The sequence below is a fragment of the Tiliqua scincoides genome, chromosome 3 (assembly GCF_035046505.1).
Source record: "Tiliqua scincoides isolate rTilSci1 chromosome 3, rTilSci1.hap2, whole genome shotgun sequence".
NCBI classification, from domain to species: domain Eukaryota; kingdom Metazoa; phylum Chordata; class Lepidosauria; order Squamata; family Scincidae; genus Tiliqua; species Tiliqua scincoides.
The window spans coordinates 194255116-194377011 of NC_089823.1; the positions used below are offsets into that span (position 1 = coordinate 194255116).

At 41.6% G+C, this 121896-nt stretch overlaps 3 protein-coding genes across 3 annotated transcripts in view; 1 reads left to right on the forward strand and 2 right to left on the reverse strand.

The window, feature by feature from the left end:
* The window catches only part of SNORC (secondary ossification center associated regulator of chondrocyte maturation), a 5723-nt gene extending 4226 nt beyond the window's left edge, over positions 1 to 1497 (reverse strand). Inside the window, exon 1 of the mRNA XM_066621487.1 lies at positions 1383 to 1497. Coding sequence (XP_066477584.1) covers positions 1383 to 1497 — 115 coding nt within the window. The remainder of the gene's footprint in view (positions 1 to 1382) is intronic.
* A 15034-nt stretch (positions 1498 to 16531) lies between these two features.
* On the reverse strand, positions 16532 to 120532 carry GIGYF2 (GRB10 interacting GYF protein 2). The gene is made up of 28 exons (XM_066619059.1): positions 120463 to 120532; positions 98460 to 98516; positions 89773 to 89902; positions 87917 to 88012; positions 87148 to 87262; positions 81780 to 81891; positions 80048 to 80088; positions 56541 to 56720; positions 53433 to 53650; positions 53192 to 53348; positions 52914 to 53111; positions 51994 to 52184; positions 44609 to 44768; positions 44020 to 44186; positions 41639 to 41730; positions 40818 to 40925; positions 39915 to 40015; positions 37832 to 37932; positions 37365 to 37523; positions 35544 to 35702; positions 34130 to 34369; positions 29901 to 30023; positions 25290 to 25502; positions 23138 to 23346; positions 19924 to 20078; positions 18898 to 19058; positions 18384 to 18531; positions 16532 to 17624 (listed from the first exon to the last, which is right to left on the reverse strand). Exons 2-28 carry the CDS (start codon positions 98498 to 98500, stop codon positions 17557 to 17559), a joined length of 3843 nt encoding a protein of 1280 aa, XP_066475156.1. The 5' UTR covers positions 98501 to 98516; positions 120463 to 120532; the 3' UTR covers positions 16532 to 17556.
* KCNJ13 (potassium inwardly rectifying channel subfamily J member 13) lies at positions 71948 to 74040 on the forward strand. Its single transcript, XM_066619058.1, has 2 exons — positions 71948 to 72425; positions 73421 to 74040. Exons 1-2 carry the CDS (start codon positions 71948 to 71950, stop codon positions 74038 to 74040), a joined length of 1098 nt encoding a protein of 365 aa, XP_066475155.1.
* Positions 120533 to 121896: the final 1364 nt, after the last annotated feature.

Here is a 121896-nt window from a genome sequence, read left to right on the forward strand (position 1 = left end):
CCAAATTCAGAACTCTGCATCAGCTCTTGAGGCCCAACACGGCGCCTCTCAACTCTGTGCTGGCAAAATAGCCAGCATAGGGCTTGGGCCTTCCCCCAAGGAGACTCCAGAGGCTGCCTGAAGCCCATAGGATGCAGCAGTAGCCATTTTGGCGCTGCTGCTCCTCTGGGTGCCGAGCAGCTCAGGATTGGCCAGTCAACAGACCTGTTTGATTCACACATGCTTAGAGTGTGGAACTCACACCAATGCATCTGCATCTTAGTGGTACTCAATTTCTCCCACCCATTAAGGTGAGCTAGAAATTGAGTTTCACAACGTATAAATGTTAGTATAAAAGCCAACAGTTCCCAGCTGGCCTGGAAACTAATGTTGCCATCACTGATTGAGCAAGCTTTAAACCTGAATTTGAGTACCGCTGTGCACAGATGGAGACTGTGTTCATCACACACAATAATGTCCACATTAAAACTTACGGAGAAGCTTTCACATGCCTTTTCTGCATGCTAATTAAGATGACGCTAGCAATGGGATAAGGTTGGGCACAACAGCCGGTGATAAGTCTAAAGCTAGTGGTAAGATGAAGCTGCTGAACTACCACACCTGTGTTTTCAGGATCCTGTCATAGCAATGACAACTTCTAGTTGTCAAGGTCAGAAATTCCTCTTCCAAGTTCTATTGTTCAAGTCACATCCTTGACATTTGTTGGCAAGTTAAGGACATCAGTACATAAATCTTTGCCCAAGCAAACACAGTTCTGACCAGAGCTGGCTAGGCAAGCCAAAGGGACCGATTTCTTGGTGAGATAACAACCACTAAGGGAAGCAGAGGTCATCCAACCCTTCAATAAAAGGAAGTTTGTAACATGACTTAACTGTGAAACACTCTGAGTTGTAACAGAAACACACAGCACCACAGGTGCTGGGCTGGCACATCCGGGTCTTATTCCCTGCTGATCCAGGATTGGTCTCCTCTGTCCCATTGGATCACAAGAAAATGTGATCCAATAATGCAAATCATCCAAACAGTTACTGAGAACCTTATAAAGACAAATTACCACCTTAGAGCTATTTTGATGTGTTCTCCTAAATTGGGTCATTTCAGCTATTTGGATGCAAAATTCTACCTGCTTCAATACAAAACATTTTTAGATTTTCTATGACGTGGCTTCTCCTGAAATCTTCATATCTCAGGGTCTTCATATCTCAGCTTTAAGTCTAATGCCAGATACAAAATATGATTTACAAATTCTTTGAACTTGAAACATTTTGAGAAGTTAAACAATACTGATAATGTTGGGGTGGCTGCAGAGACACTGCTCCAGGGCCCGGGAAACCACACCTTGAGGAGTGTCAAAAGGCCTCCTCACTGCTGCGCCACAATACCTACTCCTGCACCCACTTCAAGTGTCCCAGATTCAGAAGCAATTGGTGGTGATGTCATAGCAGTTACTTCCGGATCAGGCACTTCTGGGGCGTGGGGTTTGACATCAAAAGTCATGGCTCTGAGTGCCAAAGGGGCCAGCTATGCCACTGTACTGCCTGAGGGCCTATATCAATTAGGGGGTCCCAGGCCAGGCCAGGCCAATCTGGGTCCTATCAAGTACTAGTTGCAACGGCAGCCCCTAATGTGCCATCAGGGGGTGCTATGGGGATCTAGTACAGGGTTTGCCACAGGACTCCAACAAAATGGTCCTGGCGTTGGATAATGTGCCCAATTAAGACTGCATTACAGTATACATTAAGCACAAACTCTGACGCGGAGACATCATAGGGTACATTTTCACATACAGATTAGAGGTGTTTGAAAACAGTGTTCTTTATTTTACTCAGAAGTGAACCAATTGAGTTCAGTAAGATTTAGCTTATAATCCTATTTTACTCACCGAAAACAAACACCTCTGCTTACAGTACTTCTCCTCAGTACAGGAAGGCAGAAAAGCTGTAAGCTCCTCATTCAGGCCAAGTAATAATTCATTCCACTGCTCCAGTTATCCTGGGGTACAGAAGTAGGTCAACACTGTAAGCCTGCAAGTTCTCTTTTTCTTGGTATATATTTTGAAAGTGCCTGAACTCCATTTTAGAGCAAAAGGAACTGCTGGGATGCCTATAATGGAGATGCTGAGCCAATGGAGGCCAAAGACTTGCTCCTCTCCAACCGCTACCAAAGCATCTGAGAACAAGTAGAGTCAGACCACACCAAACGGGAAATATTCCAGGCCCTCTCCTTACTTTTCAGCTCTCATTTAAACAATATTATTTAGCCTTTGTGTTTGAGAAATGAGGACATGGTCATAATATTCTTCCCATTGGCATAGTAAGTAAATAACTTGCCTCCAGCTTTCAAGCGTTCTGGCCTATGTGCACTAACTAAAGTATTGCTGTAATGGTAGACAATGCAAGAAAAGCCACAATGTCTTGCTTCATTTCCAACCAGTACATCATCATAAAAAAGGAGCTGTGTTTCTGTGCTCTCCTTATTGTCAAGTACAGCAGTTGTCATTTTGCTCAGTTTCCCACCTGGCAAGGTAGATTTTGATTTTCCTGGCTGGAAAACCAACTGCACTTTCATTTAAACAATCAGCCTTTAAGAACAGTTTGTAGACATGATCACACAATCATGTCATCACTGTGCAGGTGTGTAAAGCTCCAGCTGCTGATTTCTACTCATTAAGGGTCAAACCAGGTCTGCCTATTTGTGCAGTGTGATCCTACACGTTTGTAAGTGGAAAAGGGGCATTGTGAAACATGGGAGAACTCTGGAAAGGGAAGTTTTGCCTCCTCTGCAGTTATGATCACAATTGCACTCCCCCACCCCAAACATACTTGTTTTAGTTGAAAAAACTTTCAGTTAAATATAGTGCACAGGGGGACATGTGATTGGGATCAAGATAGCAGCATAGAAAGTACTGAAGTCCTACTAGCAATGTTCCTGGTGTGTTTGTACCATATGTTGTACCCCCCCTTGCTATTTGCAAACAAAAATAATCCTCCGTATGGCCATGTTCTGCAACTAGAGATAACATCTAGTTTGACCCTAAGCTGCTTTTAAGGCAACAGGACAAGAGCAGGCCTGGTTTTTTTCTCATCATTTGACAACATTTTTTCCAGTTTGAATACTGTGAATATTGTTTTCGTCTAACAAAAGTGCTACTTTTAAGAGAGAGATCCAGTGGTTTGCCTTGCAATCCAGGCAGCATTTCAGCGCTCTCTCTGTGGCCCTACATGGGCACTTGCATCTTTCTGTTACTTCCTTTTCCTTCACCCTGGACGCGACCACTTATAATGGCTTGAACTGGCTTTTGAAACCCAGAATAAAATGCTTTAGTTAAAGTGTGAGAGAAATTATTGGAAAAATTGGTCAAGGACTTGGTAACAGAGGAAACTTCCAACCCAAATTGTGCACACACACAATTTCTGTTCTGAAAATTGTCTGTTCTGACAATTTCTGTTCTGAAAATTGTCAGTTTCTGTGCAATTTAAGTAAGAAAGAGCTAAGGGCACACATGCACTTAAGAGATGCCCTGGATATTAGTTTATTGGGAATGGTCTACAGCAAGGCTGCTCAAACCACAGCCTGGAGGCTGGATCCAGAGTTTGGATGAACCCGTCCACTCGGTGAGCAGACCTTTCTGTTCTGCCCCCGCATGGCTTGTTGTTTGAGTAGACCTGGCCACCAGGACGTTCTGGGCAGTCACGTCTGTCCGGAAGTCCTGTCGCTCAGCCTTCTGGAATGCCGGGCAACATACGCAACTGCCCAGAGTGTCCTGGTGGCCAGGTCTGCTCAAATGATGAGCCATTGCACAGAGGTTGCGAGTTTGGGCACTGCTAGTCTACAGAGTGTGGTGCTTTATCACAACTGCTGGTGTTTGTTCCCTGCAAACTGCATAGCTTTGACCATTAATCTCACTTAAAGTTTGTCCAATTCAAATGTGGTGACAATTTGATAAGAGTTGACTATGAGATCATGCTGGAAATGAAGTGTTAAAGGTTCAGATCATGAAGTATATACTACTGAGAAAATGGCATTGGAGCCCTCAGATATATTGATTGGAATATATCAATTCCAATATAACCAGGGTATAAACAGTGTCATGGAACAAAAATACAACTGAATAAATCAATTTATTTTAGATATTAATGGGATGGTGAACTCTTGCTGCAGGCTCCCTAATGAAACAATGACAGCCATTTATTATATAATGAGACAAAAATGACCATATCTGAGAAGAAGGGCAGTTTATGGCTTATATAGAGAATATTATGTACAATTACGGATTCGATTGGCACTGGTAATTTGTATATGTGTGATACATTATCAAATTTTAAACTTTCATAAAATGTAAATTTTAAGAAAGGGTACATCTGCAGTGGCTGCTTTTGAGAAGTTAAATGCTCTCCCAAAGTACATCTAAACTCCATGATTTGCACTAAAGCTGCCAGTGGTCCACCACTCATGTGCACTGCAGCCTGTGTGAAAGATGGTCCGGTTTGACTCTATTAAGTGGCACGTTGAGCCAGTGTAGAGTTCTTTCATTCCAAATCATTGCTGCTCTTACAGGTATATAGCATATCTTGGGACCACCCGGCATTGCCCCATGCTGCCTTATGTAACTTCTGCACAGATCAGCCCCACAATTCATTGATAAAATCCAGAAGCAAGAACAGTGCAAGATGGGTGGCTAAATTAGACCATGGCTTACAAACATGACTGATGCGGTGTAGGGCTGGGCTACATGAGAAATACCTCCATTTTATGCAGGCAGACTATGTCTATTGAACATAGGAAGCTGCCTTGCAACAGATCAAACCCAGGAGACAATCTAACTTAGTATTGCCTTCACTGACTGATAGGTTCTCCAAGGTTCCAGACAAGCATCTTTTCTCAGCCCTACCGGGAGATGTAAGGATTGCACCTGAGACCTTGTGCCTGCAAGGCAGGCATTTGACCTCTGAGTAACAGCTTCTATGATAAAGAGAAGATCTGGACCTAGGAACCGGTGACCAGATGTCCTCTTTTCCAGGACATGCCCTCTCTTTTAAATCTTGTGTCCTGGAAAAGAACTTAAATGTCCTCCTTTTCCCTGTGAGCAGGCAGCGCAGAGCCTTCTTGTAATTAATAAATTATATGTAATACAGATTTAAATTTAATAATAATATAGTGTTTAAATTAACCACATGAAATCAATATACGAGTGTTTTTCACTTTTATTGTTGTCATGTCCTACATTTGTCTTGAATATCCTACATTTTGGGATGCTTTGTCCTCTTTTGCAGTTATGACATCTGGTCACCCTGCCTGGGAAGGCTTGAAATTGAGCACAATGGGTTTCCCATGGTCACTCAGTTCCATAGCTGCAGAGCCAGGCATTCACTGCTACTGGGCCACAGCTCTCCATCCTTCCAACATCATGCAGGGGGCACACTTCAATGACAGCTGCCAGATCATTGCAGCTCAAATGATTTTGCTGTTATATTCCTTGTCATAACAGATGTCTGCAGCTCTGGAGTTTTGCAAACCTTCTAGAATGTTCCATTCATCCAAGCAGCATCTTAAAGGCAAAGCTGTATATAATATTCCTAAGAGAGGCTTTAAAGTCAACAGAGAGCCATTTGCTCAGCCCTACAAAGTGCAGCCAGACAGAGAAGAGGAACAAATGCAACCCACTCATTGTTCAGTCATTTGAGTCAGAAGCAAGCGTTGTAAGCCTGAAATAGCTGTGAAAGCAGGACCAATAGAAAAGGGAGTGTCGTCTCACTGCTTTGGCTGCAATCCTGTGTACACTTTCTTAGGAATAAGATCCATTAAAAATTCAATGGGTCTTACTTCTGAGTACACTTGCACAGTATTCCACTTCACATATATTGGGAAAGGAAACCCCTACTAACTGGGCACAGGGGAAATTTTTAACATGATGCTTGTGCTATAATTAGCAGGGAAGAGCAACTGTCTGTGTTCATCCCAACACAGTGTCTCTTCTAGCGGCTGTTTGCTGCATTGTTTTCGAGTGCAAGCCCTTTTGGGGCAGGGTTATTTACCCCTTGACCTCTTTTCTCTGAATGGGGAACTGGTGGTGATTACTGAGTCATGAGGGTACTGCGCTTTGCACATGTTCAAAGACACCTAGCCTGAACTACAGAGTGGAGCCATGACATTTCTAGCTACTAGCTAGAGGACCAAGTCTGTGTCACCTTGGCTCCAATTAGGCTCTGGAGGCCTTGCTTTCCTCTCTTGCCAAAAATGGGTTACTGGTTCATTCTTTGCCTGATCTTTGTGTGAAGACACATCTGCAAAAGTCTTTGATTCAGTTACTACAAACCAAAAAAAAAAAAAAAAGTAAGATGGAGGTTTGGGGTACCCAAATATTTTTCCATGGGAATACCTAGGCATGAAGGGCCAAGCCCACAGCCCTCAACATCAATAGTGCTTCCAGGCAGAGATCAGTATCTTCTTGCCCACTTTGGAGGCTTCTGCTGTGGAAAGCCAGAGGCGTTGACACAGAAATGCAAGGACCAAGCACACTTGGAGGCCAAGAGTGGGCAGCCTGGACTCAGGTAGCCACAACGGGCACATGGCCAGTGTGTGAATGAAAAGAGCCCTTTTGAAAAGAGCACAAAGGGAAGCCTGTCATGGGGCAAGCGCAAGTGTGGGTCTGTTCAGAGCACCACCGTTGTGCTGAATGTTAAACAAACTTGTTTACAAAAAGGCCAGGACTGTGTATATATCTAGACATACCAGGCGACTGGCTGTACCTTTGCTGGGACAAGGTAAAAACAGTTGCTTCTTGACTAGTAGGGCGGAAATGCAAAAGGCACTAAGACATTAATCTCCTTTCACAGGGCCTGATGCCAAAACACCTACATTTTCATCTGGGATTCTTGCTTCTACTGTTATCTGCCCTTTGTTATATTTAAGTAGCGAGACAGCACTTTCCTGCAAAGAAGCAGGAAAATCCGAACAGGCGGATGCAGGAAATACTAAACCACAGATCAGCCCTGGTCAAAACTTAACTGGTGCCTGAGGCAGTATTTTTGCTGCCTCCTTTTAGTGCATACATTAGTGCACTGTCTCTGCCCCCTCCTCCCTGCCATCTTGGTTGATGATCAGATCATCAACTGCTCTGCATGGACTTTCTCTTCTGCTTTCCCCAGATTGTCAAGCCCACCCCTGCCTTTTTCCCCAAAGGAAAACATTCAGGAAGCAGATCTCAGCAGAGGTGGTAGGCCAATCCAGTAGGGTGTAATGGTTGGACTTCGACCAGCAAGACCCAGGTTCAGATCTCTCCTCAGTCATATTTATTGGGTGACCTTGGGCCAGTCATCAACCTCTTTTACAAGCTGTGGTGAGAATAAAAGGAAGAGGAGGAGCCTGCACATAAAAGTGAGGGGAAAAGTCTTTGTCCTGCTAACGACTACACAGGCATTTGGCGGATGGCAAAAGACTGTGGAAGGTACTGGACTAGAGAAAGTGAGGAACTGCTACTACAGCCAAGATCCCCTTTTCCCACTACCTGCAGACATGAGCAGGAAGAGAATGTCTGTGGCAGCACCTCCCTGTTTGCTTCTCCAGCAGCAACTGTGCTGCAAGGCTGGTCATAGTGTGAGCAGAGGCTGGTAGAGGTGGCAGATGGGTGTGGCACACACATAAATTATGCCTAGCCATTTTCCCCCCAGGCCACCACCTGAAACAGCTGTTTGACATGGTCTCATGAGTGGACCAGACCTGACCAGGATTTAATACAGCATTTAATACAGGCCTCTTCCTCACGTGATAGCTGCAATGTGAATGCGCCGTCACAGATCAAGAACTACAGAAGATGTCTTATCCCTTCCAGCACAAAGCTTGTCAACAGTGTCAGCTCACACAGGGCCCAATCCTATACTTGTGGAGTGCTGGAGCTGAGCTCCAGTGCCAGGTGTCACAAATTTGCCATAAGGCACATCTGTGGCACCTGGGGAGGAGTGGCCGCTGACACTGGGCCTCAGCACTTGTCCACAGTGGGCCTCAGCACTGAGAGGAGATGCCACGGGAGCACCCAGAGGTTAAGTCACACTGCTGGGCAGCAGTGCAGGTTTGGGGGCAGCGGGAGGCGTTCCGGTGCAGGGGAGGGCAGAGTGGGAGAGTGACCTGCTTGGGCAGGGGGGGGGGTGGAACCAGCAAAGCCCTGCTCCACTGGATCCTATCCTCTGTGTCAGGCTGCAAAGGGGTGCTCCATTCTGTGCCAGCAAAACAGCTGGCGTAGACTCAAATAGCCCCATTGAAGGGTCTATGCCCTTTTCAGGGGAAGGTGATGAATGTCCCCGAGGAGATCTCTGGCAGCCTCTGCTGAGCTGCTGGATACAGCAGTTGCCATTTTGGCATTGTTGCACCTGCCGGGGATAGGATTGGGCTGACAGTCACCGAATGCACTGTTGCCTAAAGTTCACTTGATAGTAATGTGAGGGAGGGCCTTCTTTGAGGTGGCAATCTTCCTCCTTGACTTTAAGTTTGCCCCCTCTCTACTGGCGTTTTGGCAGTGGAAACGAACAAAAACCTTTCTTCTGTTTCCTTCCATGTTTTCTGGTTAACCTCCCTCCCTTTTTTGTTTTGAGTTTGTTTGCTTCTTTTGCCAATACTGTTTCCTCTATTTTATAATTTGTTCTGGCTGTATGTGATTAGTTTTTATTTCAGTATTGTAATGTTATTGTGTTAATTGTGAGCTATGGGACAGAAATACTGTAATCAATAAATGCAGCAATGAGAAATTATGGAAGGTATAAAGACAAGAGAACCATTGCATATAGATTTCTGGGGAGGGCGAGGGAAATTGCTGCACAGATGACAGGCATAAGGCAAAGTTATGAAATTGCCTATCTTGAGAGGCGCATGTCTGCATACAAACCTAAAGAAACAAATTCTAATTTACAATTATGACGACATTATGAAAAACAGGGGTACCTGTCTTACCAAAAATGATTTTAACAAAGGAAACAGGAATTCTGCTCATCCATTCAAGTTAGCATGGTTTCAGAGAAAAAGAAATGTAACATGGCATTATCAGAGGAGGCCATTTCAATCATATTGCCAACTCTGAATTTGGAAAACCAATACAGTTAACAAAACTAATCAAACCACACAGATTTATCATTGGCAGGATCATTTCTATCCACCACTTCTTATATGTTATGGTAAAAAAACATTGGAAATTCTTTCTGTTTCATGTCCCCCCCCACTGGAAACCAAGCTCCCGCACAAGGAGAAATATTAAGAGATTGCCTATCACTTATGCCTATCTATATGTCATTTTTTTTTTGCAAAAAAAACAACTCCTAAGACAATAAGCTTTTTATGCAAAATCCATCCCAAGACTGAAGATGGAGACTGCATCTGCCATGCCCTTTGTCAAGGAGCCCATAACTCATGCAATATACTTTTTGTTGCAATTGCACCTCAATGAGCTCATAGCTGCTCATGAGTTGTGGTGGCTTCAGCAGTAGAACGGTGCAGAAAAAAGGCTAAAAATTCCCTCAAATTCACTCGAATTCAGCTCCTATACAGCTATTTTAAAGTAAGAAAAATCCCAATGCACAACAATCTAGGCTTGTTTTAATGTCCCCAAAATTTGACCGAGGAGAAATATTATTGAAAGATACGCCCAGTTTGCAAGGACATTAAGTTGCTCCTTAATAACTCCAGGACTTGGAACGCAATCACAACAAGGACAAACTTTTTATTGTGGTTCTGGAATGTCCTCAGCACTCACTTCCCATTTATATCCAGAATGCTATGACAAAGTCAAGAAGTCTTCAGGTTGTTAGGTGGAGAGCGATCATTCAAAATGTGTAAGATACATATTAAGAACCTTGAAATTGTATTGGTAGCAATATTAGCTTGAAATTCCTTTCTTGCTAGTGGAAAAGGCAAGGCAACAGAGGTGGTGGCACACCTGCATTGTTCAAGTTCAATTCCCACCATTTTCAGTTAAAGGAGCGCAGATCAAACAAACAAACGGCCCCTTTGCCTCAGACTTTGGAGAGTTTCTAGTAGAAAAGACAAAACGAGGCAAGAAGTCTGCCCATTATTCTCTCACACATGGGCCTTTTATTTTGATCAGTGTTCCTATATACAGATTGCCCAACATGAGGGATATGAAGTCATAGTGTATTGCCAGTGCTGACAACCATAAAAAGAGGAAAACCCTTTTAGATTAAGCTCCTATTTTAAAATCATTTTTGTCTGAATATTTCCCTAACACTGAATCCAACTGATATTTTCTACTTAGCACCCATAGAACTGAACTAACATATATGAACTGGAAACTATCTGAACTGTCTACTGGAAGTCCAATATCCAGGACTGCATGTATTCTACAGGGGAAAAATAATCAGAATTATGCTCCAAATAGAGACTAAATTCAAATTCAAGATTAAGAAAATGAAAGATCTGCAGACTGCATCAGAATGCAAGTTAAGCACTTTGGCCTTTTTGCATAATTTCTTCTGCTAGACAAGGACTTAGAAACAACCCCTCTCTCTTCTTGACCACTGTCTTAGTCAGCTACCGATTTGGTTTCTGAGATCCAATCAGGCATGCCTGCACAAACATAAGGACTAGAAATGTGTTTAAGAGAAAAACTAAAAAGTCAAGGTTCTTAGGATGCTGAATTCTATATTTTAAAAAACCCCAAATTGCCTATTGTACAGTTTGGAATCACAGCATGCCACTGTCTGGGCAATGTTTTTGATCAGCTACAAGGCAATTCTTCATGCAGGCTTCTAAACACCATCATGAAGCCAACCAAAGCTTCCTGCAACCAGCTCTACAGTTTGTTTTCCTAGTGAAAAACTAGAATTGCCACCAGATACCTCTTGCTACACTTGCCTACAAGTGTTAACTAGAAGAGGTTAGAAACTTCTTTAGTTACCAACAGAGTACATTAAATGTTGTTGATAAAAAGAAGGAAAAAAGGACATTAAACAGTCTGGTGACAAGGACTGGCTGACCTCCCCAGGGAGGCTTACCTGATGTCCTTTTGGCACCAGTGAAAAAAATTTCATCTGCACAGATATTTAAGACTTTTTAAATCCTTCTCTTTTCATTAATGGATGCTTCTGCACTGTGTTTCAGATTGATTTGCACATTTTATGGTTTTCAACGTGTTTTTAGGTCACTCAGAGAGCCCTTGGGCCAAAGCAGAGAGAATGAGTCATGGAGATTTACACACTCGTACATCCAAAGCATACAGACCAGAAAGAAAAAAAATCAGCTTACCTGTTTTCACAAAAGGGATCAAGACTCCAGACACTGTCAGCAGGATGAGACGCAGGACCTTCATGTGGGGCATTGCCTCCTTCAGGAAGAAAGTTGTTTTTGGGAATGCTCAAAGTCCCTGAAGGCTTAGTGAAGAAGCAGATTTTGGAGGCTAAATGAAAACCTTATTCAGTCAGCCCTCGAATCCCTTCGCATGCATATGTGCACAGAGCTGCAAACACTCTGCAAAGTTTCATTCACACACACATGCATACACAGAGACACTGATTCAGGCAGACCTACCTCCTCAAGTCAACAGGCAGCTCCACCTCCTTACAATTTGGTCTTACTCCCCTCCACCCCTTCAGTTTGACAGTTGGCCCCTTGCAAATCGACCCTCTCCACCACAGCAAGGCACACACCCTCTGGCAGTTAGCTGCAAAACCTAAAAGGCGCCAAGGCCTTTGCTGTGTTTCTAACAACTGGAGTACACATCTAACATCACCCTGTGTTAAGGACAGTGGTGAATAACAGCATTCATTAAAAATGCTAAACCCAAAGCAGGCATATATTTGGATAGGCTGTACCATACATCCTGGGAATAAGTAGCAACCACCTTCAAGCCAACATATAATTGTGGACGAAATGACAACTTTTGGGTTTTATGTGTCAGAAATGCCTCAATGATAAATGGACCGAGGTAACATACTATCAAGGCAGTTGGTTAAGAAACAACAGATACATGTTCATTTTATCAAATCCCAATTTATTAACTCTCTTCTAACACTGATAAGCACATTTAAATTTTTTAAAAATTTATATGCACATTAAACTATTTGCCTTGGGACAACTGTACTGAACAAGTCCTCCAGCCACTGGCTTGGAAAGGTATATAAATGGAGAGAGGTGTGATCTGAATGTTTCTGAAATCACAACTGCCTTGAGACATGGATACCTCAATATATTCACTTAGTCGCATCACTGATTTTAATGGAGCCTCCGTCACCTTAAATGTGGTCACAGCCCTAAGCATTTCTTACTGATCAAATACATAGAGAGACGATAGATTTCTGCAGACAGATCACCTCAGTGCCCAATTTACATGAAATCTCAAATGCCCTGGGTAAACATTTCCAGATCCGTTGAAATTCTCACTAGCAACAATCTATAGTTTCTCAGAGTGTACATTCTGAATGCAACTCAAATGTCCCTACTGAGGCTGTTTTATAGAAAAAACAAATACAGATTATTCAAATGGCTTGCCTTGCTGGGGTGAGTGTGTTGCTTTCATTTAAGTGTACAGAGAAATAGTAACAGCTTTAACAACCAATCCAATGCAATATAAATTACACTCCCTGCAATATAAATCATTTTGAAAAGCGTGGGTTGGTTCTAAACTGTAGTTTAGAGGTTCTATTGTCATTGCTAAACAGTTGACAAAGAAATCATTTTTTAAAGTGCAAATAATCTAGCTTTCTGAAAAAGGTAGTATTTATGTCAAGATGTAGCTCCAATACGAACCCCCAACTAGTTTTATTTGATATTAGGAGTTCCATTTTGTTCTTGCATGTTTGCTGCCAGCCACATTTGAAGTGACAGTCTCTCATGTTAGCAGCTAATCATACCGATTAATTGATGTGTACTGTGCTGTAAAAACTTGCACACTGCAGTACAATGAAGGACTATTGTGACTGGGAGAGTTCAGGAAGTTCATGATTGTCTGTGGTTTTCTTCATCAAGCCGGCATGCCCTGAACCTATCAGACAAGAGACTTTGCACTCAGCCAGTGGTTCCCAACCAGGGTTACCCCAGGGGTATTTGCCAGGACCTTTAGAGATACTTCAGAAAGAATTGAATAATGGCAGAAAAAGGTAGGTCTGTATTAGAATGCCTTGTGGGGCTGGCAAGGCAGGAAAGAAGGCAGCTAGTTGGCTGCGAAAGCCCCAGCAACTGCTAGTTTCTGGTCATCAATTTGTGTATTAGCAGATATGGATCAGTACTTGTAAACATAAATTTGAAATAACAGCAACTATGTTAATTACATTTTGCTAATATGCCAAGAGATATGCAAATGAAAAAAACATTGGGAACCACTGCACTATGCCATGAGCTTCAGGGTGGTGGAGTTCTCCAAGTCATGCTCCACAATAACTGCAGAGGCGATGAGAATCTCTTCCCATAGAACAGTTTTCCAGGCCAATCCCCTGCATCAGTACTTGCCTAAAAGGTGGTGAAGGAAGAATTTAACACTGGATTTTCCAGGTCATTTCCATACACAGATCTTTGCAGTCTCTCTTCAAGGCACTCCTCAATTCAAAAGCACAGTGGGGTCAAAAGAGGGCCACCAACAGGTAAACACAGATGGCCACATGGTAACTTACTTTGGTGCACATGTAAACTGGTAATTGGGATTGTTCTGCCAAATGACAAGAAAACAATCTTACCACATTTCTGCACCTGATCCAAAATCCAAGGAAGCAGGGGAATAGCAAGGTTCTCCTTACCATGTGTTAGGATACTACAGACTAGGTGCTAATGAACACACAATATAGTAAATTACCACTCAGTAAACGGTCATCAGAATTCACCTTGATTGAGTGCAAAAATGTGGTAAATTGTCCTCATTGCTTGGCAGAACAATTCAGATGAGTGAACAGAGATTATCCTTTACCTAGAAATAGCTTACACAGATATGCATGCAACTACTGGGTAAACCGATCCCCTTACTGTTCTATCAGCTGTGAGGAGAACCTTGCCATTCTCTTTTTCTCTGTTATCTCCAACCAGATACATAAGTGTGATGTTGCTCACTACCACTACCACCACCACCACCATTTAGCAAGACAAAGCAGACTGCCTGTTTTCCAAGTTGTTACATGCACATTACGATTAAGTCCAGAGTAACAAGCGAATATGAGCACCATGGTAAACTACTATCTGCATAGACCCACATATACCATTAGTAGACAAGATCACCCATTTCTTCCTTAGATAACATAGGTGATTCTTCTGGTAGGAAGGCAATACTACTGAAAGACTAAGGAAAGTCACTTCATGTATTCTGGCAGCATCCCAGCACAGCATACACAGAGGTCCCTCAGCAAACAGAGAGAATCTGTTCCAGGACCTCCTGTGGATACCAAAATCCATAGGGTGGCAGGGTTGCGGCACCACAATTACTCTTGTTAGGGCCATGCCGGACCCTCGGGAGTGAGTGCCAGGCCCATGGTCCACTTCAAGGGCCCCATGTCTCCTCAGAAGGCCTCTAGGATGCAACCAGAAGGCACTTCCAGTTCACGTCCTTGACTTCTGGTCACATCCAGGATACCCCTCTGAGGTGTGGGCTTGGCATTATGGATGGTGGAATCCATGGATACCAATGGCACCCTGTATTAATGTACAAGCAGCAATAGTTAACAGCTATCCCAAGCTGCTTAGAGGTCACTGAAGTTTTCCACTGCCTTCCATATAAGCTACTTAAGCCCAACTCATATATGTCAAAGCCTATGAGAAAGCCACCTGCAATATAATTAAACGGGCTGAGCACCATGTTTTAGGCAACTTGTGCAAGCATAACCCATGGTTTATAAGTATTTTAACCGTGCCGCAGTGTAGATGCCCAAAAGAAATGAATTGAATTTGGCAGCCAGAGCACATGGGGATATGCTCATAGAAATAGTTTACCCACATGGAACTCTGCCCATGTGGATTTAGCTATAAAACCAGGCCTTAAATTCATTTTCTGAGCATCAAGCTAAAACATTATACTAAATTAAATATTATTTAGCATGGCTTCTCCTATGGTTCAGAATTATTCCCATCCATGTAAAAAGATGCTGCCAGAAGGAGGAATGGGCTACATTTCCTAGTTACAATACAAAATAAGTTACACCTCATTGAAAAGCACACTGAAGCTGAAGAGAATAAATGATAACGATTCCTTATAAAGATAAACTCAATCATATTTTAAGAACCACCACTGGGTGGGGTGGAGGAAACATACAGAAGTAGGTTTCTAAATCTTTTCTATTTGCTTATAGCAGCCAAGCACTTTCATTTGGTTTGGATCATCAGTTACCTCCCATATCATATCCTCTAGCTTTACTACATCACAAAACCGTTAGTGAGAACTGGTATTGGGGGGGGGGGAAGCAAAACAAGAACCCAATTATGTCTATATTTAAGAGGGGCATAAAATCTCCCTCTGTTTCCAAAGGGCAAAGTATTCTAGGCTTGGGTTAGAGACTTATCTCTTTGGTTTGCTAAAAAATTATGTCAGGACTCATATAGTGCTTGCTGTTTTGTTCACATTGGGCTTATTAATGACTTTAAAAAAAACATGTTTACAGTTTTTAAAAGAACGAGCCAGGCCTGGACCTCTTACATAAATAAGGCAAGGGACATGAATGGGTGTGTGTTCACAGAGGGAAGAAGGGAAGAGTGAAGATTTGTTAGATGTTTCCAATCTCAACTCAACTGATGCTTATTTCTACCTCTAAAATTATCAAGGAGAAAAACCACCAACATTCCTTGCAAGGTATGAAATAAAGCTGCTGCTGTCCTTCCATGTCCTGCATCCTTGATTGTTGCTTGATGAACCAGGGGTGGAGGTTAGAGCTTTCAGGTCTTTCTCAGCACCAGGAAAAATGGCCAAAGGGGGCTTTGACAAAAGCAAACAATGTGAACTCGGGTATAATACAACCAGGTTTTTATTTAAGTTCTCTCTTTTTCACCCCCCCATACTAGCAAGAGTTCAGAGGGAATTTAAAGTTCTGTAAACATTAACTACCCCTTCCCCCCTTTATAAGTTTACAAAGCAAAGGAGATCAGGAGACCAGATTTGTGACATTTCCTAACCTCTCTGTGCTACTGGATCAAAAAAACTATATACAACTTTGCAGCCATCTCTGTATAGTTACTGTACATGTTGGGAGGAGGGGGGAAGGGAGAGAGGAAAATAAAATGAAATAAAATCTAAATCAAACTGCTCTGGAGCAACTTCAGTTGTTTCCTTCAGGAGGTGATGGCAGTAAAAGATGCTTCTCACAGCAGTGTAATTTCCATGGGCACACTGCAACCTGTGTGAGAGGGAGCCTGGGTGGGGACTTGAAACTAAGTGCACTAGTCTCTTCAGACTGTTTAACATTCTGGTGAAAGGGACAAGAGAATTTGGGTTACATAAATACATAAGCACGACCGACTGGAAGTGATGGGGAGAGAATGTACCATGTAACAAGAAAGAGCACATCTCACGTCATTCTTCCATGTAGATTTTTTTAAAAACACAAACACACTCTGCCAATGCTCAGATTCCTTGTCTCCTTTATTTCACTTTGAAGATGACAGCTCTCTGTTCCTTGGCGTTAATGTTGCTGCAGAACTTACAAAATTCTGAACCACCGCCATATATAGCCAGATGATATCTGGCTAGGTTTCAGGTTCCAAAAGTAGTGTCAACTCCCACACAAAACCAATTGGTGAAGATACATATGGTGAAGATCCTATGCGTCTCTGAAACGAGACAAATTCACAACAGAAGGGTCCAAAATAACTGGCCCAATCACTCTGGAGAAATATAATTACAGGAGAAACTCAGCCTGAAGTAAGAGATGTGTGCCTCCTCCCACAACTTGAGTCCCCAACTGTCCAGGAAGGCTGGAGAGTGCTGAAGCATGGACTCCAGAAACTTTGACTTCACTACCTGATGAAGACAGACTTGAACTTCCCCTTCAAGTTTCCGTGTGCTGAAGAAGGGCTGGCAGGGATGTGCAACGCCAAACCAATCCAAGCTGAATGCTACCCACTTGCCACCATTTCCTGCTGTTGCCAGTTCTACAGCTAGCTTGTGAATGCACCTCCTGGCTTTGGAAGGCATCTTTTGCCCTGATGGAGCATGGAAGTCAGTATCTGCGTGGCATTTTGGTTTTGAGTGACATCCGTTAACCATGAGCTCTCCACCATGATTGCACCAGTTAGATGTGATAAGAGTGATGAGGGAAGGAAAGGAAGCTACCATATGTAGACCTCCAAATGGCTTTCTAAATAGCTTGGGAGAAGAGATCACCACATAGTGATTTGTACTCAGCCTCATGAATAAATCTTCTTTCCCCACCTATCCAGCAGAAAGAACCAGAGGCCAATATATGTGAAAGTGGTTGTGCAATCTTGGGCAGAAAGGGCTTGTTGAGGCTTGAAATAGCAGCCTGAGATGATAGATTCTGTGATCCATTTGCAAGGCAAAGATGATTGCAGGGGATAGAAAATACTCTGTCCAGCAGTGGAGAATGCATGGTTAATAGACACAGAAAAAGCCAGTTGAGTTGCATATACTCAGTAGTCATCCAAGGTCTCTATTTCTCCCATATTGAGCCGCTCTGATGAGGCATTGACAGAGAAACCTACAAAACAAGATATAGTAATTAGTGAGCAGTATTTAGTATTCATCTGCAGAATCTTTGTAAAATGATCAGTATAGACTGTAGGCAGTATTCAAAGCAGAATTTACTAGTGTACCAGTCTAGTTAATTTCTCTGGTACTTCCAGCTTCTAGTTTAAATCAGGCTTCTTGATTAACTCACATATAATACAAATATTCAAGTTTCCTGTCTTCACAAACTAGCTACTTCATAAACTAGCAACCTGTCAAACCAACAAGTTGTGGTCCAAACCAGGAGGGGAGAGAAGGAATGGGGTGGGGGGGGGGTGAGTACTAGGTCACTGGCTAATGCTCTAGAATTCTGAGCAGATGTAGATTCCATTAGTATGGCTGCACTGGGGCTATGAAAAATATGGAATAAAATATGGAATGAAGAAATCCATACAAGTGATAAATGGAGCAATGATGGCCAGGTAGCAGGAAAACATGGCTACTACTCCAAGAGGGAAAGGAAGCACCTGGTCCATGCTGACTCTAATATGAGCTTCTATTTTCTGCCTTACAGCTCTGGCCCCATTTATTTCATGTATCACAAAAGAGGCTGCTACCCCAGCAGAAAAATGTGCAAGATTTTTAGAATGAGAGTGCTAAGCCAACTTAGCACACATAGCTCATGCTCTGGGTAGCATTGTCTTTGCAATAGTTTTTTCTTTAGTGACTGGGATGTTAGAGACTACTCAATTTGCCAACTCAACTTCAGCTTGGAGGTTTGAGAGCTCACCTAACAGGCTGGGATCCGCACGAACCATTTTTTGTTTCTTCTTCTTCTTGCCACTCTGCACTGCCTCAAAGTTGGATTGCTGGTTGTTGCTCTGATTAGTCTGAAAGACTGAATGCAATGAACTGTGGTTCATCCCCCACACAGAATCCTAAACACACACACAAAAAAATGTATTACATGCTGGAATGGGGCCTTGCCTTCTCAAAAGGAGTAGTCTGTGAGCCACTTTACCATCACAGGTAGCTCATAAGTGGTCTCAATAGCACATTTACTGATAGCTTTGCTACCGACCAGAAGACCTCTCCATCCCACCCTGCTTTCATGGGAACTACAGAGGTTTTCAAGGCCAGCTGCACAGTTAACAAATTAATTTTCTTCTGGGCAATTCTACAAATGTGCCCTCTTTTCAAAAAGACAAGCAAAGCCCTACATCAAACCAAAGAGCAGATCTTCCATTCCTTCAGTAATGGCAGCAATTTCCTTATAAATGTTCCCCCAAAACAAAATTATCAACCTGCTGCTGCCTCTGTTGATTCGCTTTTTGTTTGGCACGGCGCTCAAGAAACTGCTTGGCAAACTCCTTGGCTTCAGGGGTGTCTCCAAGATAGGCTTTGATGTAATCGTGGACTTCATAAGGAGATTCTACTTCCTTCAGGAAGGAAACAAATGTGGGAACTGCAACAGGAAAGGAAGATCATCCATGAAATATCTGCAAGCACTACAGATGCATGGAAAACGAATCAAGGATATTTCAGTCTCAAGCGGTACAATGAAGTTATTCACAAAATCAGTGTAACACAAGGTTGCCCTTATGTGCAAGACGACAGAGAGCCTTTCACCCTGCTCACTCAAATATGGAATAAATCGTTTCCTCATGAATGAAGACAATGGTCTCTGATGGACTCCTAGCTTTCAGTAACTACTTCATCTAACTGTTCAGCAATCGTACAAATTCTGAGGTGAGATCTACAATTCAACAATACACACTCTAGCCGCAACCCCAATTTCCAGTAATACTGGGAATGGGTATTGGGACCTTCTACAGACAATTTTTCCATCTTAGTTGATACTTCCAAAGACTATTTCAGGCAGGGTATAGCAGAATACAACAGCTGTGATGCAATTCCCTATTTTGAATGTCTATACAAAAGGAGGTCTGGTCTAGAGGGTTGAGCCTCCGTTTGCCTGAAGATAACATCCAAAGGTCGCCAGTTCGAGGCCACCGGCACTGTGCGACCTTGAAGCAGCTGACAAGCTGAGCAGAGTTATTCCATCTGCTCTGAGCGTGGGAGGATGGAGGCCAGGATGGAGGCCAGATCAGAACGAAACATCTGAATTGTTGTAGCACTTGAAAGATAGAGTCTTCTTTCAATTGTAAAAATCCCTACGGGGATTTAAATTAGCCTGCCTATGTAAACCGCCTTGAATAAAGTCTGAGGAGAAATTTGAGGACCTAGAAAGGCGGTATATAAATACCTGTATTATTATTATTATTATTATACAAAACATGCAAACTTTGCCCTTCTTTTCTGCTGCTTACCATCCAAGTTGTTGGCTGTGTTGAGAGCATGAAGCATTTGTTCACACCACTGAGTGAATCCATCCTGGGCTTTATTAACTCCCTGGAACAACTTCAACAATTTTTCCTCTTCTTCCACTTTCTTATTCTGCCTGCTTGTAACACCTATAGATTTACTAAGACAGACACACACTATGTGATAGCAGAGTATGAGGCAGAGGCACGGATTTACAAAAGGCACGCATGCCAGGCAACACTGGAAGCTGGTGAATTGAAACAGTCTCACAGAAACTTCTGCCCAAACCACAAATAAGAAAAAGAGTTCAAAACTGAAAAAAAAAACCTTTCAGTTTAAGGAGAAGAGTTATGATGCTTATCACTTTCACTTGTGTTTCTCCCTCTCCCCCCCCAAACACAAGAAAATTGAAGATTAAGCTAATCACACAGGAAGCAAAGGCTTTGTACAGTTCCCTATATTATGGTGGCTTTACACACCCACACTTTGTTTGGTCTTCCTGCACAACACTGGGTTGGGGAAGGCAAGTATCCAGGCAGAAATTCAACAGGTGAAGCTTCCTCAATCACTTGCTAAAATTCTGCCTGGAAGCAGTCCTCACTGCTTACAAAGCACAAAAGTGCTAACGCTGAAGTAGTTGGCAACGACCTTATCTTAAAATTTCCACATTTTTTTGACACACAAGTGAAAACTGTAGACACCTTAAATCTCATCTTAAACTGAAGGTTCCTCTTAAACATATTTTGAATTCCTCTCTCTTTTAAGGAAAATCACTGATGCATGTGCAGCGTTGTGAAGGCTTTTCAAATTCTAGCTCAGTACTACCAACAATTTACACACCACTTAGGGTGTTTAAACAATTTTGCCTACATTATGTTATTAAACATGCACAGAAGTTTGTTGTACTACTTAACATAATCTTTGCAAGAGACTGTTGAAATTAAATAACTGAAACGGGCCAATCCCACCAATCCATTACAGATCCAGCTAATACTTTATGAAAAATGCATGACTAATTCATGAAAATTTCTTAACAGAAAATCACTGAGCAGAGGTCTTGCAACTATTTAAGTTATGAAGACTAAGTAGAACCTCCATGTGCAGAAGTAGCATCTCTCTCAGTATCAGTTTCAGGGGAGAAGTAAAGCAGAAAATGTCAAAATATTCCTTCACTGTAGATTCCTTTACTCTACTCTGACAACTTAGGGCTCAGACTTACTTTAAAGTTAAAAAAAAAAAAGACAAATTCATTGTTTAGCAAGAGCAGACCATGTTCACCAACATTTCTACAATAGTTATTGCAATACAGCTCACTCTTCACATTTTCACTCAGACATGAAAAATGAATTTAGGGAGCTTGTTTCATAGAGCTGTGATTTGAATGAATATTATTTATGCTTCAATTTTTTCAGCTTTTCACCTAAATGTTCAAACTACTACATCGCAGTAATTTCTAAACAGATCTGTACCAAATGTTGGGAGATGGTGGCACATCTCACCAAGTTAAACTGTGCAATCATTCAGGAAATTAAACACACAGTTCAGGTGTTATAACTATAGAAAACCTGATTATTCTGTTTGCCGTAAATCCACTTGCCTAATCTGTCTAGCTGGCAAACAGTAACTAGACATCATTTATCATTAAGGTATCGTAATTACTTCTCTCCAAATGTGGTCCAGATCCATTAAAAAATGATATATAGCAGTTTAAAAAGCTGGCCTCAAGAAGCTGAAAATATTTTAAATAAACAGTACTTCTGCAAAGACAATATATTATATTTGTACTTATATTGAGTGTAAATAATATAAATGCAAAAGACAATGTACGGCGGTGTTAATTTGCTTTAAAAATCATTTTTAAAGCCTTTTGATGTTTGGTTTTTGAGGTGCTGTATCCCAGTCATTTCCCAATAGAGTGCACCAGTTTTAGGGAGTTGGCCAGCAGCACTGCTTATGTATTCAATGAGGAAAGATGGTTTCAATTATGATCAATAGGATATTCAGCGTATTTTGACTGTCATAAAATCTAAACCATTCATCCAATTTCCCTGACACTGACAAGGTGTTAACCAGGTTATATTAACCACCTCATTCCCAAATTTAGTGCAGACCTGTTAAGCAATAACTGAGATATAGCAATATGAAAGCTTCAAACTGAAGCCTCCAGAATCTGGAAAAAATTCTTTGTTAAATACATGGTATTTGCACAATGATTATATAGTCTCATTGTGCAAATACTGTGCATTTTTGTAAAAAAGCATCTTGTCATTCATGGATAAAGGGGAGCAGGGGAAGAAATCACCCTGCTGTGAGCCCCCACCCCATTATCCTCCTTGTTCAGTTTTTCCCCCAGCAAGGGCTGATATAGGTTCATTACATGGGAACCATAATTGGGCAAAAAAGGGGCAATAACAGAGAATAGGGTAAGGAAGCCAACCCCTCCCATGGGTTCCTCATGGGGGGAGACTTGGCCCCCATTCAGTGGTTGCCCCAGCAATTAAAATGGCTCCCATGTAATGTAATGAGGCAAGAGGGCAAACTAGGCAGACAGCCACAATTTTTGCTGAGGGCAAAGATTGCTCCAAGGAATCTTCTGTGCTCAGGACAGCCATTTGTGACATTATCTGCCGGTATAATCCCTCACTGAAAAAAGTGGGATTTAAATGTTAATAACTCAAAAGTACCTGAGGTACTTGACAGATTTTCTTTGAAACAAAAGGATATACTGGTAAACAAACCCGAATTTTTGACATCAATTTTATGGGCATAAAACTAAAAGGATATTAAATTATTCATGACAAAAAGAGACACAAATATTGGTGGTTGAAGGAGATCTGCAAAATGCAGTTAAGATTTTGGAATTACCATATCTCTCTCATTTCTCAACAAATTTGCACCAAATCTGTAGGGGCAGTGAAAACTATGACCTAGACCTGAAGTTTTGCATGGAGGATTCAGATCTTACAACCAGTAAAGTTTTTCTGGTTTACATTGATAGATGTTTACCTTTCTTGTGCTTGTAAAAGATTGTGGCGTTGTGGTAGGAAATAATATGCAATTGGATGCATTTAACCTTAAGAAAGGTTGTATGGGTACAACATGTAGAAGGGTTACATGGAATGTTTTCACCCACTAGAAGAACTCAGGGACTTACAACAGGTCTGAGCCTCTAAAGCCGACGAAAGGGAAGCTCAAAGTTCACTGCCTCACAGTTCCTACCTGATACTAGCGTTGCTCTTATTTTTATTGGTTGCATTACGAGGTCCCACTTCTTTGACTGCATCATCCCAGAATCCCATGTTTGAGTTTTTTGTGTCAGCGTTGCTCCAAATACTGCTGACAATATCTGATGCCCACTGGCTGCTAGGATTTGTGTTTAGAGAGCCCCATACTGAATTGCCAATGCTGGAATGCAGATTAGAATGTTGCTGAAACACAATACAAAGAGAGACACTGCTTAATATCACAAAATTTTTTTTAAAAAAGAGCAATAGGTCTATCTATATAAAACCTAATCTAAATGATACACTCACCACAGGTAAACAAAGAATACAAGGGAGAATGGGTGGATTGTTGCCATGTTTTGGTATTATGCTAAAGTATTGTTAGGTGAGTGTTAGGTTTTGTTTCTTTACGTATTCAAGAATGAGGTTTTACCTCCAACATCTCAAAATTCCATATCCCACATGACATCTACACAATATTCTAGATGTCAAAACATTGTAAATATTGTGTGGGATATGGAATTTTGAGATGATGGAGGTAAAACCTCCCTCTTGAATACATAAAGAAGTGCTCTTTGTAATTCATGCATTCAGTGTCTGCCTCAACTGCCTTCACTGAAGCAGCCTAAGCTGCTGACGATGTGAATGAATTTAAACCAACAGCAAAGCATAAAAGAGGTGACAGCTGCTTTATCAATAGATTACAATGGGAGCTTGTTGGCCTCTTCCTAACACTTTAATTGCATTCTAGAATTAGAAGTGGCTACAGCATAAGATACTAGAAACATCTGTATTATAAGCCGGCAATAACAACACAGAGACGAAAAATATTTTAAAGTAACCTGACTATACTAGCTTTTCGGGATAAATGCCATGGTCTAGAGTTCAAAGCTAGAGAATTTTTAATGCTACAAAACTAAAAATTAAACTAAAACTCTAACAGAAGTGAAAAGCTAAAAAAATAAAACAGAGAATAGAGGCTAAAAACAAGAGTTACACTAAAAACTAACACTAGAAACTAAAACAGGAAACTATGACTAAAAAACTGAAACTAAAATTAAGTAGAACTAAAACTAAAAGCTAAAGCTGGAACTACACACTGTTTCACCCACAACTTTGGTAGGCTTCCTCAGAGGCTACAGTAACTTCCTCAGGCCCTAGAACTCAGGCTCATTTGTTCTTATATAGGTTGTAACGCCCTCTGGGTTAGGAACATGGTTAGCCCCAGCTGGTTCCATATTCTCTATGTGACATTCTTTAGGGCTGGTATCCACACATTACTTATTCTCTCAGGTTTCTTCTTTCTCATTCATGTTTTGGTGTTGTATATTTCAACTGCTTCTCTATACACTCATGCATAATAATGGACAGTGTTTGATAATACCTCAGTATGTTCAAAATCTATCTTATGTCCTGTAGCCACTGCATGTTCCACAATTGCTGATTTTTCAGTTTGTTTTAAATGACAATGTCTTTTGTGTTCCTTCATTTGGGTCTGTAGGCTCTTTTTTGTAGTGCCAATGTACACCTTCCACAACAACAAGGGATCCAGTATATTCCTGCCTGTGAATGTGGATCTCTTACATCTTTAGGTAGTCACAGGATCTGCTGCAACTTTACCCTTGTTTTATAGATTGTCTTGATATTTACTTTCTGCAGCACTTTTCCAATGCAATCTATAACATGTTTTATATAGGGGAGAAAGGACCTGCCCTTTGGTGCTGGCTCATTCCTCTGCCTTCATTATTTTTAAGTAACTTGTTCCATTTATTGACTAAAAGAACCCTCTTTGCCAGTACTATGAGGGAAAACACCATTGGAAAGAAACTTCAAGATAATCAAACCTGTGGAGACTTATCATGCAATAATAAAGGCTCTCTCATGCTCTTCAACCCGTACTGAATGATCTGAACAATGAAAATATGCAAAAGTGTGACCACTTTGACATACAACAAAAATTCTGAGGTGGATGATTAAGGCACAATGTTCTAGTCTTCATGCAAACCACAAATGAAATATCAAATTAATGACGTGAAATTAAAATAATCACATGAAAAGAAACAATACACAGGGTAAACGTATCATTTAGACTGGGTCTTAGTCAAAACATTTGGTTTTTTAAGCTGGAAATTAGAAAGTGAACTCACTGTAGTGGTTCGAGACCTGTTCTGCTGCTGCTGGTGTTGATGCTGCTGTTGCTGCTTCTGCATCTGCCTTGCCTCTTCTTGCTGTATCTCCAAGAGGGATTTTGTAGTGCCTGCAGGTTTGGTAACATTTCCCCAGCCAGACAGTTTTTGTTGCTGCTGTTGCTGCTGCTGCTGCTGGAGAGCTTTCATTAGTTCACGCTGCTGACGCCTTTGCTGCAAGATAGTCAATACAAATATTCTGGTTCTTAATATACAGGCATGCCCTGGTATTCACAGGGAATAGGTTCCTGCCCCTCACAGATACCTGAAACTGCAGAAAAGAGGGAAATCTATGTTAAATGAGTCCCTCTCATTACCTTACTCCAGGGCTTTTCCAGAGCTTTTCTCCAGGGCGTCGTGATGCCCCAGCCTATGGGCCCTGGCCTCTGCCCCCTTAAGGGGCGGGGGCAGCGAGGAGGCAGGGAGGAGACAGTGGCGTGATCCCTAGGATTGCGCTGCTCAGGGGGCTGCAGGGGCTTAGGTGCACTTACCCGAGCCTCCTGCAGCCTCTTGTGGGTGTGGAGAGCCCTTCACGACCTTCTGCAGGGCTTCCCACAGTTTCAGAAGTGAAAGTGGAGCGATCGCGCTCCACTTCCGCAAAACCAGAAGTGGAGCATGATAGCTCACTTTGCTTTGAAAGTGAAAGTGAAGAGAGTGAAAGCAAGGTGAGCTAGTGAAAAAAGAAAGGCTGTGCTAGAGACCCAGAGGACTTAGGGTAGAGGCAGCATGAGGAGGGAGGAGACAGAGGAAGAGGAAGGAAGGTGGAGGCAGCAAGTCTTTTAGCACTCTGTAAAAGCAAGATCACTAAAAGACATTGTTGCTTTCACAGATTGTTAAAATGCAACAGCTAGCAGTCCCTCATTGACTGTGCCTCTTACTGCCTGATTGTCGCGTTTGCATTTTAATGACCTGTGGAACATAAGAACATAAGAACAGCCCCACTGGATCAGGCCATAGGCCCATCTAGTCCAGCTTCCTGTATCTCACAGCGGCCCACCAAATGCCCCAGGGAGCACACCAGATAACAAGAGACCTCATCCTGGTGCCCTCCCTTGCATCTGGCCTTCTGACATAGCCCATTTCTAAAATCAGGAGGTTGCACATACACATCATGGCTTGTACCCCGTAATGGATTTTTCCTCCAGAAACTTGTCCAATCCCCTTTTAAAGGCGTCCAGGCTAAACGCCATCACCCAATCCTGTGGCAAGGAGTTCCACAGACCAACCACACACTGAAGCAGCAAAGTCTTTTAATGATCTTAACGGTTACATTTTTAATGATAACGGTAACATTATCAGTGGATATGGGGGTCTGCCTGTATACAGGATGATCTTCCATTGCTTTTTATGCAAATTATTTTAACCATGGCTAAATACATGTGAATGGAAATGTGTTCCATCCGGTTATGACAGTACCCAAATTTGCTCTCATCACACTGATCTAGTCAGTCACTTACCTTCTGACTAAGTAGTTTTGTAAACCACACAAGGGCACAAATATCGATAAAATGTTCTACTCTGCTTTCACATCAATCACATAACTGACAGAGCAAACAGCTTTTATACAAAAAGCACTGATTTTGACATCTTCAACTAAACTTCAAGCATGATAGATTTAAACCATAAGCTTTAAGTTCGAAGAGAAGCAAGACAATTATAGCAGGGTCAGTTCTTCAAGAACTTTGAGCATCAGGCCCAAACACTTTGTTTGGAGTCTCCTCTCAGTGAGAATGACTGACTACAGCAGCAATTTTCAACCTTTTCATCTCATGGCACACTGACAAAGCCCTACAACTGTCAAGGCACACCATCAGTTTTTTTGACAATTGACAAAGCATACCATACTGCTGGCCAGGGAGCCACATTCCCCAACAACCCTACCAATAAATGACCCCCCCCCAAACCCCGTGAAGTATGCCTGGGGATCATTCATGGCACATCAATGTGCTGTGGCACAGTGGTTGAAAATAGCTGTCCTACAATGTGCAGAATTGAAAAACCAAAACTTATTTTGGGCAGGAGGTCTGGTCTAGAGGGTAGAGCCTCAATTTGCCTAAATATAACATCAGAAGGTCACCAGTTCGAGAACACCGGCAGCTCCCTGAATGGCGAGACCTTGAAAGCAGCTGACAAGCCAAGTTATTCCATCTGCTCTTTGGTGTGAGCGAAGAAGAGTCTTGGCTGCCCTCCATGTGAGAGATGAAGGAGCTGCTTGTCATTCCTGCGTGGGAGGCATTGGAGGCCAGAAGTGAGATCAGACCAGCAAGATCCATCTAAAATGTTGTGTGGTTCTTGAAAGAGAGAACCGTTTATGATCCTTGAGGGATTTAGAAACGCCTGCCTATGTAAACCGCCTTGAATAAAGTCAGAGGAGTAATCTGATGACCAGAAAGGCGGTATATAAATACCTAGTTATTATTATTATTAAGGAATGCTGTTGGTGATATTACTTCCTTGTGTGGTAAGTCTAGGAACTCTGATGTATCTAAACCAGGGGTTCCTCTAACCCCAGCCCTGGGGCCCCTTGCAGCCCTTGAGGACTCCCAATCTGGTCCCTCAAGGATGCCCCTGTCTCCAATGAGCTTCTGGCCCTCAGAGACTTGCTGGAGCCTACGCTGGCCTGATGCAACTGCTCTGAGCATGATGGCCAACGGTTCAACCTCTCGAGTGAGCTGTGGGATGAGGGCTCCCTCCACTGCTTGCTGTTTCTCATCTGTGATGCTGCAGCAGCAGCAAAGGAAAGGTTGGCCTTGCTTTGTAAAAGGCCTTTTCTATGCCTTGAGCTATTGCAAGCCCTTCATTCATTCATATAAGTTCCATCTCTAATATACTCATTTATGTAAATTTATTCAAATTTGAAATGTAAATTAATTCTTTTTTTCCCAGCCTCCAACACAATGTCAGAGACATGATGTGGCCCTCCTGCCAAAAAAGTTTGGATACCCCTGTTTTAGATGATAGTCGCCCATAGAATTGAGAAAATTTAGAACCATAGGATGATTTTAGATTTTCCAAAGTAACTTCTGAGGCTGCCATGTATCCCATAGCAGCCAGTGAGAGGACTGATGGCCAGGATCCTATGGGGTCCTATAGGCTGCTAGCAACTGGCTGGATAGGGAGACAAAACATTCCAAAAACCTTGAGTTGGGTATAATATCATCTGAAGGCACCTCTGTGGTCATTCCTGATTAGGCAAACCTTAGGGCTATATGTAGTCCTTGTACAAGTTAATAATTCTCATATCCATGACCCTGTACAAAAGAGTTCTCATATTCAGGCAGAAAAGTGTTAAATGATTGTATAGACTAGGGGTGCCTAAACCCTGGCCCGGGGGCTCCCAATCTGGCCCACGGGGAGCCCCCAGTCTTCAATGAGCCTCTGGCCCTCCGTAAACTTGCTGGAGCCCGTGCTGGCCCGACACAATTCTCAGCATGAGGACGACTGTTCGACCTCTCACCTGAGCTGTGGGACAGGGGCTCCCTCCACTATTTGCTGTTTCATATCTGTGACGTAGCAGTGGTAGTGAAGGAAAGGTTGGCCTTGCTTTGTGCAAGGCTTTTTATAGGCCTTGAGCTACTGTAAGACCATTCATTCATTCATATAAGTTCCATCTCTAATAAATTCATTTATGTAAATTTATTCAAATTTTAAATGTAACATTAATTCTTTTTTTTCCCGGCCCCCGACAGTGTCAGAGAGATGATGTGGCCCTCCTGCCAAAATGTTTGGACACCCCTGATCTAAACCATACCATCCAAATGAGCACTGAAGATTCAAGGCAGAATTTATTTGAATACTTCCCATAACAGATGAAGTTTTAAAAATGAATTTATTCTAGGAATTTCTATCCTGCTTTTTGGCCTCCAAAAAGGCCAACAGAAATTCAACCTTGAAGTCTCAAAATTCATTTGGCTGGTATAGCTCAGTTACGTCACAAACCAATGCCACACAAGAAAGCAATATGGCCAACAGCATGCCTGAGCATGTTTGGCTTTTCCAACGCTGCACACTGAAGGCAGTCATTTTTGTGAAAGACTTCAAGCAAAACCTTTGGGCCTGATGCCAAATGCCCAAGTACTCTTCTACCAAATCTCTCCGGGTAGTAATCCAGCTAGTATAGCCTTCAAGCACTTTCAAGGGCAATTAGAACTACATTGCATGCATACATTTTAGCTTAGAAGCTGGTGGCTGCAAGATGAACTTCCGAAATATTAATCCAATTTTAAAAGTTAGTAGCTAAGTACTATTTGTGCTTTTTATAAACTGGAGTCATGAAAGAGATGCTATAAGGAGAAAACCCCTTTCCCTTCTATATTCTGTGCTGTTCCTAGGTTGCTTTTGCTTGCTGAATACAAGTGGGAAGAAACAGACCGCTACTGTAGATATCATAGTGAACCCACAAGTCACAACTGCAAGCAAATCAGCAGGCCAAGAACTTTAATAAGTTCATCCTCAACTTTACTAAAGGCAGTCTGGCATAAAAGGACACCAAATGAAATATTCTATAGGTATGGCAAACAAATTGAATTATTCTTGTCCAGCAGTTAACCTTTCCCAAGCTGTGAAAATTACCTCTTCTCGAAGTTGCCGCTCTCTTTCTTCTTCAAGCTTCTGGATTTCTGCTAATGACAATGTTGCCTGGGACTGACATGCTCTTGAATTGGATTGCTGGCCCCATGTTGAAGAAGAAGGGAGCTGGGGCAAAGATATACAGAAAATGTCAATTAAAAAGTTTTTTGGCAAAGAGGGTGAAAACACTGATTCATTCATTACACTTTTCAATCAGGAACACTTGCTGCTGCTACTCTCTGCCACAAAAAACACTAATTCATTTACACATGACCCCTACCTTTATAATATCTCCTTCAGCATTACAAAAGTAACTTGTCCGGTCCCACCTAAGCCTCCTGCCCCCAAAATACTTGTTTCAAAGTAACAATAAGTAATAATGATAAGATGCAAGCAGACAAGTCTACTGTAAAATAAATGGGCACTGATCCACTGACACTTCAATGCAAAGGAAAGAAAGCAAATTAAGCAGCTGAGGTAAAGAAGACATAATAAGGAGACACAGTGTTCCTGCATTAAAGAAAGAGTGATGGGAGACAGATCCTTGCTGTTCAGAAGAAATGACATGGAGAAGGAGGTTCAGTTACAATATGGAAGTATCATTACCAACATTAAATGTTTGTGACTTGCCACAGTTTTAGTGAAGCATTTGCTTTCATATGATCTAAGGTAGTGGTACTCAAAATGGCAGGTTGCGACCCATCAGCTCTTGTACCACTGCCTCTGGCCCCTTAAGGGGCACAGGAAGGGGAGAGACAGCAACGCAATCACCAGGATTGTGTCACTAAAGGAGCAAAGGTAGGTGCCTTTACTTACAAAGGGCTGCTGCAATGTCCAGGAATTGCAGGGAGCCCCGTGCAGCCCTCTGCAGGGCTCCCTGAGTCTTAGAATGTTGAAAAACCCTATTGCAAAACACTTCTGGTTTCACGACTGTAAACAGGAAGTGGTTTGCAATAGTTTTTTTCAGTATTCTAACTTGGGGAGCCCTGTGGGGGGTTGCACAGGGCTCCCCGCAACTCCGGGACATTACAGCAGCCCTCTGTGAGTAAAAGCACCCCCTTCACCCCCATTAGCGGCGTGATCCTGGGGATCGTGGCGCTGCCTTGGCCCCTTGCCCTGCAAATACTCACCTCGGAAGTTTTATTCCTGAGAAGTTTGAGAACCCCTGGTCTAAGGAAACGCAGCATTTGCAACATTTTATATATATATATATATATATATATATATATATATATATATATAATGTTGAAAATGCTGCGTTTCCTTAGAAATGCACACACACACAAATAAATTTTAGGTAGAACAAATTGCTTCCCCCTCTGTGAATACTCTGGGCTAGAATAAAAATAATTAGAATCTACATCAAAGAATGTTGAACCTTCTATAATTTAAAGAAATATTACAGACTTGCATATTTTGCACAATTTATCCCTCTTCCACTAGCCATGAAGTAGGAAAGTGGCACTGTGCAGGTACACTAAATACTGTAAAGTACTATAATGAAGCTTCCCTCCTCCATTTTTACTGCTCAAACACATCTGTTAATAGATTTTGCCTAGTTCCTGAAACTCTTAACTTAAAAAAAGCTGCATGCTCAAAAAAAGTGTTTATTCTCTAGGTGTAATTATTGACTAAGGGATTCAGCTGCAATGAAAATACTAATAGGTAGAGGTGTGTGAAAACAATTATTTTTTCATAAATATTGGTGATTAAAAAATGGGAAGAGGCAATAAGCGATGTTGTGTTTATAATCCAATTCATTTTATTTACTTTTAAAATGTTTATACGTGCACTAGAGTGGTGATATAGGGTCATCAGATACAGCTATTCTAGGCATCATTGCTCTTCCTGGCATCACAGATTTTTATTTACATTACTCTAATCTCATTTACATTTACTTTTTAACTGCTAGATGTGTGCTGTAGAATGAAGTGAACAAGGCTTTCTCTTAGGCCCTTTGGATAAAATGCAAGGAGCCATGGGTTGACGTATTCTCCCTGTTCGCCATCAGTACTTGGATCATTCTTCTGTCCCATGTTGGTGTTACTTCAGCAAAACCACATCAAATCCTGTGATTCTTGCTGCAGGGCCAACTTCAGTGCTGGAGCAGACAATGAGGTGTTGATGATGCCAACCATATCAACAGGGCCTGGGTCTGCACATTTCCCCTGAGGGCTGGGGATAAGAATAGGCCCTCAGTTTGGCTGTACTTGTCGTAAGAGGTGACTAAACAGCCACCGGGTAGATGGGACTCGTCAGCCTGGGAAGGCAGCTCATCTGAGAGAAGGAAAACTCTGACCCCAAACCTCCACTGCCTTGTGGCTACATCCAGTTATGGAAAAGGCTTCAGGAGTCAACCTCGAGGCAAAATCCGGAGCCGGAGTCCCTGAGGCAGTTCATGGCTGAACACAGTCACATTCTGGCAACTCCTGCAACGTCGCTGGAACCAACCGTATTGGCTTCTGCCTTTCCATTGGACCATTTCAGCGACGTGGAGAGGGAGGATTTGCTGCATGGGTAACAGTCTATCCTCCATATCTACCTTACCCAGGCTTCGCGCACTGGAAAGGACACTCTGTTCCAGAACACTGTTCAGAGTGCGATACCATAGTCTTCCGAGACTGAAGGATGCCAACAAGAAGAATCTCATTGAAGGCTATGACACAACACTAAGTAACAAGGAGACATTACTCTTCTCCTCTTGTATGTGTTAAATGTGTATGTGTTAAATATGTTAAATATGCCAATAAAGCAATGGTTGCGACCCACCAGTTTGTATAACACTTCCCCCATCCCTTTAAGGGGCAAGGGAAGGGGACAGGTAGTGATGCAATCCCCAGGATTGTGTTGCTAAGGTGGGCAAGGGGGTTGCTTCCCACTGACTTGTAACTAAGTTGGGCTGCTGGAGGTGCAGGGAGCCCTGTACAGCCCTCCACAGGGCTCCCGGAGGCTTGGAATGTTCAGTAAAAGTGGGCGCAAAGCACCTCCTGCAAAATGGAAGTGCTTTGTGCCTGCTTTTACTGAACATTTCAAGACTCAGGGAGTCCTGTGAAGGGCACCTGCGCACCTCCTACAATCTTACCTAGTTATAAGTAAGTGGAAAGCACCCCCTCTCACCCCCCCTTAGCTTTGCAATCCTGGGGATTGCATCACTGCCCTAGCCCCTCTCCTACAAATACTTACTGAGGGCATAAAGCTCCCTCAAAGTTTGAGAAACACTGCAGTAAAGGATTCTGATGCTGAAGTGACAAGGAGACATCTGTTACAAAACAACCAATGTAACAAAACCACTCAAATAACTTAGTTAGACTTGGGGGGAGGGGGGAGCAGATACAAACTCTGGACAGTTTCATACCAGTATGAACATTACTTGATTTTTCACCATTGGCTGACTGGTAGCATTGTGCCTAAGATATTAGGAAAGTTCTGACAAGAGAGCTCATGCATTCCCATATCATCTCTGGATGTGGCAATAATCATCAGGAGTAATTATTTAGGTGTGACCCAGAGTTAAATCCCCACTGCATGTGCTGTTGACCTCTTTAACTACATTTTGCCTTTGTATAGAAGCCTCTGCTTATTAGGTGCAATAAATCAGGGACTATTGCAGACCTGCCATGTTCATGGCAGGGACTGTGAATTATTCAAGTCTTCCAATAGCAGCTAAAAATGAGACTATCACTCCTTGTTATGGGCTTCCCTTCTTCATTCCACAGTCATCCCTGCTTGCCTGTTTTATGGTAGTGTGGCATCATGGAATTGATAAGAAGGCTTCCAGATCCATACTCTCAACCGGAAGCACTCCAAAGGAAGCTAACAGAGGCTGCAGCCCAGGCACAACATAGTTGGCCTTTGAAGCCCTGGAGAGGTCCCGCAACACATTCTGAATAATGGACTGTGAGATGATGAGGCAGTGCAAAAAAGGATAATGAGGAATTTTAAAAATTAATTTGTTTGTTAATTTGAATTTTGTGTTAAATTATTTCGTATTCCCTCTCCCCCCTAAAAAAAACCCACTTCTACGAATAGGGAAACTGGACTGACCACTGATGGAAGTTAGGCACAACTGCATGCATCCCCAAGGTGTCCAAGGTTGCAAGTCAGGCTTTGATGATGGCAGCTTATGCTGTAGCTTAACCAGACAGATTCTGTGTGAATCAGGCTGTGAGCCCAATTCACAAGACTGGGTTCAGGGCAATGAGAAAATGAAGCAAGTTGCACCACAACAATACCTTCATTTGTGCAAGTTGCTGCTGTTGTTGCTGCTGCTGCAACCGGCGCAGAGCTTCCTGCTGCTGCTGCCGTTGCCTCAGAATCTCTTTCTGACGTTGGAGTTCCAGCTCCTTACGCTTTCGTTCCTCCTCCTCCTCATGCCGCTGCCGGGCCGCTTCCTGTTCCAAGCGCAGTCGGTTTTCTTCTCGTTGACGCTTTGCCTCCTCTTCCTCACGTGCCCATTTGGCAGCCTCCTCTTCCTTCCCAGAACAAAAATATGCAGAATCCCTAAGTGAACTTGCCTAGCTTTAGTTCTCTTAAACATGCTTCCCTAAAGATGAATTGCCAGTTGTAGTAAGAGCTTAGAATGTCACTTTTTCTAGAACATAACCACAATCTTATGGAATATAGCAGTGGTTCTCACACATTTAGCACTGGGACTCACATTTTAGAATCAGAATCTGTCATGACCCACCGGAAGTGACGTCACGACCAGAAGTGACATCATCAAGCAGGAAAATTTTGAACAATTCTAGGCTCCAGTCCTACCCCACTTACCCTGGAGTAAGTCCCATTTACTATCATTATTAAAAGAATACACATTGTAGCTTGTTCAAAGTACAGGTCTGTAACATTTCCCCAAATGCAGTCATATACCATGGTAGCATCAAGTCTAATATATCAAAAATAAAATATTGAAATGAATGGGAACCCACATGAAATTGGCTTGTGACCCACATGAAATTGGTCCCGACCCACAGTTTGAAAAACACTGGAATGTAGCAAGCATTGACTTCAGAATATTCCCCAGCATTCCCTGATGCTCCCTTTAAAAAAAAAAAATTCACATTACAATCCAAAACGGAGACTGCAAGCCACATAGTTGACAATCCAGTTTTGTGCATACACCTTGTTTCAGGTACGCTATAGTCTGTGGAAAACCTGGAAGTAAATTAAGCAATTGGGAGGCCTGAACCTGTTCATTCTCAAACATCTGAACAGCCCCATAACTTCGCTCCTACCCATTGGTAGATTACAGTTTCATGTTTACAGGTGTGCCCCTTTATCCACAAAGGTTCCGAGCTCAGAAGATAAAAAAAGTGACCCAGTTTCACAGAGAAACCAGAAGTGATATTTTAAATGCCATATAAGGCACTGGGAGACCTGGAGAAGCTCTGGAGGGGCTTATTTTTATGACATTAAAAATGTCATTTTCAGTTTCTCCATGAAACCTGAAGTCACTTTTTTTTACCTTTGGAGCTCAGTTTGAGTTCGGCAGAGGCTGGGGAAGATGTCCTTGGCCTCTGCTGAGATCAGAAGCTTCTCCAGAGGCAAGGGGAGCAGAGCTCACATGGAATTTCTGTCGTGAATTGGTGAACACATCTGTGAACCAGTCCCAGCTGTTCGGAACAGAAAACTTTGGCCCCTTTTCACCTGTTTACGAAGCAACTCTTCTCGTTGCCGTCTTTCTTCTTCTTCTCTTCTCCTCTCCTCCAATCTCCTAAGTGCTTCCTCCTGTTGCTGCCGTTCCTCTTCCTCTCGCTGTTGTCTTAGTGCAATTTCTTGTTCCCTCTGTCTCCTCAGGGCTTCCTCCTGTTCACAAAAATAAAAAGAAACATGTTAAGCAATGTAAAGTACATGAGTGGAACCAGAGTCTGGAAAGAAAGGAACATTATTATTATTAATATTATTAACAACAGTATTTATATACTTTTTTTAACTATTCAACATTCTTTAACTTTTGGTGGCAATGGAACCAAAAGGTGTAAGTTAACAAAAGCAAGAATGAAAATTTCAGTTTTTATCAGCCTGCTGTTTTTTCCCCCCCAGGTTTTGAGCCTTCCTTCCTAAATGAAAATGATGTCCCTAGTCTGCCTAATCCTACCTTTGAGACTTGCATCATGGAAATTAGGCTTCTAATTCCTATATACCAGGGGTTCTCAAACTTTTTAGAGGCCCTGGAGGCTGCTGCCTGATTTATAAATGCCAAGGAGTGTGACTATAATGGTGACTGGGTAGCAGTGCTCTCCCCTCCGTGTAGCAGCTTATTTAACCCTTGATGCACATAGCCTAATCTGTCCTGTCAGTTTCATGATCGACCACAAACTGGGTCATGACCAACTTGTGGGTCCCAGACTCACAGTTTGACAACTAGTATAGTGTGTGTGTGTATGTGTGTGTGTGTGTGTGTGTGTATAGCCACAGGTTGAGCCTAATTATTCGCGTGGGTTCCATTCCAAGCACACACTGATCTTTTTTTTGCCTGGATGGCAAAAAACATACTATAGCAAATCAATTTAAAAAACAAAGTTTCTTTGCTGTGGTGTTTTAAAAACAGCTTTGCTTACCTTTGCAATGTTAAGATAGAGTCATTAAGACTCTAAGTCATTAAGTTATTAAGACAATTCAACAATCAGTCTCTCTCAAAGTGCTTAGAAAGCCTTCACTCTGACCCCTCCCCTTCACCAATGCGAAGTATCTTTCTTTCAGGTGCTCAGGGGGAAGGGAGGGGTCCAAAGGAGAGATAAGGATTGATGGATTGTCAGCCAGCTGCCCCCCCATTAAGGAGGCTATTGTTAAAGGACTGTTCAGTTTTTAAAACTATTTTAAAGGGATGCATTTTCCCCTTCGTCAGGGATCAGCACATTCCTTCTCATTTGCAGTGGCCATTTGTGTTGAGTCAAATCCACGTATAAAAAAATCCATGTATAAATAGGCTGGACCTGCATCTATATTTATATCTATATAGGATGATCCACGACTCCTCTGCTAGATTGATTTGGGCACCAGGACACTCAGGGAAGTCACGTCTGCCTGGAAATCCTGTTGCGCAGCCTTCTGGTACACCAGGCAACAGATGCAACTGCCCAGAGTGTCCCGGTGTCCAATCTACCAAGCAGAGGGGCCACATGGAGTTGAAACAAAAAGCTGTGGTCTGAATGGGGACCGTATTTTCATCAAACAGTGGTCATGACTTTGGGTGCCGCTGTACTATACTATGGTTTCCTCATGAGGAAGCTGCCTGAATCATTCACTAATGAGGATATGCTATATCTCCAAAACTAGACGTGGTAGGGCAAAACTGATGCCACTTTTGGAATCCATACCCCAAATTCATATAAAACTACCATAATTTTGGAAAAAGGTTTCTGACTCTCAAATTTGCAGGCCTTTGTAATAAGGACCACACAAAATTTTGAAGACGGTTTTCTTTACAATCCTGCTGTAATTCTTATAGCATATTTGTGAAGTCACCTGCTTCCTGCGAGCTAGCTCTTCCTCTTCTCTTCTTTTTCTTTCTTCCTCTTGCCTCCTAATTAGTTCTTCCTGTTGCCTTCGAAGCTCCTCCTGTCTCTTCCGCTCCTCCTCTTCTCGTTTGGCCCTTAGTTCTGCTTCTCTCCTCTCCTGCTCCAGCTGAAATTACAGAACTAGTGTTGAAAGTGAAGACCATAGTAAGTTAAATATTCCTAGAACATACTGTGTGATTCTCCTTGGTTACATTATTGATTAGTTTCTCTTCATCACCCTTCTCTATAGCTAACATGTGTTAGCTAAGGCCTTCCCTCTTTGTGACCTCTCATAAAAGAGCAATGCCTGCTCCACAATTAGGAAGTCATTAGTAACGTTGCACCCCCTCTGTGGCAAAACAGCAAAGCAATGTTACAGGAACTCTGAAAACAGAAGAGAAATGCAAACAGAACACAATATCGTCTATTTCTTACCTTTGCAGCTTTGGCCTTTTCAAGCTGCTGCAATTGTTCTAGAGCTGGTCCCTGAGCTGTAGTATCAATTGGGAGATCCCAGACACTGCTTCCTTCCCAGACTGCATAGGGAAAAATACATTGTAGGCTAATGAATGTTTAAGATTAGGACAATAAGAAGCCCAAGATTTATAATCCTGTGCAGTCTGGACAATTCACTAGGAATTTAAGAGTCCCACAGTACACAACTTAGACAGTGTAGATTTGGGGAAACATTTCAATTCCTTGAGCACGACTCCTGTGAAGCCTAAGAAGCAAGGGACCCTGCTGGATCTCAGACAGACAGCCTGTTTCACAACAGGTGAATTTGATTTAGCCTCACTGAAAGAGCTTAAACAAGCACAAAAAAAAATATCAAACACAATAGAGATGCAGAAATGAGTAAATGAAAGTAAATAAAACACACACTCTTATAAAAACTTTTGAAGGTAAATATAAACATTTTAAAAATACAAAGCAGCCTTTGTTATCTGTGGGGGTTCAGTTCCTGGAACCTCTGTGATACTGAAATCTGTGGATGTCCAAATTCATGGATTTGGGCCACCTAGTCCCTCCAAATGCAACCAGAACAAGTTTCCAGTTGTGTCCGTAGCCCTTCTGAGGCCCACAGAGGCCTCATGCTGTCTCAATGGGTCTCAGAATGCTGTCCGGAGGATTTAAAGTGAACTTCTGGTTTAAGCAAAAACTGGCCTCAGAAAGCCTCCCAGACATGACCAGAACAAAGTTCTGGTTGCATATGGGAGGTCTTCAGTGGAGTCCAACCACGAGTTCAGAACCCGAGGATGATGACATATGTGGGTTCTGAATCTGTGGATATGGAGGGACAACTATATATATTACAATGGAAGATGCCAACAAAGATCACATTCTGATATTACAATATAATCTCCATAATATTTCTCTCATCTACACAGCTTTAGGCAATCTTCTCACAAGTCAGACATTTTATGCAACATAGGGCGCAATCCTACCCTTCGCTGGGACAGGCAAGCCAAGAGGCTTGTGCTGTATCCAGCGCAGGATAGGGGCCCAAGACAGCTGAGCCAGAGGCAAGAGAAAACTTTTCCCCTTGCCTCCGGGTAAGGCGCCCTTGCCCCATGGGTCTCCTTGGACTTGCATCACCTCCTGAGTCCTTCAAGTCGCTCCGAACTTCCCAGGAATGGGGGTTGGGATCCTGCATAACTGCTGGATTCCAGCCCTGCCTCCCACCCCCTGCCCGTCTGCCCCCACCCCCCCAACCCAGGAATGTCTCCCTCCTACCTCCTCCCCCCACCCACCCACCCAAGAGCCTTGCAAGGCCAATGCAAGGCTCACCACAAAAGCCACCATGGAGGCTGGATTCAGCCTCCGTGTGCCAGCGCAGCTTACTCCTGAGGAGGCACAAATATGCTTTACAGCACGTTTGCAACCGGCCCAAGTCGTTGTCTGGATTGTGCCCATAGTACTTCACAGTGTGGGACACCCAAACTCAGTGTTTTTATGCTTTTTTGAGTTTCAGAAAATATGCAGATCTCTGCTTTATTTTGTATGTCTCAATATTCCTTTTGTGCTCTTTCTATCCTGTTTCTCACGAGGTTCTGAAATTGGACCTGTTCCACTTAAGCCATTTCTGCCCAACATTGCATATACACAGCAGGCACCAAATGTGTATACCTGTGGGCCGGGCAGAAATGGGTTAAAGAGTGCCCAAAAACCTAGGCATGAATGCTTACCTACACTTAAGGGTTAATCAAATAAGAATTTCCATTGTACAATAGTTCCTCCTTATATTTCAAGCATTTCTTCTCATTTGCTCCAAACCTCGTCCACTGAGCCACAGTCTAAATTGCAATCTTTATTTTAATCTTTGCAGAAGAGGAAAAACAGAAAAGATTTAAAACTGAGCATGTAATCTGGGAGACATTTAGTTGCCCTGATTCCTGCAACACACTGCCTTGTGAAAATAGAAAATAAAAAACCTTATCGGTATAGAATGACACAATGCATCTATCCTCATTGTTGTTTGTAGACACAAACATTAAAATACTCAGAACTGGTTTCCTACCTGTAGCTTGTGGGCCTGCTGACTGAAGTTCCCAAATTGTCCCAGTGTCTGGCATTGATACAGAGTTTGTTACAGGTGGCACCATGTTCTGCTCAGCTTTTCTGTAATATAAAGTAGAAGTTTAAACATGTTATCTTCAAAAAGTTCTGTTAAGATGTTAAAATGGATTTTCTTTTACTTTGATACTTTTAAAATCTCACCTTTCTCAAACTAGTATTATACAATTTCCTTCTCATTCCAATATTGCTGAACAAAATCCAACTCTCTGAAGTTTCACAAAAAATAGATTTCATCAAGACTAGCCAGAATTTCAATGCAAACTTTTGCACAACTGATCAATTACCAGGCTTCAGTAAAATAAAAAGAATAGAAGAGAGGACCAATAGAACACAATCAACCAACCATGGATATGACCCCCAACTTCCATTAGACTTTGTTTTTTTCATACTCTGCCAAGAAAGCTTCACAACCTTAAGGGTACTGGCATAAAGCAATTCTGACCTTGTACAGAATGGATCTTCAATAGTCACTAGTACAAATAGGCTATGCACTGAGGGGTCACCAAGCACTGTATTATTTTAAGGTGTACACTTATGTTTTGACTGTGCATTAATGTAAAGGGTGAATGTTGCAAATACATGTTTGCAAACGTGCAAAGAAGTGAATTTGTCAGGGAGCCAAGACCGATCACCAGCTTTCTACCGAGTACAATATAGGCAGCAGCTTGGTATGTTAAATGGCTTTGAGGTGCCATTTAAGTTGCATGGCCATGCAGCTCTAATAGAAGGACCCACACTGCTTCCCTCTCGCTGCTCTGAAGCTGCCCTTGCATGGCCATGGTAGGGCTTTGTGCACTGGAGGGGGGAACATTAGAGAATACAGCCCTGAGTCCCAAATTCTTACCTCATTTTAAGTGCCTGAAACTGCTGCAAGAGGAGAGCCAGCTGCTGCTGCTGCTGTGAAGAGAGGGCTGCTTTTTGCTGTTGTGCTAGCACCTGTGCATACTGTTGTCTTTAAAAGAGAATAGAGCAAGTTCATTGTTCTCAGAATGATAAAAAGTCAGGCATGTGTCAGTATTGGCTGCTACTATTCCTTCCCTCAAAGGGGGAGGGGACTAGACTGGGTGTTAAGGAAAAGGAGCAGTCATAATCTGATGCTGGTGAGAATCTATAATCCTACAAATTTTAAAACAGTCCACTGAAGTCATGAGCGTCCCAAAACTTAAAGACACTCATTGGACACACATTTTTATCTTAGTATCAATTCTCTTGGGATATTCAACTAAATTTTGGGATATTCATTTAACTTTTGAAATGAGTTGAATATCCCAAAATTTACTCTCCACAGAGCTTGGCCAAGGAGTTAACCCAAACCCATGAAATAAGCAAAGAGGTTTCAGAACTGATTCTTCACATCCCCCTCACCCTGATAAAATACTCCTTATTTTACAGTGCTCGAGAAGGCAAGCTCGAGAATAGTCACACTTAACTCTTCTGTTGTGAATAGGAATATTAGCTGTGTATTACATGAAAAGAGATACAAAAAGGTGTTCTAAGGGCAGGCAGTTCAACCTAAGTGTGACCAAAAGTACAGCATTTTGTGTAAAAACTCAATGCTGTGTGGAAGTCCTTCTACTATCGCCTGAGAGCCACTAACACACAGATGAGCATAAATAATTAAAACAGCATTAACACAGCTATTGGAAGATCTTTTTGTGGACTTACTGTATCAAAAACTGCTGGTACTGAAGGTGCTGCATTTGGTACATGGCTGTGAGTTCCTGTTGTCTAGTCAGTTGTTCCTGTTCCAAGTCACACTGTGGACGTGAACAAAATTGGTAACTGAACCTGGGTGGGGGGGGGAGGGGGAACGTATTGATGGTTTAATTAGGTTAGTGGGGTGAGCCTATTCCAAGACAACAATGTTATTTATCTGTTTCAGTTCACCATGTGTAAAATGAAAATTATACATAAGGCTTGTATACATAAGAACAGCCTTGCTGGATCAGGCCAAGGGCCCATCTAGTCCAGCTTCCTGTATGTCACAGTAGTCCACCAGATGCCTCAGGGAGCATGTAGATAACATGATACCTGGTGCTACTCCCTTGCATCTGGCATTCAGAAACAGGCTACCTCTAAAACCCAGAAGTCATCATGGCTTGCAACCTGTGATGGACTTTACCTCCATAAATCTGTCCTATTTCTTTTCAAGGCATCTAGGCCAGGTGCCATCACCATATCCTGTGGCAAGGAGTTCCACATATTAATTACTGTGTAAAGAATTTTTTTTTTGTCTGTTCTAACTCACTTTCTAGTCAATTTTAGTGGCTATGCCCTGATTCTGGTGTTTCAAAAGAGGGAAAATAAAACAGCTAGTGGTCAGAATGTATAAATGGTGTACTGAAATGTACAGACTTTGCACTTGAATCCTGCTGCAAAACTGTATGGAATCTCCACATTCACATGATCACTCTTCAGCCTGCAAGCTGAGTAGTTTGTTCAGCTCTCTTGTATCTATTTTTTTTAAAACTGCTGGCAAGATGTGCCTCACTTCAATTACTGCAGTGTACACTTAGGTAAAAGTGCTCTTTCACTGCAAAAACATCATGGAAAGACTGTTTGGTAGCAGAAGTGAGATTATGTGACAAATTCTATTGCCCTGCTGGAAGTTTTGTGCTCCCTCTTTTATCCTTTCATTTCTTCATTAATTGATGAATTACACTGCCTGGATCTTATCTTAGCAGACCAAGAATAGGTAATATGATTGTTGTTTTTCTGTCTAAAGAAAGCGTGTGAATGTATGTTCCCTTTTCTCTCCTCCCATTTATTAACTTTGAGTGCTATGAAGTGTGAATGACTTTAGGGTTGTGCTGTTTTAAGAATGAATTTTCTCAAGTATAATTAGTTAATTTTGTGTATTAAGAAAGGCAGAAGCTTAGTCTGTGCTGAGCCTTTCACTTTTAAACAGACACCCCCCCCTTCCTTGAATGGCCAGAAGTTTAGATACATCTCCCAATCCTTGAGCATGCTGCCTTCCATTTGAACAAGAGCCTTGTCTTTCAGTGGTTCAGTACTAAGATATAAGTAAGCACACTTAGTAGATAGCTTTACACAAGTAGACCATTTGCTGGTTCTGAAACCAGGCAAGTGTCTATTTAAAAACCATATTTAATGCCAAATGCTGACTTCAGGAGATAGCCCTTGGAGACAAACTTCTGTGGAGTACAGACTCAGTGTATTATATATTGTAAAATATACTAGCTTACACAATATGTTCATTCCCCAGTCCTCATAAGCTTATTTTTCTTCTTAGACTCTGAAAGTATTTTTTACACAGTGGAATGATCCCGTGATCCTATTCTACCTAGCAACCAGGTTTTGCTTGTATTTCACTGGTCCCCAACCCTCCTCCCTTCTATACTCATGACTGACTGCTTATTTACTGAATAAGTATCCTAGCTATACACAATGCTAGAAACTATTACAATTTAGGATTTCAGCTTTACTGAATTAAAAGTGCCTAACATTGTTTGTGCTGCCTCTGGATTTTTATTTTATTATTCTCCATGTTTTTATTCATAATTTGTTCTTCTAGTAAATTGTTCATTGAGTGACAGAACATCACCTCTTAAATGCTTGTTCCAACTTAGTTTGTCACAGCATAGCTAAAGAGCCTGTAAATATGCACCTTAGTACACGTCAAGGATGAACATGTCCCAACACATATGTACTAGGCATTCTGGTAACAGTATCTTAAGAGAGAACACAAGCAGAGCCTGGGACCTCAGCATAAAATCTTAGCTTTTGGAATCTGGGAACCTGCTGCTGTCATTTTCAGACCCAAAATGAAGCAGTACTCCATAGTCTATTTAAGAACAACTCTGAGTGAACTGATGGCAAGGTCTGTTCTGCTTCTCGGGTGAACATCTCTCTCTTACAGTGTTTCATCTTGGCTAAAAATATAGACTGCAACACAGACACAGTCTCTGTAAAGGCCACTGTAGCACTGTGCCTGGTAGCACAAAAGCACAGAAACTCTTCTATTTTGCCTCAGCTGCCTACATTAAAGGTCATGGTTTTATATATTCTGTTTGTTTAATACTTACTATATGTGGTGGTGGTGCTGGACCTGGCGTGAAAGGGACCCTGCCCCACATTTTCATAATGTCTCCAAGCGGCTGGAAGCTGTCATCACATGCTCTTTTCACCAACAATGACATTGTGAAATACCCAGCCTGGAACCACTCTGCCATCTCCTGGTTACTGAAAGGTCCTGCAAAAAATCACCCACCAACATACATGGAAACAAAGGTGAGGTCTCCACCAAATGCTGTCCCAAACAAAGCGCATACGTAGATGTTATTAGGGGAACCACTCCAAGAACGCTAACATTTCTCCACACAAGAATGGGCAATATATAGGACTAAAAACAAGTCATGATTACTTGTATACAGAGCAGTGTGAAGTGGCCATCAAGGTGCAAATATCTGTTCTATACATTTCCTGCTATAGCCGCACAATCCTGCATCTTATCTATATATATATATAAACAAGATATAAACAATATAAACAAGATAAACATTAAACCATTTAATATATTTTATAAATTTTTTGTTTATTTATATTGTTGTCCTGTTACAATTTTATTTACAGTGATTGTTCTTAACGCTCCTGTGAAACAAACAGAAGGTTTACCCTGAATTTCTCCTTGTGGGTCTTTGTAGTACCACTTTTGCATGGCCTCATGGAGTAGCGGTACTGAGGAACCCTTTGCTCTCTGCTCTTGAAGTTTGGCTGCTAGCCTTTCATCGTCCAGGGCACTGTCCTGCAAATAAGCCACCATCTTCTCTGCTTGCTGAAGTAAAGAGAAAGACAAAGTGCACCAGGAATTATTGCAGTTATTGCCAAGTTAAACACAGGCCCTATAATCCGGAAACACTCAGTAGAGGGTATTATGATAAATCCTTCACAGTTTAGGAGTACAAGAGTCCAAAGAGAAGAACCACCACTCTTAAAACAGTTTGCATTTCCTTAAACAAAGTTTCTCTTGAGACTAAACCATATTTAGTTGTTCCAATATCTTTAAAAGACTCGGCTCATATTGCTTATAACTGGAAAACCAGAATCAGAAAAATCACAACACAACAGTATAGCTGTCCACAACAGCTTACAGTATAGCTATACAGATTGACATGCACACTTTTTGAATAGAAAGCCACTTTTGAAAACATCTATCTCATTTTGCTTGGGCTGGAATAATCTACAGTTCAGCACAACACACGAATGATTAATACAGATCCAGCCTTGTTATACATGGATTTTTTTACACGGATTTCACTCAGCACAAATGGCCAATGCAAATGGGAAGGAATGTGCTAATCCCTGGAGAAGGGCAAAAATGCATCCCTTTAAAATCAGTTTTAAAAACTGCTTTATTTCCTGCTATAGACAGACAGTCATGCAAGCGATCATTCCATTCTTCAGCTCAGTCAGACAAAGGCAGGTCCTTTGCATTTCTAATTGCTGACTGTCTCTCTACAATAGTAAGAAAAGCTGTTCTTAAACCACAATTGTAAAGGGACACACTTTTATTTTTTTAAAGTGCTGTTATTTCACACATTTTATGGTATCAGAAGGGAGTCCCAGAATCCAACCACTGCGTATGTCATAGAATCATAGAGATGGAAGGGACCTAATAGGTTGTCTAGTCCAACCCGCTGCCTTAGAATAATAATGTCGAGGTACGACCTTATTCAATTAGGAGCAATGGAGGAGCAAGAAAACTGGAATTGGGTCTTTAAATCTATTTCTCCACTGTTTTTTATCCACAGATGTTTTTTATCCACTGGGGGTTCCAGACCACAACCCTGGTGGATAACAAGAGACGACCTGTAATAGTGTCTTAGAACCAGTAGGTCACAGAACCAACCAGAAGAGAGGCAACCCTGAGTAGCATCAGGAATTGATTCAAGATATGAGTTTCGCTAATCCATTTGAGAACAGTAACCACAATGCCATCAAATTTAACATATATTTAAATTGAAATTTGCCTGGAAAGTCCAATTTGCCTGCAAATTTGCTTGGAAAGAACTGTCACTTGCCATAATGGGATAAACAGAAGCCATCATTTGAAGGGAAAGAAAAGTACCTACCCCAATCAGGCAAAATCAGAGCAAGTAAAGAAGGCAGGCAGAGGATTTGGACAGCCACAAAACTCAAATGGTTTTGGAAACAGACACTTGAGAAAATTTATCCAACTTCCTTCTTTCAGCCTGGAGTTATGGGGGGGGGGAGTATTTACCTGTCTGCACCATCTGTTCTCCTTGCTAGATAGATTTCATATCCAGCAACCTCTGGATTTTTTTTTTTAACTCATCTATTGAGAGTTGATGAACTGAGAGAATCCATAGGAGCCTGTGTGCATTCTAGGTGTAACAAGAAGTGTGTTTTGTAAATAAATGCTTTATATAATACAGTAGGTCTTCCCTGGTTTATTATCAGTGTTCCCCTTTGCTCCTATGTTTCGTATAGTTTTAACTGTCTCTCTTGTTGGATTTTTTTTTGTGCTACTATTAATTTTTTCTTTTTTGCTTTGTGCTGGTGTGCTCCATGGTGTTTTTATCTATCGTTGTAAACTGCCTTGAAGTTTTAAGAAAGGCAGGATACAAATCTTTGAACTAAATCAATATGGGAAGCAGTCCCTCTTTCTGGAAATTTGAGTTACAGAAAATCTCCTTGGGAAGGGCCTTCTCCACACAAACTTGTCCACTGGCTCTAAGAATGCGACCACATGGGTAGTATTGCTTTGTTGAACAAGGTGGGGAGATTTGGAATAGCATCCATGGTTTGCCTGTATACCAGAAATCCAAACCATGGTTTGGTTAGCTAAAATAATGTTTGGATATGATGTCTGAACTGACCCATAAACTAAGTGTCTAAACATGGACATCTTCAAGAACAGAAGAGAGGCAAGTAGTGCTCATGAAAGCAGGTTCCATTCTGTCATTAATCCCTGGGTCACATTCCAGTGTTCAGCCACATCAGAATGCCTTTTACTGCTGACAAATACTTCATATATGCATATAGCTGTTTTAGGATTACTGAAATGCCAAGTATTAAAGCTGAACTGTATCTTGGAAAAAAGCACCTTTTATTATCCTGGGAAAAACTAAATAGTATCAATTTAAAACATGTTGCCCCCCTCCTTCCCCCATATCTTCCCTGTGCCCAAGAGCCAGAACCTGTCATCCCTGACAATATGAAGAAAAAGCCAGACAGAGATAGTCCTCAAAAGTTTCCCTCCCTGTTATGTGGAAGACTAAAAAAAAACACCAAGGCAAAGTCCTATCAATCAAAGATAGAAAGGTCCCCAGGTGTGGATCTTAGTAAAAGGTTTGAACAAGAAACCTTAAAGCAAAATGAAGTCCCTTAAGTGTTTAAACTCACATTTCCCTAACTGTACTTACTCCAACTATCAGCATCCATATTCCATTAGACTTCTCCTGTCTAGGTGAGGTGGATGAAACTTGGCAACATACACATTCATTCCAAGAAGGAACACACACTTGACCTTTAAGTAATCTAGGTTTCTCTTGCACAAGCTTTGAAAGGTAGGTACAACCTCCCAAATGAGGTTCCACAACCCCATTGGGATTGAAACTCACAGGTTAAAGACCACTTTTTTAGAACACAGGGTTGGCTAGGCTGAAGCAGAAGCTAAAAATTTCTGAACCTAAAAATTCCCCCCTTTTTTTAATTAACTCAGAAAAAATTTCTATTTCTTTTTGAAATAGTTAGGTTGTGACTGTTTCCACCTGAATTAAGTAGATAGCACTGCAAAAGTACTACCAAATTGAAATATGTCATTGTTTTTATTAGTACATCAATTTAGTTTTGCCAATTTTTCTGATCAATATCAAGGAAAGCCTGGTAAAAACTAACTGTTACCAGGACCTTTCTAAAATGAGTTTTCCACTCAAGTTGCCAACTGCTGGCACGTGTGAGGAACTTGCTAGTCTGTTGCTTAGCACATTGATCCAATCTTTCATTGGATTGGATCTAATAAGGTTCCATATTAAACTCCAAAGGATAAGCAGCTGACTTGTAAACGCTTCTGCTGTTACGAGTCAACATCCCCAATTGGACTTAATGACCAGGACGTTCTGTCTTACCTCCTAGAAAAAAGCCAACAAATCTCTCTTTACTCAGAGCCAAGTGAGAATCTCTCTAAGTGTAGTTATCTGCTCATCTGAGATTCAAAACTTTCTCAATTTGCTCCATAACATTCTTAGCATAGGGTGATTATTAGCTCCATAGTAAATATACATCCAGATTCTGTTGTGCAAAACTGTATATAAACTGTGTCTTAGTTCCTAGAAATACAGAGCTTCTTTCTGTAACATGTGAGATGAACAGTGTGCTTCTTTTCTGAGTCAGCCTACCAACCTAGGCCACAACAGAAATAATAAACTGATATTGAGCCAAACACATAGTTTCTTGCTTCATCTACCTGGGAGCCTGATTTCCTCAACCTGTGTTTTCTGACATCACATATGTGAATGCTAAACTCAGAGGTCAACATCAATTCTTCCATTCCTTATATGGAATTCACATCTGATGTAAGCATATATTGTTTCGTCAAACCTTTCAAAAAAAGGTAAGAGATGGTATAGTTGGTTGCAGATATATAAAGAGTATAGTAACCAGGTTCAGTTCAACTAGGTTTCAAGAGACTGAACACTCCCCCTCTTGCACTCTACATCTCCTCCAGTCTCAGCAAAGTGGATGGCACTGAAGACAGCTTATCCCAGACTTCTTTTGCAGCCTTAAGGATGACAAGAAGAATAGGAAAGGCTACTCATGTAGGAGTTTATACAAAGTTTTACACTAAGTCTATATGCTCTATCTGACATTAGAGATTTATGCTCAATGTGGAGATCATCCTAATCATGTTCTCATTATTATTGTTTCAAATCCTTCAGAGGAAAAAACTGACTTCCCACTCTTCACCTGATGGCCTGGTGAAGACTCCAAAGGCATGACTGAGGTAGATGTTTCTGACTTCAAGGAAGAAGAGGAGAGAGCATCAATGTAAGAACAGGGGACACAGACATCAGAGTTGATATCAATGATAGAAATCTGTGGTGCTGAAGTTGGAGAAAACATGATTGATGTTGACACTGCACGAGCTGGAACAACAACTGGTACTACATTTTTATGTCAAAGCCCAAGTCAATGTTGAGGTGGAGACCATGTGAGGTTGAATTGTAGAAATCAGTACACAGAGACTGTAGCCAATAGTGGTTCTCTTGACAAATGCACTGTCAGGCAGGCAGAGAGACTGAAGCAGCAGCAGCTATGATGTCTGTTCCAATACCAAGCCAATCTGGCCCATAAGTAACAACATGGGAAAGGATAGTGTACATATACCAAATATTTTGAAACCAAGTTCCAAACAGAGTGATGACATGAAGTTCTCAGGCTAAGATACACTTATCAGTCTGGAGATTAACAGTCTGGGTTTCTACTTCAGGACTGGCTGTGTTGCCAAACTGATACTGGCAAGATCAACTTGCAGCCTGTAGGGGAGGACAAGCACTGCAACATTTCAACAGTCTTCCCCTCAAAGGTTGTGAGGTTCTTAGCAAAGACCACAACCATCTTCTAATCCAGGGGAGAAGTCCTCCAATTGCATCTTCAGAACTAATTTCAGCAGATAGCAAGACTGTTCCATGACCGGTCACAAATCATGATGACCTCCAAGAATGGAGACTTCATCAGTGTCAACAGATAGGCCACCAAGATAGAAGGTGCTGCTAATGGGGCCCAAGACAACTTTCCTGTCAATCTGGTTTCTGACTAATGTTTTGCCTCCTGACTGATATTTTACCTTTTTCTTAGGGAGGTCCTCAATACTGGCCACTCACCCATAGTGGGACATGGCATTTTCCATACACCTTAGTTTCGGAGTATGGCTCATTTTAGGTCCAACTTTTTTCTAGGGCAGATGCGTGCCATTCTTTCTGCCTGTGAGGCACACAGTGTTCCTGGGGTTTCCACACCTAAAGAGCAGGGACAGAATGCTCAAAGCAGCTATGAAAGCTTCCAAGGTTGGCTCTGCACATATCACTGTGTTACTGTCAATTAGAGACTGAAAGAATATCAAAGCTTGCACCAGGCAAGTTCCCTTAAAGATAGCATTCCATAGCTGGGGCAGTATAATAATAATACAGGTATTTATATACCGCCTTTCTTGGTCGTCAGATTTCTCCTCAGACTTTAATTCAAGGCGGTGTACATAGGCAGGAAATACTAAATCCCAGTAGGAATTTTTACAATTGAAGAAGGTTCTGTCTTTCAAGAACCACAACATTTCAGATGGATCTTTAATGATCTGGTATCACATTCTGGCCTCCATTTTCCTCCCACACAGGCTGACAGCGGTCAAAGAGCAGGTGGAATAACTCAGCATAACTCGGCTAGGCTTGTCAGCTGCTTCAAGGTCTCGCCGTTCACGTGCCGGTGGCCTCGAACTGGCGACCTTCAGATGTTATCTTCAGACAAACAGAGGCTCTACCCTCTAGACCAGACCTCCTGCCCAAAAGGCCCTTCTTCTCAATTGCCATAAGTATTCCCTCTAAGATGTGTGGCAGAGCAGTTGCTCACCTCCCAATTGAGCTCTGTACAATGTGGAGATCAGCAACCCAGAAGTTCAGCTATGATATGTTGACATGCAGTGGCATACCGGGGAAGGAGAAAGTGCCCTGGGTGCCAGGCTTGGGGGGGAAGCACCCCATTCACACACACACACACCCCCACAGCACTCAGTTGGCTTGTTGAAATCAGCGCACCAGTCTGAGGGCTGCCCCTTGGGGAACGCCCTACAGAAGCATTCTGAGAGCCAGGGAAGTCATACACAGCCTCCTCAGCCCTCGGAAGGGTTGGCCACCAGAATGCCTTATAAGGGGGAGGAAGCAGGCATGGGCGGGCAGCACCTCCAGGTGAGGAGTGGCACCCCTAGGGATGTGCCCCAGGCTAGGGAATGGCCAGGAATACCACTGTTGGCATGATATGAAAATTAAGTGGTGTTTCTCTTACAGTTAGCAAGGGAGAGCAACTGTCCTTATTCATCCCCCGACAGCGTATTTTCCAGTGGCTGTTTGCTAATATTTCTTTTACATCTTTTGTTAGTTTGCAAGAGCTTTTGAGACAGGAAACTATTGATTTAGCTTTATAGACTTCTTTGTTAACTTTTGTTGAAAAACATTATATAAATATTATTAATACTGATGATGGTGATGAATGAAGGATGGGCAGGCAGTTCTTCAGGTACCCTGATCCAAAGCACTCTTTGAACTGTACTCAGAAACAGCATGGGACCCAATGAATGTGTCTAAGCACTTGTGAGATCTATTCTCATTGACTAGTTCTAGTTAGCAAACTAGCAGCAGTGTTTTGAATTAACTGCAGTTTCTGGACACTCTTCAGAGGCAGCCCAGAAAACAACACTGCAGTCTAACCTGAACATGGACAACCATGGCTTAGGTCAGCATTTCTCAGTGGGCTCCTAGGACCCTTACAGGGGATGCACAAGCACAGCATAACTGACTGCCATCTGCCCCCTGCCCAGTTTACCAATCCGTCCCTCCAGCCTTCCCTGTGCATGATTGTCCTCCTTCATTTCCCTCTTGTTCTGGTTCTTCGTTGATATTCAGCGCTGGGCTCAGCACTGTGCTGGCAGTCCCCAAGACTTCGTGCATGTGCCGGCAAGGCTCACTGTGACTTCTTTTAGGAGTGTGGAAGGCTCCAGAGACTGAAAACTTTGAGAACAGCTATCACATACATATGCATAAGTAAGTAAACCTGCGGATCCAAGCTATTATGTCAATATTCTCCTTTGACTATAAATTCTCATTGCATGAATTGAGAGCTAGTTTGCTTGGTTTTTTTGGTAGCCCAAAACTGTAAAAGCAACTATAAATAAAAAAAAGTAATGACAGGCTTTTAATTTCAGTCTCTGAAACAATGCAAATAACCAAAGTAAACTTAATGAAAATTTTAAAACTATAAAGATAATTTACCTGTTCTAAATGCTTGAGCCCTTCATCATCATCTGGGTCAGCAGAAATATTCCCCATGCCTGGAGCAGCTGTGACTGATGTCTGAACAGGTCGTAAGGCAGAATTTGGATTTGTGTCTGGAGGAGGAAAATGAACAGGGGGAGTTGCATCTGGAGGAATCTGTGGTGAAGGCTGGACAGCAGAAACTGGCTCTATTAGAGGGAAAAAAACAGATATGAAATTATTTTATTGCCTTAGGGTCAGTGGACTTATCAGGAGCTCTAAAATGCTAGCTTCTGCACCATCCAACAAAGTGTTCTTAGAACATGACTCTTACTTGTTTAAAAAAAAAATAGAGAAAAATACTTCTAAGCTTCCGATACCAAACAAATTCTAGTTTGTTCTATAATATCAGTTGAATGCTATATGAGAAGCCTCAGTATTCAGAGTTTAAGACTGCACAAGTGAAACATTTTAAACTAATGACAGGCAAATGCAGTCAACAGAAAGCCACTAGTTAGACCACCACAAAGATGTGGAATTTCTTGAAAAAGCAACTTTTTAGTCCCAAGGAAACTTCTTTGCAGCAGGCTTTGAAAAACTGAGGAAAACTCCCACATACATATAGGATCCACCACCCACAGACAGCGTTCTGCATAAGTTACCTGGCTGCACAAGTAACTCCAAGCCAAGCTCCACACAACACAGAGCTTGGCAGCCTGGAATTTTGTGTGATGTCACTGCTGAGCATTGAGGGACGGTGTTGCAATACAGTCTCCATACCACATGCAAGAAGGGGTCTGCACACCAGCACAGATTAGAGGAAATAAACTTCCCACATACTCTGCTTTGTCAATGCAATCCTCTGAACACACTTTGGACATGCATTCTTCCAAGAGCAAGTCACAATTCATTTGCTTACTCCCCGCTGTTTTGATTACCTTCTTTATTGGGCACTTTGGATGCTGGGATGTCCTCCATTTTGTTCTCCTTAACTTCTGCTTTTTCTATTACTTCTGGAACACAGTCTTCCTTCCTTTCAAGGAGACTTGTTGGTAATGGCTCCTGTTGCTGGGGTTTAGGTGGAGTACCTGACCTGGTTGGTGGAGAAGCTTCTTTGACCATTTCTTCTGTTACTTCTGAAATAATGGTTAACATGACTTAGTAAATCTGGGACATGGAAGAGATATACAAGGAATAACTTGAGAACCTCTTTTACCTGCTGCTGTTCGCTCTGTCTTAACCCCTTCCCTCACGTGCATCCTCTCTAATTCTTTGGCTTCTTCACTGTGACTTCCCTCTGAATCAGACCGATCTTCTTCTACAGGTCGGAAATCCATTTCCTGTTCCTCTGGAATTGGCTCCTTCTGAACCTTCTAAATATAAAACATACACCTCAAACTTTGTACTACTAGTTAAAAACATAGGTTGTTACATCATGTTCACAAAAAATTCCTTACTTTTAAGGACAGGAATGCCCCAGATGAGTCAAAGGTTCCCATTTCTTCTTCTGCATCCTCCAAGCACCATTCAGGAAGGCTATCCCTATCATCATCCATACTGCCACTGCCACATCGCACTCTTCGATACCCTCGTTCATCATCCCGGTCTCGGAAATCAAATTCAAATCTTCGCCGTCGCTCCATGGGTTCTCTCCAGCCTGCAGAACGAGGGCCGTCTAAGGGGGCGGGAAAGTAACTTTACAAAAGAGTTCCATAGGGCAAGAACTTGTTTGGAATGAGAAAAGGATAGAGGAAAAGAGGACAGGGAAAAAGAGGACAAAGTGACAGAACTTCAGGACGCCACTACAGCTTATGATCCACTTTGAAACAGGCAATTTATAAAAGATTACCACCACCATCCTTCTCCAGAAACTGCTCCATATGAGCCAATTGTCTTTGGAGCCATTTTATGATAGCTGGAAGAACTGTGTGGTCTAACTATTCAACAAACTATAAGATTGAAAACAATTTCACTATTAAAATTCCATAACAATTTCACTCACTGCATTATATCATTAAGCCTCACAACCAGTTCAGCTACAGGGGGCAGCATTTGCTAATGAGACTTTCCTATGAAGCCCTAGAAAGTAAGGCATGTTGCATGTTATGGGGTTTACTTACACTGTTCTTATATTTGTCATTGGAAACCACTGACATAGTTATACTATTATATACTATATAGTATATATATTACATACTATACTATTAGTGTACCACTAATGCCTCTTCAAAATTGCTTCCCTTTTCTCTCTGTCCACTAAGTTAGCAACCCTTTTCTCCTGGAGTTTGAAGCGTGGCTTGTGATCTATGGTCAGTGATTTTATTTCTTGAGTCTGTTCTTGTTTTGCATGCTACTATGGTGAAGTAGCCAGCTGGCACAATAATTATGGAAAAGGATTTGTAGTGGACCAGCTTATTTCTAAGCACTGCTTTTAATGGCTGTGCAACTGTGACTTAACCTGAATGTGAGTGAGACAATGAGAGGGCACCAGGTGATGACTGCCGGTGCTAACATGTATCGCTACAATCAGGAAGGAGTTCTGGGTATCCAGGCTAATATCTGTGTGTACTTCTGAAATTTGGAACATGGGGACCTTTCAAATTGCAGCTTAGCATGCTAGACATCAGCTGCTACTTCTACTTAATCCTAATGATAGTGCTGTCAAAATCAAAACTCAAAGTATACAGCAGCAAGCCTCTTACAAACAGAGTTCAAGACATAATAGGTAACAGTAACTTATTCAAACACCTGTAGTACAGAACTATAATCAGCCACTTGGGAACTGAGGCAACTATCCCACTGATCAAATATATTCAGTTACATGTGTCTGAAGTGCTTAATGATTTGTGATTAGGGTACTCTCTGCTTGCAGTGAGAAAAATCTGTACTTGTATTAGCTAAGTTAGTTTCCCTTCTATGATGTCTCATGAGAAGGTACGCATAACTCAGAATGCATTGGGCTGTATTTTATAAACCAACAAGACATTTGTTAAACAAAAGCATTCTATTCCGGACCATAAAATCTTAAATATGTATGATTTATGTAGAATATTTATAAACTGCTTTTCAAACATGTTCTCAAAACATCTGACATAGGATAAAGAATAAGAAGATGGTGTTCTCTCTCTCTCTCAAAGGGTCTCTCAATCTTAAAAAGAAGCACAAGGGAAACACTAACAGCCACTGGGAGAGATGCTATCCAAAATATCTGGGGCAGACTTGACAAGCCCCACTGTGGGGCTTGGGGCTTTCTCCAGGGGAAGGGGATGAAAGTCTGCTTCTCCCAATGAGACCTCTGGCCACTTCCTGGAGCCCACTGGATCTTAGTAGGGACTGCTACTATCCACAGTTTCAGGTATCCACGGCAGTGGCAGGAACGTATCCCCCTGCAGATATGGGAGGACGCCAATACAGAGCTATGATGTAAAAAACCTAGTCTTGTTAAGCCGCAGATCTGTGCATCATTTGGAGAACCTGTAGTTTATTATACGGTTTTTAATTATGTGGTAAATAAAATTATGTGGTTTTAAAACCTATCATAGAAAAATGAGACTTAAGGATGGTTTCCTATTGGGTTTTATAGACAAATAAATAGATAGACCCCAAGTCCTGAGGTCAGAAGAGTGGCATTATGATTTAACCAAACCAGGATTCCTTGGGTGCATGAGCTGAGTGGGTAAGGGGAGTAAAGAGAACAGAATACACTCATAACAGGCTTCAGGTCACATTCATGACCCAAAAAACCACTGGTCTTTTGCTGGTCTCACAGGATAGTGGAAGGGATATGACAAAGGCAGGATGTAAATCAATAAATAAACTGGTTCTGCATCAAACTAACATTTTCAGACGTTAGTCTAAAAATAATTTAATAACTAAGTTTAATTCATAACTCAGATTCATGTTTCATCACCAGTAAGATACCAAACTGCTATCTATGAATTAAGGAGACACTACAGAAAGGTTGTATAGTACTGCACACAATGCAGAAATCTCCATGACAGACATTTCTTGTTGCTTCTTTTCAAGAAGCAGAAAATAACCTGATAATACTTCAGCCTCAGGATTCATCTGTACCACAGACAGATCTATTGACAGCTAAAACACAGATGAGAATCACGTTGTTCTTCGTTGAACAAGATAATGCTAAAAGGGACTTCAGTTACTCACATCCTAACTAAAACCCTCACATCAGATCATCATGAGGTGCTGGTTCAGCTGTTTTACTACTGTCGGGTAAGTTAGACACACTGCTGCTTTATTGTGCATTTATCAGATATCTCTGACGTCAGGAAGACACACAATGCAGCATTCTTTGTGACAAACACTTCTTTCCTAGCAGCAGAAAACATCTGATAACACTTCAGCCTCAGGATCTTGCGTGTCCATTAAAAGATATCAGACTTGGGCAACTTTTGGTGAAAAAAAGAATCAGAGAAGGTAAGAACAGCTCTGTTACTGTCCACCAGCATCTTTATATTTTCTGTACTAATTTTTCCTTTCTGACTTTGTTCACTTACTGCCCTTTTGGTCGGTCTGTGGCCACCCTTGCTATTATTTCCTCTCACCTGGACTATGGGGACGCCACCTCTCACCATCTCTTCGTGAACCAGCCAGTCGCCAACCTCCATCATCATCTTCACCATTTTGCTCTTCCCTGAAGATGCGCCAGTTCTCACTCTCAGAGCGTATAAACTCATGCTTCCTTCCTGCTGTTACTGTTCCAATTTCCTCAAAGTTTGGTCTCACTGCAAACAAGATGGGCAAGGGATGACCATGTCAATTATGAAAAGCAATTACACAATTTAAAATCACAAAAAGCTGGGGTGAAAGAAGACTGAAGATATTTTTCTTTGCTTTCCTTCTAATATATTCCTTTCATTAAACTATTGTCATGATTTTTGTGAGGCAAAAACCAAAGTTAGAATTTTAATCTTCAAGAAGGAGATTTAGAGAACTCGCTAGAGCACAGCTGTAACCATTTAAGAATGTCAAAAGTTCACTCTGTAACATGCAATGGAAGAGCATCTGCAGAGTTTCTGTTTGCATAAACAGTTAGATGCCACCTGATGTTCAATGAGATTGCTTTACAATAGTTCAGCGTTATCAAGACACTATTCCTGGTCACCACAAAGTTTATAGTGGCACAAAGATTCTGTTATTGTTTAAATGGAAGATGATGTTAAGCACTGCATTATCTCCGTAGAAAAATTGCATTTTATGTTCAAAACTGAACATCTGTAAGATGTCATTTAGAATGATGGATAATCTGACTCTAACATTTACATTTAATGGGTTGGCAGCAACTGTTAGCAAGAACCATAATGGATTATTGGCATTATAACCTTCATTGTTATCCATATTTCACAAAGAAATGAAAAAGTGAGGCTTCAAAGAAGCCCATAATGCTGCTTGCAGACATGTAGTTGGACAACAAAATTGGTGGATTTTGCATTTTGTGAAGTCCAGCTTTCTTTCTTTTTTTAATACATAGGACACTGATGAACTGAAGTCTGAACATTGCATATTGGAGAAAAGTATAATAGTTCTGCCATTTGACAGCAATATATGTAGCTGCAATAAAGGGTGGTACTAAAACATTACTGTCCAATTAGGCTCTCACAGAAGTTAGAAGAAAATGAGAGACTGAGTGCTATACTCCCCTATTTAACGCTGTAAGTATGCTTATTGGGGAGCAAGTCACATTGAGTTCAACGGGACTAAGAACACACATGCATAGGCCTGGGCCGATAGGTTCCTAATTATGAGATAATGCAGATCTGTTGGTCAACAGGAAGTAGTAAAGTTTTAAAAGACTGAAAAGTAAATATAAAGAATTGGATCAAACAATATTTCAAATCCAGCTAACAAGAACAGACTCAAAACGTTACCAATAATGATGAAGCAAACAGTGGTTTGGTCACCATTAGTTTACACTGAAAGGAAGAGAAGTCTAAAGACTACATGAAGTCTAAAGTTCTGTAAATATGCATGCAGCTTATACCTCTAGCATGTTCACTTTACTGGGTTTAAATTACTTAGCACAGAGGTTGGTGTTTGGCCATGATTTCCCAGGATGAAAAGAAAAAAGAAAAAGATCTGTGGCTTTGCCTCAAACTAATTGACTGGACTTCCTGAGGAGAAGGAGCAGAGAAAGGGCACCTGCATTCCATGTCTGACCCAAAGCCAGCTATGGTGTTTATGGAAAAGTTCAGATACAACAAAGACATCCAGCCAACAATGTCTACAGCTATGTAATTTGAAGTTTTAAAAGGGACTAACTTCAAAGTACTAAAGTGGTGTTCTGGAATACAATCTTTTAAGAACTTGTTTGTTGAGGATTTTTTTACTAGAATAGCAAATAATTATGTCAACAATCTTTCTATAAGATGTACAAACACACATACTGTTCTCTATTATAATAAAGAGAATTTTTTCTAGTATCTTTCTTATGTTGGAATAATACAACAACACTGTGTTGTTTTCAGGAATCTTATAACCTCACTGTGGCTTCAGGAATCTCACTGTGTTTTCAGGAATCTTATAGCCTTTTTCACTGTCAGCCACAAAGGTCCTAATCCAAACAATTTAGTGGGCAAATCACCAAATGTAAAAGTCAGTGTGTGACGCTCTGAGGGAGGTGCTTTTTTCAGCACAGAAATAAGTCAATTGCACACCCATGAATCAATAGCCACTAAACACATTTGGAGGCTGGAGGTCCTTGTTCCTGGAATATATATATAGAGGAAAACTTGCCATATGTTCATTTCAGTTTAGTCTATCTTTATTTCTGAACTTCTCTGCATAGGTATCCCTTTCATATACTATTCTTTCTCCTAGAGTCATGGGGGTTTCCTTAGCAAAAGTTTCATTTTAAATAGGCACAATCTACAACATAACCCATAGATTTCTTTTTCCAGACAGATTAAAAGGGCATATACCAGGGACAATTATGCAATTGAATAGACCAATTTTAGGAAAATGACATAGAAGAATGATGTGATACCTGCAATTAAAAGAAATAATGTACTTATATGCTGAGGGGACCAGGAATGACACACATATATTGGGAGATGCATATGCTTGTTTGAGCAAAAGTGCCTCTTTGTCCCTAAAAGGTCACTTGCATGTCTTTCAGTTTTGTGGTGCTGGGCCTCAACATGTATTATCATATTCTCTACTAATGAAATGAAGAATTAATGTTTTGTATTTTGCTGGGGGAGTGAAAAAGGAAAAAACATGAGGGAGATTTCAGTTTCTAAGTAGCATTATATTGGTCTACATTAATAATTTTCACAGCAGGTCTTCAGTAGTTTCACTGCAAACAATCACAGTCTTTGTTTCATAGATCCTCTTAGGTCTGACGTTCGATCAAAGTCCTCACATCAGCAGCTAACTAAGGAAAAATGTGAAATGCTGAACTGCATTACAAAGCTACCCTCACAGTGCATGTAAGTGCTTCTGGAAGGTGGACATCATGGGCCTCTTTTCAGCTGTTGTCTTTACTAACTGTGACACTTGCAAACTAACTCAACCCACAGAAAAAATACTGAAGGCCACAGATTTACCCAATGCAAATATGTGGTTCAGTCTAGTCTTAAAGTCAGCATAACCATATCTTCCATTTCAGAAAAATTCTCCAATACATATTACTTCTCCTGTTTTAAAGGCAATCCTATGAACTCTGCTAACTAGTGAGACAAAATAGAGATCCATTAGAAAGAGGTTTTGTATTTATAATCAGATGTGAAGTAATTATCTATAGCACTGTACTTTGATATCTCCTATGAGTGACATATTTGGCAATTCCAAGATACACACACGTATTTTAGAAAATCTGAAAGGGAAGAAAGCAAAATAAAAATACCTTCAACTCAACTGCCTGACTTTGGTTGGAAGAAAATATAAAGTGTGAATTCTTAACAGCTACCACAAGAAAAACTGAATGGAAAACAGTTCTGAGGAATTTCATTCCTTTGAACTTCCAAGTAAAACCTTAAGTAAGATTATGCAAACCTAAAAACCCCATCCTGATTAAGAGAAAAAATGCACCCCTTTCTCCAAGTAAGTTCTTGTGGATTTCTCCACAGCTGCTAGGCTATGTATTGGGTAAAGAAAGCTCTAACAAATCAGCATTCTTTTCCACATGACCACAGCTAATTGGCCCCCCTGCAGACCAAATGACCAATCACATCAGCTTCATATGAAAACCAACCCCCCCACATTATAAACCCTGGAATGAGACCTATAGCCCATTTTGAACAAACATTCTTCCAAACTAGTCATCAAAAGGAGTTTACTTCCTTGCACTGGGATCATTCTATAGAGATACAAGAGAGCTTTGCCCGCTTTCCACATCCAAGGCATCCACGTACCTCCCTTTCCCCCACAAGATAGATAAAAGCTACAAGATACTGGTAAGTACATGATGCTAGGAGAATATCACTTTTGAATGACTGTTTCTAGTTGTATGGTTTTTGTTTTTCTGAAACAAATATGAATTTTTGGAGCATTTAGACAGGTTTGCTTAAAAAAATGCCCACTGAAAAGCCTATTTTAAATATTGTAGGATTTACTCAAGGCAGTTTTGTTTTTTGTTTTTAATGAACATTGCCTGAAGGCAAATTCCAGAGCCATAGTCCATAATGAAGCGCATCTTTTCTGTACAGGTAGATCACCAAGAGTAACCTAAATACCTACCAAGGCCCTCTGCCTTTAATCAATAAAACAGATCTTAGCTGTGCAGTTCCAAAGGGGCATTTCTTTAAAAATCAACAGTTCGGTGATTGCAGCCAGATTTGAATTTCTATTCAGATTAGCTCGACTGCTATGATCCAGTTGCCACTGCAGTCTTATAGATATTTGAGATATTTGACACAAAAGTGCAGAATTCTGCAGGAACTGACTGTGTGCTTATTATTAGAAACTGAATCTCTAACTGTATTTTGAATTACCAAGATTTTAAATAATTGTCCAGGCCACATCAGTCTCTCATCTTTATATATAAAGGTCTTGAACAATGTTATTGAATACAATGGGACTTCTAAATCAATGTGTATAGGATTGTACTGTGAATTTCCTCCCTCACTGTGAATTTGTCTAGCAACATCTATAGCAATGTAAAGAAATATTTACAAAAATATTGCAACTTTTCTTATTTTCGATCATCAAGACAATAAGAGATTCTGTTGTAGCTGCTTAAGGGGTTTGCTCACCACAGAACTCAGCAGCAATATTCTCTCTCTGCTATTTACTGGATAACATTAAATGCTGAAGACGTTCTGGAAATTTAAATTAATAGGCTTTTTTAGTCATGTGCATAAAATTAAAAAACAGGAAAGGTACAGAATAGTCTCCATTGATTCTGCACATACAAAATGTAAACCCTGAACACCATCAAAGTTCAAAATCTTTAATGATCTTTAATTTCATCACTATTTCTTAGTCACATAGAGGAATCTCACTTTCTGTACTATACTTGGGAGATGTACAGGAATTAGTGAAGGATAGTTCGTGCATAATAACATTGTCTGCAAAACTTCTACCAAGAAAATTAAGTTTTTAAAATCTGGCAAGGATCCAAATCAGAATTATTTTGTTTGCTGTATATATCTATTATGTTGCCATTATGTTATAGATGTACTGTCTTGTTTTGCAATATTGCATTTGTGGCACAACAAATGTCTTATCCTAAGCGTACATGTATGAACTCAATCTTAAAACTGGGTTATTAGTAAGCTTAACTGTACAACCTAGAATGTTATGATAAAAAATACACATACCCCTACACTTTTCACGTTGCCATAATTAAAGTAAGTCCTTATTCTATAGCAAGTTTGCTACCTAAACCCATGCAAGTTCAGTTTCTCCACACCCATTCTTATAATGGATATATTAAATGCAAAAAAATCCTTGTTCAATAGGAAAGAGCGAAAGCAATAAAACAGTCATATCCCACTAAAGCTATTCAAAATTTATATCACATTTTTATTTAAAGCCAAAGGCCTTCTAGCTGAATTTACATACACATCTGTTTACCAGGCTGTGTCAACCAAGCTGCTGTGCAATAAGCCTCACTTGTTTGTTCTGACACTATGCAAAGATTACATCTTTTAACCCTCTCCTGTTTCTGCTCAAGCTTTTTCAGTACCCTTGTTCTATCATCATGGTGCCATCTCAGGCATCTATTCCTTTCCTGGGATAATCTCAAATGCAGTACCACTGTATACTTCATTCCACCTTTAAAGAGCTAGGACCTTTAAAGAACTGGGGCAGCAGTGTGGCAGGAGAAGGAATGTATGAGGATAAGTGGTAGCAGGAGGTGGCAGAGGCGATGTCACTTGGTGGCTTCTTGGGACAGCTGTTACTCTAGAAAAATGGAAAGCCACTTGGTTGTAACAAGCTGCGCTAATACCTTTTCTATCCAAGAAATCTATATAAGCAGCCAACCATCTTTTAATTGAAATAGTCTATGTCCTGAAAACTCTGCAATGAAATTCCATTATAAGGCCTTTACATGAATTATTCTGTCAAGAGCAGCAGTTATAGAGAGAATTACTATGAAGTCTGGCAATTTGGTAAGAATAAAGAATTTGTTTCATATCAACTCCCACTATTTTCTAGAAAAATAAATTTATACTATCATATGAATTATATGATGTATCCATTTTGTTTTCTTTTCCAAAATGGAATGGCACTTGACAATAAAATATAAATACATGATGCTGGGAAATTACTTTTACATCTTAATCTTGTGGTTGTTAAACTGACACTTAAAAGTATCAGGTGTTGTCTTCTTTATTGAAATCCAAATGAATAAAAAATCATCCCAACTAATACATGGAAAAGATAATCCATAAATTTCAGGTTCCTTACACTTTATCAGTTTTAATGCCCATCCTGTTTTACTTAAAAAGATAGGCACTTGCAACTAGATAAGATCCTGACTGTAATCCAACAGCTATATTCATTCTTCCTAACATGAGAGGGAAACATAAGCAATGCAATGTCTTGCCATTAGATGTGAATGAAAACCGGATGGTTTGCAAAAGCTGTTAAATAACCATAGCTAACTTGTTTGCACTTATAGCAACTTGTCAATGGGAATTACATCACAAACCTGCCTACTAGTTTTACCTGCAGTGACATATGGTAGAAGTGAAACCTATTTGTAATATTGACGGGTCAGCCCAATTTGCAAGAAGCCTCTTTCTCTATATTGTAACTGTAATGTATCCCCAGAAAAGGTGGTGGAATACCAGATGAGCAGTAACTTTTCTCTCACTACTGTCAATAACTACTCTTGTGCAGAATAAATCCAGCAACAAAAACAGATACAACTAGCAAAAATTCACCAGCAACAGAGCAATGGTTTTGACCTTTCGCCAATGTAAGGGCACCATTTTGTCTATTAGATGAGTGGCTATTTGATCAGTGCCAGGACTTTTGCACCAGATACTGCTACATACTGAAACAATATGATTGGGCCATAATAGGACTTAAGAACAAACATGTCAGACTTCTGGACTGTAGCCTTGAAGATGCAGGTTTTGCTATCAGTTTAATACCATCTTTAAGTTGTTCTGTTGGGTTGTCTGAACAATAAAGTTTCAGTCTACAAAGTACCACACTCTTTTTGTGGAAACCTAGGCTGTTGCCCCCTTTGTAACACTGAAACTGTGGAATATGGCACCCTATCCTGCAATAAAGGGAACTATGGCATATACAAGTTCTGTTGTAATATCTGAAGATGTATTTTCAGACAAAGGCTGGTTAACATGCCTTTACTAATTGAACAAAATGTGTCTCTAAAAAAAAAAAGAGAGAGAAAAAAATGTAGAAATGCAATCTGCCGAGACGGCTATATCACACAAGAGAAGCATCATCACTATAATCAGAAAATAAATCTGTTCTTATGGGACCCCTGGACACCTGCTGCCCGGCAGTGAGACCAGGAACATGACAGAACAAACAGCAGTAGGAGGCTCAGCTCGGCAGGCAGAGCTCCAAAGTATGCTTTTCTGCACCAAAAAAGCCCTCCCATCCACACTGCTGCCTGTTGCATTATATCTGACCTCCCACCTGGAAGTAACTGACCATATCAACATCAGTTACTTCCAGTGGTACTTTGAATAGGTGGACCATGTGAAGGGGCATGGTGGAGGACAAATGTTGAGAAGCACTGCTACAGTATTTGAATATTCTCATCTCTAAATTCTTCTACTCCGACTGCTTTGTCTGTTTCTGCCTGCAGTTGTGTCAAACCCTCTTCCAAGGCTGAATGCTTTTGCTCTTCCCCAGTACTTTCTTTAGGCTGTTCAGTTTCTCCACCAAAGTTCCAGGGTCTCAAAATGTTTTAAAAGCCTCTTCTGGAGGTGATTTAGAGATTTTCAATTTCCCTGTCCTGTAGTTCAGTGTATTTTCACTCAGAAGAGAAATTAACCAATTAATTCATCATGGATTCTAAGCGCACTCTGATGTTCTTTGAGAGTGGCTGCCATTTTGCTCTCTGGAACATGGTCAATTTCGCTCATGACTCCTAAGCACATAGTTGTTTCTTCAGGAAACTCTGCTCTCTGTTGCATCTGTTTCTTCATAGCTGCATGCATCTTGCATTTTCCTCATACAAATAATGAGATACCACCCAATATGATGTACTAAAATGATCTTAAACAGGCCAACATTAAGCTAGTACTTCTAAGGGCTCAATCCTAATTTGTGCTGGAACAGGCAGGCTGAGTTGCCTGTGCTGTATCCAGTGTAAGGTAGGTGCAGGTTGGAGTGCAACACAGAGCAAAGGGATTTTTGTTCCCTTACCCCATGACATGTGCAGAGCAATCCTAAGTGGTACTTAGGCCTGTGCAGGTCCCTTGCGCCTGCCCAGGAGAGTCACAAATGTGCCGAAAAGTACGTTTGCGAGTCCTTGTGAGCAAGCCGCACAAGCGCACAGAGGCTGAATCCAACCTCCACGGTGGCTTGCGTGGCAAGCCTTGTATCAGCCCAACTGGGCTGACACAAGGCTCTGGGGTGGGTGGGGAGGAGGCGGGAGGGAGGAGTTCCTGGATGTGTAGAGGGCGGATGAGCAGGTAGTGGGACTGGGATCCGGTAGTTATGCTGGATCCCAACCCCCATTCCCAGGGAGTTTGGAGTGGCTTGAAGCTGCTCCGCTCTCCTTGGACTTGTGCCACCTCTGGAGGTGGCGTGGGTTCAAGTCGAACCATAGGGGCCAGGGCGCCTTGCCCAGGGATAAGCGGAAAATTTCCCCTTGCCTCTTGTTGAGCTGATTCTGGCCCCTATCCTACGCTGGATACAGCACAAGCCTCTTGGCTTGCCCGTTCCAGTGCAGGATAGGATTGCGCCCTAACTCACCTTTTCTGGGGCTGGATTCAGCTCCTGCATGCCAGCATACATCTGTGCACTGGTTGTGCCTGCTCTTGAGTACTCCCCAGCATGGTTTATGGCACATGTGCGATACTTGGGAGCCAGCACAAGACAAGCTAAGATTGCTCTGTCCATTGGATTAGGAGACCTTCAAATCTTTATAAGACAACATCTGTGTAATAGTTTCCCTTGTAAGCAAAGAAAATTCTGAGCCAAGGAAATGCACTATACAACATGACAATTCAGTTTTGCTTAATATTATGAAAATGTAATAAATGTAAAATGTTCTCAATATACTCCCTTAATAAAATTTGTATTAGAGTCTTTGCAAAACATGAACTCTCTAAAAACTGTGCAGTTTGTGGCAGGAGAAAATGGTAAATGACAGGCAAGAGATGTAGGAGTTCATACAACCAGCCATAATTTCATGCTTCAACACCTCGTTTTGTAGACACTGTCTTCATGTTTTGATTTTCATCTTCATAAGTTTAAGGACTAGAGATCTACTTTTCTATTTACTAAAGGGAAGTTGAGATTCTCAGAATTTTGCACCAGTTGCAGATTCTGCTCAAAATGCAAGAGCCTAAAAATGACATGCACAACTTGACCCAGGGATATAGCTCTTATTCTTAGGTTAGTAAAGCATTGGTACAGTATCCTTCAACAAATCATTCAGGAAGAATAGTTAGCTGCTAGGATGAAGATGTCGCAAATTACTTTGAGACAAGTTTTATTTTTACTGATATAATCTTCACTGTGAACATTTAATAGGGAGGGCATTTGGACACATGCATACACACACTGTCTAAATCTCAATACCATCTACTATTATAACTAGGAATAACTTTTCTCTATCTCCCAAGTTTTGGGAATTCTAAATTACTGTATCTTGTTTGCAGAGTGGAACCAGTAAATCAGTGAGCTACTACTCTCTTATTCTTGGTATATGGACTTTGTTCAAAACACTGCGCATGTACAATTTGTTTCAATTCGTCTCTCCTTACACCCCTTTCATGTCTCTCCCCCCAACCAACTATGAGGGTGCATATGCAAATTAAGACAAAGCACAAAATGTAATTACAATGTAATCCCTGCTTGTTATTTGTTTAATGTTGCCCTTATCTTAACTTTTAACTTCTGTTTTCACTTGTGAACCACTTTGTTGAAATGTTATTTTTACCCTTCCACACCCTCCTTCCATCTGGCATGAGCCCAATTACAAGGATACCCTCAGGATAGAGGCCAGCTGCCACAGAAGTCCAGAGAGCTTACTCAGTTGGCCAGTCCCTATTCCTCTGCACTTATAACACATGCATGGGTTTTGAAGAGTTAACCATAAGTGATCCATAAGAGAGCAAAGAGCATCTGCTCTCTACTCCTATCTGAATGAAATCAGCCAATGAAAATGAAATAATAGAATTTATTAAGAAATATTTTTTAAAAATAAGCAAATAGATCAAGCACTTAACATTATGGTAAAATGAAACAAAAATCCTAAGGCAAAACTACCCAGACTCTCCCCTCTCTAGAATTCAATAACTCACTTGCAGTTCTACTGTTCCTCCGGAGTCCATGTTCCAGAGGTGTGGTACAGCAATACACAGTTAACACTGTAAGAACTGGGGGGGGGGGGGATCACACCACATCTCAATCTAGCTGCCCCTTCTTAAGGAGTTTTTTTTTGGGGGGGGGGAATCAAGATTTTTCTTTTCCTGTTGGCTATTCCAATGGCAAGATACCTTATCTAAGCCCACCATATCTTCCCTCAGTCACTATCAGGTAGATGGACATGACCAATAGTAAAGTGTAAGCAGAACTAAGCAGAAAGTTTGTGCTTCCCCAGCCCACTGTTCTGCCAGAGTCTGGTGGAAGTCACATTGGTGCTAAGACTTTCCAGAGGACATGCATGGTCCAGAGATCATAATGGCAGATCTTTCCAAATTCACTAAGCAATGCCTGCTCAATGCTGCCTACAACCAGATGTTTCCTAATAGGGCGAATTGGTCCCTTCACCACAGATCTCTATTGAGTTAAAATGTTATTCATAACTGATCTGGAGGAAAAGTTCATTATGGGTTACAAGTCACAGTAGGTACATGCAAGCTCTTGGTTTTAGAGGCAGATTGCCTCTGATTGCCAGATGCAAGGGAGGGCACCAGGACTCAGGTTGTGTCTGTTGTCTTGTATGCTCCCTAGGGCATTTGGTGGGCCACTGTGAGATACAGGAAGCTGGACTAGGTGGGCCTTTGGCCTGATCCAGCAGGGCTCTTCTTATGTTCTTATGGAGTATGGCACGAGGTAGTTAAGTTTGTGGGTGACACCAACTTATTAAGGATTGTGAAATTCCTACTGGATTGTGATGAGTCCTCAAAGGACCTTTCTAAACTGGGCAACTGAACAAAAAAAAGTGAGTTTCAATGGAATTAATAGTCAAAACAGTGCACATGGGGGCTAAGAATCCCAACTTTGTCTATAGACTTAAGGATCTGCACCAGCTATGACTCCCTGGTAAAGATATGGAAGTTGTAGCAGCAGGCTCAATGAAAATATCAACTCAGTGCACAGCAGTGAAAAACAGGAATTCCATATTAGATATAATTTTAAAAAACTGAAAAAACTGGGTGACCAGTACCATAAAGCTCTTATACAAACGTATGGAGCAGTCACATTTGAAATACTATACACAGTTTTGGGTACCCTATTTCAAATAAGATATAGTAGGATCAGAAAGGGGCAATCAATATGAACAGAAAGTTAGAACATACTTCTTGTGAAAACAGTCTAAAACACTGGGAGATTTTTAACTTTATGACTGGAGGGTGGAGGACTCTGAAAAACAGATAGCAGCTTCTCTTCTTTTTCACAAGGTTGGCCCAGGGAATCTTAAGCCCAGAACACCACTACAAATGTGACAGGTCAACTGTTTCTCTTGCTCCTATGTAAAGGTCTTGGTAATTCATACATACATTCCTTGTTCCAGTCCTCTTCCTAGATAATCTCTACTACAGTGAAGGATGAGTTCATTGCCTCCATCCACTACCCCTTATTTAATGAACAGGAAATCCAAGTTCATTGAGACAAATAGCACATTTTGGGTAAGGTAATCTCAAATAGTCATTGGAACTCAATTCGGCTCAATGCTGAATTCAGCATATAAAAACATATTCATGAACATAGCAAAGACAACATATCACTATTTTAGTTATCTTAATTTCAGCTGAGGAAAAAGTTAAGCATTACAAGGTTTCAATATAAAAACTATGCTAGAAAGTTAGGACACAATCCTAGAATGCACTTCGGCCAGCGCAAGTTCCTTGTGCCTCCTCAGGAGGAAGCCAGGCCGGCACTCAAAGAACTGCCGGCCTGCAGAGGCCAGTGCAAGCCTCCATGCCAGCTTCCCCCTTGGAAGAAAGGTAGGTGGGGGGAGGCGGGGGCGTTCCTGGATGGGGGAGGGTGGGCAGTGGGCGGCCCCGGGGACAGGCGGGCAGGCAGGAAGTGGGAGGTGGGGCTGGAATCCAGCAGTTATGCAGGATCCCAATCCCTGTTCCCAGGGAAAACAGAGTAGCTTCAAGCTGTTCCGCTTCCCTTGGACTTATGCCACCTCAAGAGATGGCACAAGTCTGAGGGGACCCATTGGGGCCAGGTAAGAGGAAATGTTTCCCCTTACCTTTGGCTGAGCTGCTTATGGCCACTATCCTGCGCTGGATACAGTGCAAGCCTCCTGGCTTGCCTGTTCCAGCACAGGATAGGATTGCTCCCTTAGAATATATTAGAACCCATGATCTTCAATACAAGTAATGCTAGTAAGAACTTGAAAACTTACTTATTTAAATGCTGCATTTCCAGGACGACTTCAGAAAATATACTTGTTTCATTCAATGATTTCCAGAAAATATCTATTTTGGAAATGGTCATTTTGTTCTAAAAGTTCATATGACTTACAGAACTAAATACTGTTGGGCAAACAATCTGCTTTCACAAACAGAAACAAGTCACTCTTTAAAATAAGTAAGCTCATGTTGAAATTGGAACTTTATTTAAAAGTTGTTCATAGGGCTAAGTGTAATGGCTAAGAGACTGAGGGTCAAATCCTATCCAAATTTCCAGTACTGGGGCAGCTGTTCCAATGGGGCGTACACTGCATCACAGAGACTTCCTCAGGTATGGGAACATTTGTTTCCTTATCCTGGGACTGCATTGCAGCTGCACCAGAGCTGGAAAGTGAGATAGGATTGGGCCCTGAATTGTGAACCAGGGCACCCAGTACAAACTGAGTCTGTGCTACAAACTCAGCTTCAGGTGATATATCTGCAGTATGGGTATAATATTGCTAGCTTACCTTATAGAGCTGTTGTAAAGAACTGAGAATGTAAGTGAAGTGCTTTGAATGTTCTAAACTTTAGAGTCTAAGGTGCTACATAAAACTTATAATTCTTTAGTTGTCCCATCAGTTTTATTTATTGGCTTTGCCAGTGGTTTTCAAACTCTCAGGGAGAGTTTGAACCACAGTAGGTTCTTGTGGGGACAGGGGGAGGTAGTGACATGATCCCCAGGATCGTGTTACTAACGGGGCTGAAGGGACTGGGATGCACTGACCAGTCCTGTAGCAGCCTTCCTGGGGTACAGAGAGTCCTGTGTGAGTGTCTGCAGGGCTCCCCAGGTCTTGAAAAGTGAAAGTGCAGTGATTGCACTCCGCCTCCGCAAAACCGGAGACCCTCCCGCAGACCCTCACGCAGGGCTCCTCACACACACCAGGAAGGCTACTGCAGGAACTAGTAAGTAAATGCCAGTCCCTGCAGCCCCCTTAGTGGTTCCCCCCACCCCTTAAGGGGAAAGTCGCCAGGGCTCACAGGCTGGGGCGTCACAAAAAGCCCCAGTTTGAAAAGCCCTTGGCTATGCCTTTGTTTTATCAGTGCTTCCAACTACGGGACGCTGACTTATAAAATATACTCCCTTCTAATCCATGGATCTTTAGTTCTTACTGAATTGCATGCTTGTGGCAGAAAATGAACCCAAAGAACATTTTGTTGTGTGGATGGTGGTTCTCTAGCCTAGGCACACAGGATTGGGATCAGAAGGCTGTGGAGAAAAGAAGGCTGCTTGAGTACATGGGGAAGGAGACATCAGCTTTTGAGTAACTACAGATGCTCTGTGCTATTTAACACTATAAAAAATTAACTCTTAAAAACTTATATGACATAGTAGTGCAACTAATTATCTTTCGTTAATTGTTTGGAGAAAGCACATATTTATATGCCTATTTTATTTATATTATAGAGACAAAGGTTTATTTGCAAAGAAGCTCAGAACATTGTTTCAATTTTACCATCAATTATTAGGTCATGCATTGTATTTGCCCTGTAAATATCATTTATCAATACACTCACAGATATACTGTATTGTGTATTCCAACAAGAGTAACAGGGAACAATTGGCCATTTTAGTTTTTGTTATTTTTGCTACTTTGAAAACTGTAAGCCTTCTTGCACTGTAAGAAAATAGCTCATAGAAACATAACAGCTTGATTTTCAGAGATAACACAGGGCTCAATCCTATCCAATTTTCCAGTGCTGGTGCTGCTGTGCCAATGGGGCGTGTGCTGCATCCTGTGGTAGGGAGGCAGTCACAGAGGCCTCCTCAAGGTAAGGGAAAGTTTGTCCCCTCACCTTGTGCTGGATTGTGGCTGCACAGATGCTAGAAAGTTGGATAGGATTGGGTCCACAGTTACCACAGAAACCCAAGATGTTCTGAAAGCCTAACTGCATGAATGGAAACCAAGGAATGAATAAGAGAGCATCAATCACTCCAGCTCTCCTTATAACTGGTTGGTTTAGAGCTCAACTTTTTTCTCTCAGGACTTCCTCTCAATTTATATAATTGCATAATAGTTTCCGTATTATTCTCTATCCCCTTTTTAATGCAGCTTTACATCAGCAGTGGCCTGACTATGTTCAGCAGAAGAGGCTATAATGCAGGTATCACAATTTTAGATAATAATATAGTGGTTCATAGTAGTAAAAATGTTTAAGTAGAAAACCCCACAAAGTTTTGTACCAAGGGAAGTTTCATGCAATAAAAGTGATGTCTTCAGATCCCACCAAAAGAAATTATACATAGAATTATGCATAACAGAATTATACACATTTGTTGTTGCTTATTTAAGAGATAAGCAGCAACTCTATTAGAGTACTTGAATACTCACATATCTGCTAAAATAGAAAAAAATCTGAATTTTAAGAAATTCAGACTTGAAATTTTTCTTTACTTCCTTGGAACTCAAATATAAGATGCGGAGGCCAACTTGAGAAGTCTAAATACAGAAGCTTGATTTACATTTCTATATTATGCAGAAGTCTGAAAAAAGCCATCTGACATTTAGTTTTTCTTCTTTTTTAGGTAATCACTACTGTACCATGAGAGCAGTGGCAAACCTGACTCTACAAAGTTAATTTTCTCAGAACTGCATGTTTTTTAAGACTCCCTTGGCTAGCTGCAGGCGGCACCTGGTCCACTGCCAATGTGTCAGAATTTCTGATCATCATCTGAACTACAAATAAACAAGCATCCAACAGTTTTGTATTTTCATTTTCAGAAGATGAGGACGGAAGTGATAGAAGGCAACAACACCAAACCTAGTGCTCCTCTCCTGGCCCAACGGTACCCGAGAATGGTCACTAAAGATGGGCATAGCACACTCCAGATGGATGGTGCCCAAGGGAAAGGCCTAGCGTATTTAAAAGATGCTTGGGGAATCTTAATGGACATGCGCTGGAGATGGATGATGCTGGTATTTTCTGCTTCTTTCGTCCTCCACTGGCTTGTTTTTGCAGTGCTCTGGTATCTACTAGCTGAGATGAATGGAGATTTGGATATTGATCATGATTCCCCACCAGAAAACCACACTATTTGTGTAAAATACATCACTAGCTTTACAGCTGCTTTTTCCTTCTCACTGGAGACACAACTCACTATTGGTTATGGCACAATGTTCCCTAGTGGAGACTGTCCAAGTGCAATTGCTCTACTTGCTATACAGATGGTACTGGGACTGATGCTGGAGGCCTTCATCACAGGTAATTAGAGTTTATTCCACAATTAAGTATTTTATATGGTGTGGTTCAAATAAAAACTTATTAAACTGTGGGTAGGAAATTGCTATGCTACTGAGAATTCTGAAAAATGCATTCTTATCTTCTGTCTGGTTGATAAGCTATTTTCATTTATACAGCATGAGAATAATTGCAAAGAGACATATACTAAAATTCTCATTGCTTAGTACAGCATAGCCTATGTATGAAGTCTCCAGCTGTTTAACTTCAAGTTCCCAAATTAGAAGTTTTTTTAGTTCATTACGTTTTCTTACAGTGGAACAATGCACAAGTACAGTAAATATTTTTAACTTTTCTACAAATCTCCTAACATCTGCTTAGACACATTTGTATGGTTTAAGACTAACAGTATAATTCTAAGCTGGCTTGCCAGAAAAGCAAACCCTACTTAATTCAATGGGTCATTTCCTGCTCTAAGTATGCTTAGGAGTGTAGTCTAAGCCTTTCTACTGACAAGTATCAATTATTAGAAGGCTTTCAAACTCCAATATTTTAATGCAATTTTAAATGGGCTAATAAATACAACAAATTAGGTTATAAGCTTAAGAAGTAGTTTATTATGTAATAAATTGAGGTTTATTACAAAATGAATTTACGCAGAGATGGCATAGGACAGTATTAACCTTAAGTGCTAAATCACAGAGATTCTAGTTCTTATTCTCCACAATTATTACTAAACTAATGGAGAGTGGCAGATCTCTTTTGACCAACAATTTTTTTTGTTTTAAAAACGCCAAACTAAGTATGAAAATTTTTTTTGTGAATCAGGTAATTAATGTGGTAGACTTGATGGGTACTAGATCAAAAAAACATGAATGCAAAAACTATTAGTAGCAGCATTGTGATTCTAATATTGTATAGTTACTTCCTTACTTGTAGTTGGTTTCTACCTAATCATGAGGACACCAAGAAACTACATGTACATGCATGATCTATATTTAAATTCTCTTTTCATTTAGGTGCATTTGTAGCAAAAATTGCTCGCCCAAAGAACCGTGCTCTCTCCATCAGGTTCACTTATTCTGCAGTAGTGACACACAGAGAAGGAAAACCATACCTAATGTTCCAAGTGGCCAACACTCGCCCAAGCCCACTCACCAGTGTTCGGATTTCTGCAGTTCTTTATGAAGAAAGAGAAAATGGTCAGCTTTATCAAACTAGTGTTGATTTCCATCTGGATAGCATAACTTCTGAAGAGTGTCCATTCTTTGTTTTTCCTTTGACATATTACCATTCTTTAACTCCATCCAGTCCTCTAGCTATTCTCCTACAAAGGGAGGCTCATCATCATTTTGAGCTAGTAGTCTTCCTTTCAGCCACCCAGGAAGGCACAGGAGAAACATGCCAGAGGAGGACATCATACCTCCCATCTGAGATCTTATTACATCACCATTTTGCCTCCATGCTGGCTCGAGGTGCCAAAGGGGAATATCAAATCAAGATGGAGAATTTTGACAAGACGATCCCAGAACTTCCAATGGCAGACTCCAAAAGTTCAAAGAGGACTGATATGGAGATTCGCATCAATGGACAGCACATTGACAGCTTTCAAATCTGTGAGACTCATTTGACTGAATAGACTGTGAACAAGGCACCAGCTTTTTTTTTTTTTTTAATAATGGGACAATCATGTCAACATCTTCATTTTCCTCCCCATTTTCTTGTGCTCTTTTTATTTTCCCACTACCTTCAGAGCAATATGCAGAATGAAGAGCATAATGTATCCATGTAACTTGATGAGCCAGTGGATTAACTGCACAAAAATACAGTCAGGGACAAGAACCACTGCATAAATTCTGGGAAAACAGAAGTGCTACCTGCTGAATTCACCAGACTATGATTAAAACTGCACTGACCCTGAAACAAGAGACTTTCAGACTCACACAGCATGTCAAAAATCTAATTAAATGACATGAGGGTAAATAGAAAGTGGACAAAAATATAGTAAATTTATCTCAGTTAGAATTTTCACCTGAAAGCTCAAGTTTCCTCAGATTCCTTAAATCAGCCCTCGTCATATGGCTACAACAGAATATGCTGATGTCTAAACATGCTATGAAGAATGCTGCTAGTATTTTCTGTGGCAGTGAAATTGCAATCCTGCTGTGCTTGTTTATTAAGGAAAATCACAAGCATTTGCTGAAGCTCTTTGTTCCAGCGGCTAAGAACAAGTTCAACATCCGTAGGCTGTTTTTGAGATGAAAATGAATGACAAAAATCTTGACGTGTAATTAGACTAACATTGTACATCAGAACTATTTTCATACTGAGAAACATGCAATAAATTTAGCTGGACAAGAATCATATCAATCAGTATTGACAAATCTCCTGTCAGATACTATCAATGCATCAGCTGTGTTACAAGTCAAAATCTGAAGTCTTGACATCAAAAAGATCCACAGCGCCCCACATTTATTGCAATTTCTGTCTGAAATATCTACTCAGTTTATACAGTAGAGATTAAGAGAAAAAGACTAAATAAAATAATTGTACAGATGTGAAGTTCAATTATGTGGCTTTGAACATAGTCTATGCCAAATTTGCCTCATGATTGTTTCCAGAACAAGTTACCAGAAATTTATTATTATTATTAAAGAACAGTTTTGGAATGTTCAAAAGTGCCACTTTTATGGCTTCATATTTTTTTTTCAGCTAGAGAAAGACCAATAACCACTTTACAAAACCAAGAAAAACAGAGGATCCACAAAAGCCGCTAAAATACTTATATGTTGACAAATAATTAAAAGGCTCTTCCCAGAAAACATGACATAGGTATCAATATTTTTACTTTCAGATGGCCATTTAGTTACTGACTTGTGGTTATAAAGAGCCTTGCGTTTAGCTCTTGAACTTGGATGAACATATTTATATGTATATACTAGTTTTGATGTTGAGATTTGTTACCATAGAATATCATAGAGTATTTTCTAAGAAACCATTTCTTGCTTTCCCAAGTCCAAAGAATGGTTTTGTACCTGACAGTAAAGATTTGGATTCTGTGGTCAACTGAGAACATGGTGGGGGGCTCTGGACAATTAGCTAGTCACATTGGTGCTAGCTGGCAGCTCCCAGCTGCTAAAAGGTCTTAAGGCAACTAAAAAAACAAATATTTTACTAATGTTACTAATGTTAATGTTCCATGTAAACAACTGCTTTAGTAATCAATATATAGTCAGAAGGGAGGAAATGTTTTCAAAACCAAACATTAGAGAGCAGGGAGTTACAACAGCCTTCAGTATGTGTTAGAAGTAGTTAATACCTTGAAACATAATCACACACTAAGGCATTAGACTGTCCTGTTCTCTTAAAAGATTTTGGAAGTATTTACTCCCTTGTCTGTGCTGAGGTTTTAATCTTTTTCATTCACAGTGTACTGTAATAATGGCTTAGCCCAATGCAGAGACCAAGAAGCAATAGCAATCACAATCTTGGATTAATATGCATTAAACTGTATTTGTACTCACTTTATTCTTTGTTCATCATGGTCACTTTAAAGATTTATCTCCCTTTATAGCATTATTAGCTATTTCAGAAAGGATACAAATTTAACATGTGTGCCATTTTATCCTTTACTAATACCCTACATTTCAAAATTCCAACCTATCTATCCCAGTGACACTAAAATGCAAAGAAATATTAGAGAAACTTCCACAATTTACTATATTCAATCAGTACAATCAAACTGATGAAAAATTTCACACAAGAAATGAATAATCTAATCAGAATGTGAAGTGCTTTTAAACTCTTCTACATGAAGGGTATGTAGACTGCTATGAAATTTGTTTTACAGTCAAATTAGTCTAATTTCTGATTTAGGTATCAATTTGCTGGGGCAAATTGTTCTTGTATTCCAACCAGTGCTATTTGAAGTATTGTTAAGACTCCTTCTTAGCTATTTCACTACATTCAGAAACAAAGTCACACATATTTAAGCACAATACATATTGCTCTAAGTATATAGCTGGTATACAACTTCAGCACTCAGGGCTGCTCTGGAAACACACTAATAGCCAGAGGCTTGTAGTTAGCTTCCATATAAAAAAGCTGTAACTCTTTATGTCAGTCAACATTAACTCTGCTACCAGAAACCACCTGTACATTCCTCAAGCAATTTTGCCCTTTTCCTTTGCTTCACTTTGGGACCACTTAGGGCTCATACATCCTATTGGTTACAATGGAATTATTTAAGCATGTGTTTCAACAGGACGTAAAAGAGCTTAATTTTGGTTGGGACATGTTTAAAACATTACATTTTAAAAATAGTGTGCACTGCCCTTTTAATTATCAAAAGTGCTTTATAACCTCACAACATCAAATATAAGCTTCTTATTTTCATTCCACACCCAATGAGGGAAGAACTGAGGAAGGTAAAATGAGGTTCTTTGGTTCCACATATTGGCTTCTGCCCTAATCCTAAACAACAGGGAAAATTAGAAATTAAATAAACATCTTGTTTCTAGTTTAAGTGTGTTTTTCAAATTTCTGACTTTCAAATAGGAAACTTAAACAATGACTACCTTCAAAAAGGGTTTAAAAAATGAGCTGAAAGACCTTAAACCAGTGGTTCTCAAACCTTTAGCACTGGGACCCACTCTTTAGAACTCACAGGAAGTGATGTCATGACTGGAAGTGACATCATCAAGCAGGAAAATTAACAACCCTAGGCTGCAATCCTACCCACACTTACCCAGGAGTAAGTCCCATTTACTATCATTGTTAAAGCACATACATGTAGTCTGTTAAAAGTACAGATACGTACTATTTCCTCAGTCACATACCACAGTAGCATCAAGTCTAATATATTTAAAATAAAATATCAAGAATGGGGACCCACCTGAAATTGGTTCGCGACCCACCATTTGAGAAACACTGTCTTTAACCATAAGTGCCCTCTCACCTTCAGTAAATACTTTACAGAATATTTACAGGTATTTATTATGCAATTTGTTGCTGCTGCATAAGGAAAGACTAAGAATTATATCTTCTATGGATAGACTTGTCTTGGCATAAGAAATACTGGTTCAAGTCCCTGCTCCTACTAAGTTTCATTGGATGAGCCTTGTGTAGCCCAAGTTACTTATAGGATTGTTTGGAAGAAAAACAAGAAGAAATTCTGCAGCATTTTAAGTGTCATAAAAAGTGTCATTTCAAGGGTCATAAAAATGATACAAATCATTTTAGCCTTCCAAATATTAACACAGAACTACACAGTAACATTTTCACTAAGCTGAAACAGCCTCAAGGGACCCAAATGACTGAAAGCTATGGAAGACAGAAAGCCCGTAGAATTGGAAATATGCCTCGTAATTCTGTGTTACCAAAGTCATAAGAACTAAAATAGAACAGCAAAACAAAATAACTTAGATACTTTAACAGGGATTCAAAGGGCATTAAGAAACAGATGGAGATTTATACAATTTTCAAGCACTGATCGCCATAGAAATCTGGCACTGTTACAAAGCTTGGGGTTTAGATGTCTGAAAAAATATTCCTTATACAGTAGGTAAATCGCAGTTAGGCACTCAAATCCTTTTGATTTGCAACAGTTAATTGTAATTGGTTCCTTTAAAATCTCCCCTAAGAAAGCTAAAGGCTCTCTTCTAACTGCTAGTTGAGAAACTTGTACACCAAAAACCTGAGGGACATCCAAAAGCACACCACAATGCTGGAAGGACTTGCAGAAAGACAGATCCCTGGTATCTATTAATAGGTGAATAAAGACTTTTTCTCCACATTTCTATTTGGAGACATAAACAATTATAAATGACAAACACAGGAGGCAGCACTGGCTGGCTGTACTGTAGACTGCCTGCATATGGTGAATACACAGCATTCCAACTGCATGCAAATTACAACTGTAGTAAAAGATCATAACTTTGTAGACAACACAATCCATGCCAACAAAGCACATTATTCGTGTTATGGACTTCAAAAATGCCCAGACAATAATTCAAATGAAGGGAAGTGCTCAAGAGAGAAGAACCACTCATGAAGGACTGGCTCAAAATCTAATCCTGGTCATATGATAAACACAATGCAATTGATGGCTGGCCAGAGTAAATTTCAGGACACAACATACATTTGTATATTTTAATGCCATTTACCTCCCTTCAGGCTAAAAATTGGCCCTGTGCAGAGCACCCTAGTACAGTGGTGCCTCGCATAATGAAATTAATTCGTTCTGCGAGTCCTTTCGTTATGCGAGTTTTTTGTTTTGCGAAGCACGTTTTCCCATAGGAATGCATTGAAATTTAATTAATGCGTTCCTATGGGCAAGAAAAGTCAGAACAAAGTCAAATTTGGTTTACGAAGTGTTTATTAAGTGCTCTTTAAAGGCATACATACTGTACAGAGGATTTCAAAAACGGGGGGGGGGGATGCTGAGTGGGGAGCCTGAAGGCTGTAATCCTGTGCACACTTTCCTGGGAGTAAACACAATGGGACTTACTTCTGAGGAGACACGCACAGGATTGTGCTCTAAGCTGGGGAGGACAGAGCAGCTGCACTCAATTGCTTGCTTTTGCTGTGATCATGGGAGGAAACGTGAAGGAAATGGGGCAGTGAGAGGGTGAATGAGTGATGGGGGATGCTGAGTGGGGAGTTTGAAGGCTGTAATCCTGTGCAAACTTTCCTGGGAGCAAGCACAATGGGACTTACTTACATAAAGATCCGCCCCTTACTAGGGTGGACGGGATCATAAACTGACATGAAGATCCGCCCCTTACTAGGGTGAACGGGATCATAAACTGACATGAAGATCCGCCCCTTACTAGGGTGAACGGGATCATGCACTGACATGAAGATCCGCCCCTTACTAGGGTGAACGGGATCATTAACTGGCATGAAGATCCCCCCTTCCTTAGGGTGAATGTGAGCATAAACTGGCATGAAGATCCCCCCCTTAAGTCAAACCAAACCAAAACAAAAAAAAATTCGTCTTGCGAAGCATGGATCATAAAAATTCGTTGTGCGAGTTACCAAACTTTGCAAAACGCTTTCGTTCTGCGAGTTTTTCGCTGCGCGGGGCATTCGTTATGCGATGTACCACTGTATTTGCTTTGCATCATAACCTGGCTATAATGGGAACTGGATTTGCTATGTGCTCAGGGCCAACTCTGGGTCATGTGAAAAGGCCCTCAAAATAGACTATTGCTTTCAACAGGATGTATATAATGGGAAGAAAGCACAAAAGCTTAGGGCCTCCAAAAAGCAAAACTATTCAGGACTGTACTTTGAAATACTGTAATTAAATGTAACACTCATAGGAAAAGTTATGTACCTGCTCAGAAATCTCAGCTATCAAGTTTAAAAAGATTCATTTCAAACTCAGGATATACTAAACACATGCTGTTTCAAAAAATGTAGTGCAAGGCTCAGCCTGCATAATTCCCCAAGACACTGCCTGTCTAATTACCTCCAAGTGAGGTTGTATTCTAGACTCCAGAGGCTATATATACAAAAAAATTATTGCTACAGCAGATAATTTCAGATTTAGAAACAAGAATCTCTAATTGTTAGTAACAATACAAAATATAGGCTGTCATATCCATATTGTTTTTCTTTCTTTCTTTTTAAAATCTACATACCTGGTTCTTTTCTCCCTGGCTTTTCAAACCGCCTGTCCCCCCTAAAATGGCAAAAACCAAGTTTACATAAGTGTTCAGATGCATTTTGGGTTAAAAAATCCATTTTTCACAGCTTAGAAGAAAAACTGCTTCAGTGTTATAGAAACAATATGACAAAATAATGTCTGGGATTTTTTTTTGAAGTTAATTACATTACTTAGATCACAACACAGATTTAAATCTGTGTACCAGACTAGGATCAGACTTCAGATTAAAGATGAAACTGTCAAAACACTATCAACCAATTTCAACAATCTACTTATTCTAATGTTCTGCTTTTTAGGCATACTGTACTATATAAATTCTTAATATTAAGTCTTATTGCCAATATGGTTAATCATATTGGAGATGATCACAATATGCATCAAAAAGATCAATCTATATTAGTTCAACATTTCTAGTCAATTCTGGGTTTTTCAAGAATCTGATCAGATAAAATACTGTAAATGACCTTCTTCTGATCTACCAAAGTTCTTTATATAAGAAATATGAATGGCAATCTCCAGTGACCAACTAATGATGCCTGCTGCAAAATACAGCTAATGCCTTCTCTTACAACATTTCAGGAGAAATATCAGGAAGGGCAATCTTGACTTTGTTGAATCACAATATCTGGTTTTCACTATTTAGATCAATGTATTTCAGTCTAAAAAACGTACAGCTTATTTCTGTGATCCAAATTACTGCTTAGACTCACACAAGAAGCTTGTGAGAGCTCAGTACAATTTTTCATTTTTTTTTATACAGCAGATCCACAAATCATATCGCCTACTGCTTTTGAAATTCCCCTCAATTTCGAAAGCATTACCCACACAGCACAGACATCTACAGTTTGAGAAAAACCTAGCATGAAGCTCCTTCTTGGATTCACAGAACTAGTTTCACAATTCTTTGGGTACCGAGTTATCTTTGGATACTTTGGATACTCCAGCTAATTTTCCCACTCTCAAAACACTCTCTCAATGAGAGTTATGTTCAAAGAAGGGCTCCTGCACAAACGGAGTGCTCCTTTAGTTCACAAGAGGAACTTACAAAAATGGAAGCATCAGTTGGGATGCTACCCACTAGTTTTAAATTCTTAGTATCTATACAATGGCACGAAAGCAAACTCAATTATTGTTCCTTCTACTGGCAAATCTAAGAATGCAGTAATCTGTATTTCACAAAGGTTACCAACCAGGTCCTTCTGAAATTCCCCACAAGATAACAGTTTTCTCAATATAACAGTTTTCTGTTTCTCAGAAACAGTTTAACAGTTTCTCAGAAACACTCGGTTTTCAAATTGATCAATACTACTCAATATTCTCCTATTTCAGTTTACTTAAACATTCTTTTATTCAGTACTACTTAGAGAAAATATATTGCCTAAATTAGATCTTGTAATTCCACACTATCAAAATAGCGAGAATCCTAAGACTGTTCCACACTTTACGTAGGACAAAACTGATTTGAAGTTGTATGCTCAATGGGGTGCAATAGCTGATCCCAGCACCCTGACAAGCATATCTGTAATATATACATTTGAAAACATGTTTTGATACTTTCTCTCTTGACATTTTTAGGTATGCACCTGAAAACGCAGCGTGAGACAAGGCCCTGAAAGTATGAACTTTAAAGCAGAGCCAGGATTTTACCAACATACTAGTTATCTGGGCTACACAACAGATACAACTATTTTATCTGTTAACATTACCTTTCTTCCCAACTCTGAGATCTGTGCATTTCTCTGTTCCCTCCTCGTCCAAATCCACCCTCCACATCATCAAAACTTCTTTGGTAGAAACCACTTTCTCCTCGGCCTCTGCCTGAGAAGAAAAAAATAAAAACAGCTGGTATCTTATAACCTTTACAAAGTTCCTTGGGAATCACCATGACCAGAAATTATTCTTGTGCTTTGCAAAAATAAAAAAATAAAAAAAAAAATAAAAAATTTCTCTTCACATGAAACTCAAGGGAAGACAAAATCAGAATGTAAAATCTCAGATTGACCATGGAATAAAAGTCTACAGCAGAATAATAGTAGGTCTATAAGAGGGATATGCAACTGGACGTGAAAAACAGTCCAGTTATCCGGAGAGTTGGTGCTAGGCTACCAAGAATGTTCCAAATACTCTTCCTATCATGAATATTGTTGTAAAGTGTTGAAGAAAATTATAAAAATACATTCTCCCTAGCTATTCTTCAATCTCTAATGATAAAAGGAATCAAACTGCAAAAATATTGCAAAAACAGAAAGATAATATGATTCTGTTTTCCAGTCAGATTCATGCCACCTAAAGTTGCTACATATTGAAGAAAGAAAGGAGGAATAACTGTTGCTGGGCAACAACACAAGCATCCCTTATTGCATTTCTATTAATAGCAATCACACATATGATTATCCCTATTAACCACCATTACCCCAATTCCAATTAGCATGAACTCAGTTGGAAAATGCTGCAGCTTAAAGCAGTGGCACAAACAATGCAGGACTATCACCCACAATGCTAGTGCCCTCAACAATGCTGACTAGCATGGGAGGAGAAAGGAATGTATGATCCACTGAAAATGTTTGGTACTGAATTAGCCTAAAGGCCAATCTAATTACCAACTGCTGTTCTTCAGTAAAAGGATTTTAAGTGAGGAGCAATTTAAGAACAAAGACACTTGCTTTTACATACATAGGGTGCTTTATTTTTTATGGTAAACATTTGAAGAGGAATATTTTAGAACACTGTTATACTTTCTCTTCAAAGAACTAGTAAAATAGTCTTAAGGGAATGTTCATATAAAGTACAAAAAAACCAAAGTACAAACATGTCTGGGAAAATAAAAAAATGTTTGTGAAACAAAATTCCACCAATGTGACACTTGGCATGATCACTGCTGTCTTTTGCTGAATACGATTTCTTCTTTATGTCTTTCAGAATAGATCAAGCAGTAACATCACAATAAAATAAGTGAAGAATGACAATATTCCTTCACCAATAAATAAATTTAATAGGAAAAAAGGAAAAAACCTGTTAAGTGCAGACATAAGCTGCAAGGTCACAACTATTGCACAATTTTTGCCTTTAGCAGTCTTACTTCCAAACTGTAGCACTCAAGTACTACAAGGAACAGAGTTCCTTCTACAACTTGTACAGGAACATATCTGAGAGAACTTAGTTAAGCAACTTTTGCATGTTTCTTGGGGGTTTGGAGAAGGGCTTCTATCAATTTTGTAACCTGATCCATGTTACTACCTCATATTGCAACCTGAGTTAGGGTTTCTGAAGGCAGAAAATGCTCATTCTTCCTTTTAAATCATCTCAGGTGACTTGATACTGATATACCATCCTACCCTGCAGGCTCAGGGCTTTATGATACCATTCCTTATAGCACATTCTACACTAAGTCACTTTGTTTAATCTTCCATTGTTAAATTTATGAATAATAAAGATGAGTAAAACGGAACTCAGGAAATTAAGTAGAGACTCAGTGTACAATGTGGTTCACTTTGCAATGGATTCTCCATAGTAAAACCACTATACTGGTGACACTTAGTGACATTCAGATCAGACAGAACGCATACACCAGCAGCTTTCAACTGCTGTGCCATGGCACACTGGTGTGCCGTGAGGCTGCCTCAGGTGTGCCGCGGGGCCAAGGAGTTAGGCGGCAGCGGCAGCAGCAGCACGCCGGAGAAGCGGCTGCTTGGAGCCTCGAATGGCAGCAGGAGAAAAGGGGCAGCTGTGCAGGGGCTTGGACGCTCCTGCTGTTGCTGGTGCCTGCCCCGTGTGCTGATTGGGCAGCCAGCCAGAGGAGCCTGGAAGAGCTCTAAGTGGGCGGGAATGTGGAGGGAGTGAGAGCAAGCCTGAAGGTGGAAGCAGGTAGGAACCAGAAGCAGCTGGCTGGCAAAGATCCTGGAGAGACCCTTTTCCTTGCCTGCAATGCCCCAAAGTGACCCTGCTTGCCTCCCCTGGCAAGTCTTTGGCAGGAAGGGCGCTGGGCCACAAACCAATCCATACCTACCTAGGAGTAAGCCCCATTGAATATAATGGGGCTTACTTCTGAGTAGACATACAGAGGCTTGGTTGCACTCTTTCCTGAATACATGAGCAGGCAAGTGATGCTTTTCTTCCCCCCCACCCCACACCCTCCCCTCCTGCACACACATCCCCGCATCATAATAGCAGTTAACCCCTCTCTTTCTGCCCCTCCCCTCCCTCTTCCCCACCTTCCAAAGTTCAAAACCAGTTGCCTCCCATTCTCTTTCTCTCTCCCCCCCACCCCAGTGAATCCTGCACTTGTTTCAGTCACATCTCCTCACTGCCTCTCCCCCTCCCCCCCCCCCCCGTTTCTCCAGTATGCTCAGTCTCATCTTTCTTTGCCAACACCTCCTGGCATATCAGAGTATATCAATTGATAACAGTTTGATTCACCTACTTCAAAACATTCCTCCCTTCCTGAAACCACAAATACTTCCCTCTCCATGCTTCCAGGGATTTTCTTCAATTGTCATGTAATGATCTAAAGCTCCAATCCTAACCACACTTTCCTGAGAGTAAGCCCCATTGAACAAAATAGGACTTACTTCTGAGTAGACCTGGTTAGGCTTGTGCCCTTAGTAATATTAATTAAATTAATTGTAACATAATAATGTAATTAAAAACTAGTAGTGTGCCTTGACAACTTTAGTGCCTTGTCAGTGTGCTGTGATCTGAAAAAGGTTGAAAATGGCTGGCATACATGATGGTCTGTCACTGATCCCTATTTCTCCAACTCAAGCCTCCAGAGCAAGGGGAGCTGTGTTTGCCTCACCTCTGGCAGCTTTTCTGAGCCCTGAAGAGGCCATGCGCATCTGCCTGTGGCCTCTGCAGGGCTCAGAATGGCTGATTTGGGGGGAAAAAACCTGCTGATTTGGGGAAAAAAGTGACATTTATATGCTTATAAGGCATTCTGAAGCCCGGAGAAGCAGGGCTTTTAAAAGGTGATACAATTTAACAATGGAGATCATAGAACGCATCCCCGTCATTAAGCAATGCTCACCTGTACATTATGTTATTAACTTTACAATGGGATCACAATTGCTATCAACAGGACCTTGTGGGTGATAGGGAAGCCAATCAGTGATGTGAATGCAAGTGTTTGGTAGCATCTCAGCCACTAGCAGTGTTTTTGACATTGTGGCTGTGTGTATTAAGAGAAGGATACAGCCCTGAAATTTGTGTTTTATAATTACATCGGGTAAACAGACAACCATGGCCCCTAAAGCAGTGCTTTCCAAACTCCTACAAGGGAGTTAGGAACACCACAAGTTTATGTGGAGAAGGGAAAAGGCAGCAACACGATCCCCAGGATTACACTGCTGCTGGAGTGGGGGTTTAAAACTTACCTAAGGGAGTGTTGGCATCTGGGGGGAAGCCCCATAAGCGCCTCTGCACAGCTCCTCAAGCCTCCAAAACAGTAAAAAAAAAAGGGGGGGATCGAAAACTATTTCTGGTTTTCAATAGAAAACCGGAAGTTTTCAATCACGTTTTTTACTGTTTTGGAGGCTTGGAGAGCCCTGCAGAGGCGTCCGCGGGGCTCCCCGCATTCACCAGAGGGCTGTACTCACTTAGGCAAGTTTTAAAAAACCCTCCCTCCTGCAGTAGTATGATCCTGGGAATCACGTTGCTGCCTTCTCATATTGCTGCCTTCTTGCTCCTTAAAGAGACAAAAACAACCGCTTTCCTGGTTGATGGGTCATGATTTAGGAACCACAAATTTAGGAACCACTGCCCTAAAGAGTGCAGTAGGCACCTTTTAAATCACATTTTAGAGATGTAAATAGCTGTGTCAAATTCTGAGGTATTGAAATGAATTACAAAAAAACAATGCATTATTGGGTTCACAATGTAAACATTACAATATTTTCATAATACAACAGTTTCTCCAGAATGAATTACCATTGTAAAGTGAGGGTTTACTGTACACACATATAGAAATACCGCAGATACTCGAGTATAAGTCGATCTCAACAGATATGTGGAGGGCAGGGTTTAAGCCAAAAATCATGGGGTTAAACTTAGGGGGTTGTCTGACTATAGTTTTCTATAGACTATAGTCTAATTTTACCGAAGGCCAGATCCTGAAAAATAACCTACCAGTAATTGTTACCTAAGAACTGTAGTCTCTAATTTATTAAAAATATAGTCAAAGGTCATAAGATACTCATTAACTTTTTGAATTCTGGCCTTTACAATCTTTTTGTAAACACTATCAGAGTAAGTGCACTGTAAACAACATACCAATAGAACCATTAATGAAATCCAGGTGTGTTAAGCCAAAGGTTCTACATTTCATACAACGTATAACACAAAATTGGGAGTGCGCAATTCAATTCACAGCAGAGAGACAAACAACAAGGACTGAGCATGATCAAGCACAGTTACACATAGTTGAAACCCAATTTACTCAGACACAGACCCATTGCTTTCCATGGGTGTTATTCTTAAGTAATGGGGCACGGAATTGTAGCCTGGCACTTCGTTTCAGATGGAAATGAGGATTACATTCTGGCATTTCAAAAACCAGACCTCTGCCAAACATTTGCAAAATGGAATGAGGGTGCAGAAGAGTCTGCTAAAGAGAACTAGGCTTGCTTGATTTAAATGGAAGCCTTGAATCCTGGCTTACTTTTTTTCTCAGGAACAGTGAATGGTTAACTTTGGCTGCAACTTGCCTTGAAGTCTGATTTCCATGGAGACTGATTGCCTTGTCATTATCTCTGCTGCTGCAACAGCCCTGACATTGCAGATAAGGCGAGGAGATGATTTGCACTTGATTTATTCACAGAAATTTCTTGCCTATAAGGTATTCCAATTTGCCTTTTCATATCACAACCATCATCTTCTTTCACACTGTGTTTTTGCCAGCTGTTTTGGGAAAATACTCTCTCTTATTGGATTATATTGATGTTTGTAACATTTATTATATCTTTCCTTCCAAACAGAGAAAGCTAGATGGATTTGTATGGGGTTGATCAAATTTCATTTTTTAAAACGTTAACAGTGTGTGATCTCCTCCACTGACATGACTATATTCACAAAAAGTCCTACCTCGACCTCTAGAGGAACTTCGACCTCGAGGAGCCCCTACCACTGTTCCTCCTCCTCCTCCTCGTCCTGTCAATCGTAGGACAGCAGCACTATTTACAGACATGGAGAAATTTCTCTGCCAAAATGGAAAGAGAAACATGTTTTTATAAATCAAACCTACATTGGTTCCTTGCTCAGCCATATTATCTGCAACTGCAGCCCCTTCCAAGTGAGCTATGAAATCAAGATCAACATTGCAGCTAAAATACACTAGTGACTGGAAAACAGCTACTCATCCAAGTTTGCAAGCAATGGCGTCGCTAGGAGGATACAGGGGGCATGGGCTGGACTGAGTGACGTGCACAGGAGTGGGGTGACACTGCTACTCGCCAAAAAATTTTAAATCCTTTATTTTTTCAAATAATGCCATCATGTTATATATCAATATGCAGAATGCATATGAAACAAACAGCACTGAAATCTCTATTCTATCAAAAGTTACAGCCAAAAAACCAGTGGGGCTGGCTAATGGTACATCACCGTGCATCAATAATGCTTGCTGAGTCAAAGCAGAAGTATTTAGAATAAAATATATTAATATATATTCTCATTAACATCACAGAACATTTACTTTATTGATTTATTGTTATACTGGCAACACGCTAGTACAAATATTCTGTAGCTTTGTACAAATTTCCCATCCTAGATGACTAATATATTTTTATTTGCATATTCTAGCCTTCTTCCATTAACTGTAATGTTTCCAAAGGTTCCCAATTTAAAAACAAACCTGTTCTTCTTCTGTAAAAGGTACTAGTGCCAATGGTGGTAGGGGCTCCTCCTGTAGAATAGGTAAAAACTCCTTATCCAGAAGGTCACAGGGTATCTGTAATGTAGGGGAGAAATACAACACAGAACTTCAAATCATAAGTTCTGAGCTTATGCTAGGAGCAGAACTGGTGATCAGAAAAGAATGCATGAAACTAATAAGTTTGTTTCTGCTTTCATTTTCTAGTTCTCATTCTTTAGCCAGACATGTTTGATTTTTAGATATTTCCATTATTGCAATAAGCCCAGGGTGTCCAAACTTTTTGTTCGGAGGGCCACATCATCTCTCTGACACTGTTGGGGGTTGGGAAAAAATTAATTTGCATTTAAAATTTAAATAATTTACATAAATGAATATATTAGAGATGGAACTTATATGAATGAAGGTCTCGCGATAGCTCAAGCCCTATAAATTACCTTGCGCAAAGCAAGGCCAGCCTTTCCTTTGCTGCCACTGCTGCTTCACAGACATGAAACAGCAAGCAGCAGAGGGAGCCTCAACCCGCAGCTTGCACGAAAGGTCAAGAATTCGGCCCTTGCGCTGAGAGTAGACGTGACTGGCCAGCGCAGGCTCCAGCAAGTCTCTGGAGCAGACATTTTCAACCACTGTGCCATGGCACACTGGTGTGCCGCGAGTGGTCCACAGGTGTGCCACAGGAATTTGGGGGACGGTCATTTATTAATAGGGCCAAATGGGAGATGTGAGACCCCACTGGCAGCATGGTGTGCCTTGTCAATTGTCAAAAACCTGATGGTGTGCCTTGACAATTTTAGTGCCTTATCAGTGTGCCGTGAGATGAAAAAGGTTGAAAATCACTGCTTTGGAGGCAGAGGCTCCAGTCAGAGGCTCACTGGAGACTGGGGACTCCACACGGACTGGATTGGGGGTCCCTGAGGGCCACAAATGGCCCCTGGGCCAGGGTTTGGGCACCCCTGCAATAAATTATGATACTGTAGGTTGGGATCTGAAACAAGATCTCTATAGTCCAAAAAGTTGACACTATTAGCAATGCAAAACTGATTCTAACGATCAGTGGTTCTCTGACTTTTAGCACCAGGATCCACTTTTTAGAATGACAATCTGTCCAGGGCCCAGAAGTGATGTCATTAACCTGGAAGTGATGTCATGGCCAGAAGTGACATCATCAGGCAGGAAATGCTTTCCTGAGAATGCAACAAGCACTGAAATTGCCCATGGGAGGGGGGGGGGGTTTACTGCATAATTTACCGTTTTAGTCTAGTATCTGAATATTTCCTGAATAGTTGGTGTTTCCTTGGCTGCATATGCAAATAGTGAAAACTGTTAATGGATTACGGCAGCAGTTGTCAAACTCTCAGGGAGTCTGAGCCCTTCTTGTGGGGAAGGAGGGAAAGACAACGACATGATCACCAGAATCGTGTTGCTTTCAAGGGGCGCAGGGGCTTTCTTTGACTTATCAGAGCCTGCAGCAGGCTCCCGGGGGTGCGGGGAGCCCCGCTCAAGCCTCTGCAATTGCAAAACTGGAAATGGGTCGTGATCGTTATTTTGAGTGTCACTGCATGTTGGGGAGCCCTGCAGAGAATCGCAAGGGGTGCCCCGCACCCCCGGGAGCCTGCTGTAGGCTCTCAAAAGTCAAAGCAAGCCCCTGTGCCCCCCCCGAAAGCAGTGCAATTCTGGCAATCACGTCACTGCCTTCCCCATCTCCCCACCCCTTAAGGGGACAGAGGCCAGGGCTCTCAGGCTGGGGTGTTGTGATGCCCAGTTTGAGAACCACTGTATTATGAGATACTTCTCATATCTATGTGCAGGCTGATATGAACAATTCTCTTCCTTCTTACCTTATTGTCTTTCAGAAAAAGTGCTAACATTTCTTCTCGCCCATAGCGATAATCTGCTAATTTATACTTTGGCAAAGCTGGAGAGAGAGGAGGAGATGTCACAGTTCCACCACTAGATAGAGCTCGCAGCCTATAGGGAAAAAAGAAGTTAAGATAACAATAAAGAAGTTATTTAAACACCTCTTCTCCAATCAAAACAGTGGATCTGAAGACAACAGCAGATCTCAAACAGAAACTCCTTACTGCTTGCAGAAGTGGCTAAGGCAGTGGTTCTCACACATTTAGTACCAGGACCCACTTTTTAGAATGAGAATCTGTCAGGACCCGCAGGAAGTGATGTCATGACCGCAAGTGACATCATCAAGCAGGAAAATTTTAACAGTCCTAGGCTGCAATCCTACCCACACTTACCCAGGAGTAAGTCCCATTGACTATCATTGTTAAAAGAATATACATAGTAGCTTGTTAAAGGTACAGGTCTGTAACATTTCCCCAAACGCACTCACATACCATGGTAGCAGGAAGTCTAATATATTAGAAATAAAATATTGAAATGAATGGGGACCCACCTGAAATTGGCTCACGACCCAACTAGTGGGTCCCTACCCACAGTTTGAGAAACACTGGGATAAGGAAAGTTATTTTATCTGGTTTTAGTTGGAAAGTCCTATTATTCACACAATCCTCTGAACTGCGCATCACATACCAGGAGTCAAATCCATACATTTTTTGGTTTGGTTCCAGTTAGAGAAGTTGTTTGCTCTAGTTTGGTTCAGGTCAATAAAAATTGGACAACTACTTCAGCATACCTGAACCAGACACAATACATTCAAATCATTGTTATGAATTGCATGTGTGATAAGGGGAGAAGGAAAAACCTACAATTGCCACACAGGGAGAAAAAACTACCACACAGGGAACCAATAGCCCAGATCCAAAAACTGAGAAACTAGTTCCATTAACTTGGACTCCCCCTTGCTACATGACATACAATTTCTGAAGGTGAAAAGAGTTTCAAATGCAGTTTGTGAAAAAGGGAGGAGGGAATTTAAACATTCTACTCAGGTAGAAGAAGCCCCCTATCTGAGCTTAAGTAAGATTTTGGATCCAGAAGGAAAAAAATAATAATTGAATTATTCTTCAATACTGAAAAATGTAATACAATGGAGCACTTGATACATTCAAAATTTATTGTCTTGCTCATTCACATCTGTTCCCTTGTTGTCAACATTTCTCTCATTAATCTCTTAGAGTCTAGACCAGTGTTTTTCAACCTTTTTCATCTTATGGCATATTGACAAGGTACTAAAATTGTCAAGGCACACTAATTGCTTTGACAATTAACAAGCCACACCATGCTGTTGGTGGGGGCTCACATCCCCTAATGGCCCTACTAATAACTGACCCTCTCCCAAACTCCCGTGGCACACCTGCAGACCATTCGCGACACACCAGTGTGCCATGGCACAGTGGTTGAAAATGGCTGGTCTAGACACTGGAAAGCTACTGTACTCTGTACTGGCTGGAACTCTGAAGCCCTAACCAGTACCGAGGAGCCTGACAGAGAACTCACTGCTTGGTAAACAACTAGGCAAATAGTGATATTGAAGGTCAAAAGCTTAGAATTAGAAACTTTCAACATCTTTCAAGAATTACACAGACTAGCTGAACATGCAGGAAGCACTCCACAGTGCACAGAAATGTTATCTTCTTCCCTTCCTTTACCAGGCTGTTTACCTTCACAGCCTGATCTACAGAGGATTGTAACACTAAAGCAGCAGGCCTCCATCCTGCCTGCTGCTTCCTAGCTCTTGAAGACAGCAGAGTATAGAAGCCTGGGCAAGCCCAAAATGTATGATAGTCTTCCCAGGTATGATATATTCTGGATTCACTCTGACAGTGGCCAGCATTGAGTACCTCTGTTTCTGAAGCAACCATCTGAATTACTGGGACTGGAGTAGAACCATCTGTTCAGTTTATGTCACGTTATTGTCCAGCATTTTGTCTGTCATTGTCCAGCATTTTCTCTGTTATTGCCCCTCCGAAGTCTGCTGCAGGCGAGGTCATCCAGGATCGGGCGCAGCAGATGGAACGCTGGGTGCAGCACTACTCTGAGCTATATTCCAGATAAAAGGTAGTCACCGAAGCACTGAACAACACTGAGTGCCTGCCCGTGCTGGAGGAGCTTGACAGTGAACCAACCCTAGAAGAACTTCACGTGGCCCTGGACTCCCTTGCCTTTGGCAAGACACCTGGAAAAGACAGCATCCCTGCTGAAGTCCTAAAGTGCTGCAAAGAGATCATCGTCACTGAGCTGCATGAAATCCTCTGTCTTTGCTGGAGAGAAGGTGGAGTACCTCAAGACATGAGGTATGCAAACATCATCACGCTGTACAAGAACAAAGGTGACAGGCGTGACTGCAACAACTACCGCGGCATCTCTCTCCTTAGCATTGTAGGAAAGCTGTTTGCCCGAGTTGCACTAAAGAGGCTCCAGGTACTTGCAGAGAGCGTCTATCCAGAATCGCAGTGCAGATTCCAAGCCAACAGGCCACCATTGATATGGTATTCTCCCTTAGACAACTGCAGGAGAAATGCAGGGAACAACGACAGCCACTCTTTATAGCCTTCATAGATCTCACGAAGGCTTTCGACCTGGTCAGCAGAGACGGCCTCTTCAAGACTCCCCAAGATCGGATGTCCACCCAGGCTCCTCAGCATCATCAGATCTTTCCACAAGGACATGAAGGGCACTGTTGTCTTTGATGGCTCCACATCAGACCCCTTTGACATCCGAAGCGGAGTGAAGCAGGGCTGTGTTTTTGCGCCAAACTTGTTTGGGATTTTCTTCGCTGTCCTGCTGAAGCATGCCTTTGGAACTACAACAGAAGGCATCTATCTCCGGACCAGATCAGACGGAAAGCTCTTCAACCTCTCCAGACTGAGAGCAAAGTCCAAAGTCCAGCTGAAATGTCTGCCTGACTTCCTCTTTGCCGACGATGCAGTATCACTACCCACTCTGCCAAAGATCTCCAGCAGCTCATGGATCGTTTTAGCAAGGCCTGCCAAGATTTTGGACTGACAATCAGCCTGAAGAAAACACAGGTCATGGTTCAGGATGTGGACTCACCTCCCTGCATTACAATCTCTGCACATGAACTGGAGGTTGTCCATGACTTTGTGTACCTTGGCTCAACGATCTCCGACACTCTTTCTCTCGATACCGAGCTAAACAAACGCATCGGTAAAGCAGCTACCACGTTTTCCAGACTCACAAAGAGAGTCTGGTCCAACAAGAAGCTGACGGAACATACCAAGATCCAGATCCAGCTTGCATCCTGAGTACACTTCTGTACTGCAGCGAGTCATGGACTCTTCACTCACAACAGGAGAGGAAACTGAACGCTTTCCACATGCGCTGCCTCCAATGCATCCTCGGCATCACCTGGCAGGACAAAGTTCCAAACAACACAGTCCTGGAATGAGCTGGAATCCCTACCATGTATGCACTGCTGAAACAGAGACGCCTGCGTTGGCTCGGTCATGTTGTGAGAATGGATGATGGCTGGATCCCAAAGGATGTCCTCTATGAACTCGTGCAAGGAAAGCGCCCTACAAGTAGACAACAGCTGCGATACAAGGACATCTGCAAGAGGGATCTGAAGGCCTTAGGAGTGGACCTCAACAAGTGGGAAACCCTGGCCTCTGAGCGGCCCGCTTGGAGGCAGGCTGTGCAGCATGGCCTTTCCCAGTTTGAAGAGACACTTTGCCAACAGTCTGAGGCTAAGAGGCAAAGACGGAAGGCTCATAGCCAGGGAGACAGACCAGGGACAGACAGCACTTGCTCCCAGTGTGGAAGGGATTGTCACTCCCGAATCGGCCTTTTCAGCCACACTAGACGCTGTTCCAGAACCACCATTCAGAGCGCGATACCATAGTCTTTTGAGACTGAAGGTTGCCAACATGTCTGTCTGCACTTTAATGACTGACATTTTACTTAATAAACTGATACTTTATTCAGAAGATCATCCAGACTATATTTTGGAGACCTGGGCATGTGCCTTGAACACAGACTCCATTCTCTATTTCCAAGTCGCTCTAACTGTCTTTGTCTTGCTGTCTGAACTGGCAATTATGTTTAGTAAGTACCAGAAAGGCAATGAAGGTAATATCTCACAATGCAAGGAAAAGTTGAAGGCTGTCACAATCACTGGTTAGAGCTTCTCTGAAAACAAAACCTTTCAGACCTAAGGACACCACGGTTACTGAGACACGCTTGGTTCTCCTGAAATGCATTTATTAAAAGTCTTTCTATGCCACTTTTAAAAGCTAGCAAGCACCAGTACCCTAAACTGTGGCCAGAACAAATTGGCAGCCAGTGCAGATGATACGACAGGTCACATGCAGTGTAGTCATGTCCCCTAGCTCCCATTAGCAACCTAGCAGACATATCTTGAAGTAACTGAAGTTTCTGAGCAGTCTTCATGGGCAGCCCTACATAGAATGCATTATAATAATAATGTAATCTTGATTTTCCCAGGAAATGGGTCACTGTAGTCAGGTCTGAATGATCCAGGAATGGGAGAAACCGATGAACCAGCCAAAGCCAGACAAGCTGTCTTGCCCGTAGTTGATATCCTGACATCCATCCAAGCTGTGGCTTTGTTCTTTCAAGGGGAGTGTCACCTGATTCAGACTACATCCACCACTGTGTCAATAGCACTGCTGATCAACAGAACCTCCATCTAGTCTGGATTTAATTTCAGCATGTTTGCCCTCATCCAGTCCATTACCGACTCCAGACACCAATTCAGTACAATCGCTGCTTTCCCAACTGAAGATGGAAAACAGAGCTGGGTGCCATTCACACTTTGGCAGCATCCAATTCCAAACTCAACAAATTAGCTTCACTGGTTATTTTATGTAGATAAGTGGATCTCACACATTTAGCACCAGGACACACGTTTTAGAATGAGACGCAGTCAGGACCCGCCAGAAGTGATGTCATGACCGGAACTGACATCATCAAGCAAGAACATTTTTAGCAATCCTACCCAGGATTAAGTCCCATTGGCTATCATTGTTAAAAAAAATACACATAGTAGCTTGTTAAAGGTACAGGTCTGTAAGATTTCTCCAAATGCAGTCACATACCATGGCAGCATCAAGTCTAATATATTAAAAACAAAATATTGAAATGAATGGGACCCACCTGAAATTGGCTCATGACCCCCCTAGTGGGTCCTGACCCACAGTTTGAAAAACACTGATGTGGATGTTAAAACACAGGTGACAAGACCTTGAGGGACACCATAATTTAAAAGGCCAAGAGGTCAAACAGAGTTCCTCCAGCACAACTGCCTGGAACCTACTTTCCAGGAAAGAGCAAAATCAACTACGATCTAGTCCCTCAAACCCCACTACAGAAGGATATCAAGGTTAATGGTATCAAAAGCCAATGAGAGGTCCAACAGAACCAACAGGGACTCATGTCAACTGTACAGTTCCCAACACAGATTATCCAGCAGGGTGAGCAAAGCAGTTTTAGTCCCTGAACAGGCTAAGATAAATCAGTTACATTCAGAACCAGTCCAGAAGCTAGGCTGAAATGGGTAAAAAAAAGAAAATCAGTTTCATTCAGGAATTCTTATAGCTGGGTCACCATCAAACAGTTAAATACTTGGCACAAGAAAAGGAATACTTGAGATCAATTGGTAATTGTCTAATATAGTGGATCTAAGCAAGGTTTTTAAAGACCGTGATTAAAAAATTACTGCCATCTTGAGACAGGATGGTACAGAATCTTCTGATGTACTAGTATTTATCGCCATCTTTACCCACTTGACCAAGCCTCCTCTGGCAATATCTGAAGGCTAGGATGGGCAAGGACCAATGCACTGGACCAACTTGCACTAACAAGAATCCTGTCCTCATCTTCAGGCCACGCATGCTGAAAAGAATCCAAAATAACTAGGCAAGTTGGTACAATGGGAACATCTCTAGGAACTTTTAAAGTAGAATCCAAGTCATGGTGAATAATCATAACCACAAACTACTTAGTAAGCAAGTAACAGGGGGCCATCAACATATCCTGCTTCACAAACTCCAGGCCCAAATGCAATAGCCCATGAACCAGTCAGAAAAGTTCTGATGGACAGCTCTCTGAAGACAAGATGATGGCAGACAGGTAAGCTCTATGTGCTTCCATCACCGCCACACAATGGCTCTTCAAATGGGATCTAGCTCATGTTCAGTTGGACTCATCATGAATATTCCTCTACAGTTGTTCTAGTTGTTACTTCAATTGCTTCTTCCTAGAAGCTCCACAGAAAATCATGGAGCAGTCTTAGGCCTGCAAATGGGAAACAGAATGCTCAGGAGCAATTTTGTCATGTGTCAGAGCAATTTTTCCATTCCAGAGATTAACCTGGAATCTTGACAGAAACTTCAACCATAGTGGTAAAAAAAGTCCCTCAGGTTCATAAGCCTTTGAAGGAGGACCTTTTTAACAGGTTCTCCATCCTTGCACTGTTTCAAAGGCTAAGGACAGCATAACCCCAACCAGGTTAATATTACAGCTGAATACATGCATGTTCCATTCATTCTTAAAACAGATTGTGTTTTCAAAAAACAAATTACATTATGTTCAGCCTACGTACAGACTACCAGACTTCATTAAGAACTATGAAAGTTCAACTGATGAATTCCAAACCCAACCAAGATATTTCTACTTTCTCACTCAAAAATAAAAGATTGTGCTAAGCAGTTAATGTGTAGAGAAACAGCAAAGTGATTCTGAATATTACAATTATAAAATGTTAAAATCCAAAGTACACTCCAAGCTTCTGTCTGTTCAGATACTCTGTACTGCTATTATTCAGAACTCAAAGCTCAACAAGTTGTAATTATCACATTTTAATTTGCTGCCACCCTGTGGCAGTTATTTTTATGACATTCAAATAAACTTTTCTAAATACAAGTAAACTTCCACTTTCACATAAACTGTCTAACAAAATAAGCATTATAGGCATCGTAACAAAATAAGAATTTAAGAACCTCTAAAATAACTCATGTGTCAAAAATCAGTAAGCAGATAAAAAAATCAGCAGTTCTCAGTTTAAACAACAAACTGCTTTCAGTTTCCAGCCAAAACAAAACATCCTACAATTCTCTCTATTGGACAGATACCGTTATATAAGTAGATTGTAATGAATTATAAAATTTATAATATTTTGTCTTGGCCCATTTAAAGCTCATTAATCACTCTTAAGTTTTCAGAGAATCAGCTGAATGTATTTATTGGAATCCAAGGGCAGAGCAAAAAAAAAAAATCCATAGTTTGGTGATTCTTGAGGGGAACTTTTTTGTTTATTCAATGCAGTCACTTAAGACTGAAATATGAAGCAGAAGACCAGCAATGGGTGAAAAGGGGCTTTTCCCTTCACATGCTGGTTTTCCATCGATAAGTGTACCCTAAGTTGCTTTTACCCCAAGGAAAAAAGATTAATGAACACTGGTATTTTCCCCCCAGCAGAAGTAGGCAATTTTTAGTTGAGAACAAGGGGGAAAGGATAAGCAGCCCCTCTCCCTCTGTGCCCATCTTCCACTTTAGACTGGAATATCATTCGCTGCATTATAAACATTAAGATGTCACCCAAATGAACAATGAAACTGTACATACTTCGGTTCAGCCCTTAGAGAAGGTTCATAAGTTAGTCTCTTAATGAGGCATTCCACACATAGAAAACTCCACGTGCATACTTTACGCACACATCCTCCTCCCAACTGCAGGGACCATAACACAATTACAATGACAGAGAACAAGACTGCTGATTTCCTTGTTACCAAGCAAAAAGCAAGTCTATTGTTACAACAGTATATGGATAAAAAAAAGACAGCAGCTCTCTGCTTAAAGTCTCTTTCAAATAAAGCCATGATTCCCTCATAATCAAAAGACTAAAACCATGGTTTGACATAAGTTTACAAACCATAATTAGAGTTTTGTTTGCACTGGTATACCAGGAAAAGTTGGAAATGACTTCAGACTATACAGGGAAGAACATACATTCCTGAGGCTTGCTTCTGATTTTCAAACCACAATTTGCAGGGAGCCAATATGCTTATTAATAACAGATGGAAAATACTCAGTTGAACTGCAAAATATTTATCTTTGGATAATGTTTTGTAAAGCTTGCCTGCTCACCATTAAACAAATAATGCATTAAAATACAGTTCTTTTCAGTTTATGACACAAATTATATACTAATCCCTGATAAAGATAATTTACCCAAAGGTAAATTCCAATACTGACAGTGTTTTTATCATTCTAGATTTCCATTCCTAATCAGATCAGCAAAAGTGGCCCTTATTGATTAAGCCCTTGGGCACAGAAATACACAGGATAATGAACAAAAGCCTAAATACTTATGAACTACTGGGCAGTGAAGCCATGGTCATTTTCAAGGTAGCCAGATTTTGCAACATAAGGGCATGCCTCAACACACAGTGCACAATATACAATAACAGGGAGAGCCCAAAGTAACATCCTCCACCCACCCACCCAAAACGTAGCTCAGCAACTCACATATTCTGGGATCCCACCCTTTTCTCCAAGCAATGCCATTCATTATACCATTACCAAAATCTAGGTGAAAATTTCTTGGAAATACACATCATAGGAAACTTACCATTCAGGCCCGAAGTTCAACGTCTGAGTTTCTGCTGCCATTTTTTTTAGTATTAACCTGTAAAAGACACACAGGATCAGGAATAAGAACTCTCATTTTAATACTTCAACAGACAAACAAAAATTGAAGGCCCCAAACTAGACAAACCAAACTGCCGCAGTGTGGCACACATTCCCCACCACTAAAACTGAGAGGGAGGGTATCTGTGATCAATTCCCCTATATAGGGGTGGGAAAGAGAGCGAAGCAGCACTCTCAGAGCTGTGAACCAAGGTTCCACCACATGTAGTAGCATGACTACTAGATTCTTCCTATGGCAGCTTCTTGAAATCACAGCAAGAGCAGTCAATTCACAGAAACCAGCTTCCACATGTAAACCCTTCTCATTGACTCAAGGCAATCTTCGCATTTCCAACAAGCAATTAAAATTGTTATTTCAGAATAATTCACATGAACTAAGAAAAACCTAGAATTACCACCAGGAATCCACAAATACCTGCTTGGTTTACTGGCAGCCACAATGTGTTCGCACTGACCCTGACTCTCTAACCAAGTCCTCTAAGTGTGCCAGAGAACTTGGGGAGAAAACAGGTACAGCATCTCTCATATCACACTACACTTTAGATGAGACAGAAGTAGCAAGTGTTTTTCACAGCGGTACTTCTTCCTCCAAAATTTAGCAGAGTGACATGAGAAACAGTTTCCCTATCCCCGACCTAAAAGAATGAAGGCATGGAATCTCATGTTGCCATGCTGAGTTGACCCATCACCCCTGCAGAACTGATCTATGGAAGCCTAAGTATTACATATACATTTCCCTAAATAAATGATATTTAGCTATTTATCCAACCAACAGTGAAAATTCAACCAGTCAGGGAAGGTTTTGTGAGCTGGAACAGAATTGGCTTTTTTTTTTTTTTTCAGTCTCCCATGTACCATGTCTCCCATGTACCATGATTAACTAACATAAATATACACGAGTGGACTGCTAACGTGTATAGCCTTTTTGCAAGACTAATTACCAGCATCAACTAGACCAGTGATTTTCAACCATTTTCATCTCATGGCACACCTACAAGGTACTAAAATTGTCAAGGCACACCATCAGATTTTTGCCAATTGACAAGGCACACCAGGTGTTGGTGGCAGCTCACATCCTCCAATGGCCCTACTAATAAACAACTCTCCTCCAAACTCCCATGGCACACCTGCAGACCATTTGTGGCACACCAGTGTGCCATGGCACAGTGGTTGAAAATGGCTGAACTAGACTGACAAAAGCAGCTTCATTGTTTTTGCTTGAAGATGATAAGTTGTCAAGTCTTCTATAATGGCTAGAATATAACCCCTCTAAGGCAGGGCTCAACAAATTCGCTCAGGATCTAACAAAATTTAGGAGCCAGACAAATCTGTCAGTATTCAGGGTTTTATGATGTAATGCCAGTCTAAAAAAAAAAATGTCACCACTAAATATTGTAAAATTATATTTTACATATTAACAAGCATTAAAAAGCACATTTCCAACCCTCAAGATGGTAGGAAAACTTGACAAATGTCAATGTGATGGCAAAAAAATCTAGACATAGGATCTAAACAGGAATAAATGAGTTACATCAAGAAACTTTTTTTTTTTTTTAAAGTTAAAATTCGTGACACTAAGGCTACAATCCAATACTAACTTACCCAGGAGTAAGTCCACTGAACTCAATGGGCTTACTACTGAGTAGACATGTGCTGCAAAACAAGCTTCTTTGCTGCCCTGACCCCCTCCTTTCCAGGTTGTTATGGGGGAAGCACACATATACACACACCTAGAGGACCTATTGAAAAGAGGGAAGGAGAGGGTGCGTAACGCGTGAAACAACTCCTGAGAGTGTGCAAGAAAGGCTCCCTTCATGTGCAAGTGTGCAAGAAAGGCACCACTAAGCACTGGTGATGGTTTCTCCTGCAGCTCCCCACAGCCCAGCAGCTCTCAGAGCTGCTGCACCTGCTGCAATGACAAACTTCAACTGTTCCAGCAGGTAAAGCAGCATCATGAACTTTACAGCCAAGGCTGCTCCTCAGTTACAGGGCCTATGGCCTATGGCCTGATCCAGTGGGGCTGTTCTTATGTTCTTACAGTTTTATAGCTCTTCCTAGGTACAACAAACAAATGTTAAGTCACTGTGGTAACCACTATTTATCAAGCCCCAAGATCCTTTTGCACATCCCTTCACATTCCAAGGCAGAGTCAGCAAAAAGAGTCTTTTCTGTTGTGACACCACAATAGGGAAGTTCCTGTACAGGATGTTCATTTGCCTCCAATTCTACCAATGTTCTGACCATGGCTCAGGGTTGACAAGTAAGTTGGAAGAAATTATGGGTGGAATTGGAGGTGGCGTTGGAGGGTTTGTGTGATTCCACAGCCCTGGTTCTGACACCACCTTTTAACGATGAGGTTCTACTCTGTCTACTCTGTAGATCATGTTTAATTTTAGATCTTGCAGTCCCTTTTTAACTGCTGCTTTTGCTATTTCATGGATTTGTTAACTTTTTTATTAATGCAGTATTACTTTTATTGACTCTAATAGGTAAGCTACCTTATGCACGCCCATTTGGGAGGTAGAAAGGCTGAATAAAGTCCTAACACATAAAATGAATATTTTTGGAGAAACTTTCTGTTACTTTTTGATGCAAATAACAATTAAGCTGTTCAAAACTGTACCAATTATTATTAACCATGCAGTCCATTTTTCTATGAAAACTACTCTGAAATATTCCCACACTAAATGTTACTTATTTCAAGGTAAAATTTGCCAAAAATGAACAGATATACTATAATTCATATTAGGTTGGATCCAGAGAAGTGTAACTCGGCTTGAGAAACGGGGTTTTCTTGCTTGCCTCTTCTTTCAGACCCTTGCATCAACCCAAAAGTCATACTTGAGTTCAGAGGACCCTCCAAAGTGGCATAGAGTCTAAGGCAGGAGAAGGGAATAAGAGGAAATTGAAGAGGAGGGCTTGAGTTTGGGAAAACACTTGCCACTTAGAACAAGGGGCTCTCAGGATTTCCGCTATCATTCTAGTGAAGAAGGCAAAGAGGAATATCGTTCTACTTAGAAAGCATGCACATACGTTATTTTAAATGAAATTTTTAAAAAAGAAAGCATGCACATACTATATGCATCTTCTGTACATGTTACCACCACCCCAAATCACATGACATCTTCAAACACAATACTTTTCAATAGAGGCAATTCACATAGTCTTAAAGTCATTAAACACACACCAGTTCTAAATCTTCTCACAAATACAGTGCTAAGGTACACACAACTCTAGCAAATTCTATGAACAGTGCTTAGAATATTACAATTACATCTATTAAGAATTAGACATTCTTCATTATTACTAAATAAAAATGTAAGAGCTTTTTTGGTGAAAGAAAAAGTTTTACATTTATACAATATATGAATATGGTAAGAATTTGAAACACAAAGTATCAATATAATGCCAAACAACAAGGAGAATCTGACATACAGAATCCTACCAATCAAAGACTGCAAGTAATGAAGCTTTTCCACATAGAAGAATCAACAGCAAAAATTCCACAGAGTTTTAACACCACGGCAAGATTAAAAAATGTTTTGGTATCAAATTATACAGAGAATAATTTATCATTTGTGTTACTAAACAGCGAGACTTGAGTTCATAGATCTGAATACTGTAACCACAGAATTCAAATTTCAGTGAAGGATTTTACAGTCTTGTGGATTTAATGTTGACTCAATGATTATAGTATTGAAGTGTCTTCAGTTTTGAAAAACCAGATCTTAAGAATGTCCGGGGGAACACTTACTAGGGCACTGTGAACAGCCAGCAGTGCCTTCGCCTGCCTTGTGAGAGCAAAGTCGGACCTACAGCAAGATAGTGGTGGGTTAATAGGCACAGTGACCAACAGGCTGGCTGCAACAAGGTAGAAGATGTGGGGGCCCAAAGGTGGACAAATAATTATTTATGATTTTAAATCACAGCTAAAGGGATCACAAAATTGCAAGAAGTTCCATGTATCAACATTAAGGGACACAGGTTAACTAGGATTTGAAACCAGCTTTAAAACAGACTGTCACAGATGCTCACAAAGGTTATTAATTCACAATTTTTACTAAATCACAAGGCTATGGATAGCTATGAAAGTTATTTATGGTATATCAGCACCTTGAAGAAACACATATTCACAAACAATTTAGAAACCCTTCCTCAGGGCTACTAAACTACAAGTTTTCTCCCAGGTTTGGACCTGGTCTTTCTATGCACTATGCACTGTTAAATGCCTAACAGGGCCGACTTTTTGACTTTTCGTGTGGGCTGAGGGCTCCCTTCGCTGCTTGCTGTTTCACGTCTGTGAAGAAGCAGCAGCAGCAAAGGAAAGGACCTTGCTTTGTGCAAGGTCTTTGATAGGTCTTAAGCTATCACGAAACCTTCATTCATTCATAAAAGCTCCATCTCTAATATATTCATTTATGTAAATTCATTCAAATTTTAAATGTAAATTATTTTTTCCCATCCCCAACACAGCATCAGAGAGATGATGTGGCCCTCCTGCCAAAACGTTTGAACTGCTCTAGAGTAATCACATATGCGCTTTACACATTTTGTGACACTCCAGACCACTGCAGCAGTCATTGCAACAGCAGAAGTACATTTTCAAAGAAAAGCAGAATACATGGCTTGATATTCATTTTGATAGGATAATTCTTCCTAGCCAGGATATTTCAGACTCACATTTATGAAGGTCTGTTTTTATCTGCTCAAATAGTGGAAAATACGGTATTATTAATCATCTGTATCCACAGAAAACTTAATATCCAGGTACCTTAGTAAATTCATAGGTCAATGAATGCTAAATTCCATTGTTATTTGCAAGGTTGTATAATATTAGGAGCTAGATATCCTGATTTTGTAGTATTAATTTTAAATCTAGAAACACTAAATTGGTCATTACATTAAAAGGCTGTCTGAAGTGAGGATCTTGGGTTTATTAGCATAAGCAACAGGTAATCAGCATATAAACATGATTTATATCTGTTCTGGCCAATACCAGTTCAGAAATGCAATTGGAGCTCCTACTTGCCATCACTAGAGGTTCTAGATACGTTACAAACACTAAAGCTAACAACAGGCAAACTTGCCTAGTTCCATGATGGGAATCTATTCAGTGTTTCTATTATTAACAGAAACAACATATAGATGGACATATAAACCTTTTATATACACCAAGAGAAATGTTTCAATCCTGAGTTTTTCTAGGATGTTAAACAGAAAACTCCACTCAATACCTTGTCTCAGCAACAAGAAAGGTAAATATTACTTATAACTTTTTTTTCTATTCAGTAATAAGATTAATAGCCCTTCTCAAGTTGCTAGAAAGCAAACATCCAGCAACAAAACTGGTTTGGTCTGGAGAAATGTAGCTAGTACATTTATTAAGCCCCTTAGGACAAATTGGTGCTAGAATCTTATGCTTATATTGGTGCTTAACCCCCTTGGAGCTCAGGACTGGAAACTCAGGCCTTATAGCAGTGGTTCTCAAACTCTCTGGGAGAGTTTGAGAGCCACTAAGTCTTTGCGGGGAAGGGAGGGATGCAGCAGGGGCAGGGGGAAGGCAGTAAGGTGATCCCCAGGATCACGCCGCTCAGGGCGGCTGCAGGGACTGGGATGTACTCAACAGTCCCTACAGCAGCCTTCCCGGGGTACGGGGAGCCCTACGCGAGTGCCTGCAGGACTCCCCAGCCACTTAAGGGCTGCCCTTAAGGGGGCAGAGGCCAGGGTCCTCAGGCTGGGGCATCTGAATATCACTGCCTTATAGCAATATGACTTGTAAAGGCGAATTTTCCTCTATAAGAAATAATATAAATTCAGTTTAATGGGGACCATACATATATTCATTCCTTTCACTGAACTTGGGAATTTTCTCCCATAAGAAACAATGGAATAAGGTTAAGGTAGCAAGTTGCACGCAGTCCTAAACACACACAAACTAGCACTCCCCCTACAGAGGCAGCACATTAAGGATGCAAACCGAGAACTTTGTGCTAGGTTGCAAAATGGAGGAGGTAGCAAGATGGGGAGGGGGTACTCCATGCCCATGCACTGACTCCCCAGCCAGCCAGCTCCATCCTCATCTAATGCTCCAGCATGCATCTCTCCCTGGGCATCCAACACCACTATCTCCTGCTAATTGGGTAAGAGGCACTTTTTCAAGTGGGTGCTCCTTTTTTCAGCAGGGGGAGAGTAACTGGCCCACCTCACCCCAGCACTGTCTGTTCTAGTGGCTGTCTGCTGGTATTCTTTTGCATATTTTTAGATTGTGAGGCCTTTTTGGGACAGGGAGCCATTTAGTTATTTGATTTTTCTCTGTAAACCGCTTTGTGAACTTTTAGTTGAAAAGCGGTATATAAATACTGTTAATAAATACTGTTAATACCTCCACCTCCTCCTCGAATGGCTGGCAGAGGGAATGCAGTAAGACCAGCCATTAGACAAAAAGGCAGATGAGAAAGGTATGTGAAAAAGGGAGGGGTTCAAGAGCTTACCTCTCTTCCCTAGTATTTGTGCCACTGTTACTTCTTCTATTTGTTGCAGAGGGAATGCAGGTCTCGCAGCATTCCCTCTGCCACCTATTAGTGGAGAAGGAGGTGGCAGCACCAGCACCAAATGTTGAAGGAGAGAGGTAAGCCTCCTCATCCTCATTCTCTGTGCCTCATTCTTGATGTCTAGCACCACTACATCCTCTTGGCATCCAGAACTGCTGCTGCTGCCACTTGCTGTTGCCGCTGCCATCTAATGGCTGATGGAGGGAACACCAGGAGACCAGCATTCCACCTGCAGCCATTAGAGGAAATGGGAGCAGCAATGGAAGCCAAGCCACCGTTAAGTGAAATGCTGGACACCAACAGGAAGCAATGCTAGGCAGCAAGAGGAGAATGGGAGGGGCTTACCTCTCCTTTGGCATCCAGGGCCACCACTATCATCACCACCTCTTTCTATAAGTGAGGCAGGGGAAACACTGGACCCCCAAGGGGAAGAAATGAAATGGGAATGAAACACCTGTCCCTTGGCCTCCAGTGGTGCTGCCACTACCACTTCACTATGCTGGCCTGCCCACATTCCCTCCACCTCTACCACTGGAGAGGTGGTAGTTGTGTGGGACTTCTCAATATCAAGCACTGCCACTGCTATCTCCTCCTCTTCTTATGGTCAGTGGAGAGAATGCTGGGAGCCCAGCATTTTGCAGTAACTACAAAATGCAGTTGCTGCTGCAGCACAGGATGCTGAGGGAGAGATAAATGAAGTGGGCAGGGGCAGGGGGGGTTTACTCTTCCAGTTACTGCAATTAATAATGCCAAAATTGACAATACTGTAATAAATAATTATGTCCCGGGGAGCGTTGGGAGGGGGAAGAACACCACGAAGGCTCAAGAACAGCAAAATCTAAATATATCAGAGATGTCCCTTTAAGAGCTCGGAGGAGAAACGATATGCATGTGGTGCTACACCAGTAAAGGACATTAGTGCAAAGAAGTTTTCTGTTTGGTTCTGAAAAGAGTTAAGGACTCAAATGCAGAGAGATGTATAACGGAAACTTATAACAGGTCTCGATTCAATAGTGAAACTGGATGACGACGACGACGACGGATTAGAATGATGATATTTTTACTATATCCTTCCTTTTTTGTGGCTCAGTGAAATCCTAGTATCACACCAGGGTTTCTAGTATTTTAAAGTGCAATCTAAATTCTTCAGAGACATCTGAATGGATCAATCAATCGTATTGGCAACCTTCAGTCTCGAAAGACTATGGTATCGCGCTCTGAAAGGTGGTTCTGGCACAGCGTCTAGTGTGGCTGAAAAGGCCAATTCGGGAGTGACAATCCCTTCCACACCGGGAGCAAGTGCAGTCTGTCCCTGGATCAATCAATACAGAAAAATATTTTATAGAGCTGAAAGGTCATCTGACCCTGAGACCTTTAAGCTTAATAGACTGTATTGTCTGCTGGATTTCTTACATAGTAAATGCATTGTGTAAATACTCTTCCACAAGTATTGGGATATGAAAGTTATTCAGATTTTTTACCCCCATTTCATTAGGATGAGAACAGACAAAAGAAAGTATTTCTTTACCCAGCATGTAATTAGTCTGTGGAACTCCCTGCCATGGGATATAGTGATGGTGTCCAGCCTAGGTGCCTTAAAAAAGGTATTGGACAAATGTATGGAAGAAAACTCCATCACCGGTTATAAGCTATGATGGGTATGTACAGTCTGAGATTAGCTGGTTGCTCATCATGAGGGCAGGGTAGGCCTGTTGAATCAGGCCAAATGTTGCAAAGGTTCTTGTCACAACCATAAGTCTTTTATCTTTCAGCAAAGATAAGAACTACCAGCATAAAAAGAAATGGGACAGACTAGTTCACAGTGTTATTCCGAACATGCCAGGAAAAAGATTTTCTTGTAACTCTTGACATGCGTCAACATTATATAAATTTTTAATAAGAGATCAGTGGTACCCGATTCCTCATGCGTAAGCTAAGATTCACACCAATAATGATGACAGATGCTAGAGATGTTTGCAGTGATGACTTTCATAACAGGTGGACCTGCACCATAATGCAATATTCTTGGAAAAAAATTAATTTGTGCCAGTTCTGTCATTACCTCTAAATCCTGAAGTGACCCTTTTAGATCATTTTGATGGTCAGCTTGAACCAGACAAAAGATAAGGAACTTTCTGACAATTGCTAAAATGTTTGATACTCAAAGATGCTCTGCCATTTACTATTTTTGCCTGGTTCACAAGTGCATGCATTTGGTCCCTGTTGCATATATGCAATGTTGGGCAGAAACAGCTGAAGGGAGTGGTAGCTTGATGCACAAAAAGAAGCCAAGATAACAAACTTCCCGAATGCCTTTGGCTAAGAGAAGGGGAAAAATTTCTTCCTTTTGCAGAAAAAATTTGGGCATCTTTCATAGATTACATGAAACAAATGTAAATAAGTATGGTCCTATACAAGGCAGTCGTAGCAGCAGTATACGTACTTAATCTGTACAAAGAACAGCTGGTGTACTGGTGGCTATTTGTGAGGCTCCAATGTTATAATTTATAAATGTATATTTAGGCATTTTTAATTTTAGCCCTCAAAAGGTTCCCTAAAACAGTTTATAAAAATCAACATGCGATAAAAACACCAAAATTAAAACAATAAATGCAAACTAACAATGGAAACTTAAGACAAACAAGAAAGCAGAAGAGAATCAGAATTCAATGGGGGAGGGGAAGACAACATCAAACCAGTTCAAACACCTGATGAAACAAAAATGACTTGTCCAGACATTTACCAGCAAGTTTATTAATTACTGTTGTATCAATCCACTATACTTGTAAAGTAGTATGGCTGCATGAGAATATTTACTGTGCCTAACTGGGAATGACTCTCTATCCCTGCAAAAACAAAATAAAGTGTGGGGGGGGGAGGGTCAGAACTCCACCCTCAGCAATAAAAACATTCAGGGATAGAGCAGTGTTTCTCAAACTGTGGGTAGGGACCCACTAGGTGGGTTGTGAGCCAATTTCAGGTGGGTCCCCATTCATTTCAATATTTAATTTTTGATATATTAGACAATACTACCATGGCATGTGACTGCATTTGGGGAAATGTTACAGATCTGTACTTTTAACAGGCTACTCTGTATATGCTTTTAACAATGATACTAAATGGGACTTACTCTTGGGAAAGTGTGCGTAGGATTGCAGTGTAGGATTGTTAAAAACTTTCCTACTTTATGATGCCACTTCTGGTCATGATATCACTTCCAGTGGATCTTGACAGATTCTCATTCTGAAAAGTGGGTCCCAGTGCTAAAAAGTGTGAGAACCACTGGGATAGAGGATTCTGCAGGGAATATCAGTGGTAACAGAGAGCAGCATGTTCTCTCTCAGCCAACCAGGGTTAGAATTCTGGGTGGCTGAAGGGAAGCAACCAGTCCACTCCTTAAATACTTACTGATCCCCAAAATACTTACTGATGCCTGAACACACCTATTATGAGTGAAACACCCTTCCCACTGGCTGCTATTAACATTTTACAGAAACCAAAAGATCCTTTTGAAATATGTCAATCCTTTTCATCATGCCTATTTGTGCCTATTTCTCAGATCAGACAAACTCAACCTGCCATGATACATACAATGATAAGAACAATGTTCTTTCTATCAAAGGCTCTTTTTTGGCTTTCTGTTGCTGCCTCAGATGCCTCAATATATGAGATAGACTTATACACAAGTACATTCAGCATTATTTGCAAGACTGATATAGAATGCAAGTTAAGACTGAAATACTTCAGTCTTTTTTTGGATTAGAGTCAGGAATATTCACAGAAATTAATCGAACTTCACATGTTCACTTTGAGTAAACAATTCAATTTACCATGAAGCAATCCTCCTATTACTAACAAAAATATCTGGTCGCAAACCACAGCAATTAAGATTAATGTGAAATCTGGTGGGCAGGATTACATATTTTGAATAAGCATTCTGAACATTTTTTTATCAAGTTAAAGCATATATACTTTTATCCATTCCTAAACAACAAGATTCCACATAGAAGAATCAACAGCAAAAATTCTCTCTGGTGACCACACTTGCAGACAAGCACATGAGACGCTCACAAGCATATGAGATGCTCTACATCAGAGTTCTTGCATATAGTAGAGAATTTGGATGGGTACAATTCTCTTGTTTCATGCCAGGTGGAAGAGATAAGATCGGCATCCATTCCCATGGATCTTTAACACGTGAAATTGAAAGGGAAGGTAAAAAGAGTCAAATCTCTCCAGAGTTATTGGAAGTTGTTTAAAACTATGGTAATAGAGGCCCAGTGCAAAGGAAGAATGGCTCAACTAAGTCCAGGAGGGTGCCAGCATGGTTAATGAGCAGAGCTAGAGAGGCTGTAAAGGGAAAGGAAGCTTCCTTTTGTAAATGGAAGTCTTGCCATAATGAAGAGAATAAAAAGGAACATTAATTGTGGCAAAAGAAATGTAAGAAGATGATGCGGAAGACCAAGAAAGACTTTGAGGAGCGCATGGTCAGCAACATAAAGGGGAATAATAAAAGCTTTTTCAAATACGTTAGAAGCAGGAAACCTGCCAGAGAAGCGGTTGGCCTGCTGGATGGTCAGGAAGGGAAAGGGGAGATAAAATGAGACTTGGAGATGGCAGAGAAATTACATGAGTTCTTTGCATCTATCTTCATGGCAGAAGACCTCAGGCAGATACTGCTGCCCGAACTCTTGACCAAGGAATTAAGTCACATAAAAGTTAAAAGAAAAAATGTTTCAGATCTAATTGACAAATTAAAGATTAACAAGTTACCAGGCCCAGTTGGTATCCACCCAAGAGTTATTAAGGAACTGAAGAATAAAGTTGCTGATCGCTTGACTAAATATGTGACTTGTCCCTTAAAATGATCAAGGTATAAGGGGATTGGAGGATAGCAATCAAGGTATAAGGGGATTGGAGGATAGCAAATGTCACACCAAACTTTAAAAAGGGAAGAAGGGACCTGTGAAACTATAGGTTGGTCAGTCTAACATCTGTTCTGGGTAAGATGGTGGAATGCCTCATCAAAGACAGAATCTTAAACCACATAGATGAACAGGCCTTGTTGAGGGAGAATCAGCATGGCTTCTGTAAGGGTAAGTCTTGCCTCACAAACCTTTTAAAATTATTTGAAAAGATCAACAGGCATGTGGATGTGCAAGAACCTGTGGATATTATATATCTAGATTTTCAGAAGGCATTTGACATAGTCCCTCACCAAAGGCTGCTGAGAAAACTCCACAGTCAGGGAATTAGATGGCAGATCTCCTAAGCATGTAATTAGTCTGTGGAACTCCTTGCCACAGGATGTACTGATGGCATCTGGCCTAGATGCCTTTAAAAGGATTGGACAGATTTCTGGAGGAAAAGCCCATCAGAGGTTACAAGCCATTATGGATATGTACAACCTCCTGGTTTTAGAAGTAGGCTACCTCAGAATGCCAGGTACAAGGGAGTGGCAACAAGATGCAGGTCTTGTTTTTCTGTGTGCTCACTGAGGCATCTGGTAGGCCACTGTGAGATACAGGAAGCTGAGGGACCTTTGGTCTGATCCATCAGGGTTCTTCTTATGATCTTATGGGGGGGGGGAGACAGATCATGATGGGTGAGCATCTCCACAAAGGATTTGAAGGTGCTCAGAGGTGGTGAGGCCTGCCTTACAGCCTGCCATTAAGTCATAGCTTGGCCTGACTCTTCCTCAAGTCCTCTACACATGCTAAAGGACTGGGAGGTATGGAGCCAGAAAATGACTGCCTCCCAAGGTCAGCCAAAATTTGAGGATCCTAACCCAAAACATGTAGAACCTTCATGTTATTTGCCAGGTAACTTGCTTTGTAAGAGGCAGAGCAACAAACCTATCATCGGGACCTTTCCTACTGATCTGTGCCACATGCAAGCGGCCAGATTAAGAAATTAAACCAAACATGCTCCATATCATAATAAGTACTACCTTTCCATTTCCTCACTATTGAACAAAAGTGCATTTCATATTGATCATAATACTCTCTCCAATCTCTCATTTCTTCTTGTTGGCATCCTTCAGTCTCGGAAGACTATGGTGTCACGCTCTGAATGGTGGTTCTGGAACAGAGTGTCCTCTCCAGTGCGCGAAGCCTGGGTAAAGTAGGTATGGAGGATAGGCTGTTACCCATGCAGCAAATCCCCCCTCTCCACGTCGCTGAAATGGTCCAATGGAAAGGCAGAGGCCAATACCGTTGGTTCCAGCGGCGTCGCAGGAGTTGCCAGAACGTGACTGTGTTCAGCCATGAACTGCCTCAGGGACTCCAGCTCCGGATTTTGCCTTGAGGTTGACTCCTGAAGCCTTTTCCATAACTGGATGTAGCCACAAGGCAGTGGAGGTTTGGGATCAGAGTTTTCCTTCTCTCAGATAAGCTGCCTTCCCAGGCTGACGACTCCCATCTACCCGGTGGCTGTTTAGTCGCATCTTACAACAAGTACAGCCAAACTGAGGGCCTATTCTTATCCCCAGCCCCCAGGGGAAATCTCTCATTTACGAACACATAAAAAATATATAATCTAACCTCTCCATTGAAATGAATGGCAAAGCCAACTCCAACAAGATCTCTGTGGGTGACCCACTGTAAAGTAAAACCACACCATGCCTTTTAGCCAGATCCAAACTACTCAATGACTTCAAAGAATTTTAAACCAGAGTATCTCAAAGTTCTCAAACCAATATTATGCTTTTGTGCTAACCCTGAAGCTGACTAACTAGAACTTCTACTCAAACTTGTAAGTCTGGAATGGAAACTGGTACTAGCATCTAAGCTTTTTTCAAAGTCTTAAGGGGCTTTCAAAATTAACTCTGAAAAGACATTATGTACACACCCTCAAATCAAACTCATGCCAAAAGAGGTATGAAAAATACAGTAGCTACAATTATCATTTGTGTAGGTCACCCATCCAAAAAGTGTTTCATGCTTTTATATTTCTTCTCTAAAAACCAGAAAATGTCCACTATTGACATTTTATTCACATTTTCCACATCAGACTTTGATTCTGGAGGATGTGGACAGATTGACTAAAGTTATTGCAGGAAGGCTGGTTTGTATTCCAATTTGGGAAAACTAGGTAGATCTTTGGCTAGGATTATCCATACTTAGCTGGGGATGGGAAAGATAAAATTTCCACTTTTTTAAATGAGGCAGTGATCAGACCCCTTCTTAAGAAATCATCTATGCGTACAAAGATCCAGTTAATTTTAGACCAGTTTAGATCTAATTTTCCCTTTCTTGGAAGGTTAGTGAGCACATCACAGTTCTTGGGAAGGTACATGTGGGAACAGAGCAGCTCAAAGCATTCTTCCTTAACCCATTTCATCTGCTTTCTGACCAAAATATGCGACAAAAATGAACATTAATAGCTTGGTTGACAATCTTTGGTCATAGGTTAAATTCTGTCTTGCGAATCGTCCAATATTCTTTTGGCTTTTGGCAGTGGCTTTTGACACTTATTGGGTGGAATATCTCATGAACATCAGAAAGGCAGTTCTCAAATGTCACATAGTTGGGCACATACAGTCCCAGAGCAGTTTTAGGAGATATGCCCTCTGTGGCTGGGATGGCACAAGGTGCTGTTTCACAGGATTCACATTGTAATATTTAATATCTATATGAAGTCAGTAGGCAAGATCATCTGCAGCTTTGGGAGCACAGTGTAATCAGAACACTGATAAAAATAGAGCAGGGTTTAACTTAGAATCCCAGAGTAGCTCCCTCAATCCTAATTCAGCATCCTGAGATCATCAGCAATGAAACTTAACTGATGTAAGCTGCATCCAGATGAGGTGGTAGACAAGCATGATGCTCTTGCAGAAGAACTGGCCAGGGGGTCATGGAATACCTGTAACCCTATCAATCAGGTACACAGTCTTGTGTTACTCCTGGACACAGCTCTAAAACTAAGGAAAACAAGGTGGCAGATCTGACTGGGGAAGTCTTCTATCAAGTACTGTACACCAAATCCTAACTGAAGTATCTGGACTTGGCAACCCATCCATACTTTTGCAACCTCAAAGCTTCACAACTGTCAACAGTATTATGTGTGTTAAGTTGCCCTTAAAGACTGTTCAAAAGCTGTTGCTTATACCCCAGAGGTGAACAACTGGCAGCATGCGTGCCACTAGTGACATGCAGATAGTTTAAGTGGCACACTGTGGGGCACGATGCCTCAAGATCCCCTAGTGGAGGCCTGGTCTACGCTTGGCTTTGAGTGGCCACTCAAAGAGATGGGTAGATCTGCAGTCCATCTCAAGACCCCTGGAGGAGGGGGTCAGGTCTACTGGCCACTAAATGGCACATTTGACACCCAGGGCCAACTGCCCTGTCCTTGGAATGCTACTGGTGGAGTGGCACATTCAAAATTCTCTAGATAAAAAGTGGCATGTGGCATGGTGTTGGTTGGCCATCCCTGTTATACAAAATGTTATAGACCAATTCCTGACAGATGTGAGAAGAGAGCATCACATTTAACCAGTTTTGCCACAACTGCAAGGGCTGTCAGCGTGTTTCTGGGACCAGAATAGGGTCAGATGATTTTTGGCATTGCCCCTTTAAAACCCCTACCAGCAATGTGCATGCATCTTCCTATTTTGACCCCACCTCCCTACTATGAAAGTCTATTCTCTTAAAGATCCTTTTAGTACAAGAATAAAGAACACTGCCATGACAAAAGTGGATTTTTTTCTGTTGCCACCCCAAGGCTTTGGAATTCATTTCTGGATGCGCAAATACCATCCAACACAATTTCCAAGAGCATCACATATCACAGCTATATTGTCAGATATTTACTACATTTACCACCTATCTTTCTTCCATCACAGAACTCAAGGTGATGGACATAAGCTCCCCAGGCAATCATTTATCCAGGCACTGACTACATCTAGACCTGCTAGCTTTAGCAAGGTAGATATATCTTATGCTCTCAGACAGTACATGGTTGGTGTTTTACTGTTGCTGACCTTGTTTGTATTTGTCAATGTTAAACTGTTTCTGACTTATTTAATGTTTTTGTTGTTGGGTTTCAAAATTGCTGATTTGTGTTTTCATGCTTTTAATAAAGCAAAATGCTTAACACACATAAGAAATTTGGATATAAAGAATACATGTTTCAAACCAGAGTTAGGGAGTCAAAGTAACCTGGAAAGCTTAATTGAGAAACTATGAAGCAGCGTTTCATATGGATTTCTGGATGCAGCAGCTCCTACAGATTTTCACTACCTATTCAGCTGTTTTTCCCATTATGGACTATGAAGAATGGGCCATGCTCTATTTCATGTTTCGTCAACAATTGTGTGTGTTCACATGCTGTATGAACTCATTACAAAAGAATATCCCACTACTACTTGGAATTCTGAAAATAATCTTAGTTATAAAGTGTTCTCACAGACCGTACCTTCACAGAGTCTCTGAAAAAAAGTAAGATAGCTGCTGGTAAGTTGGCCAGTAGTTCTTACTGACTGCCTGATCCAACAGAGTTACTCTTACGGATTTTTCATCTGCAAAGGTTGGTCAGTCCTATTTCAGTTAACTAGTAACAAAGTATGCTTCCCCGTGTACATTGTTGTCTAATACATTTATCTACATCTGTATGTGATGCTAGGTGCATGTCCCGTATTGGCAACCTTCAGTCTCAAAAGACTATGGTATTGCGCTCTGAAAGGTGGTTCTGGCACAGCGTCTAGTGTGGCTGAAAAGGCCAATCCGGGAGTGACAATCCCTTCCACACCGGGAGCAAGTGCAGTCTGTCCCTGGTCTGTCTCCCTGGCTATGGGCCTTCCTTCTTTGCCTCTTTGCCTCAGACTGTTGGCAAAGTGTCTCTTCAAACTGGGAAAGGCCATGCTGCACAGCCTGCCTCCAAGCGGGCCGCTCAGAGGCCAGGGTTTCCCACTTGTTGAGGTCCATCCCTAAGGCCTTCAGATCCCTCTTGCAGATGTCCTTGTATCGCAGCTGTGGTCTACCTGTAGGGCGCTTTCCTTGCACGAGTTCTCCATAGAGGAGATCCTTTGGGATCCGGCCATCATCCATTCTTACGACATGACCGAGCCAACGCAGGCGTCTCTGTTTCAGAAGTGCATACATGCTAGGGATTCCAGCACATTCCAGGACTGTGTTGTTAGGAACTTTGTCCTGCCAGGTGATGCCGAGAATGTGCCGGAGGCAGCGCATGTGGAAAGCGTTCAGTTTCCTCTCCTGTTTTGAGCGGAGAGTCCATGACACGCTGCAGTACAGAAGTGTACTCAGGACGCAAGCTCTGTAGACCTGGATCTTGGTATGTTCTGTCAGCTTCTTGTTGAACCAGACTCTCTTTGTGAGTCTGGAAAATGTGGTAGCTGCTTTACCGATGCGTTTGTTTTGGTATCAAGAGCTCGGTATCAAGAGATAGAGTGTTGGAGATCGTTGAGCCAAGGTACACAAAGTCATGGACAACCTCCAGTTGATGCGCAGAGATTGTAATGCAGGGAGGTGAGTCCACATCCTGAACCATGTCAAGCAAGCAAGATCAAGACTATTCTTGTGGCACTTTGCACTGATGCAAGGAAGCATCAAATCCCACAATTATTTAGAGAAAAAGTCAAACATCTGGTCCATCAGAGTAACCCCTGCTCCTTAACTGGTGGACAGCTCAGGAAATGTCTTGCCTTTTGGAAAATTTCATGACCAACCACACCTTGCTTGGTCAACAAGTTTAAACCTGTAAACAAAGCCACATACTGGAAGCTTCCTAACTTTGAAATAGACAAGTTTGTTAGTGATCACAAAAGAAGTGCCTTCAACCTTGGCTTCCCTCACCAATTTCACTGTAAACTCAATCAAAACCTGAATGATAACCAAGGCACAAGACTCCTAAGCAATAAAGGAGTCCTCTGCCATACTTCCCTCCGGGTGCAAAACAACAGAAGGCACTCATCTCCAGCCAGAAACGGACAATCAAGACACTAGAGCCAGGGTGGTGTAGTGGTTTGGGAGATAGACCCGGAAGATCCAGGTTCAAATCCCCCCTCAGCCATGAAGCTTCCTGGGTGACCTTGGGCCAGTCACTTTCTCTCAGCCTCACCAAACTCACAGGTTTGTGAGGACAAAAGCAGAGGAGCAGCTGTATGCACTACCCTGAGCTCTTTGAAGGAAAGGTGGTATAAAAAAGTGAAAAATAAATAAATAAAGATCGGTTCTTGATGAGCTCACCCAATGATAGCCTATATGTTTCCCTATGGAAATTTTGGTTACAGAATGCTACACCACAGATCCCTACGTCATTCCCATTTTTTCTGTTGCAACCATCCTAAGCACTATGCTCTTGTCAGTCAGAGCTCTTGTTTCTGCTACCACCTGTGGATTGCTCAGATACCCACTCCCACACTGTCACACAATCCCATTCCCTCCACTACCCAAGAACCACCATGCCAGCTGGCAGTGAGGATAGGTATTAGACAAATCTGTTCTTTTCCAGTGCTTTCCCATTCTTCCCTGTACCCTTACCCCAAAGGCAGACTGCCAACCACAGCTCAAGGGCCCACTGATCCACCTTTCAAGGAATCCTCCACCCCCAGGCAATGCAATCTTGGCTCCCTTGACTTGCTTGCCTTTCAGGAACTATCTAAGACTACCACCTAGCCGTCCTGGTTTGCTTTTCAAAAACATTTCTGCCCTGTTCAAAATGTCCTATACATCCTTGGAACCAGGAGATAGATATGCCTGGACAAACTAGCCCAATGACCCCTCCAACAATCCTCATCCCAACAGATAGAGAAAGGTAACCTTGGCTTTTGGGACCCCAACTGCTGACTCACAAACCTCCCTATTTTCTGTGTCTCCTGTTCAGTCAAACTAATGACACAATGTTTCTATACCTTCATTCCTGGGTTTGGTGTGAGTGCATTAAAGTCTGGGATTCCTTGGTCTATCTTTTACTAGTTAATCAAGAGGCCTAGAGATCAACCCAGGGCCTCCAAGTGCACAAGTTGCATTAACTAATTAACTAAGAACTCAGAAAACAAGGATGATAACCACTTCCTATTGCTTTCTCAGAGGTTTGGAACTTCAGTTAAGAGTAATTGGACAGGAGGAAAGGCAAACTCCATCTCTGTAAGAGAGTGGGGTGTTTTCACAGAAGCATCTACTCCTTGCCTAAAGGACTGGTTCAGGCAACAGGGAATACAGACCAAGCCATGGCCATGTGTCATGGCTGGAACCTTGGTAGTTCCCTGCCCCCTTTCCTTTCCCAGTCTCTCTCTCTTCCCCTTCCTTTCCCACTACTGCAATACAGGTGTGAGCCACTTAACGACAGGATACATTCTCCAATCTCTGTTGTTATGTGACTGGGTCATTAAGTGAACATTAAATCCAATCTATTGCCTTTGTTGTATAAGGCAATTCCCTGTCTGCACAGGCTGCAGAAGATAAGGCTGCACAGGCTACTTACTGGAGATGCCTCTTCTCTGCATTAAGAGCCTCTCTGTTATATAAACACTCTGCGGCAGGCTATGGGAGACACAATTGCCTCATTAAAAGCATCTTTATTGTGCTTTGAGCACCGTCCATGACCATGAGGTCTGTCATTAAGCGAATAATTGTTAAGCTGTGCACACCTGTACATACTCACTCAACCAGATAATCTTCCAATTGATCTAAAATGCTAATGTCCTACTCATTCTCCTTTCATCCAGGTAACAAGATACAGACACCAAATTTGACTCAACACGAATGGCCCCTGCAAATGAGAAAGAATGTGCTGATCCCTGGAGAAGGGGAAAAATGCATCCCTTTAAAATCAGTTTTAAAAACTGAACAGTCCTTTAACAACAGCCTCCTTAATGAGAGAGAGAGAAGGCAGCAGGCTAACCATCAATCCTTCTCTCTCCTTTGGACCCCTCCCTTCCCCCTGAGCATCTGAAAGAAAGATACTTTGCATTGGTGAAGGGAGGGGTCAGAGTGAAGTGCTGATGGATTGTCTTCTGAATGACTCTTATCTTATCTTAGAGTCAAAAGGTCAGCAAGGCTGTTTTTTCAATCACTGGAGCAAAGAAACTTTTTTTTATCCACATGAGTGCTTGGAAAGGAACAAACATGAATAATTAGTCTCAACCTGTATTTCAAAAGTATAGTAGTACATTGAATTTTGTACAGCTGAAAAGCATAAATATATCAAGATGATAATTACCACAGTGAAAGTTACATTGACTATAACAGCAAGACTGAATTTGGAAGTGCTGCATATAATATGTGCACATGTTGCTTAATATACAGAAGTCTGTTTCTATAGCAAAACTGGAGATAGCACCCTTACAAACTGATAATAATGTTTCAAGCATTAAGCAAATAAAGTCATGAGATTCTGATTAGATTTTATGTGAATTTCAAAAGGTTCTTGTCCTGACATATAGACAGTCTTGTCTTTAATGGAAACCCACCCACATGGAAAGGTCATCCTTTCCAGTCTTGGAAATATTTCCTTCTAACATACTTCACAATTTTCTCAAAAACTTTAATAAACTGTGAGACAATCTGTAGGATCACATATAGACAGATTTACATATATTTAAAACTACATAGGCCAAAAACACACAGCGATGCCAATATTTTAATACAACCAATTGAAGGTAGCATGGTGTGTTTGAATCCCTTCTAGAAAGCATGGAATTCACACTGCTAGTGTATTTCAAAGGATTATGCAACAAGAAGAGGAAGAAAGATTCAAATGTTTTACTTTAATGATTATTACAGAGACTAATATTGCAAGACAACATTCCTGTAAATCAAACTACAAACAAGATGTTTCCTACTTTATGTGCTGAGGGAAAGCAACACATAATTCTGTGAAATCTGAGAAACTGCTTTCCTGCTGTATTACTACAGGGCATCATGCTATATTACCAACTTGCTGACCAGCAGACTAGCATATTGTACATATTCAATGTACGGAGGAAGATCTTATGTTGGCAAGGGGGGAATGCTGTTGAAGTGGCCTGGTATTGTGCGAATGATATCTAGTTTTAACCTTTTTATGTATATTGTTATTTTATATGTATAAAACTACATTTCTGTAGGTGCTTCTGACACAAATAAAGGAAGTCAGCTAGCAGACTACTACTACTTTTCAATTCTGTATTTTTTTTACAGAGATGAAGTGTATATCATGGTTCACACTGATAAAGGAAAACATTCAGGTAGTCAAACCAACAAGTTGCTAACCTATTAAGGTGGTAATACTTGGTTCATTACTTAAGTTCCATTGCATTAATGCCAAAAGCTATAGCACTATAGCTCTAACACCTGTCAGTTCACACAAGATAAATTCAACCGCACATACAGACAATGCATAAATTGTGCAAACCAAACAAATGATAGCACAGTAGATTTATTTTTTCCCGTTCCTTCACTGCACTTGGGAAATCACCCTTGTAGGCTGGGTTTGTAACTTTCATTTCCTGAATATCATATAGAAGTGGTAGTCGCTCGTTTCTGGTAAACTTGATGCCTCTGCTGTTTGAGGTGTCAGAAGCTAGCAGATCTCACAGCTTCTCTCCAAGGGATTACCATCTATCCCAGTGGTTCCCACCCTAGCGTAGGTGTACCCCCAGGGGTACTTGAAAAAGAATTGAATAAGGGGGGGGGAGGCAGGTCTGTATTAGAATGTCTTGCAGGGCTAACATGAGGGGTGCCGTTTATGGAAAGGGGCTGCCAGGGGGTGCACAGGTGGAAAAACGTGGGGAACCACTGAGCCACCCCATAACTTTTCTCACCCTGTATCTACCTTCCCCCAAACCTCTCGCACAATCACATGGGTCCAGGCATTACTATGCTCAAACAATGTGCTCGCAGGGCGACAGCTGACACGGCGCTGAAGCCCTTCCTCTGGTGGTGTGCAGGTAGGAGAGGAGGCACCCCACAGGGCGGCGGGGAAGCGTTCACCGAGGGCGGCGGACAAAGGATGCGGGGCCGGCTTCCTCGGTGGCTGCCTGCCGAGGACTCAGCCGCCTACCCAGCCCAGCCCAGCCGCGGCTGCCAACATGCCGCATGGAGACGGCGAGGCCCACAGCTGTCCACAGAGTCACGCTGGAGCCGGGCAAGCCAAGCCCTGCCGAGGCCTTTCCCCCGCTCGCCCCGTGACCGCAGACAACGCTGTCGCCCGTGCCGCAGCCAACAGCCCTCAGCGCCGGGCTCTAGCCGCTGCCCCCGCGCTTCCCCGGGGCACGAGCTCTAGGAAAGTCCGGTGCTTGGCGAGAGGCCTAGCCGTGAGAGCGTGGAAGGGCCACGACAGCGGGGCGGGCGCGGGCCGGCGTGGGAGAGCGGTGGCTCCACGAGCGGGGCGCGCCCGGAAGGGGAGCAGCAGGGCTGCCGCGGCTCGGTTTACCTGAGGTCGCGGACAGAGAGCCTCTCGGATCCAAAGCCAATCCTCAGTCCCAACAACACAAGATGGCTGTCGCGCCGTCACGCAGGGTCATGTGATCCGCCTGCTGTGGCCCCGCCCTCTTTTGCTTGGAGGGCCCGAGGCCGGCACGGGCTGCTGGAGGCCGCGGGTTGGTAGCCGGGGCGACGCCGCGCTTCCCTTCAGGTAACGGCCCCGCGGGAGCCGCTGAGTCCCTCGCCGAGCCTGTCCTCCCCGCGCGGCCTGGCAGGAGGGCACCGGGCCTGGCAGGGAGGGCGGTGGAGGACCCGTGTCCCTCTGTCTGTGCGGGGCGAGGCCCTGTGGGGGTGTCCCAAGCAGCGACTCTCCTCAGGGCGCCTCCTGCCTGCACTGGCTGCCCAGTTACTTCCAGTCAGGCCCAGTTCAAGGCAGGGATGGGGGGCAGGTGAGGCAGAGCCTCCCCACCCGAGTCCTTTGAGAAGCGCCGCCACCCTGTGAGGGGCCCAAGCACCCAAGCTCTGCGCGTGGGTGGTGGGTGCTTGGGCCCCTCACAGGGCAGCTGCGCTTCTCAAAGGACTCCGGTGGGGAGGCTCTGCCTCACCTGCCCCCCCCCCACATCCCTGAGCAAGATGTTGGCATTCACCTTTCAAACCCTTTACAGCCTGGATCCAGGGTAATCTCCAGGACTGATTAGGTGGCAGAGCAGCCTTTTAAAGGTGTTGGGAGAGTTACGACAGACAAAAGAAAACATTTCTGTACCTGGCATGTCATTCACATGTGGAACTCCTTGCCACAAGATGCAATGATGGCACCCGGCCTACATGCCTTTAAAAGGGGGTATTGGACAAAATTCTGGAGGAAAAGTCTTTCGCAGGTTGCAAGCCACAATGTGTAGGTGCAACCTCTTGATTTGATGCCAGGTGCAAAGGAGTGGCACCAGGATGCAGGTCTCTTGTTGGCTTGTGTGCGCCCTGAGGCATCTGGTGGGCCACTGTGAGGCACAGGAAGCTGGACTGGATGGGCCTTTGGCCTGATCCAGCAGGGCTCTTCTTAGGTTCTTATGTTCAGGTGACAAGGGAGGGCACCAGGATGCAGGTCTCTTGTTGGCTTGTGTGCTCCCTGAGGCATCTCGTGGGCCGCTGTGAGATTCAGGAAGCTGGACTAGATGGGCCTTTGGCCTGATCCAGCAGGGCTCTTCTTAAGTTGTTACGACTACTTAACAGGTGGTCCAGTCTGACCCTTAACGTAATTGGATATAAGGCCCAGTGCTGCAAGTCTTGCTGCCAACAGAAGTTAGAGGGAGGTGACAAGAGACAGGGCCTTTTCAGTGGGTGGTGGCAGATGCATTTGTGGAACTCTCTCCCTTATGATTTAAGAACTGCCCTCTTTTTAGAGATATTCTAGTAGGATTGAATACTTACTTGTTTGCATTGGTGTTTT

Excerpts from the sequence above, each read along its gene's own strand:
- GIGYF2 (XM_066619059.1), bottom strand. The coding sequence starts at position 98,500 with ATGGCAGCAGAAACTCAGACGTTGAACTTCGGGCCTGAATG. Across the intron at positions 53,112-53,191 it reads GACAGAGCGAACAGCAGCAG|AAGTAACAGAAGAAATGGTC; the intron begins GTAAAAGAGGTT and ends CCATTATTTCAG. Across the intron at positions 20,079-23,137 it reads AAGAGCAACGCTAGTATCAG|TAAATCTATAGGTGTTACAA; the intron begins GTAGGAACTGTG and ends TGTCTGTCTTAG.
- KCNJ13 (XM_066619058.1), top strand. The coding sequence starts at position 71,948 with ATGAGGACGGAAGTGATAGAAGGCAACAACACCAAACCTAGTGCTCCT. Across the intron at positions 72,426-73,420 it reads GCTGGAGGCCTTCATCACAG|GTGCATTTGTAGCAAAAATT; the intron begins GTAATTAGAGTT and ends CTTTTCATTTAG.